Consider the following 122,692-nt stretch of genomic DNA (forward strand, 5'->3'; position numbering starts at 1 on the left):
AGATCTAGGCTTGGTCTCCCGTCAGTCATGTTCAACGCACTACTGCTTCACGTCCGACGAGAAGGCTCGATATCTCAGGGGCGAGTTATACCAACATATCGCCCCAGAGGTCGCCCTTCAAGATCAGGCTACTGACGTCCATAGCGATGTGTATCAGGTGGGTCGTCTGATGAACATGATGGGGCAAGCTGCTGGTGATGGGAGTCTAATGCTCATTGGTGCGCTCTGCGGTAATCCCAGCCGAGCTTTCCGGCCAGCCCTAGGAGCTGTGGTCCAAGAGCTGGAAAGGATGATATAGGTGATGTGACGCATCGAAACCCGAAAAGATATCAAAATAAGATACCAATATCTCTTTTTGGTGCACAGGTATATTTGAATTCAAACCCATATATTTTGCAAGCAAATACGACAACAGTATTTTTTGGCGTACTCGGTTTACGGATTAAAAATAACAAAACCAGAGATAACGAAGTTTTGTCAACTTTTTAATCTAGAACACCAAAATCACCCTCATATGGAAAAACTTAAGACAGAGTCTAGTCTCGAGCACAAAATCTTACCCTTTGAAGAAATGCTGAAATAAGATATCTTTGATGAAACCGCGTTTGAACAGTGAGTTCAATCAAAATCCAAAGCTGGTTAGTTTACTGCTACAAAATATGCAATGTAAACCTGGCATAGCTCAAAATGTCTTTTCGGATTTCGATGCAAAGGTGAGTATACTTGTATATATTCCTATCATTTTCAAAGCTATTTTTCAAATTTGTGACTTCCTTGAAGCAATGATGGTGCCCAGCAAAAAAAGGCAAACAATGGATAGATATATAAATGAATAAAGGGTACGTGATACCAACCGTCGATGCTGCCTAGTAAAGTCTATATTGCCGACAAACAAATATGTTGTATAGGGCTACTTGCTGGTAAAGAAGAGAAATACTCTAATACTGGAACGAGCAATTCACTGATACAGTGGTTTCCATCTTAATGAAAATGTGGGTAGAAAGCAAAAAGGACATTAAATCGACCGAAAATGTTTTTCACTCTAACAAGTTGAAATAGTCAAAGTTTTGTGCGATGTCACAGCTTGATCAAATCAAATCGAATGACAATCGAATGAAGTAGTATTGTCTCTTCAAGTTGACAACGTTTTCATTAGCATGCCCTGCAGTGCCGGTGTAATCTGACAAATATTGCATGATGGGAACGGAGATGGAACGTGATCCAAGGTTGTCCATTAAAGCTATTGTGGGGCAAGGTGGTGCCTCTGTACAAGGTAACAACAATAAAACGACAGGTAAGTTGTACCATGGTTGTACGGAGCTGGGATACTAAGAGGCTGTCCATCACATACAGTCTCTCGAACTGGGTAGGGGCTCTTCACGAACAATAACAATAGCAGTTGGTATAGTAGCAGCAGCAGCAGCAACAACAGCAACAGCAACAGCAACATCAAAACCCGACAGGTAAGTTGTAAGGAGATGGAATATTAAGAGGTTGTCCATCACAGTGTAGAGCGAGGTGGGGCTCTGCACAAAACTTCAACAGCAGCAACATTAATAATGGGTAAATTATAAGGAGGTGGAATACTATACGAGGTTGTCCATCACAGTGCAGAGCGAGGTGGGGCTCTGCACAGGCAACAGTATTCAACAACACAAACAACAGATTAAGTTAATGAGATTGAATACTGAGAGATTGTCCATCACAGTGAAAACTCATTGCTTGCATTACAGGGGCGGATCCAGGAATTCCGTAAAGGGCAGGTGCCTTTACAAAATTGAAGGCTGACGCACCCTCTTTTTTCTTTTAATTTCTTTTGTTTTAACAATAAATAGAGAGGGGGCACACTTGGCGCCCCCTCTACACCTGCGACTGCGTCAACCACAAATGCCAAAACTCATTGCTTGCATTACAGGGGCGGATCCAATAATTCCGTGAAGGGAAGGCGCCTGTACAAATTTAAAGGCTGGCGCACCCCCAACCCAATTTTTTTCTTTTTGTAATCTTTTGTTTTAAGGAAAAATAAACAGAATCCGCAACTGCGTCACCCACAAATGTCAGAACCCACTGCTTGCATTACAGGGGCGGATCCAGGAATTCCGTAAAGGGGAGGCGCCTTTACAAAATAAAAGGCTGGTGCACCCCCTTTTTTTTCTTTTAATTTCTTTTGCTTAAACAATAAATAGAGAGGGGGCGCCAAGTGCCCCCCCCCCCCCCCTCTAGATCTGCGACTGCGTCAACCACAAATGCCAAAACTCATTGCTTGCATTACAGGGGCGGATCGAGGAATTCCGTAAAGGGAAGGTGCCTGTACAAATTTAAAGGCTAGCTTTCTTCTTTTTATTTCTTTTGTGTTAACAAAAAATTGAGAGGATCCCCGACTGCATCAACCACAAATGTCAGAACACATTCCTTACTTATTGCAGGGGCGGATCCAGGAATTCCGTAGAAGGGAGGCGCCTTTACAAAAGGATTGCTCACCCCCTTTTCTTCTTTTGATTTCTTTTGTTTGAACAAAAAATAGAGAGAGGGCGCCAAAAGTGCCCCCTATGGATCTGTGACTGCGTCAACCACAAATGTCTAAACTCATTGCTTGCATTACAGTGGCGGATACAGGAATTCCGTAAAGGGAAGGCGCCTTTACAAAATTAAATTCTGTCTGAAGAGGTATTGATAGATTTTACAACTCAAATGGAAAAACATTACAAAAATCTCCTATAGAAACTCTACCTATAAACACGTCTGATGCTTTAAATGAAGCTTTTAGACGAGATAAACACTTAATTCATTACTTTGGTAAAGCGGACAAGCCACATATCACTCCAGTGTGAATGACAATGTATCGAAAGGAACGGGTTGATTTATTTGAACGTGGTTGATGCTGTAGGAAAAATGGTGCTTAATTTCAGTACTTTAGAATATGGTAAATATGAAAAATCGAAGACTGTGGCATCAGCTTGGACAAAGGAGGGGGCAAAAAACCGTCGACTATTCATTGAAAAACAACAGATCAAATCCTGGACTATATTCACCATTCTGATATCTTGGAGACTCTACACAGCCTCTTGCTTTTCAGTCTGTTTGCCATCGGAACCTGAAACACGAAGGAGAACGTATTTACTATCTTTGTATATCGTTACATAACAAATAGATAAAGAAAGAAAGCAAGGAAACAAGCCAGAAAGAAGGAAAACGTCTACACAAGCATAGGAAATTCAAGTGAAAGAGAAAATAACTCAAATGACTACACAAATTTGATGGCACTGCCTGCACGAGCTTGATGTAACGATTCAAAAGAAAATCAAAGAAATAAAGTATCTCACCTGTGGCGACACAGCAGTTTTCTTACAGACTTTGCCAGTCTCTTGCGGAGTCGGGCCCAAAATCGCCTACCACGAGATAACTTGCTAAATCTAGGCATTTTGATCGGAAGCTAAGAGCACACCCCCATCAAATGCGTATGAACAGCAAGGAGGAATTCACGAGGAATAAAGCACTAACAAGAATGCCGTCGTTATGTAAACAAAATTGGTGCAGAGTTTCATTATTACGTCACAGATCTTGAAATGAGCTGTACGCGCAGCGCGTTGATGAGGAGAAACGCAAGGTGAACATTGTTACGTCACGTCTAGCATCTTGATAGGCATCAATTATCTTGACGTTGTCCTTGTGGGTCATTACAAAGGTCGAAATTTAGAATACCCCACGTCCCACATTTCTTCACTCTTATACAAAAGCTGTACTTTGAAAGATTCTCATCCAACAGTAATCAATAGCTCAAAGCGATAATAATAATGAAAAAAAAAGTATATTCCACCAATGAGCCGATATCCCGTCGAACAGTTTTGCATGGGGCGATAACTTCATCAAGATATGGGCATTATCAATGGAAGGGCTCATCATCAAATATTACAACCGTTAAGCAATTAATGAATCAAAATGATCCTCACACCGTGTTAAATGTGGGTAATGAACGATTGAAGTGCCGACATACTGTATTTGTAAGTCCACTGAAAGTTTCAGACGTTGATTTACTATTATAATGTATTTTACATGCATTAGTGTGTATTTGCGATTGTACATATCTGTGGCTATACTAGTTCGGCGTTTTTGATTGTCGATCAACAATGTAATTTGAAAAGTCTTTTCAAGGTTGTTACCTCCAATGAGCAAGAGACACCAGGCTCAGACACACCCCCCCCCCCCCCCCCACACACACACACACGATTCCATGATAAATTTCTTAAAAGTGACCATTTTAAATTGGTCATATTACTTCTTTATCTGTTTGCTTGTAAAACAAATGGCTGGCAAATAGTTTTCAACATTTTGTGCATACTACAATCCTGGTAAAAAATGAGAACTTTAGCAACCTATAATATGTACTACTAGTATCTAAATTTGACAATTGTGGTGTGAAATTTTCCTTTTGTATTAAAATCATTCTCACATCTAATACACGTATCAACGCACATCGGGGGAAGGTTGTTCCTCCTTTACAAATGGGGGAGCTTTTGGATTTTTGGGTATTGAATTTCAACGATGTGATGAACACTTTGGGTGGAATATTTATGACATTTTCACTTGAAAAGGAATAGTATTTGTCGATTGTATTTCATTTTAAGTTACAAAAAACAAAAACCAACCAAAATCGATCTGAATGGTTTATTGTAGCATGAACTTCTCATTTTAAACCATCAGAATTATTTGAAAAATGTACCCTCCAAGTCTGAGCGGAAAAAAGTGGTGAAAATGTATGGGGGGTGGACACCTGCATCCACCTGTCCCCGCTGCATACCGCCATGGAGAGGGGTTTATCTTAGATAATAAAAATCAAGTTTGTCCCAGCGAATAATGCGAACCAGCAAGAGGGTGGGGGGGGGGGGGGGGGGGGGGGGAGCAGTGTCAGATGAAACAAGCTCATTTTAGATGTACATGTCTCCATATTCACTGACTTAATGACAGACAATTACTCTTGGGCATATTGTCAAAATCAAATTTTATTTCTTGTAAGATCTATAAAAGTACACACAAAAACACAAATACATAGAATAGCGGCTGAAAACAGGAGAAACTCTGAATAAGATAATACAATTTGACTTTTCTATCAATCTATATACATGTCACAATAATTTACAACAAAAAAAAAAAATCACTGATTTATTTTCCACACAATTCTCTGAGATACAAAGTATGAAAATAGCATAGAATATTAAGAACATGATGGATATCTTTATGAAATTGAAAGACTTTGAAAGATAGCGGGTATGATTCTACCCGACTGCATAAACTTGCTGATAATTTACATAGATAAATCACATAGAATCACATAAATTAAAATTAACACACTGGAGAAGCTGCAATTCAAGATGATGTTTATCGTGATACAACTGATTTCCATTTCAAGATGTTGATAACGAGTATATTTGTCCGATATCGATTTGGAAATACAAATGCATAGAATTGAGAATCAAGGCAGTATTCAAGCATCAAGGTGAATTGAATGGATGGAATATCAAGTACTCTGCAAAGGTATACGAACATGGCACAAACAAGAAACTCTCCACTTCAACAAAGTGACAGAGTGGATGGACGGTAGTGCTCTGCCTTTCAACAGTCAAAATGTAATACTTAACTTTCTATACACTGACTCCATGCTTCCAACTTGTGCACGTTGTTACTTCATTGATCATATTTGGCAGTAATGTATGGTATTTTGATTATTTTTTCCTCTTATTATATCTCTGTTTTCTCTCACAATTCCCTTATCTCTCATGTGGAAAGTTAACCATGATTAATGATAAATCAATGCGTATATTTTTGAAAGTGATTTGCTGATGAATTGTACCATGCATAAACAATACATGAAACGAACTGTAATGAAATATCATTATTATCATGGTTGTAAAGTGTAAATGGAACAACTCTCCTACGTGCTTTCCACCAGTAAGCTTTGGGCAGCGTTACCATTGTTACTTGATACAAAAAGGCTACCAAAAGTGAGTTATAGGGTTTGTTTCACCAGAGTAAACTTTACAGATGTTTAAGGCTTAGGAATATTCCTGTATAGAGAATGAAAGTTTTCTTGGGTAGACTACAACAGCAAAAATGTGGACGGATCAGAAAAACTTGGTTAATATATGTTTAATGGACAAACAACACTTTCTTTAAAATTCTTGTAAAAACACAAAACTAACACACATTCATATGTACAAATACTTGTTTTTATAAAGGCACATCTGTATGACGTATCTGCTTTACATCTAAAAAAAAATTCAACTGCAAAAAAACACAATTCTATGCTTTTTCCTACTCCAGGTGAAGACAATTCTTGCAAGAAGGAGGTCAGTTTTGACAATGCAGGAATAAATCCTGGCAGCAGAAAGAAAAAAAAAAGGAGCACACACAGACGATACTTTATATTCTACGCATGTACAGAGACATATTTCAACTTCTTTGATAAATTACATCATAATTTCACATATTATGTACATCAAATCAGAATAAAAATTGATCGCAAACTCGAATCGACAATCACACATACATCTTGAGTACCTGTATAATGCATTATGGAGTTGCTCAGAAAACTGTTTCCGTGGTCCTATGAAGATGCAAAAGATTTTGGACAGTGATGCTGCCATACATAATGCCACTACTTCGTTTCTAATTCAGCTGAAAACTAAAACAGTCATTAAATTCCTAATCTGTTACTATATTGTGTAAAACTACTTGGGTGTGATATATTTCTTTCTTTTGTTCTTGCGTCCGAGATGGGTTATCATTAAAGGGGTGCTCCATTGATTGAGAGATGGGGGCACCAACATCACTTCTTGTCCTTGCGTCTGAGGATGGTCTGTAGCTGCTGCTGTCTCTCCTCCAAGAGCTGGGTGTAGGAGGTGATCTTTTGGGAGAGGGTCTCCCTCTTCATCCTCAGGTCGGTCAGGTTGTTCTGGGCGTCGCTAAGGAGCTTGGTGGTGTCCATCATCAGTTTCTCCTGGATTTGGGGGATTGCAAGACACATATAGTGATTTAACCCTTTGTTTGTTTTGAGTGTTGATTGGTGTACAAAACCCCACAGCATTGTACACAGTGCCCAAAGTCCCTGGCGCAGAAAGGGCTATGACAAACATATTTTGGACATCTGCAACCTTACAGAGGCATTCCAGACGATTTTCATACTTTCACATCATGTAGTACATAAATCAACAGCTGTATTTATTGACTTGTGGAATTTATTATGGCCCTTGAGCAGAGAAACCAAAAATATGAAAATCTTAAACACATTACACTGAACAGTGCTGATGACATAGGAACCTCACATATTTCAGAAATGTAGCAGTGTAATTCCATTATACTACTGCTTGCTGAACCAGTTCACCTGTGTAGAATCTATGCATGCCTTCTTCTGTTGTTCTGCTTCCTTGAGCTTCAACTCATGCATCCTATCGGTGAGGCTGCCATGTCATCATCCTTGTTCATTGCAATTTGTTATACATTTTGAAAACATTCTTACTCCTCAACCCAATCATTATAAATCCTGAAACTCTGTACTCGGTATAACTAATTTATAGTCGTTCAAATTTAAAAGTTTGAAAACCATCCGTAGGTCCCCTTTAAATACTCCAGAAATGCCAGCTGGCTCCATAGCTAAAGAAAGATTTATCTCATCTTGTGGCATGAAGGTAAAGACTGCTTTCATTTGATCACTATCAGCTGCATGCCTCTTGTTATATTCTCACATGACTGCACTCAGTATTCCTCATAGTTGAAGAGAGATCTTGACAGTTTAAACACATCAGTATCTAAAGTTTTATGACTCTATCATTTACTGCATTAACTTAACCACATGATTAAAGAGATAGCCAGACAGTTAATTCTGTTTGTATCATATTTCATATGCATAATTTTACAGGAATAATGCAAGACATTAAGTGCTAAATTTAAACTCCACACAAATAATATCTTCTTGCATAACACTGGAGCTGGAGATGAACTGAGTGTCTTGATGACTTTAAATATCAGAGTGGTTTGATGAATTATGTACAAAACTACTCCATTTCAGTCTACTTTTCCAATATTTCCAAATCAATACCTGCTTCAAATCAGAATCAAATACACCCAAAACGAATAGCCTGGAAAATATACATTATATCAAGTAATGTTGAGCAAAGATATGAATTGCTTAAGATGAACTTTCTCCATGAGAATAGTTAACAATGGAAACTAAATTTTCAAACTAGAAATGTTGCTATGGCGACTGGTATGCCTCCGCCATAATGCATGGTTCTCCGAATAGGTCTATGCACAATGTCTTGACAATGTGTGATGACAGTTTCACATAACTGGCAAAATATCAAAATGACAGGTTTGTCACAATGCATTGAGTGTTCACTTTCCTTGAACTAGGTTTATTTGGATGAATGGCTATACTGTCTAAGAGTGCAGGTATTTGGGGATTTGAGGATTTGTACCCAACTTTTGGCCCTTTTATAAGTTTAAAGAAGAAGTGAAATTTAGCACTTTCACTTGTCCTGTGACCTTTTGGCAAGAAACTTCCAAGAGAATCTGTATTGGATAATACATGCATACACTAAGTTTCAAGAAAAAATCCTGAAGGCATTGCATGGATAAGAGAGAAATAATGACATTTTGATGAATTGACCTTGACCTTTGACCCATGACCCCTAAATTTCCTACATGATCACTGCCAGTCAGTACATGCATATATACTAAGTTTCATGAAGACACCTTGAAATATTTGTAAGATATGTAGAAAAAAGTGAAATTTTAACATTTTCACTTGACCCTTGACCTTCGACCTCATGACCAAAAGCTCTCTCTGGGGAATCTTTATTTGGTAGTTCATGTATACAACAAGTTTCAAGAAAATACCTCCAGGCATTGCATACTGTAAAAGTGGAAATTTTCGCGGTGTTCAAATTTTCGCGCATTTCGCGCAACCAGAAACTAGCGCGAAAATAAAAGCACGCGAATATTTTTGCTTGCCATATGTGCCTGTGCGTGATGTCTTGATTCCACGGAATTAAAAACACGCGAAACTCTTCCGACCCGGCCAAGCGCGAAAAATTAGTCACGCGAAAATATCCACTTTTACAGTAGATATAGGGGAAATGGCGTAATTTTGAGCATTTGACCTTGACCTTTGACCTTGAGCATGCGCGCCCAACAGTTGATAGGCACAACTTCGCTCACTCATACATGTACATGCCAAGTTTCATTAGGATACCTCTAACAGTTTTTTAGATACACTGTCCACAAAATCGATTACGGACGGAAGGACGGACGGATAACCGGAAAACATAATGCCTCCGGCGACACTTCGTGGCGGAGGCATAAAAATAATTTTGACACAAATATGGATGATAATACAAAGAGTCTGATTAACCCATTGAAGACTAGTCCCAGACACACTTGGGCAGGTGTCTATGGGAAATGCAAGTGATTGCAAAATCAGTTCATCCTCAATGGGTTAACATCATCATTCTCTCACCTTTTCCTCAGACTTCTCTTCCTCTACGAGTGTCTTCTGGGAGTTGAGTTCCTCGTAGAGGGCGCTAATCCCCTCCTGCGTCTTGACGTATTCGGTGCTGAGCTCCGAGAAGGTCGCGTTCATCCTGTCCAGCTTCTCCTCCAGGGATTTGACCTCATCCTACGGAGCGAGGGAAAACAAGGTGGGAAGACTGGTAAGCCTCGGAACAGATGGACCAGGCCGTTTAACCCATTGCATGCTTTCAGTGCCAATTGGCATAAAAAACTTCAGAGCATCGCACACACTGGCAAATGTCCCTGACAGGGTTCAGTACAATTCAATAACTGGGAATTTAAAGATTAGAGGGCGACAAAGCATTGGACTCATGTGGGTGGAAACTGAATCAAACCCCCTCCCCCAACTGTCTACAAAAGAAATTTTGTTGGCATAAACACCAAAAGTGTATAAATAAAATACCAGTTATCCCTATATGTGCTGTTCGAAAAATATTCTAGAAGCCTCCTCTTAAAGGGGATGGCTAGTAACTGATCAGTGGGAATTAGTGGGAATGCCGGAGGATGATTGTTCCAATCCTTGTGGGATTCATTTAAGAGTACATTGTATATCTATTGTTGTGTGAAAATTATTTGCTTCAGAATGGTCTCATATTCAAGTAATGTGCAGTTTAATGATTCCAGGTTACATGCCTGGTCGGTGACGGGGCATTAATCTGCACATTACTTGAATATGAGACCGTTCTGATGCAAATAATTTTCACACAACAGTAGATATATAATGTACTCTTAAATGAATCCCACAAGGATTGGAACAATCATCCCCCAGCATTCCTACTGATTCCCACTGATCGGTTACTAGCCATCCCCTTTAACAGTCATTTTCTGTGTGTGTGTTTTTTTTAACATCACCATTTTATAACCATTCCTTGACTAGTCTGGCACAGAGCATTTCATGATATGGAAAGGAAACCTGCCATTAAGGCAACTTTGACATCTGATCATCAAAAGACAGGTTTCTGTTCGCCCATTCCTCTCATTAATCCACTCACTCTGACCAATGTGACTACCAGTCTGCAAATCATAAATGCCTTCTCTTCAAATGTAGCATATAAATGTACCGGTACATCATTGTACAGGCTATTTGCCATAGCAAACTGCAGTATTTGACCTGCAAAAGTTTATAATCAATATCCATTCTCTTCTTCTGGCATTGCTGATAAAGGGTGAGCATTTGCCTCTTCCATGACTGTTGGCAAATTCTTCATGCACACCAGGATAAAAAAGCACATGATGCTACTGTACTCCTTGAATTCTATGAACTGATGTATGTCAAAGTTTTCCAGAGATCTGAATACATTCCATACATAAAGAATAAAAGTTTTGCCAACGTTACTCTTAAACCCAAACTCTCACAGCATTCCCCTTTCTTTAAATGTTGAATGTTCTGTGCTAATGCGGGAAAAGTACCTATTTCCATCCATAACACTTTAATAAGACACTCTGTTCAACTGAAATCACAGGAGATACACTTTACAAAACGAAACATTTTTGTGACCATTTGATGAATGATGACATGTGTCAAACTGCACTGTTTTTGTACTCACACACACACACACACACACACACACACACACAAAAATGTATATCTATGCCTTTGGAATTAGCACAAAAAAAAAAGGAAAGAAAAGAAATACAAAGTGCTAAGACCAACACTGACCTGGAGGAAGTGTTTCTGTAAGTCTTTGTCCTTGGCCTTGCTGGCTGCCAGCTTGATACGTCCTCCTTGGCTCTGCTTGGCTGATGATTCCTTAGCCACACTCTGCCACAACGCTGTACCACTCAGCTCATCAGGAAGCTGCTCCACGGCACCTTTCATCTGGTGATATCAAAGAGACAAGAGTGTGCATTCCCCATTTATCAACAAATATTACAATACTCATCAAATACTCACTAAGATTCAGAAAAAAAAAACACCAGCACTAACATTACTGTATTGATGTTTGTTTACAGTAGTGTGACAAACTGTGAAAGTGGAAATTTTCACAGTTGTTAATCCTTTGCGCATATCGCACAACCAAAAACTAGAGCAAAAACAAAAGGATGCAAATGTCTTTGCTTGCTACATACTCCAGTAGTTGATGTCTTGATTCCGCGGGATTAAAAACATGCGAAACTCATCTTACCCAGCCAAGTGTGAAAAAAATCATTCATGCTAAAATATCCCCTTTTACAGTATTTAATCAATAACTTTAGGTTGCTATTTGAAACTATGTTAAAAACATGTGAAACTCATCTTATCCGGCCAAGCGAGAAAAATTACTCAAGCGAAATATCCACTTTTACAGCATTTAATCAATAACTTTGGGTTGCTATTCGAAACTATGTCCATTCCAGACCTCTCAAAGTGTCTTACACAAGACTGAAAATACCAGGCTGAAAAACAGGCATTCAATGTAAAAGAAAAGCTAATGTGCAATTAATGTTTTTGCACTGAGATGATTACATTCAACTTCGCTTGTCTACATTTTCACAAATGAGCATTTTGTAGTTTTGTATCTATTACCCCCATAATCTACATTTCGATTTCTCCTGCAAGTTCAGCTGATTGCGAAATTCAAAAAAATGTCAAGATTGTGACTACATTACATTTAACAGTACCCAAGAGACACCTCAATACGAAAGAAGTAAAAAATGGGCAGGACTTACTGAAGGATGTGCCTTGGATGTGAAGGCTGTTCCTGTCATCTTGGTCAGCCTCTTGTCAACGTCGTCATGGCTACCATGTTGCCGCGCCAATGCCACCTTGTCCTCCACATGGCCAAGGAAGTGGCGCATCTTGTCGTTGAGGCTGAAGTTACTGTAGGAGCTCAATCTACGGAGAAAATTTGAAAAGGTCTTTTAAAGGACTTGTCTCAAACAGAGAGGTCATCAAATCCTTCCCCATCATTCAAGCAATATCATAGTTCAAAATCCACAAAGGTTCACAATTTCCCTCCCTAAACCAAACAGGCATTGCTTATAAAATGAAGAATATCTTTTTGTAATGACCCTGGGATCATACGCTTTAAACATTTGAATTGACTCCACAAGTATGAAGCAAAATTACAAATTGATATGTCGCCTATACCACTGGAGTTCACATGTAATGATATACTTAGTTGCCACGTAATTATATTTCATCAGTGGATATTCCTTTAACTGACAGCAAAACTTATTATCTGGCGCAAGTGTACAGAAAAAAAGCATGAAGAAAAACGTCCTGTATGTACCTAGTAAAGAAACATGTGAGAACCAACTTGATAGCATTCAACTTTGACCCTGCTCTCCTTAGACAGAAAGAAACAAAAATATAATTGAAATAAAAGTCACAGAGAGAGAGAGAAATATCACAAGTGGATATGAGACACACCTCTCCTTGAGGATCTCCTTGTTGAAATGTACACCATCTCCGTCGGTGCCGTGGAGGAGCTTGACGTCCAGCAGTCTCTCCACCGCATCCTCCTTCTCCGTCTCCAGCTGCTCGGTGCCAAACATGGCCTGGAGGAGGGCCTGTGACTGACTGGGGTCCAGTGCCGGTTCCTCCACGGTGCTGCTGGTGCTGGTGGTGGTAGTGCCGGCACCGTTGGCGGCGTCTTGGTCCCCGTCGGCGCCCTTGGGTGCGTTCTTGCTGCGGTAGCGGGCGAAGAAGAGGTCGTTGCAGACCACGGACAGGGCGAGGTGGAACTCACGCATGAAGTCCACGTTGGTGTCATCTCTCATGTCGCCTAGAGTATGAGAATGATGGGGGAAAATGAGAGCACCGATAGATAAATGGGAATCTGACCCTACACTTCACCAACATGCATTTCTTTCTAACACATCTGCCAGTACTACAATTACTAAAAGTTGTATCTATCACTAATACTACTGTAAAAGTGGAAATTTTCGCGGTGTTGAAATTTTCGCGCATTTCGCGCAACCAGAAACTAGCGCGAAAATAAAAGCCCGCAAATATTTTTGCTTGCCATATGTTCCTGTGCGTGCCGTCTTGATTCCGCGGAATTATAAACACGCAAAACTCTTCTGACCCGGCCAATCGCGAAAAATTAGTCGCGCGAAAATATCCACTTTTACAGTACTACTTATGCTGTTTCTATCACTGTTACTACTACCACTACATTACCTCTATTACTTCCACATCTTTTATTATATCTTTTATCACTGCCCCTAGTTATACTACTACTGTCACTTCTCCAGCTTCTAGTTGAGAGGGTAGGTATTGAGCTTGTCTATTTCTAGAGGAGGTTCCAAAACTGTGTGACATCATTTAAGACAACCATCAGACTGCATCTATCTTTTTTTCTCTTTTTTTTTGGGGGGGGGGGGGGGTGGGAATCCCCTAGCAGTGTATCTCAATCATTGAGATTTGTAAGAGAAATAGAGCAGTAAATTTCATATCTAAAATATTTTGACTACTTCAATTATGGATCAACTGATGCACACAGGTCAAACAAACAGACGTATTAAGTCTTAAAAATAAATATGTAATATGTAATGTCAGTAGCCTTGTACAATATATGATCAATTATTTTGCATTTCTTCATAGAGATTCATTAAAACATTCATTTGGTGATTAACTGGATTGTAGCCAAGTACCTGTGTCAAGTTAAACTTGGTTATTAGAGTAATGATATACTCTGCGTCTCTGAATAAAAATCAAAACATCTACCAAAACATCACCGGGGTATGACTGGGATACCAACCTGCTTTGATGTGGGCCAGAGCGTGTATGAGAACCAGCATGAACTCTCCCACACTGCTCAGCCTCTCCTGCCTCACGTAGAGGACGCGGTTGAGGTCGTCGTAGTGGAACGAGTTCCGGTACGCGTTGCGCACCAGTTTCTCGTTCACGGGGATCTTTTTGGCGACGAGGAGCGAGACAGGGTCATGGCCGCAGTGGGTGGCCACCAGCCGCACCACGAAGCAGCCGAAGCGGTATGCCACAAAGCTGCGAGGACTCAGCGTGTTCAGGTCTACAGGTACGAGCTTGTCATCCTTGGTCCACTCAGCATCGCTCTTGTCCAGGAAGATTTCTGGGTAAACGGAGAGGAAAGGAACATTGTAGAGTGTTTTGTGAGGATCACATTATCACTGACACTGCAGCCTCATAGTTAACTCAGCAACATTGTAAGACCACAACCAGCACAGAGACATTTGTGAATGACATGCATCTTAATAGCCAAAAATGATTTGCTAAATCTGGGAGGCTTTTATAATTCATTATCACGACAGGCTGATGATGACCCCAAAGAAATAATGTTTCTGAAGGTCTCTGTACCGTGGAATCATTGATTGAAGACTTTGCAAGTCTGATATCTTTTGCAAATTAATTCTAAGGGTGCATTCGAGCACTCCTAAAGTGCACCATTAATACCACACCTGGCCAGAGGAGCACTCAAATGTTCTCAAAGTGTACTGTACCATATCATACAGAGCCGAACTGGACCACCTCTCCATGTGCTCCAAAAGTGTACCATACTGTACCAGAAGCTGGCATGAGAAGAATGCGCATAACATCCACAACATCGTAATACAGTACAAAGAGTTCATTTTCTTTGTTAGGGACACCTGTATGTAGCGTAGGCATGTAAGGTGAATGTGCTGGTTGCTACAAAATGTATGACCCCTCTAACTGGAGTCCAAAAACAGCACATGAGGTACACTTTCTCCACAGAGCACTGAAATGCTCCCAAAAGCATGGTATGATACATTACAGTATAGTTTGGTTTGGTTTGGTTCGTTTTTATGCACTCAAATGTGGTTATGGATTCCATTCAAGCTGTCAAACGTCTCTCACCTTCCCCTCGCTTGCGTTGGGGCAGGGTGCCATCCTGCATAGTGCGTTTGATCTCCTCCAGCTTGCGGTAGAGCGGAGACGCCATTAGCAGGTTGGCCAGGTCCTTGTCACTGAGGGCAGCAGCCATGGCATAGTCCGCTGGGAAGGCTTGGCTCTGCTGAGCTGGGGCATCTGACAGGAGGTACTCCGACTCCACACTGTTTCGCAGCAAGATGACCTGGTACATGGCACAGAGCAAACATGAAACAAATGTCAAACAAGCAAATGGGAAATTTACCTATGAGAGGAGAAAGAGAGTCACTTTTATGAGCCGATAAATGAAGGAAGATGGCAGATTTTACCAGATATCACAAGACATTGATTGATCTTGATTCTTACTCTATGAAAATCAACGGAACAGTTTAAGAGGCATGCGATGTACTGCTGGAAATGGCTGTCTCTTATGAGATATATCTTGAGTACCATTGATTAGTTTGTAAAGAAAGTGTTGCATAATTTTAATTTTTCCTACGGTAAACAGGATATCAATTTTTTCTTTTCCCAAAAATACTACATCAGTCAGAACTGCTCTGAATCCCAGCGAAAGGTCTGGAAGTCTAAACAATTACTTGCCATAATCCGTCACTATAGAACAATTGCACTCTGATATCCTTGCAGCTTACTGCCTATAACACCAACTATGGTGGAATTCAAATACTTGTCTACATTCCACCAAGTATGGTGGAATTAAAATACTTGTCTACATTCCACAAACTATGGTGGAAATAAAATACTTCCATACATCATACAAAAAATCTGCCACCTACAAAGTAGTAAATATATAGTCATTGGGCTAGATGGGCATCCAAGTAATCATCATCCATTACTCACCTCCTCAGCCTTCATCCTCTCCTCCTCAGACTTGAGCTCCTCTTCCTTCTCCCGGATGTTCTCCTCCGCTGTAGCCTGCACCTGCTCAGTCTTGGCCTTGCGCCTCTCCTCCTTGCGCTTGCGGATGCGCTCCTGGAATTGAGATGCGCAAATAGAAAATGGAATATTACAGTAAATCAGAGAATAGATAAAGAGTGGCTTCCTTCACCAACCTTAAGACTTCTTTCACTGAATTGCTCACAAACAGTCAATCTGTTTTGATGACCAAGGAATGAGACATGACCACTGAAAAAATTTACATTGACTTATACCTTTGTCTGAAGACCACATATGTCTATAAAGATTGCCACAATGGATTCCCTTTGGAACTATCTAACTGTGTTTGCAGTGTCAGTTTATCCCATCTCTCATAAGTGGTGGCAAATAAAACATATATAGCATTCTAATAATGCACGACTATCACACCTCAGGTTTATTACACAAATGGCTAACACTGGCCATATACTCTAGTTACAACATAAAACACACATGCTACATTACCTTTAACCTGAGTAACACTCATACAACTCAAACTGAGCAAAGCAGTACAGTGCGCTCCTGTTATAATGAACACGGTTATAACAAAATTCTGGTTACAACGAAACAAAAATTCAGGCTGCAACATTATCTGTCCTTTGTTTTTTATTGTCTACATGTATTTGTTCGGTTGTAACGAAATTTCAATATAAACAAGAAAACTGCCGGTCCCGAGGACTTTGTTATAACGGGAGTCCACTGTACCACAAAAAACGCAACCCAAAAGATGTCTCCTCCTCCCCCTTCTCCTCCCCCTCCTCCTCCTCCCATCTCACCTCCAGTTCACTCTGCATCCTCATCCTGTCTGCATCCATCTGGTTCTGCACCTTGGCCATGTCCTTCTCAAACTCAGCTATCAGTTTCTCCTGGTCCTCTTTGCTGGCTCCTTGATCTCTCAGTGCTGCCAGTTTCTCCTGCACAGTGGGTGAGCACAGAAGTTCACATGATTTGATTGACATCATGGATAATGTTTATGTATTTCCTCCTTTACTTACTCTTTCTCCTTGTCCTTCTGTCTTTCTCTATTATACCTCTTATCCTATATCCTCCTATCTATCTATCTAACTATCCTCTTATACCTTTTTCCCCTTCTTCTGCCTCTACTACTACTGCTATCACTACTACTACGACTGCTGCTGCTACACCACTACTTCTGCTGCTTCTTCTACTACTACTACCACCACTTTAATCACTACTGCTACCTCTACAACCCCCACTACCACAACTAAGCGTAACTGCTTTTGTTACAACTAGTACTACTAACTACTATTAACTACATTCTGCTACTACTTCTATTACTACTACTACTACTATAAATGTATGTATACCTACAATCATAATGGCTACTAAAACTGACAGCTACAATTTGAGCTAGTGTGCTTCACCTTAAAGCTAAAACATACTGTAGTTCTGAGAAATTCATCTTTATATATTTGGACTTTGCTTGCAAAACATCAAAAGGGTCTACAAAGAAACTTACTTGGCTGACTCCATTCACCAAATCAAATCAAAAGTGTAAATCAATCAAAAGTGTAGAATAATTTTGATCATAGTACACAACTTCTATTTCGGAATAGACCTCCCCATTCAGCATTGTGGGACTGTAGAATGTTACATGAAAATCGATGGTGTGCTTGCAATCATATTTTCCAACAAGCTACGAGCAATTCGCTCTAGTGCAGAATATCGCTGTGGCCCGATTTGTCAACCATCAATGATCAATCATGAAAAATTACGCAGCAACCACAATTGGGTTAGTTCAGAGACATTTTTCATGCATACATGTATGTTTTGGAGCAAAAATTGCCAGTTCTGCAGGCATACAAGAACTACGTTTTGACTTTGAACTGTGCACACTACACATTTAAGAACACACAGCATGTGTTACAACCACATGCGTGTTGACAGAATGCTGGCTGCATGTTACAGTCAACCTAAAGAAAGGTCAGAGTTCAGAGTCTTCATTGAATGTGCTTCCATCACATCCTCCTTCACTCGTCTCTCACCTCTTGTTTCTTCTTCTTATCCTTGATCATGTCCTCTCTCCTCTTATTGAGGGCAGTGATCCTCTTGTCATTCTTCTCTCTGTCCTTCTTCTCCTCCTCCATCAGTTTGCGTTCGTAGTCCGCCAACTCCTTCTCCATCTTCTTCTTTTCTTCACCTTCAAAGTCTGTGGAAAAAAACAACAACACACACACACACACACAAAAAAAAAAAATTAAGTGCAAACATGAAAAGCAATCCTTTTATTGGTCACTACATTGAAGCATAGCTAGAATTGTAATAAAGTGTTCATCTTAGATGCAACAAATTGATAAAAAACAGCAAACTCCGAATTCTGCTTTAAGTCGAGCCGATAAAGTGCTAATTGCCCGGGCAGGCAAAACATAGACTGTAATCTTGCTGATTTTACGAGTCGCGTAGTTCAAGTGATCAGGGCCCCGTTTCATAAAACTTGGTATCAGTGACAAGTTGTGATAGTTGTTACAAGCTACTGACATCCTTGCATCTGATAGGCTGAGGGCAAATTTGTCATAGAAACGTGGCAGTTGTCACTTATTAACAAGTATTATGAAACGAGGTCCTGATCTCATGTCAAAATGATCGTGCTTGTTAGAAAAATGTCTGGCTGATCAGTTCTTGTACTTGAACAAACTGCAAACATACAGACAAATATCACTGCATTCCACTGCAGTACACGACATAACAAAATGACTATTAGCCCTTTTCTTTGTCACTTTTCTTTACTTTGATCTTTCACCCTCATCCCCACTAGACTTGGGTACTGCGGGTCATCAGTTCAGCACTACAGAGGAATCTGTGTTCATAGAGCTCTGGGTATTTCTTGATACCATCCTGCACAAATGAATGGTACTCACCATTTGGTGAGTAGGAATCCAACACTACACGATAACACCTGACACCACATATAACAACACCACGATGAGGTAATAAGGGGTTGCAGTGTGTATCTTTTTGGGGGGTGTTTGTGTATCAAGCCAATTCTTCCTATATCAATTTTCTACCCTGCTGGAGGACAAATTCTAATGGTAAACTGATACTGTAAAGGATGAATACAAGAAGGAGACTTTGTTCGTACCTTCTCTCTCCTTCTTCAGTCTCTCCTCATTGGCCAGCCGCTCCTTCTCAAGTTTCTGTCTGACCTCCTCCAGCTCTTGGGCTGCCTTGGCTGCCTGCTCAGCATTCACCACCTGGTTGGCATCCTGCTCTGAGCTCAGCTCACGCAGGGCATCGGCATACTCCTACACAAACACCAGATGGGAAACACAAAAGTGTAACCAGGTTTTGATATAACATAGTTAATGACAGATATCAAAGATCAATGACATCCTTCTACACAGATACTAGATGGAAAACAGTGTAGGTTTCAAATATCAGATATCTTAATGATATATACCACAGATCAATGACATCCATTGTACCCCTACACCAACACCACACACAGTACACAGTGTGTAGATTTTATTCAGTATTTGATAACAGATACTATAAGAGCAACAACATAGTACTATTACACAGACACTAAACACATAACCCAGAAGCTATGTATTAAATTACAATCAGTTAATCACAAACACCATAGGGAGTTTTCTCATGGCAATAGCACACTCAATCTGGACCTATTGGTTTACTTCTTGGGAAACTTCAAACAACAATTCAACATGAAATAAGAGCACCAGCTAACTGTTCATTTGAAACTTTTGACAGCTGCCACAAGCTTATCCGTGGGCAATATGGCAAAATTTGGTCGACATGGTGGAGCCTGCTCTCAGATTAAGATGTCTGGTTAGGGATATATTAGCCCACTGAGGATGGGCGAATTTGCTACAATATGCATTTCCCATAGACACTTGCCCGAGTATACTCGGGATTTGTCCTCAACAGGTTAAGGGCAGGAAAGGATCCATACCATGATATGCTTCTGGGCAATTCCGCGGTTAGTAACGTTACATTTGAACAAATTTAGATATTTGTTTTTACTACTAAATTACCATTTATTCATTTCAAGCCAAAATTATGTCAAAAACATGTTCATCATTCCCAGGTTTATGATACAGAAAAGAATGAATACAATCCAAGAAATAATAGCATTGCTATGGCAACTTAAAGGGCTGGTTAGTAACGTTACGAAAAAAGGACATGACAAAAAAATCAATGTCTTGTAACAAAAACTGTGCAAAAATTCAAGTTACTTCAAACAAAGTGTTGCATTAATTTCAATTATTGCATCATGACAAATGTTCACACAATGTTTTTTAGCAGTTCGACCACTAATTTCTTAGCAAGACCCCCAAAAGCATGGTTAGTAACGTTACGGTTAGTAACGTTACATTTGTCCGGAGTAATTCCGCAGGTCATTTCACCCTTTTGTAATTGACAAAATGTCACATGAGTTCTGGAGTATTTAAATGTATTTATCTTTTACCCTTTAGCAAAACTTTGAGGAAAAAATTTCAAAGGAACCCACTGTAATGTGCATTTAAGTGAATTTCAGCATCCCCAGTCCCACATGTACATTTTAAATGATGGTTTTAGATCTCGCGAAATCAATCAATACGAAAGATAAAATCTACTGAATTTGAAAGACCTTAATGATTGGTGAACATCCATGGCATTAGTTGATACCTAGATTAAAGAGTAAGATAAAGAGGCACATTTCTTTTATCCATGTCATGTCCACCTAACTGCGGAATTGCCCTTCTACACAAGCTCTGATTTAAAACATACCTGGTAGTGTCTCTCCTTCAGCTCAAGCTTGGCGCGTGCATAGCGCAGCTCCCAGTCACTGAGGGCGCCCTTCTCGATCCCCTTCTTCTCCTCGGCCAGCTCCCTCTCCAGTTTGTTGAGTTCGATCTGCTGCTTGTTGAGCAGAGCCGCCCTGCGCTGCTGGCGCTGTTCGGCCGTCAGGTCTTCCTTGGCGAGGTCTGCCAGCTCCTTCTCGTGGCGCTGCAGCATCGAGTCGCGGCGGGCATTGTACTTGTCATGCAGCTTGGCCAGGGCGCCCTCTACGGCCACCTGCCGCTCGGCGGCAAACTGGGCGTCGAGGTCTCTGGCTTCTTGGGCTTGTCGCTTGGCGAGTACCTGAGTACAGATTTCAATAGTTTGCTGGGTCAACTAGAACCAGTTGAAGCTCACAGTAGTATGATAATCATGAATGAGCACTAAGTATATAAATACATTGAATACATACCATGTCCACTACACTGCATAGCATATTTCCTTATCTGATTACCACCAATTTCCCATTCCTACAGTTATGCAGCTATGGAACAGTCTATTGCAAACACGTCTACAGACTGTACACAGAACAAGATTAAACATAGTGACAATATAAATACACATAGATTACAATGCATCTTCATTCTAGTATTCCAAAGGCTTTATCATATTTTTAAGGGCAATCATCTGTCCCTCCTTCAAAATGTTACCCAACACCATCATAATCATCACCATCATCACCCATCATCATCATCATCATCATCATCCTTCCTATAATAATCACCATTATCATCACCATCACCATTATCATCACTATCATCATCACCATTATTATCCCCATAATTATCACCATTAACATCGTCACTGTCACCGCCATCATCACTACCATCATCATTACCATCATCACTATCACCATCATCAAACCATCACTGCCGACATCATTATCATCCCCATCATCATCAGCATCATTATCATCACTATTTCCATCATCATCGTCACCAACATTACCATCACTCCCTCATCACTGCCATCAAGTCCTGCACTCACCTCCTTGATGACTTTGTCAGTGTTCTGACTGCCAGCCTGCTGGATGCCCTCCACCATCTCCTTGCGCTCGGCCTCCTTCACCACTTTGCCGTGGACCTCCCTCAGCTCCTTCTTCTGCTCGATGGACTCCTTGGCCAGCTCCAGGCCCTGCTTCCTCTTCTGGTCCTCCAGGAGACGCTTCTTGCGCTCTGCCAGCCGGTCCCGCAGCGACAGCTGCTGGCGGGTGCGCTCGCTCTCCAGCCGGTCCTCGATGTCCTCCAGCTCACGGGCGTGTGTCAGTAGGAGCTGGGGTGCAAGAATGTGGGACAGCAGGTTGGGTTTTGTGATATTCTTGCACTATGCATATTAAATTCATCTCACATAGATTTTGATGTTCAACAGGATAAAAAAATGTGTGGCTCTATTACACACCACTTGTGAATGATAATGTGTTCATACTTCCCTTTGCAAAGAAAGAGGAACTCAATGACTGTTGTCTCATACGATTCCAAAAACAGTTTATATCATGATGTAAAATGTGTCAAACACATTTGTGATGGGTATCCTAAACCAAAGATATATGTAGCTGGACTCTGTGTGGGCTTGCTGAAGAAGTGATATGATATGAATTATTACCTAAATAAGACATTTTAGTGGTGCATTACAACCATGTGTACTCTTGCTACATAAATGGACTCATATGACACGTGTGAAAACTCTTACTATAAGTGCAAGTCACAACTTAGTGCAGTCTACTTCAAATTCTAGTCACTGTTTTTTACAGCTCCTTATCCCTTCTCTAAATAATGATGTAACATAGATAATGATATTACGCTGGATGGCCCTATTTCGTGGACTACTTGGGAATACTGCACTCATTAGGGTCAATACTCCCTGGTATTCCATTCATTGCCATCTCCAACATGTGCAATATTGCCCTGAGCTTGTGCAATATTCCCTGGTATCTTGTTCGCTGCCGTGCAATATAATATCAATATTTTCTCACCTGCTTCATCTCCTCCTCGGAGAGATCCTGCCTGGCGGCCAGCTCAGCGGCGTGCTTGTTCCTGGTCTCGGAGAGCACCTTGGACTTCTCCCGCTCCAGCCGCCGGACCTCGCCCTCCTCCTTGGTCTTGGCGTCCTCCGCCACCTTCTTGGCTAGGTCTTCCTTCTCCTCTTGGTGGCGCTGTTTCATCTCCTCCTGCACTCGCTGGTGCTCTCTCACCACAGCCTAGGGGTCAAGAGGTCATGGCATGCTTTATTAGCTCCATTCAACACACAGCCTAGTCGGGGATTTTCCACTCATGGACTAGAAACAAGTTTAAAACTAGTGCCTTATATATGAATGAAGGAATGCGCCTTCTTTCTCACTATGAGACAGGATGATGTTATACTCTTGATTTGGGCTGAAGTTACACTCAAATGGAAAAACATTGTTTACATGTTTTCTGAGACTCCCAAAAGACACCAATCATCAAATATGCATGTCGGACTAACGACAATGTTAACCCGCTGAGGACGAGCTGATTTTGCTACACAACGCATTTCCCATAGACACTTGCCAGAGTATACTCTGAACTGGTCTTAACAGGTTAACATACAAGGTAGGGTCATGGTGACAGGTCAGACAAGAAGTCCACTGCATTTAGGACAGATTCTGTAAAATATCCCTTTGACTTGAAGCAAATTTTGGTAACTGTTATTGCTCAGTTTAATGCTGTGCAATGGAAGCAAATTCAATGTTTGATTACCAAAAAGAGATGCATGGTCATGTTTCGTGGTATTCTATAATTGTTCCATACCTTCATCAGTGGGTATATTCACAACAGCTTGGGTGTTCTGATGAGTCAAACAGAGACAATAAAAACGAAAGACTGCCATAAGTGTACACACCTGTTCTTCCATGGAGAGTTCAGCCATGTTGATGGGCGTGTCCTCGGCCACACCCATGATGCTGAAACCGCCTGCATCGCCTGGCTCCTTGCCGACGGATTTCTCCTGCTCCTTCAGGATGCGCTGCGCGGCTGCCTCCTCAGCCACGCGCTGCATGTCCTGCTTGCGCTTGTTGCGGCGTGCGGCCAGCTTGGCATTCATGTTGGAGGACTGCTGGTCACGCTGGACGCTCAGCTCATAGTCGATGTTCTCGTTGTCTCGCCGCAGCTGACCCATGAGACGCTGCCGGGTGACCTGGTCCAAGTCGTTGGACTCAGACAACTAACAAAACAAAAGAGACAATTCATAAGATCTAATTTCTATTCTCACTCTACTTCATCATAATCACTGTTAAACATCATTACCACCATCACCGATGTCAACATCATCTCCGGGTAGTGTCGCTGCCTGGAAAGCAGTAGATGACAGGTTTGAGTTCCATGGTTCCTTTTTCAAACATGTCTGTTAAATTACAGATCAGCAATGCAATCTTACAAATTTCATTTGTAGAGGGAGACAAATTCACACCTCAACATTATCTTCGTTGTCATTATCGATTCTATCACCATAATCATGATCACTTTTATTGTTATGTAATTTGATTATGAAGCACAACACACAATATGGCTCCACATAAAGTGGCCCCACCCAGTGTCGCCATGGCTACAGGATGCCCACCTTCTCCAGGAGTTCCCTGTGTCCCTCCTTGAGCTCCCGGGCCATCTCATTACCCATCTCCTTCTCAATGGCCTGGGCCAGACCATTCTCCTCTGCATCCAGCCACTTTTCCATGGCCTCCATCCTCTTCTGATGCCTCAGCTCAATCTCCTCTGCTTCCTCACTGGAGTTTGCCTGAAGGGATAGAGGGCAGAGGATTTTGGGAGCAATAAGTTTGACAGTTGGCAAAATAAATCTCACAAAAACACAAACACAGGACTGATAATGTGCATGGGTGCCAAAATATATTGCAGTGATTACAATGCAAGGTTGCTGAACATTGTGCACATCCTTAATTCTACTGGAACAGTTGAGTAGATGCTGCTGCTACTGTCTGGATTATATTTCACCTGTGGGCATTGCCGCTGCTTTAGGAATAATGATCAGGGTCAAGAGGAAGCAACTTTAACTCTTTCATGAGTATCAGAACTTTTTTGGTATGGTATGCAAGGTCTTTTTTTTTCTTGAGGGAAAACATGAATGCAATTCACCTAAGGTGGTATTTCTGTTTCATCACTATCATCATCACTATCATCATTACCATCAATATCACCATCACCATCATTATCATCATCATCATCACCATCATCACCATCACCGTTTCCACCAACATCATCACCACCACCATCATCACTATCACTACCATCACCATCATCATTCAAACCACCATTACCATTGCTATCACTGTCACCATCACCATCATCATCACCATCACCACCCCCACCAACATCACTACCCCCATCAACATCACTACCATCACAACCACCATCACCATCATCACCATCACTGCCACCACTACACATATTATCATTACCATCACCATCACTATCTAGATCATTGAGAACATCTACAACATCCCCACCACTATCAAATCGCGCTTAAGATCACATTCTCCAACAGTATCATCACTATCTCCACCACCATTTCGGACCAACCTTCTCCAATTCCTTGTCGTGCTTTTCCTGGAGTTTCTTCATCTTCTTGCGCCTCTTCTCTGCCATCTTGTTCTTCATGTTCTTGCTGAGGTCTGACTTCCTCTTGTCAATCTTGCGAGCCAGTCTATCCTCCATGTCAGTCAGCTCTCCCTTCAACTCACTGACGTCGGACTCGGAGATGGTGCCATTGTCTCCAAGACTTGTCTGCAGAACCAGAGACAGATAAATACTCATGGTTAACAAGTTAGCTGATACAGTACATACAGTCAGACCTCTGATATCCGGACATGTCGGGACCGGCACTCATCCGGATAAGTGATTTGCCCAGATATAGGAGACTGAATGTTAAAGCAGCTGCGTACCCAATGGTACACGTACACGTACACTGTACATGTACATTTAGCCTATTGCAGGTAGCGTCGTACACTGCGATGATTTGGGGGTAGTGGATGTGAGAATGTATATTATTTAGATGAAAGTGTGATGTAAATGTATGTTGATTATGGTGGGAATAATATAGGAATTTAGTGTGAGTTTGAAGTCCCCCTTTCCCCTTTCCCCTTTCAAACTCATGAAATCATCATCATAAGATAAAAACATAATACTCAAATGACAGCTCTACTCATATTCAAAATATGTACAATAAAAAGAAAATTAAAAAAGAGTTCACAATTTTTAAATAAAAAGTATACATTTCCTCAAGTTGTTACTGACATATGACAAGAGTAATATTGCTTGCCCTGCTTTCTAAAAGTGGTACAGACGTGCTCTCTCATTTTGCGAGAAATATTTCGTTCCTTTCACTGTAGAGTAATTTACCAATATGCTGCATTCACTCAATCCACACATATATTTGGGTGAACTAGTCCTTTAAATTGAACTTAGGATTGATCTCAGTGAAAGAGCCCCAGGTCCTCTTAGTCTCCTCACCAGTGTGTTGTTCATGTTGTCTGACATCATCCTTTGCTGTTCCTGGGCCAGATTCCGGTTTTGCTTGGCCATGTCCTTGGACCTGGCTGCCGCCTCCTCTGCAGACAGCATGTCCAGGTCCAGGCCCTGGTCCTGCAGGATGCCCTCTGGGTCTGTCTCACCAATGTCCTCAAGTTTCAGTCCCATCTCCTCAGCCTGATGTGGTGGCAATGGAATATGCAGGAAAGTAAAAATGTTTGCAGACAGAAAAATTTTCAGACAATACAAGATTGTTTTTACTATTATATGCAGACATCATGGCACTCTGCAAGTTGTATTTACATTATTTGCAAGTCATACATCTCAGAACACTGCACACTCACGCAAATACAGTCAAACCTGCCTTAGCGGCCACCTGTCTATGGTGGCCACCAGCCGGATATAGCCACTAAATACAATTCTCTCAGAGAGTTAACCCATGTTTACGACCCTGTCTACAGTGGCCACCTGTCTATAACAGCCACTTTTATCACTTCCCTTGGGCGGCCGCTACGGACAGGTTTGATTGTAGGTGAGTACCATAACTTAGTACCTACACCGTAACTATATCATATTCGTTGATTTCACCCAGGAAAATATATACAATCCCCTTACAAACATAATAAATGATCGCATTCTAAATTCTTGACAAGAAACCATTACGACATTCAACATAATACACATGTAATATGATCGAGGAAACGTCATCAAACTTGCTCACCTCTGCTTTGTGCTGTTTGCGAAGGGCGCCCTCTCTGTCCCGTCTCTTCTGGGCCAGGCGGCGGGTCAAGTCCTGCATCTGGTTGTTCTTCTGCTTGTCCAGTTTGTCCAGGGCGTCGGCCATCCTCAGCTCGTGGTCAGCCAGGATTTCACTGACCTCCTCCTTGGACGTAGCCTGGTCCAGTTGGGCCTGGAGGTCTTCGGACAGCTGTCTGGTCAAGGTGTTCCGTTTGCTCTCCTGCAACAAATATAGCCACCATAAGTTAATAGGGCATGGTAATATTTTGCAAGGAAACCATGGCAAAATACATCCAAATGTTTAAATGACACTTTTTCTTTCTCTTGTTTTCTCACTATTACCTTTTCTTGTCTCCTTGACCAGTAGACGGAAAACATAAAGATGAACTGGCAACTGCAAATCATCATCGTGTTCCTAATGAAGAACCATTTTTTTGGTAGCAGAAATCATGAATACAGCTTGATTATGGAAGCTCTTCCACTCTTTTCATTAACATGAACTTTCAGCCACAGCTGTTTGTTTCTTTCATTGTACTTTGCCATTAATCTTTTCTTTTTGGCAAAGAAAATACAGAATGTTAATTGTTAGAATCCTCTTAAACAATAACAACAACAACAACAACAACAACAACACCAACACCAACAACCCAACCAACCAATCTTGCCTTACCTAAAACAATTAAGACAGCTTGATAACTAAGTTTCTTTTGCTTCTTTCATGTACTCAGGAGTAACAGATTGACCTCATGGAAATCAAATCTACACTTTTAACTGCAATCTAGGAATCATACGAAAGACATGGCAACATTAAAAGATTAAGTTTTTGTGAGTACAGTAGAAATTGAGCGACTCACATAATCTGAGAGGAGTTTCTCCATCTCATTCTCTGCCTCCTCTCTCAGCTCCTTGTCCAGGCTGATGCGCTCTGCCTTCTGCCTGGCCAGGAGTTTGTCCACGGCCGCACCCTTCCCAGAGACCACGCCTCCTGCAGCGGCCCCGCCCGGGGCGAGACCCGCCTGCTGAAGCATCTCCTGGCTGATGGGGATCTTACCGCTGTTGAGTTTCTCCAGCAGGAGCTGTAGAGCCTCCATCAGCTCCTGCTCCCTCCTTGAGGATCCTGTTAGGGGGGAGGGAGATTTGACCTTTGACTCCACATGCATGCATTTAACTATTCTTTCTAAGTTTTCACAATACTGAGAGGGGATACTGGCATGACTCATATTATACAAGCTATTTGTTTAACAGCCTGTTGAAAAATAGTACAATACATAACTTCTGAATATAGGACAAAAGCAAAATATTTAAAAATGGGGATTCTACAGTAAGTGCACTAAAATCATATCTTTGTAGACTTCCTGTGGACTTCCTGAAAGGTAGACTCGAGTAAATATCTCCCAAATAGTATGACATATTAAGATAATAGGACCAAATGACAGCAAAGTATAAAAAGAATATTGCTTGCATCAAAGATTTTCAAAACATTGCCCATTATTTGACATCATACTTGGTATATTTCACTTTGTCTGCACAACAAATGCCTTTCAGCAGCAAAATATTTTAGAATCAAAGGGGATGGAGGGGTCACCTGCAATACCAGCCTCACTACAAACTGAGCAACATATCCTTACTTCATTGCAACAGAAGTAACATAAACTTTGAAATAAAGTAGAAAAAAATGCAAGGACGTCTCTGGTTTTAAAGAACCAGAACCAGACAGAAGTCACCATAGCTATGATTGCAGTGATGGAGGACACAACACAAGAGCTCTTGGGGAGTCCTACCTGAGAAGTTGAAAGTCCTGTGTGAGGTGTAGTTTGCTATCCTCACATTACTGCTGCTCCCATCATCACTGGAGCTGCTGCTGCTGCTGGATCGGCGACGTCCAGCTCTTGAGAGACGCTCCAGCTTGCCCGTATCCAGGCTGATGAGCAGGTCCTTTCGGATGGACATTAAAGAACAATGGTCAGTGCTTGGTCAGAAGGTACTTCCATTCTCATTTCATAGAGAATGTTTTTAAAGAGGTGACTATGGCTTCTCATCTTTTGGTTCCTGGCATTTTCTACTGACTTCATCACAGGGTAGAGTCCTACCAAATGGCACATAAACTGAGGTGAGATTCAGTTCCAGGTGAGCAGTCAGGGAATTGGGGATCAAAGTATATTGTAACTTCAAGTGTGAATATGATTTCCATAACTTGAATGATAGATATTTTGAGGGTTTAGATGAGTATGATGCCAAGAAATCTTGCTGTGAATTATCTATTGCGTGACCTGAAAATGACAAATTCTCCAGAGATTGGGGTGAGAGGAACTTCTGGGACTAGGTTACCTTGAGGCCATCGGTCTGCTTGGACATGCGTTCATAGAATCCCTGGAGGTCCTCCTGCTGCTTGGCCAGCTGCTGTGAGAGGTAGAGACTCTGATCCTCCAGTTTGTCATACAGAGTCCTCACGTTGAAGTCTTCGAGGATGGTGGGCTGGCTGCTGGCCACGCCCGACAACGCTACACCGCTGGCACCGGCTACTGTGGAGCCGGCTATTAGCTCCTCACTGTGAGAAGCATGGAGGAGAGGGGGCAAAAGTTTGAATATTGCTTTAAACTTTGCAAATTTACCAAAATAATCTCGAGTCCATGATTTGTCGTTCTCGACTGTGAGAACAGTTTCTACAGTTCATCAAAATTCTGGTTGTGTTTAAATAGATATCTATTTGTTATCTTTCTGATCTTCAAGAATAAAAACATGGTTGTTTGCAAAATACTGACTTGGGCAGGCTCAATTTAGATGTAGCTAACACATGCCAGCTTTACTATGATGCAACATCCAGTCATTTGAAGAAAAAATCACCTTCTTTTAGTATAAATGTAAAAGTTTATGATATTGCATCAACAGAGACGGTAAAATTAATGCCATAACAGGGTAGAGGAAGACACCCTCACCGATCATGGTCTTTGTACTGCAGGTAGGCAGGAATCTTGGGTGGTGCACCAAGGGCTCGGTACTTGGGTTTCCAGGCCTTCATCGGGTAGATGCCCGCATCCTTGGGTCTCCAGACGATCACGGCGGCAACAAGCATCACGATGCAAGCCGCCAAGAATGCAAGCATACCTGTCAAGGAGCACAAAATGGCAGTTGTGAATTGCTGCTAGTGTCTACTGGACAAAATTCTCTTCTGGGTTTAAAGGGGTTCCAAAGCATTCCATGACTACAAAACACAGAGTTTCTCTCTTTTTCCCTAGCAACCCTCCTTCAAATGCATAGTAAGTGCAAGATCTACAGAAAATATTTCCCTTACAATTGTATCTAAATAGCTTACATGCATGTGATTTTTTTTTTTACTATACTACATTTAATTCTTATCTGAAAAGAGACTGCGAAGCAATGATGTGTGGAACAACCTAAATATATGATACGTACACATCATTACAGTAGGACCGTACTAGGTGTTGTCAAATGAATGAAACATGAACACTTTAAATTCACAGTAGGTGTACTAGGTGTTATCAAATAAATGACAATAACTGAGTGTTATGTTTCTCACCGATGATGAGACCCCAGTCTGGTGCTTCGTTGATGTTGTTCTGTTTTCCGATGTCTTGCTCCACCAGGTTGGCCGTGGAAGAGGGCGCCACCTGGATGGCGTCACATGACACGTCCTGCTCCTGCACAGCGACGATGATCTCCCAGCTGGGCTCCTGGGCGTCGGCGAAGACGTAGCGGCCCGGCTCGGTGAAGACGTGCGCGAAGAACGTGATGGAGACGTTGGTGTTGATGACGTAGAAGCGAAGGTCGCGGAACTCGCTGTAGTCGAACGTCGGGTTGGTGTTGAAGAGATGGTCCTTGACGTAGACGGGGTAGTTGCTAAGGGAGCGGTTGCTATGGTCGATGGTGACACGAAAGAGGAGCATGTCCTCCAGCTCCAGACAGAAGAGAGGGTTCTCGATGCCACTCACTCCCGTTGTCGACTGCACCGCCATGAGACGACGTCGGGATGACTGCGTTCCCATGGAGTAGTTCATCGTCGTGTAGGAATCAGATGTTGAGTAGTACGAAGCCGTTGTCACCTGGATGGTAGTAGCATCTACAAATGTGCAAGGGACATAAAGACAGATGATCATTAGCTTAGGGATTACTGTATGTGTAGAGTGGTAGTGTCTGCAAATACATGTAATTTTACTGTGACTAGCGACAAGACTGAACTGGTGATATTTTGGTTTAGATTACATCCATCTCTAAACATACTAAGAAATCATAGGTGAGTCTTCACAAAACGTGAACCAGCAGTTATATCATAAAGCAAGAAAGTCCACATGGTTTCTCTTCATAGTTGCATCTGGTATCAAAATGAATAAGCAATAAACTAAAATAATAAAATTTCAGACGCACACATACCTAATATGTATGTGAGAACAATTTACACACCAACAGGATGTTCTATTTCAGTTTAGACAGTTTGTTTCTTTAATCAGGACTGAGAAATAATGGTCTCCACAGGATATGGGTGAAGTTTAAGAGACATACATGTACATGTATGGATGTCTGGAGAAACATCACTTGTTACAGCAATCCCTTGCACAAAAACAACCACACGAACAGATGTAGTATACAATCACATGTTTATTTCTGATAAGATTTTTGAACAAATTAATTGGGGGGAGTGTAGAAAATGTCCTGCACAAACCTGAGGTGAAAGAGTCGCAGTCCTCAACGCTGGTTGGTACGATGCCAGTCGCACCAGTGTCTGAGGTCTCCGCAAATTGTGATCTCTTGGCCCCTGAGGTGAAGGCACTCGGGCCAATGGAGCCAGAAATTGACTGGGGGGAGAGAGAGAGAAGGAAGAAACGAATGCTGATTACCTCTAATTTCCCTAATGTCCTCATAAATCAAACTTCAGTGCATCACAATCTCTATCATTAGGTTGTCCCTCACTGAACAGATGAAACAGGTACAGCTGTATGACACTATAACTTTACCACTATCAGGATCATTACTGCATATTGAACGCCAGTTCTGTACCTACACTGTATAACCAGTTATGGTCTCTTTGGGTTTTTTTTTTTTTTTTTCTAAATATATATTGTGCCACAGCAAATACTGTAAAACACAATATTTTCGCGGCAAGAAATTGTCGCGAATTGAAGCCAACAGCCTTTTTCGCGGCATGAAATGTTTGCACGTTGCCTCTAACATTAAATGCATATAATGTAAACAAGAACTTTTGTGTGCATTTTAATTTAGTGAACCTTGGCTCTCACGAAATTAAAATGCATGCAGACATTCCTCGTTTTACAATAACAGCTAATTCAAGTATCCCGACAGAGGGAAGTTTCATATTAAGCTAATCAAATGGTTTGCCACTGCGCAGAAAGGTAATATCATAAAAAGCACTGCAAAAACACACAAACAAACAAACAAATGCTATTAAAGCATAATATACGAAGACAGTTGAGATATTTATGTCACAATCAAATTTGCAATCATAACAATATGTCACACAATGTTACCTCTGGTGTTTCTGCAGCTTCTTAAAAGCCAACTTGAACAATCAACTTAAAGACTCCTTGCCTAATTTCATAAATTTTTCTTGCACAAATCACCATTTGATAGCAACTGCATTTACTTCATCATCTCCCTCCACTCACCTTGCTCATGGTGTTGCCCGATGGGTCCGTGCAGGTCAGACTGAGGGCACCGTTGGCGTTGACAGAAATCATGGCGGTGGGTATCACCTGGCTGCAGTTATTTCCACAGATGCTCTCCACAGTGGTGTACGTATTGCATTCACACCTGGTTGCAAATGGAAATGGGACTGAGGTATTCATTTTCGGATCTAATTAATTGCTAAATATGTCATGACTTGGATGAATTGGTTACTGGGTCATATCTTCCCTTAGCATCATTTTTGGTTGCCTGGTTGATATCGTATGCTTTCGTTTCATTTTGTCACTTGTTAATTGCAGCTGTTTTGTAGAAGGATTTATATGTGAGGATATGTCTCAAGTATTCACACTGCCGAATGCACCACTTGGGGGCTCCGCTTAGACCAAGTATCACTGTTGTGCTGCTTAAGATCCCGCATATGGCAATGAATAAGCTGCTCAGATCTGAACAACCCATCATGTTTATTGTCCGCCCTGATTTCTGCACCAAAGGTTTGACAAGTATAGATAATAAAACAAATGCACATGGACTTTAATTAGACAGCAGAGCAGGAGTACAGAGTGCCTTGTATTATCATGTGTTGAGCTCAGCAAAAGTTTTACAGGATCCTCAGAGTGAATTTCATTTTCAGTACGTAAATACTGTGTGCAGTATATCTCCTTGGTAAATCCCCCCAAAACATCACATTTACATAAGGATATTGACAAGCGATTTTCCCCCTCACCTTCCAACGTCGACATTCCAGGAGCCACCGTTGGTGCCGCACTGCGTGGTGCAGTCCACAGTAGACGGGTCGACGCACTCTCGGGTGCTGGCATCGCGGCTCTGGGAGAGTTCGCAGCGAGTGTCCACTCTGGGCTGGCAGTCTCCCTCGCCATTGCCCTCGACCTGCTGCTGGTCAGTCTCGTCGTAGTACACATAGCCAGACTGGCACTCGCAGGACCCGTCCGAGATCTGGAATGACCGGTATGCGCCTGTGCAGGTACATGTTGGGCTTCCTGCAGGCAAGACAGTGAAAGAGTTTCAGATTTAGTTTCAATCTAATGACATTTATTTCATGTAAATATTATCATACTAATGTACAATATAGTAGTACAGAGTTGTATGTGATACACAGAAATAAGATTCATCAAATGAAGTACAGGTAGCACCTTCACAATATGTTAACAAAATAACTGTTAATCCACTGAGTACAAGAACTCTGTGTTTCCTTTACAAAGTCTAATAATAATGACAAACAATAGTGGCCTCTTATAAAATGCTACAGTATTTCAAAATTGATGCTCATGGCACTTTTGCACAACCAACATGTACAGTAAAAGTCTACTGAATTGAACCATTTTGCAGAAAATGGGTTAATATGGATGTATTTGCAAATGTGAATAGGGACTGAGACCCTTAACACTCACCCGGTTCCGAAGAGGATGCACTGCCACAGGGGCGGCAGGCCACCTGGCCCTCCAGGTTGTTGTAGGTGCCCGCCGGGCAGTCCACGCACTGAGAAGCGGCCACGGCCAGGGCCTGGTTGCCATAGGTACCAGCGGGGCATGGCGTGGGGGCGGAGGAGTTGGCAGGGCAGTAGTAGCCCTTCTCACAGGGGTAGTCCTGGGGGTTGCCAGTACCTATTAAGGTAATGCATGACACAATGGGAGGACAAGAGGTATAAGAGAAAGATGAAGTGACTCTTATACAAAGACAAGTTCAGGAGCCATCTCAAACAGAAATCATCAAAGTGTTGCTGAAATAGGTTACAGAGGAGGTAAAGTGGTCACTGTTTGTTCATATCTACAAAGAGATTTTACATTGGGAAACTTAATCATTTTGCATAGAATTGGTATGCTCTTTGCATACCAATGTCATTCCTGACTGATGGGCTTATTGCTAGATTTAGTTGGAATTCAGAATATGCCGGTCTATCTTGGGCAATTTGACATGTACATGGGTAAATTTTCCTTTATTTCTTTGTTCACTGACAGCCCTGTCTACTGGCCTATCTCTTTGCCAATTAGACTAAATGTTCAGAAAGTAATTATTCATGAACGGAATTAATTTTCCCAATAGTAAATATATCACATTCACATGGGACTATGGTATTGTTAAATTTCTGGTGTCCAGCTCATATTCTTTTAACATTGAGGGGAATTTTAAAGTGAGTGCCAATAGAACACCTCAGTCAAGTATGGCCAAATGGAAGGGCAAACATTTTCTTAATCTTTCTTAAAGAAGCATTAATGAGACAGAGAAAACAACAACTTCTTACCTTCTGGGCAATAGTATCCCTCGGGACAGTCTGCACAATAGAAGCGCTCTGTGTGGTTGCCATAGGTACCAGCTGGGCAGACGAAACAGGAATCGGAGTCTGAGTCACGCAGCTCGTTGTGGTTGACAGCCCGGTAGCCAAGAGGGCAGGCCAGTGGGAACTCACTGCCTTCTGGACAGTACTTAGGGTAGAAACATCTGTGGACCGAACGGTACATCAGGAGACATCACAATCACAAAACAAGTCATTGTGTTTTAGTCAACCCCTTTAAATAAGACCTACTGCGATGAATTATTTTGCATCTGAACAAGAAAAAATGTCTTTGTATGCCTAAAATCTAGCATTTCTTTTTCCTTCTTTTCTTAATCCTCTTGTTACTTAAAATCATCACCATAGGTGTTTAGTGATGCTCAGCTCATTCCAGACTGACCTTGTGGGGGTGAAGGAGCCGATGGGACAGTAGTAGCCCCCTGGACAGATGGGAGGTTCGCCTGTCACCCCCTCGCAGTAGTGACCGGCTCTGCAGGTCACCTCAATAGATGCACCTGTCACAGAAATGTAGAATTACGTATTTCACAATTAATGTTAGAATGAAACCAGTGTGCTGGGCTACCCAAAAAGAATGTAACATTTGACCCCAGAGACAGGCTTGAGATATACATGGATCCAATAAATAGCATAGATAAAGGCTTTCTAACTTTTAAAATCTACATATTATGAAGAGTTTGACTGTAAAAGGAGTTAACTCCATTCTTGTCAATTTGAGAAATTTAAGATTCAAGCTGTCAAAAGAGAAAGAAAATAATGATAACAAATATTTCTAATCATAACTTGAAGAATATTCCTTGTTGTGTAACAAGTAAGGTGTTTCATTTTGATCTATATGATGATTGACTTACTTTGAAAATAGCACATGACCCATTTTGTGATAAAACTTTTCATATACAACACCCAAGAATGCATGATCACACAAAAGACACAAGACCAGTGAACTTTCCATTGGTCACATTCACGGAAACAGCATACATGCTCTTCTTTTATCAAGGACCACAGAGTTTCCAAATGTAGATGGAAGCCACTTATCCCTAGGTCTAACCTCTTCATGGTGGTATGTGTATGAACAGGAATACTTACACATTGTACAATGTACTTTTGCAGTATTATTGGAGCAAATGCACAGAGATTAATTTTCTGCTTCTTCTTTTGACATTAATCTAAACTATGTGAACTAAACATTTTCGTATCAACATAAATCTTTCCAATTTGCCTCACCTTCTGGGCACTCGTAGGTCGGGCGACATGGAATACCGTGGACATTGATGGTGTCGTTGGGGCAGTAGTAGCCTGGCGTACACAGAGGGCAGTCTTCATTGCTGACGCGCCCCTCCGTGGTGCTCATACGACCTCCGGTGCAGGGGACGGGTTCCGTGGTGGCCTCCTCACAGTAGTGACCCACAGGACAGGGGTAGAACGTGGTGTTAGTCATGCCTGGCGGGGGAAGTCCGACAGAAGAAAGAAAGATTAGTACAATAGTTTTGACTCATTCATCATATTAACACTCCAAGGACTATATTTTACAATGCTACTGAAATATGCCAGTGTGGAGTAAGCTCATTTGCACATTGGTATCAATGACCTTTCTTCTCTTTTTCTTTTTTTTTAAATAAATTTGGTTAGGCACTTCACTTGTTTTCAAAGTGACATTATGCATAAGTTATGTCCTTTGACCATTGACCCTTCAAACTAGGGCTGGACAGCACTAACCTGTTTCATTGCAGAAATACCCTGGCTCGCAGTTGAAGCAGTCCTGCATGCTGGTAGCGCCCTCTACGTCCCGATAGTGGTAGAGAGGACACTCAATGGGGGCCTGTCCCTGGAGACAGTAGTGACCCAGCAGACAAGGGTACAAGGTGGGGTCACCTGAAGAAAAAGAAAAAATGATTATGATGATGGAGATTAGGGGTGAAATGCTGTAGACACTGGTACATATGATATCACAGCTTAGAAAAACTGTGCTTAGCTCTTTGTGCAGGAACGCCTTTATCATTCTACAATCTCAATGCTGCTTTAAAATAATTCACAGATCTATGTCAAAGACCAATGGTTGTGTTATTACATTAGTAAATACAACACTGGACAGCTTGTAAGTCCTGTTCAAAATTATGATAAGAAATATTCATCTTTAGGTGGCACAATCTTAGTTACCACAAACATTGTATACCAGTGTTGTATTCTGTTACTGCTGAAACCCAGTTAAGTTTAATTCAAAGTGAATAAAATCACTGAATACTATCATAATAATCATCATTATTATCATTTACATGGCATTTTAGATGTGTAAATATAGAGAAACACAAAACAAGTTTGATTCAGCATGACAATGAATACATTTAATCATAATACAGCAACAAAACAGACATACAAAAACAGGCCAAAATCGTGACATAACAAGTAGGGCTGTTTCCATAATACGTACAGAAATTGGTCAATAAACTGAATGAACGTAATGGAGACTTTCAATAAAAGTAATCTTAACATCATTCCACAGTAAAACTTTACCATGCCCTGCTTAAGTGAGTCTTTTATTTTAGTAACACCATCAACTACTAAGCAATCGAGGGCAATGATATGAGAAAATAGAAAAGTCAGCAAACACTGTCCTACCTTCTAGACAGTAGCTACCAGGTGGGCAGGGATAACAGTCCTCCTCCACACTGCCAAAGTACTCATCCCTATAGGTGTTGTTGGCACAGGGGATGGGGTCCGGGGTGCCCTCTGGACAGTAGTGGCTACGCGGACAGGGGCCGGCACAGGTGGTGTTGTCCTCACACTGGGTCTTGTCCACATCAAAGACAGGGAAGGTCCCGTTGGGGGTGTGCTCTGAGCTACGGCTGAGGCACAGGTAGCCCTGGGCACAGGCTCCCTGGAGCTGTCCTCCTCTGTGAATGGAAAGGCCAAAAATATAATGAAACACCCACACACCTGACTTGACATGATCTTACCCTTCAAACATTCACTCTGTGCATGATTATTTTTGCAGAATCTACGGTATATTTTCTGGGGTTTTTTGTCCAAGTTTTCTGACAGAAGACTAAACTAAGATGCTCTAATATTAAACTTATTCGTCCACACTTGACAACAGAAGATTCTAATGGCATACAACCAGAAACATCTTACACCCATTATGCATACATGTAATTTGTTGACACAAAAGCCAGCACCGTAATACAAGAAAATTGCTACACACAATGCCATTAGGGAGTCAGCTGTGTAATTCATGGTTGGTGTACGACAGCGATGAACACCCAGTGTATCCCTGATATTACACCAAGACCTTTGGTGTTTTCCTGACATGTTAGTATAGCCATCTGGGAAAGCAAAATGCTGATAACTCATGCCACAATGTTTGTACACCTTGCAAAGTGAAATCTGGTGACACAATGTTGTAAAGCCAGTCCAGACATACCTGCAGTACTGGCCCGACAGACAGGGCAGGCACTCGTACTCGGACTTCAACCCGGTGTCGTTGGGGTAGGTGAAGGTACCATCCGGGCAGGGGATTGGTGTTCGGGTAGCTGTGGGGAAAGCAAGACAAGGAGGGTACACAAGAGTGACAGTATGTTTGGTTGCACTGAAAATGGCTTGTACATGGAAAAATACAGTCCTGCATATCTTAATATGTTTCTGGGTATGCATTACTTGTATCTCAAAGCCATACCCCATTCTCACACTAGTCATAAAAAGCTCAGGGATGCTAACCTTGTGAACAGCATTGCAATATTCTGATGGCTGAAAATGTCTATTTTTGGTGGGCAAACAGTATTTTACCATTCCTGCAATGGACAAGTGTCATTAAAAAAAAATTGCAAACACAGTATGTATTCCATGAAACCCACCGCATTTTGGGCAAAAAAAAAAAAACAACACTACTAAATACTATAAAAAATAGTAACAGTGGCATCTGAAAGCTAGTCTGACATCAAAACCTATTTCGGTGTATATCCGTTATACATTATGAATTTGTTTCATCACTAACTACATTCAGATAGATATAGTAAGCCATATGTTGGAAGTGGCATCTAGCAGGAGGCGCAGATGGCGTCTAGTCTTACCTGCTGGACAGTAGTGGTATGCTGGGCACGGTGTGGGGTCTGGGTAAAGAGAACTCTCACAGTAGTATCCGGCCTGGCACTGGATACAGCTGTCTCTGCCGACGTCTGGCTGGTAGTTCCCGACTCCACAGGGCACAGGGGCTGGGGACCCCACCGGGCAGTAGTGACCCACGGGACATCGGAAGGCCCCAGGGGACGGGGCGGTGATGGTCTCGTTGGCTGGACAGTAGTAGCCGGCCGAGCACTGGCCGGTGGCGTTGGTCTTGCCGGGAGTTTCACAGTAGTAGCCACCGGGACAGGGTAAGCAGTCTCCTACACCAGCAGCTCCTGAAGCAGATATAATGAGAAATTGGTGCACTGACAAGTTATACTATGCAGTGATTGATACTTTTCATTCATTCAAAGGAAGTTTGCTGGTGTACTCTTGATGGTACCATCTAGAAGACACGTAACAGAATAAGATCCTGATTATTTTATCAAATATCAATTGAAACCTATCCAGACATATTCACAAGTAAAGCAAACTAAAGAGACATATAAGAGGGTTAAATATGACCTATCATTCAGACAGAGAACTTGTCAAAGACCACAACCATAACTTGCTTTGAATGTGTTGATGTATATGCTTGACATCAATGATACAGTGGTAAGAAACTGTAATACACTTATTAAGAAAATAGTACTTGTACACAAACAAGATATTCTTGCAGTGACAAATATACACATTAGTACAAAAAAAAACCCCAACAACACCAGAATTATAATTCTAATCAAATGCTCCCTACCACCACACAGCTACTTGACCCAGACCAGGCGATATCTCAACTCACCTTCGGTATATCTGATGGTACCAGCAGGACACTGCTCCGGTGCCGGCGTACCCTCGTCACAGTAGTGACCCACTGGGCACAGTCCATTGTTGGGGAACTCTGAGGTTGCCGTGGGAACCTGGTCGACGGCTCCTCCCTCACAGTAGTAGCCTGCGGTGCATGGTCCTGAATCATTTGACAGAGGGGAAATTGGTGAGAATCTTTTCTGCGATTCTTTTCCCTTGCTTTCAGAGGTCTGTGTGTGACCTTTGGTTTTAGCTATGACATCAAGGAATGCGATAATATGTTACGGGCCCTATCTGACATCTCTGTGCCATTATTACAGCACATTTTTATTGGTATTTGTTTGTTTGTTTCCACACAATAAACCCTATCAGCATGAATGAGAGTAACAAATTATTCTTGTATAAAACATACAACACCTAATAAAATGTACCAAAATCTCAACAAGTCAAAATGCACAGGAAATGAATATCTAGTAAAGAATTCTCAAACCCCTACATTATGCAGAGTAGTGTTGGAATACAGTTCACCAAAAAAAAAGAAACAAAGAAAAAGACAATACCCTACATGCTATATATGGTTTCAAACTCTGAGTTTAAGTAGATGGGATAGCATGACTGTCTAAACCCGTCGAAGACAAGTCCTGAGAATACTTCGTCAGGTGTCTATGGGAAATGTGTGTTACAGCAAAATCAGTCCGTCCTCGACAGGTTAAAGATATCAAGAATTTGTCTAATGCTAGAAAGGTTATATGAGAGAGAGAGATTTCTTTGGGGGGTGGGGGGGGGGGGGTTAGTTTTTACCTGAAGGCCAGACGTTGCCATAGCCACTACAGTACTGGCCAGACACACAGTAGGCACACTCTTCCTCAGCACTGATGCCTGTGATGTTGTTAAAGCGGCCAGGTGGGCATGGGATGGGCAGCTGTTCTCCATACACACAGTAGTGACCTGGGGATCATGGGATATTGGATGAAGGGTTACGTGGGAGTAAAGCAATTTACTCATACACATTAGATACAGTAATGTATACACTTGACTCACTGTTCAGTGTAGTGGATAGTATTCCTATGGCACATACAACAGATGTTTCCCAGTCCAATATGTACTACCAGTGAAGACAATAATGGAATATGTGTCTGCTTATCACAGTCTAGTAGCAAATTTCAAATATGCGTGAGGAAGTGACATTATCTTCTGTATATCTTAAGATGACTGAAAAAAAAAATTCGCTTGTTTACATTAAACATGACAGCAAGATTTTTTTTTCACATTCTTCTTCAAAAAAAAAAAACTACCACAGTTTCGTAAAGTGAAGAAGGAAAGGAAGTTTGGAAAATGCAGCAAAATGAAAAAAACAAGACATAAACCAAGAACTAAACAGACAGGACAGCAGTCTTTCATCTCATTGCCTTCAGTACAGACCTTAACCAATTACCAACTACATATTGAGACTCCTACAGGGCTATTACAGAGTCCATCTAGCTCCTGCATTTAATGGGTTAAAGGGATCGTACAGTTCTAGTTGAGACCTAATTTCAGGTTTCTAACATTTTTTGTTGAGATCATGAGAAACTTCTTATGAAATATGGAAGGGCATGTAATTCTATGAGGAATTCAACGTTTATTTGATGAAAATTGGTTTTGAAATGGCTGAGATATCCAAAAAAGAGCGATTCTAATAAAGTGTGGGACCCACACTTTATTACGATTGCTTTGTTTTACTTTGTTTTTGGATGTTTCAGATATTCCAAACCCGATTTTCATCAAATAAACTTTGAATTCCTCTTAAAATGGTATGCTCTATACTATATCATAAGTGTCTTCTTGGTATCTCGCAAAAAATTTAGAGCCCAATTCTCATCTCCACCAATACTGTACTATCCCTTTAACTGACCTGATTTGCATGGCTCAGGTGTGGTCATGTTGACGTAGAGGCACATAAGTCCGTCCGGGCAAATGGTACAGTTGGCCTGGCCCTCGTCCGGTTGGTAGGTCCCGATGGGGCAGCCCAGCTCAACGGTCACTCCGGATGGACAGTAGTGACCAGCGGGGCAAGGGTAGCCCATACCGCTGCCTTGGGCTGGTGCACCTGTGGTACTTCCTCCTGTGCACACATAACTGTACAAGAAAATAATAAACATCATAAGTCCTTCATACTGTATCTCCACAGTTCTTCGGCAAAGCTGCACTTTTGTTCTTCATCAGATTAAAGATTGTACTTTTTATGTAGACGAACTTCTTGTGTCTGCACTTTCTGATCAAGGCTGATTTCTTGCTTTTTTTCTCTCTTTTCTTATTTCAATAATTGTAAACATGGAATTGACTCAATTTCGCTTGCAGTACTCTCTGTGTAATAGGAATTTTTAGCTGTCCAAACATATCAAAACATACTTGTAATTCATGCGTACATATTCCACTTTCGACTACGATGTCAAGGAGATATATAAATAATCATATGGACTATTGAAAAACAAAAAATCAAACTGTATTTGCACACACACAGACAAACAAGTACATTGATATAGAAATACATCTGCAAAAAGTACAATATGATACCCATAATCCAAAATGTGCTGGAAGTTCATCATGCACCACTCACTACATCAAAGACATGGGTCTGTTCACACAGGGCAGAGTGGCTTCTGTATAGCACTTACCCAGGATCGCAGTCGGGTGCTTCATTGACACGGATGAACGCCTCCAGGTTGCAGTACTTGCCCGGCGGACAGGGGTCGCAGTCCTCTTCCTGGGTCACACGAGTGTTGACCGAGAATGTTCCAGGTGGACATGGCTCGGGATAGTCCGTGCCGTTGGTGCAGTAATAGCCCTTTGGACACACATTGTTTCCTGTAAACGATGAGTTGTCTGAATCCACCTGAAGGGTTGACATCAGGGGAAAACAAACCTTAATTTCAGTACATGGGACTGCACCAACAATCTGGACGAAACCTTCTTACAAAAGCACAGTGCTCAACTTCTTCACAACACTCTTGTTCTCTACTTTTTCAACAAATGAGCTGAAACTAGTACAGTTTATACATGTTGGGAGTTTAATTATGTTGTGTTACAGTCCATGCTACTAAGATATGGCATTGCCTGGTCAGGATACGATACCAGTATAACCCTGTACGCTGCCTAACATGTGTAATACAACCTATTTTTATTGTCATTTTGTCAGTTATATTATAATGGTTGACTAACATATTTATTTGTATCTTAATCTGCCACACCATGCACTAAAAGGAGTGGGCTGTATGCTATTGCTTCCTAGATCCCTATTCCAACACAACAGCAGACTATCATGACTGCATGAATGTATCACGCAATGATAGTGTACAGTATTTGATTGCTTGGATTTTACATCTATGTCTAAACTAGGCTGTTGGCTGCTGCCTTCATTCTCTGGTCATTCCAATTACCTCAATTCAAAATCAGTCTGTGATATGTGAAATGTACATATCTGATCTACAATATGGTGTCTAGATTCCATCTCCATTACATCTCAATACTCTAATGTGATTACACCAAATAAAGAGAAACAAGATGGAGGGATGAGAGTGCGTACCATGTCATCATACGGCGTGGGAACTGCAGCGCCACCAGTGCAGTAGAAGCCCGCGTAGCACTCTCCTGTGGGAGTTGACAGGGCCGGTTCCTCACAGTACCACCCAGCTGTACAGGATACGCAGTCGTCCAGTTCGTCATAGCCTTCAGCATCGCCAAACGTCCCGGGTGGACAGGCGTTAGTCATGGCTGCTCCTGTCCCAGGGGGGCAGTAGTAGCCCTGTGGGCAGGGCTCCGGAGTTGTGACTGGACCCGCTGCAGAACGTCACAAGTACATTGTCAAAACAGATGCACAGTGACACAACAACCGCAATGAGATAAACAACTTTTAATACGTGGAGACTAGTCTCAACTATACTCAAGCAGGTGTCTGTGAGAAACATGTGTTAAAGCAAAATCAGCTCGTCCTCAATGGGTTAATGCAATATTTCACCACAGCTTTATTTGTATCACAAAATGTACATTGTATACCCTGACAAGGAAATATTACATTGTATGACTGGAGCAGTTTTCTCTTCATTCTGTGGAATTTCAATTTTCCACAACAGTTTGAGACCTGAAATTTTTCTAACCAGTCAAAGACCTGTAACATCCATAGCAACTACAAGGTCATTTTCAAGAAAGCATACTTTCTGTATTCTCAATTTGATATTACATGTAAATCATTAAAAAATGCACAATATTTATTGTCTTTACATCTCTGATATCATCTACCATTCTAGAATACTTCACTGAAATGGTCAGTGGACTGAATTTATACAAAGCAAGTCTCAGTAACCCTAGTCTGCAAAAAAGTGGTTATCTCAATGCTACAAGAAGCTAGTCTCTAAGTTTTCTCTCAGATGTTTGGTCTCAATCCTATCTTAAGTTATCTGCTTCCTTTGTCATGAAGTAGTCTAGGGCAATTACAACAATGCATAATTGTTTTTTCCATGCCAGCAGCTAGGCACCAAAAGGTCAGATGGAAGAATTTCAGAAGTTACTATCCAAATGGTAATTGCACTTATCATCTCATTACATATTGGTACTACAGGTTGGTATCATCTTACACTCGGTTGGGTCGCAGTAGTAGCTGCCAGGACAGATATCACAGGCCGCCTCCCTCGTGTTGGCCTGGTACGTTCCGTTCTCACACAGGATGGGATCATGTGACCCGCCGGGGCAGTAGAATCCAGCTGGGCACTCCAGACCCACGGGGTTGGCCGACGTCTGACCTCCAGGGCAGTAGTAGCCGGGGTCGCAGTCATCATCTGGCAAGGCATTGCCCTCTCCTGGTGTCAGTAAACAACAGTAATTAGGAAGTCATTTAGAAGTAAACAGGAAGTAAACAAAAAAATCACTGTAAACAAGAAGTCATGAGGAAGTAAACACAAAGTAAACACGAAGTACACATAAAGTAAACATGATGTAATCATTGGAAACAGATATTTATCAACAAGTTAATATGAAATTAACAGAAGTAAAAGATGTATTACATGGTGATTATGACCTACTGATCAAAATCATCATCAGTATGTTCACAATAGTTATACGAGGCATTTGAGTCAACTTGTCTGACAATGGTGTCACGAGGCATACTGTATGTATAAGATATCAAAATCAAGCAAACAAAAGACTCCTCAATTTTATTGATATTACATGATGACATCACAGATTATTGCATTGGAAAGAACATATGTGTATGGGAAGAGAAAGGATATTGAGTGGGTGGAATGAATTGAATGAGTGGGGGAGGTTGGAGAATGAATGAAAAAGATACTCCAGACAGAAGTATTTAGAAGGGTGGAGTATATGTCAAAGGATCATCTTCACAAACTGAGACTGATGTTGGTATTCTGTATCGTTATCTTTTTACCTGCACAATACTGGCCAGCTGTACAGTTTAGGCAGTTGCCCAGCTCCACATTGCCTTCTGTGTAGCTGTAGCTGCCCGCTGGGCAAGCGAACGGGACACCCGTCCCCTCCGGGCAGTAGTAGCCGGCCGGACAGATGTACTGATCAGGCTCAAAGCTGGTATGGTTGCAGTAGTAGCCGGCAGAGCAGTTACCTATTCAGGGCAGATCGGGAAACTGAATTTTAGTGTTCAGTCCAAAAAGTATTCAACTTTTTGCAAAGCTCTTAATAGGTCATTATAATTCCACCGACTATTCTACATGTACAAGATACTGCTACATAATCTACCTTAGCTTCCTATTACCACAGCACAACAATAAAACTAACTAGCGTATCTTTATACATTTTTCATGTATTATTCACTAATACAGCAGTCTATACTTCAATCATACAGCAAACTTTGTGATGTGACTAACAGAGGCCTTCTTTAAGTGAAAAGAGGGAAGGGGCATAGAAATTCGCCAGAAGTCAAATCAAAAGTCACCTCCACAAACAATGCTATCATAAGTTTAAATGAAATAATTCATCTCATACAATTAAAACATTACACTCCTAATTATTATACAGATACACTGTGTCCTGTCAATACATACTGAAGTCAACACACTGAAACTGACCAGTAGGAGAGGCGAGTCCAGGTGTCTCACAGTACATTCCGGCTGGACAGTTGAGGGCCTTGGCTGACCCTTGAGGGCAGTAGTAGCCAGGCCCACAGAGACCTCCAGTGCTGTTGATGTAGTCTGGGCAGACGCAGTCAAACTCAGGATGACAGGTGTCCATGGGGTATACATAGCTGTTGGGTCAGAAGCACACATAGGATAAAAAGAAAAAGAACAAAGTTAAAATTGTCTGTCAGATCTTATTCCCGGCAGTAATGACCTGGAAGGCACACATATATCCTTCTCCCTTTACATCCAAATCTTAAAACAAGTTTTGGAATATTTAAGATAGTGCCCTTGTCATGGGCCATGCTTTATCCAAAAAAAAAAAAAAAAATGCATTGAATGCAATGTACACAAATTTCAACTCTTCCATGGCAAAAACAATTTTCCTTCATGTGCAAGTAGTTCTTGGCTATAATTGGATGTATTACAAAACAAAGTCCTGACACAACATAAACAAACAAATCACAGCAAAAGATAAGGCTGTATAAAGCCTTGTGCTGATGGGTTGTGACACATCAGTATTAAGCGGTATATAAATGTTATTCATTATCATTATTACCTGCCAATCAACCTAATTAATTAGTCCTGGACTAGTACAGTGCAAGCAGATTTTTGTTTTTGTTTTTGTTTTTTTTATTGGTTTTTTATGTGAACAGGCTTAGATTCTCAGGGTATATCCCACTGGTTCATCACCCACAGATTATTCCCACAGGCTATTATCTCACCTGTTGTTAACGAGCACACCGACGTCAAACGGTCTCTTGGAGGGGGAAGCCCCAGAGCAGTAGAATCCCTCGTCACACAGGCCGGATGGATAGTCCAGACCAGTCCCCTCACAGTACATCCCAGGTGGACAGTACAGGCAGTCGGTCAAGTTGGTTTGACCTGGAAACATATAGGTACACACATGCACATGGAGTAATCACTGGACTATTATACATAAACTGTTCAATGGTTAATGGGTCACACGCTCTTATGAATGTAAAATGGCTTCAAGCTAGCTAAAATGGTGAAAATAATTGGTATTGAGGGGTGGAGCTGTTGAGGACATATGTCCAGTTTAACAAGATTTAGAACTTGAGTTGGTACGCCATTTCTTGGACAAAAAAAAACAAACAAACAAACAAAAAACCTGGCTCTAGTTTACAAAATAGCATGGTGTCATATCCAATGCTTATCAAAAAATTTAATCAGTGCATGATCTTTGACGAGTCATGATAAGTGCTCACAAAGGAATCTACAATGTACCTGAGTTCCACAAAGAGAACATCATCCTTCATTTATGCTGCAGACAATATATTTTTTAAATTGAATTATTACATAATACTTTAACATATTTCAGAGCCTGAAAATACTGGGTAAATTCACACAGAGTGAAACATAATCCAGCCACGACCCAGAAGGCTTCCACACTGAAAGCAAAAGTTGAATTTTTCTGTCAACCAACCAAGCAAGCATATTATGTAGAGTGTTGTCCACATACCTGTAACATTATTGTAAGTTCCTGCCGGGCAAGGGAACTGGTCACTGTATTCGGTTCCATCAGGACAGTAGTGACCGACTGGACACTCCAGTGGGACAACTGTGGCATTCTCACAGTATTTGCCTACAACAACAAATAAATGTGTAACATACGGTACTGTAGCTGCTTTGGCTGTAGAAGATAGGGTGTTTTTCTTTTATTAGGAGGTGGGCTTGGGGTACTGTAGTTTGATACTGTTTAATTTGGATAATCATTTTAGTTGTTGGTGAAATTTTGATAACTTGTATATGCAAAATATTTTCAGTAATGTTACTACAAATTCAAATACATGTACATGTACTTTCAAAATTATGTGAATCTGGCAAGTACCTTATTGCCTTCATGGTGTAAAAGGATAAGGAATGGGAGACTGTGATTCATTTAAACTGAGTTGGCTTGCAAAACAAAATATCTGGATGTCAGTACGGTATTCAGTGAGTTTTTGTTCCGATCTAATCTTTTTAAATGTAACACACACAATAGAGCTTACAATAACTTAATGTGTATCCGTGCATGCATATATTCTTTGTACACATATTTGCCAAATGATAGACTTTTTTTTCTTGGAAATATAAAAATACGAAATAATTCATGGTCTGAATTTCAAATCAATCTTTTATCTTACAAATATCTTCAAATTATTTAATCTAAGTATCCTTTTAATTCTTTGAATGTTTACAGAAACATCTTCAACAAAACATGATAATTGCTATGATTGATACAATTACTATGAGGAAACAGGTACAATTACATTGTCATTTAGAAGAGTCATAACTACATAATTCAACTTTGACCTTTCATTACTACATATACCAAAGCCACACAACACAACAGATGTCAAGACAATTAGCCCTACCTGCAGGACAGACATCACAGCTATCCCTCTGAGTGTAGCCGCTGTAGAAACCAGCCAGGCAGGGTGTAGGGGCAGCCGATCCCTGGGGACACTCGTGGCCAGCATAGCAGCTGCCTCCCACGCCGGTGTTGTTCATTCCGTTTGGAGCTCTCACATTCACACCTGTCAATGCACACATAAAGAGAAAGGGATATTAGCTTTCTCCTACATAGCATCTTGCATACTCAAGGTGATGGCGAGTGGACAAATCCACTTCAGTCTTGATATGCGACACACAGTAACGCTCCATCATAAGCTTCTCACATAAAGTTTTAAGAGCTCACTGAAAACAGAACGCCAATTCAATCAAGTAACTATATTAAGGAAACACTGCTTTCCATAATCCCATCAGAAAAAAAAAATTTATTTAGAAGTTTGAAGAAGAAGTATGTATCCTCATGAAGTATTGCTACAATTTCTCATGCTGCTAATGGTATCAAAGCTAGAAAAACATATTACAAAACAACACAAAACAGAACCCAATCTCCTGAATTTTTTCTCTGGTAATATCTCCAAAGAATTACATTTACAGACTGGCAAGTTCTTGTTAGAAACCATGAGTACATTTTTGCCATTGTTGCATTGACTTTGGTTTGTTAATACAGAAACATAATGACATACAGTTTGTATTAACAATAAACAAATTAAAAATGAAAGTAACATATCAAGTTGACATGATTCATCCATGTGAACATCATTCCTACAGTAACAAGTCTAAGATTGCTCACCAATGGTGCAGAAGAAGCCTGGATCACACTCGTTTGTGGTTGACCCTTGACCTGGACTCTCACAGTAGAACCCTCCAGGGCACTGAGTGCAGTCTCCCACCTCCGTAAGGCCCATACCATCCCCATAGGTTCCTAGATAAAGACACAACACACAAATGGAGTCAAAAACATTTTGTCAGCTTTACTATACTCCATCTAACTTTACCTTAGGTTCTCTTTATTTTCTTGATTCCTGAACAACTTCAAACTTTTCTTGAAACAGCAAGAAATTTACAATATGGACTACGAAAAGGCAAACAAACAAGATTTCACACACAAGCTTCATATCCTACAAACCCTCCTCATTGACAAGCTTCTAGTCTACAGCTTGAAGTGCCTTGTGACTTGTCCTATTGTGAACACCCAAGCACAAATATCAGCAAGTAAAACCACAATGGATACCACATTACATGGGCTTGAGCGTATTCTACAATGTACAGGTGAATATATGTGTGGCAACACCAAAGGTCTCTGAAGTTCATGACCATGTCAAAGTTTTGAATATAAAATTCCATTTGATATTTTTAGGGAGGGGTGGGCTGAGCTTGGAAGATGCAGAAAGTTGGTCTAACACTTTAAAGGGTTACAGAGATTGTTCCTTATGATGCAGCATTTACTCAGAAGCCATTGAATTCTACATAAAATCTGGCAAATGATTTTGAAATCTGCAAACAGTAACCCACTGGAATCAGAAAAATAAAAGATGTACATGTACACCTGTAAGTACAACATTATATGATTTATATCTGGACAGCTCATGAGAATGTTTGTTACAACAAAACTAAGTAGAGTGTATTTATAGTTGGTTTAATACTGAGTTTGTCAAAAAAGTGTAGAGCACTGTAGAGCACAAATGTTTAGCTTCATGTCTAAACAAGATATGAGTGTAAGAACAGTACCTGCTGGACATGGCTGAATGTCATAGCCAGTCCCACGAGGGCAGTAGTACCCTGACGGACAGCGGTCAGGCTCCGTGCCTCGGACACACATGAATCCCTCGGGACAGGTCAAGCACTCTGAGGCACCAGTGTCGTTCATGTAGGTGGCGTTGTTGCAGGGCAGTGGGTAGCTGCTCCCCTCTGGACAATAGTGACCAATGGGACATATATTGCCCGTTTGTCCATCTGCGGAATCCAAATGAAATAGAAACCACCAAAGTGTGAGTGATTGACCCTAATGAGTGTGTCATTAGCTTGACAGGGCTGAACTATTCTGCAGCATGCTACAGAGTGTTTATCACCAATAGTCAATACATCGTGCACACAAGAACTCGTATCATTCATAATTTCTAGCTGGAAAATATGATGATGATGATGATGATGACGACGACGACAACGATGATGATCAAATAGCATTATAGTGCCATTTATCTGCAGAAACATTCAAAGGCACCTGGCTCCCACAATGTGTCACACATTATTCACAAAGTTGCTGGAAAAGATAGGTCTTCAATTCAGATTTGAAGGTATGGAGGTTGTTACAATTCCAAAGTGGGACTGGTAGAGAGTTCCACAGACCTTGCACAACAGAAAAGAGGGCTCTATCCCTGTACATTTTTAGGAGGACATGGCTGCATATCGTAAAATACAAACAAGGAAAAGTAGAAATTACGCGGTGCGTAATATATGTCCCCGCCGGAAGTAGCATTTTGTAGCAAAATGTGCAATATAGGTAAAAAATCAAGGTCAAAGGTCAAAGAAGTCAAAGGTCAAAATTCTGTGTAAAAGTTTTGAAGCCCTCACCTATTGCCATCACATAAAGCAAACGGAATCGAAATCGGGTTAGAAATGGCGAAGGAGTAGCATTTTATAGCCAATGTACAATGCAGGTCAAAAATCAAGGTCAAAGGTCAAAGACGGCAAAGGTCAAAATTCTGTGTAAAGTTTTGAAGCCCTCACCTAGTGCCATCACATAAAGCAAACGGAATCGAAATCGGGTTAGAAATGGCGAAGGAGTAGCATTTTGTAGCCAATGTACAATACAGGTCAAAAATCAAGGTCAAAGGTCAAAGAAGGCAAAGGTCAAAATTCTGTGTAGAAGTTTTGAAGCCCTCACCTAGTGCCATCACATAAAGCAAACGGAATCGAAATCGGGTTAGAAATGGCGAAGGAGTAGCATTTTGTAGCAAAATGTACAATATAGGTCAAAAATCAAGGTCAAAGGTCAAAGAAGGCAAAGGTCAAAATTCTGTGTAGAAGTTTTGAAGCCCTCACCTAGTGCCATCACATAAAGCAAACGGAATCGAAATTGGGTTAGAAATGGCAAAGGAGTAGCATTTTGTAGCAAAATGTACAATATAGGTCAGAAATCAAGGTCAAAGGTCAAAGAAGGCAAAGGTCAAAATTCTGTGTAGAAGTTTTGAAGCCCTCACCTAGTGCCATCACATAAAGCAAACGGAATCGAAATCGGGTTAGAAATGGCGAAGGAGTAGCATTTTGTAGCAAAATGTACAATATAGGTCAAAAATCAAGGTCAAAGGTCAAAGAAGTCAAAGGTCAAAATTCTGTGTAGCAATTTTGAAGCCCTCACCTAGTGCCATCATATAAAGCAAACGGAATCGAAATCGGGTTAGAAATGGCGAAGGAGTAGCATTTTGTAGCAAAATGTACAATATAGGTCAAAGGTCAAGGTCAAAGGTCACGACTGAAATTCTGTGTAGAAATTTCAAAGCTCCCATGTAGTGCTATCATATAAAGCAAACAGAATCAAAATTGGCTCATAAATGACAGAGAAGTAGCAAATTGAAGATTTTGATCACACACGGACGCACACACGGACACACGGACGGACGGACGGACGGACGGACACACGGACACACACACGTACGGAGCCCGTTTCATAGTCCCCTGCTCGAACTCGTTCGGCGGGGACAAAAAGACTTAAACCTAAATTTAACCTGTTGAGGACGGACTGATTTTGCTATAAAATGCATTTCCCATAACACCTGCTCGAGTATACTCAGGACTCGTCCTCAACGGGTTAAGTTCATTCTCTCTTTTTCACTTTACATATTCAAAATACAATGAGCATTTGGAGCTTGCTGGAGGAAAGAGATGAAGTATTTGATTTTGGGCTGAAAACTATCTCTCATTCCATAAAGGCTTTGATAGTGGTGAAATTGAAAATATACTGACTGCCTCCTTAGCAGGTGCAATGGATAGCTAATGGATTGGGAGCAACATCATAGTGTACATTGTATATTGGCTCACTACAAGAGAGTAAAAATCCTTTGCTTCTACTAACCTTCAGGGTTGGGTACAGAGGCATTCCCACTGCAGTAGTAGCCCTCAATACACACTCCCGTGGTGTTAGACTGGCCCTCGTACTGACAGTAGGAACCAGGATCACAGCCTACACAGTCCGAGAGCATATCCTTGCCTGCAAAGGAACGTGACAAATTTTTTCAGACAGCATGATTCATTTGTAGTGATCTCACAATATTTTATGACAGAAATACAATGTACCATATGGTCATATAGAGAACAATTCTCATACACACTTTTATTTGAGTCCACTGACTATTCTAACAGGTTTATTGACATCACTCTGGGGCAATCTGACTTATCTGATACTCCCTGTTTAATCCGGTGACAGCAGAGACTGTTTTTACTGGAGCACAACACACCTTGTTTGTTGAAAAAACCGACATCTAAAAAGTATCCAGTTTTTGTCTGGTGTTTCCAGTTTTTGTCTGGTGTTAGTCATATTCTGTACCTTTTTCTTTCACAGCTTTTCATTGAAAATCATTCTCTTTTTAGTTAAAATTCTGTACAAGAAATGTATTACAACTTAAGTAGAAGGAATACAGCTTTAGAGAAAGACTGACCATCTTCAGGATTGTATGTTCCAGCTGGACACTGGATGGGGACAGGTGTTCCCTGTGGACAGTAGTGACCGATGGGACAGCGGTAGCCGGTGGTGTTGGTGGGGTTTGGACGCGTGGAGCCGAGCTCACAGTAGAACCCTGCCGAGCACTCTTCGTAGGGTGAAGACTGGCCCACAATGGGACAGTAGTAGCCTGGGTCACACAGGGGACACTCTGTGGCCTCCCGGAGACCGGTCTGGTTACCATAGCGACCGGCTGGACAGTTCTCGCCTATTACGAACAAGAGGAATTCACAAAAGTGTAATTGATAGCCACTCCCAAATGAAAAGATTTTTTTTTTTTTTTTTTTTTTTTGGGGGGGGGGGGGGGAGGGGGGAAAGTATACAATTAATCGAGACAGTGACATTAGGCATATACTAGCAAGAGTGCTGGGACAAATGTTAAATAGCTGGCACTATCTTAGAGAAAAGAGAAAGAATGTGTATACTTGTAGTACAACCCAGCTTGACTAAGCACACATTAGAGAAGCTAAAAGATATTTGCCATTGCACTGCATGGCATCGAGCAACATGTGACCCAACTACAATGAAAGTTTAATTTGTCATTTAGTACATGCACACAGAATCTCAGGGACAATTCAAAGTCACATTTACTATACACATGTTTATACTTCAATGACACACCTTGACAAGCTGGGATAAAATGAATCACAATGTTTTACATAACAAGATGACCCAATATTGTCTTTTTTTATCAAAGTGAATAAAAACAGAGACATTTAAGATAGGATATCAGAAAATACGTTGAAATAGACTAGGGGTAATAAACTAAATCAAAATATTTTTTTTTCCTACCCGTGACAGAGCCCTCTACACAGAACATGCCGATAGGGCAGATATTGCCCGTGCTTCCGTCTTCCGGTGCCGGCTCGCTGGATCCCAGGGTGCAGAAGTAACCTGCCTGGCACTGGGCCTTGGGTGCCATCAGTCCAGCCTCATCACAGTACCAACCAGCATCGCACGGGGTGCACTCACCTGGAGGAGGGGGAGGGGGAGATTCAGAAGTATTTTGAGTTTTTCACACAATGGGATTTACTCTTGATGATGAGCTAATTTAAATTGTATTGCTATATCAAAGTAAGTATATTAGGAACTGTAGTTTCAAGATTGTTCACAGCAGATCTGGAGGGGGTGGGGAACCACATTGTGACCCGATTTTCATTGTCTTCTTTAACCATACAAAGCCCAAGATATTTTGACCCTTCCAGGCCCAAGGGGCACACATTGTGCACCCAAATGTGCCCCCTATATAGTTTGATGTATCACCGTCATATCTGCCACATTGGTAGAGCAACTCATGATCTCCATAACCTTATATTTGAACTTTCACAAAGTCACCCATTGAGGGTGACATTCACCTGAATACAAAAAAAGAATACATAGAAAATATGCTAGATTGATTTTCTTGTTATTTTCTTTATCCCCAGTGTATATGTCTTTATTTTAGACCAATCATTTCATATTTGCCACAAAAGAAAAGCAAGTCAGATCTTGTGTGTACACAATTAACTCCATCACAACATATGCAACCTCCCAGTACACTGCATCTATACTAGTTTGAAATGGAAAATGACACAATTTTCACATATCTGTATCAAATTTTTCAAGTCCATACATATCTGAAAAACATTCAAAGCCATGATAACCTAAGTTTATATTACAAACATAAGTTATTATTCACTTTGCATGATTTACTTGTACACATGCTTTGGACACAAAAGTGAACATGCTACATAATTCTCTGAGATAAGAAGAATTACAACTAACCCCAGAGACTTATCAGTTCTGTAGTACTATCACATTTGTAACCTAATACTATACATTAAAATATGCACTGTACAAATTCGCAGTACATGGCTGGAGAAAAGAGGCTAAATCCTGCTAAGACCTACCGACGCTGGCCAGGTTAGTCTTGTTGGAGTAGGTGCCCGGTGGACACTTGTTCTGTTCAGCATACTCCGTCCGGTTGGGGCAGTAGTGACCGGTGATGCAGTCCTGTGGCACAATGACCCCGGTCACGTTGTTCAGCTCATAGGGGTCACAGTACGAGCCCTCTGGGCAGAAGTCGCACGATCCCTGCTCATCCTCCGATTGGTAGAAACCTGTTCAGTGGGAAGGAATATTCGGGAATGTAACACACTGGCTGCTTTATTCCATTTTCAAATTTATCATGTACACGCTCAGGAAATCACATTTGCAATACAACATGTCTTGCTCTTTGGCAATTGTGAGTTGTGTGTTACACTCCCCCACTTATGCAAGTACAACAGCTCTAGGACTACATAATAATTCTAATCTTCTTCACAACATACACAACCATTCAACAAACATCGTAATCAAAAGGTTCTTTGTACTTAAAACAAATGGTACACATACAATCTTTTCATCAACTATACAGGTATATAAATTATGCATATCTTAGCATACATATCTGTATATATATATATATATATATATACACGTGTATATAAGCATTTATTGGATACTAAATTCTACATACTTAAGCATGAGACAAGTTAGAATTAGACATATGCTGGATAATATGCAACAAGTACCACATACACAATACCATCTACATTTTTTCATAAGGTGTGTGCTGAGTGCAAAAGTATTGTATTACAGTGTGTATACAGTTGAACCTCTATTATCCAGCCTCCCTTTATCCGGATCTCTCTATTATCCGGACGCAATCTCGCCGTGATTTTTTTAAAAATAATTACGGGAAGAAAGGGGGATTCCCAACTCCTTGAGAACTCCTACCCAAACACACATGAATTACATATTACTTCCAATATGATTAACATACATTGCATCAAATTTCCTTCCAAATTGCTTACCTTCAGACATTTCAACATCCCGAAACATCCCCAAATGTAACAATGAAAAGGTTGCAGTATACACATTACTACATGTGGTACTACAATGGGCTACATCAGTATATGTGTATGTATATGTACATGTATAAAGCATTGAGTCTCCCGTATCCGGCCAAATCCCTTATCCGGATGAGCCCCGGTCCCGACTTGTCCGGATACGAGAGGTTCAACTGTATATAGATTAATATGACTGATGTCTGCAAATGATGCTTTATCTTTACCTCTTGGACAGAGCTCAGGCTGAGAGCTGCCCAGAGGACAGGCAAAGCCAGCTGGACAGATAAAGCTGACTGGATACTTGGTGGACTGTCCACCTGGACAGTAGTAGCCGACAGCACATGGACCAGATGGCGTGGAGAGATGTTCCCCAGCACAGTAGTAGCCTGGTGAGACAGACACAAGTTATGTGGATTCACAGTTAGCTTCTATTTTAGGCAAATCTTCACAATATTCTCCGAAAATCTTCAACTAAATGTTACTGGTGTCCGAATTACATGTATGTCATTCTAATATTGGATCAAACTTATTGTTTTAAAAGACAATGGCAAATGACACATGTTTCTTGGGTTTTCTTGCATTTTTCTTATTAATGCTACAGGTTTGGCCAAGCCACTTCAGTACAATAGAGACATTTGAATAAGAAATTACACATGAATCACGTTTAGCTTCTTCGTTATTGTTTTTTCTTTCGTTCCCTTCCATTCATATCACCCCCACAGATTTGCTCATGATGGCTACCACAGTCGATCATAAGCTTGTAAAACTTGGAACATAAAGAAAGAGGGGTATGCTATGCTTAGTAGTAGATAAGCTGCATTTATTAACTATCTGACACTAAGGAGTAAATGTTATTACTGTAGCCACAGCAACTTGATAAGCTATAGGGGAGTTCAGGTTCTTCACTTTGATAGAACACACTGCTGTCAAAATATAGTATTAGGCTATCAAGGGTCTAAGGCCCACCTACCTTCCCCTCCCCATCACTCAGCCCCCCCCCCCCCCCCCCCAAAAAAAAAAAAGAAGAAGAATGGTTTGATCCACTTACCAGGAGTACATGATTCGCAATTGGGTGCCTCAGTGTTCCCTGTGGTATTTGAGAATGTTCCATTAGCACAAGGGGTTGGGTAGGCTGAGCCACGCTCACAGTAGTGACCAGCCAGGCACTCGAATCCGTCGGGTGTCGGGTCATCATTGCCTCCAGGGCAGTAGAAACCAGGATGGCATTGATCTTAGAACAAAGACAAGAAATAAATCAATGGGATGAGCACTAACTTACACGCCTCTTTGTTTACAAAATGATTTCTGACCTGTGACACCATCTTTTTGGCGAATCCTCTCATGTTTTTTAGATCATCATTGTCACCGCCTTCTGCAGGTGGACATTGTGCTTTATGTCCACCAGCTCATCTCCAGTCACAACACAATATTTTTTTACCCATTCCTACATCACGAAAACAAAACGTTCTTAAGTTCACGAGAATGAGGCCACTTGGTTATATTTTTTTCTTGCAAACACAAACAGATGTCTCATCCCTATCCTGTGATTACACTAAATCTGATTGTGATTTCAGTACAGATTATAATAATCAAAATATCATAAAATATAAAGTGAGTATTAGTTTCATGTACACATTTTGCTGCACCACTTCCATAATGCAAAAATATTATTGGCAGGACAATGACAAATGCAGACCATTCATTCATTCATTCATTCATTCATTCATTCATTCATTCATTCATTCATTCATTCAATCATTCAATCATTCATTCATTTCCACATAATCAATCATGCACACATACATTGTAGAGCTGTGATGAAATTTTGAACAAATATGACATGACAATGTAACAGATAAAACACTGTTATTATTGAGTGAAGGGGTTAATGAGAAGACAACATAGCGACCCGATATAAACTAACCCCAGGGGAAATGGAAATATAGGGTAAAATGGCAAGGATTAGACTGCAGAGATTGCCCTCACCTGTTGGGGAGTCCAGCTCATAGTCATCGCAGTAGAAGCCTGGGTGACAGTCGATGGGTCTGGAGGAACCAGAGGGGCAGTAGGTGCCTGGCGGACACCGGTTCCCGGTGTAGTTCACTGACAGACAGGTGCAGTCCGAGATGACCGACGCATTGCCTATGGTCAAAGCAATCATGAGACGTGGTCAGTGATCGGCTACGACACTCAGAGTTTTAATAGTTGTTTAGGAGACAATAGTATGTAGGATATAATGAGGTAGCCATTTATATAGGGGGTTAAACAAAATAACAAAATAGTGCCTTGAAATTCCATGTGAGATGGTGTTAAAGATATTTTCAAGAAGGATATTTTAGCAGGTCCATACAACTTTGTACATATAATTTCTTGATATCATCTCAGTTATTTTACACTTTGTACATCACAGTTTGGTATCAACAAAATAAATAAAACATATCATTTGAATACCAACTTGAAGATATTGAAAATAGATGCATATGGCTTATGAACTGTCAACCTCTCTGCAAATGCAATAAACTAAGGACGATATCAACAAAAATCTCATTTCAGGTATTGAACTGGTACTTCACTTTTCATTACCTAACCTTTCTCTCAGTCAAAATTTTTGACTTGCAGGTTGAACAATTTCTTCTTTTTTTTTGAACATCTGAAAACACCAGTTATTAATATCCCATAAAAAATGTAAAGTAAATACGTATTTTACTATTACGATATTGAATTCCTTTTTCTTCTGAAAAACATACTTTCATCTTAGATGAAATACAAGTGTTGACAGGACACACATTACACATAACACACTGTACCTTTTGCTTTGAAACATACATTTACTCTGACTATGTGTTCTACATATTCAACATATTTCTAGAAATAGGCGTGTCATACCAGGTGGTAGCGGGGTGGAGCTGGAGGATCCACCGGTGCAGAACCAGCCGGCTGAGCAGTTTCCAGAAGGCATGGGTAGACCCTCTCCCTCACAGTACATCCCTGGGGGGCACAGCTCACAGGAGGAGCTGGTCTGCTGGATGCTCAGACCGTTGTAGGTCCCCTCTGGGCAGGGGTACTCCGTGGAGTAGCCGGTCCCCAAGGGGCAGTAGTAGCCCTCGGGGCAGGGGAAGAGAGTGGGATCACTGGTGTTTGACGGGCAGTAGTAGCCAGCCAGACACTGGGCACATGAGGCTTGCTCTGTGCAGAGAAACATGTTGGTAGAATTATTGATATTCTTCTTACAGATAAAGCTTTACCAACAAAAAAAAAAAAGGGCAAAGTCTGACCATGTCTAGCTTGAGTCACAATCATCTGGGTCCACCTTCTATTCAATAAAATTTCTGAATATTAAATTACTCACACACTACTTTTTCCTTGGAAATGTACTCTACATGTTCTACATACTCATATGCATGTCCTTGCAGTGTTTTGTTTTGTTTTGTTTTGTTTTGCTTTGTTTTGCTTTTGGATGGTAGTATATAATTTGCTATGTACTATTTTTACCCTTTTCCTTCATATACCATTTTCTTTTCCTATTCATCATCCACACTACAAAAACCATGTCAGACCTTGCCTGGTTTGATTTTCCTGTCAGCATTTCTTGAAACTTGAACTTAATTACAACAACTGAACTTGGAATTTAAATTAACTTAAAGCAGATCTCCCAACCTTTCTGACTGAAAAATGATTTGGCTCAACAGTACGAAAGAAAGAGCAGTTCCCATAGGAGTATGTAGTAAAATTATCAAGAAAAATAGGACACTCATAGTAAAACAAGAGCCAGGAATGGCCAAAATTCAGAATGGTTGAGAGGTTCGTTTAAAGATAAGAATCCACATTTTTTTTTCTTATCTGAAGCCTCTGTCCATATCCTACCTGGGCTGCTGGTGTAAGTCCCTGCATCACATTCTTTGGGGATGACCGATCCCTCTGGGCAGTAGCTTCCCTCGGGGCAGACCCCGCCCACCCCGGTCTGGCTACCAGAAGGTGCGGCAATGTCCACACCGTACTCGCAGTAGTACCCGGCTGAACACTGACCGTCCTCACGTCCAAGGCCTGGTGTGCTGCAGTAGTAGCCACCTGCCATGAGATAAGCAAGCATTCAGTTTGATACTTCACAACCTTGCTGGCTTCTCACTACACTTTGAATTCATTTACTGTTATGGAATGAAATGTTTTACTTTAGGGTAAAGGTATCATCTGATGAGATATATGCGCTCTCGCATCTTATAACACTCAACAGCTTGAATTTAGAAAACTTCTCACAATGAGAAAATAATCAACACAGTCAGATATTTTCCAATGCAGACTGGCAGAAGAATGTAATATGCTGCATGAAGTGTGTCAATGAACTGCTACAGTCAGTAAGTTGCAACAGGTATATGAAAACATAAGATTTATGCGTAATTACAACCTTAATATCAGATTAGTGTTCAGATTTGAAGAACCCTCTTGTCTAAATTCTGCTGCCTCTCATCCATCAGAATATATTCTGACCAGACACATGCAGACTTAATAACGGACATCACAACTGTCATCTAAAACGACCCAGGGTATAAACTCACCTGTACATGGGGTGCATTCTGACTCCTGGGCGAGTCCCGTGGTGTTGCCAAAGTAGCCTGCTGGGCAAGCGACCACGTTGTAGCCAGTGCCCTCTGGGCAGTAGTAGCCCTGAGGACAGGGGTCAGCGGTGTCGCCATGGATACACTGTCGGCCAGCTGGGCAGACGTAGCAGGACTCTGCTCCAGTGTGGTTGACGTAAGTTCCGTTGGGGCATGGGACGGGCGCCACTGACCCTAGCTCACAGTAGTGACCAACTGGACAAATGTCCCCTGATAGAAGCAAAAGATTTGAACAGCTTTCGAGTGTGTGGACAAAACACAATCAAGATTCATAGCTAAGATGAAGAAGGCCGTAAGTGCCATAACGAAGTACAGTTTCAATGGCCTTGTGCTGCTAAACTGAACGGATGCACCGTGCTTTATTTGAAAATAGATATTTTAGATAGCAGGACCAAGTTGATGAGACCGTCAATCATAACATGAATCCTTTCAATGATTATTCATCCTGTCTTGCAATTACTTCCACTTTTTTGTTTCCAAACTTCACTCCTTGCAAAGGAAAGTTAAAAACTTGGCTGGAATTCCCTCTCTAACCAGTAAAAAGTCTATCATAAATGCATACAGAGAACAGCACGATGTGGAGGGATTGTCATTACCTGTCATGCCATCGGATGGGTTGCTGGTGTCTGCCCCTCGTGTGCAGTAGAAGCCTTCGGCGCACTGTGCTGTTACATTGGTCTTGCCCTGTGTCTCACAATAGTAGCCTGGTCATTGGGAGGGGTGGTAAGAAAAGGCAACATGTCATTGCAGTGATGATTTCTTGGATGTAAACTCAGAAGGATGGCATTGCACAAAAAAGAAACAGTAATGAATCCTGAAGAAAATGGCTGTCAAGTCACCACTCATAAACATCAGTATGGCCCCCAGTCTCCGCAGATTTAAAAACATATTGCGGCAGAGCAAAATACATAACTAGTACTATAAAAGTGAATATTTTCGCGTGAATAGTTTTTAGCGCTCGGGAGGGTAAGATGAGTTTGGCCTGTTTTTAATTCCGCAGAATCAAGACACCAAGTAAAAGAACATATGGCATGCAAACACAAATATTTTGGTGCTTTTATTTTCACGCTAGTTTCTGGTTGTGTAAAATGCGAGAAAAGTCAAGCATTGCAAAAATGTCCACTTTTACAGTATGCAAAATCATGATCGGTATGAAAATGGAGAAATGCACATAATACGCATGCTCAATTGAATTTCAGTTTAAACATTAGTGCAAATGTACAATGTACAAACATATTTGATAGGCGTATGCATCATACTGTAAAACCAGAAACCAACAAATTTTTATGCTTAAGAAAATTTCTAGTTTTACATTACATTCCAAACATTCTCACCTGCACTACACTGGATGCAGTCGTCACGCTCTGCTGCTCCGGACGAATCCAGGAAGGTGCCAGCTGGACACGGTATGGGTGCGTAGGTCCCGTTGGGACAGTAGTGGCCCGGGGTGCACACGTCTCCATAGGACTTGCCCACTGGGGCTACTTCTTCTGATGAAACAAGGCAGTAGAAACCTGTGTGGAGATACAAACATGTACAGTAAGCTTCTGTTTGCAGAATGCATTTCTGGCAGCATGTGTTATGCACAACACAAGTTAATTTTATGAAGACTGGATGAATCTACATAATGAGGATATGTAAATTCATTTTAATTACTGAAATAGATATGTGCAATATCAATTTGTGACAAAATACACACAACTCAAATTCGATTATTACATGACTTGTAACAGTGATATGATCATTCTAATCATTGCTCACTGTCTTTCCTTCAAATATATGTCTGCCTGATATCTTTTACATCACCTATTTCCCTACTTGGTTTTCATACCAGTGTTGTGATATTAGTAGATCTTTCACTATAAGTCACTTAAAATGCTTATACCAACAGTTTGCTGCAATAACATTTTGAAGGGCATATAAAAATATTGGATGAAATTGGTGTCTCCTAAAAAAAAGAGAGAAGAAAGTGATGTTTTTGTCATCATAAAGTATAATGGGAGGGGTTAAGGGAAAAAAGGGCTGAACTCTTACCTGCTGAGCAAGGTCCAGACACAGCGGTCAGCCCTGTCCGGCCACAGTAGTAGCCAGCTGTGCAGTTCCAGCACTGGTCAGCAGCCATGAGGCCGGTCTGGTTACTGAAGGTTCCCTTCGGGCAGCCCACACCGGTGATACTTCCCGTCTCACAGTACTTGCCCGCTGGACAGATGTCACCGGTCACTCCGTCGTCGGGCGTGGCACTGGCAGCACTCTGGGTACAGTAGTGTCCAGGTGCGCAGGAATCATAGGGGGCGGTGTTTCCTGGTAGGTGGAATGTCACATGATGCAGTCGTAACATTGAACACAACAAAAGAGTGACCATGATAAAGTACTGAAAACAACAAACATCACATGATAGATGCATCTTTCATGTAATCTACATATTTCTGCATATTTCTCTTTATATTGCCCCTAACTCATCACTTGACATAACTCTTATGCTGCACTGCTAGTGTGAAATGTCTTCCCAATTAATACCAGTTCATTTCCTTCATTTATAGAACAGATAGCCTATTGGCTACATATGACTTAAAGACATTAAACACGCACATTTCATTGGGATTTATATATATATATATATATATATGAATCATTAGAGAAAGAAGTGCAATGAAAATTGTGCTTATCTGTTCCTTTTTTGAGACACACAACTGGAGGAAACAAATGAAATCTCTTCACAATAAAAGTTCCTGAAAAATGAATGCGATGGAGAACAACTCTCACAACTAACTTCCTTCATCATTAACTACTTCATTACCACTGCATAATTAGTGTATTATGCAACCAGACATCACCAACTTTTTTAAACCTACAAACTGAAAGGGTAACTAAAATAAGCAAAGTTATGGAAGGAAGAATAAATTTTGACCAGTATGGCCTTCTATACCTTCACCAGGACAGTACATGCCAGGCTCACAGGGGGTGCACTGCGTGTTGTTGTACAGCCCGGTCTGGTTGCTGAACGTTCCCTCTGGGCAGAGGTACTGGGTGCCAAACTCCGTCCCCTCGGGGCAGTAGGAACCTCCGGGGCAGATCGTTGGCACGGCGACGCCGCGGTAGCTTCGGTAGCGCCCGCTGAAGTTGCCCGACTCGGTGATGTTCTCTTCATCAAGGATCTCATAGTCACCTGGGTACGTGATTGGCAGGAAATGGAGTGATTGATAATATGCTCATCGCAGATAAACTACATTTAGGTTCATGTGTAATCATACTGTCCCCTCTAGTAAGAGGCAAAACACTCTATCCCTTGGACAGGACATTAAATGAAGGTCCTGTGTGTGAATTACTCATGACTCACATATGTAAAAGAAACCACTTAATTCATTCATTGCAAAGAGCAGGGATGGGTGCTATCCCAGTGAAGTGGTCTACCTACACGAGAAAAATGGGCGAATGATGCCGAGCCCTTGTGGGTCACTATTACTGGCGACAACCAGGTACATTGTGCCATTCAAAAAAAGAAGAAGAAGATCTTGGTTCATTTGTTATTTTGTCTTCCTTGTTCTCTCTGATCTTTATTTCACATGTGATTTACAACTACAATGTACTAACATTGACTTGCCTCATAAATCTGGAATACACGTGATAAAGCTTCCAAATATGAATAGTCATGTAAATATTATGATGTCACAACAAAGAAACATGTGTGTGGTCAACTGAGAATTGGATTGTAAACACTGCCAAGTAAGACATGATGTTATGTTCATTAATAATCATGTGATTCCACATCTCGAGTCACTGAATGCACATGCCTATATATAGAGATCCATGTGTGGTACATTGCAGGACTATTAAAGTCTACTGCAAATGGATTGACCTCACTCACCAAAGGCCTTGCAGTAGGATCCCTCGGGGCAGATGTCGCAGTCACTCTGCTTCCAGTGGGGCTGGAAGTAGCCCGAGGGGCAACCGGTCTCATTCCAGCTGCCCTGCTGGCAGAAGTGGCCCGGGCTGCAAGCCAGGTGTGTCGGCTGCGAGGTGTTCTGGCCTCCGGGGCAGAAGTACCCAGCGGCGCACTCTGCTGTGGGGCTGGCTAGGCCGTAGTCCTCGCAGTACATCCCAGCCGTACACAGCAGACAGTCACTGATGTTGGAATTCTGGGTGTATGCTGTATCATAATAACAGGAGGAGGAACGTATGAACAAAACATTAGACTCCTTCACTTTTACAGAAATCATGACTCATGTGGCAAGCCTTAAAGTTTGGTGACTGTCAGCCTTAAAGTTTGTGACATTTTAACTTCTTACTCAATACTATTTTTCCAGTAACTCATTCAAGAAGTAAACTCATGTCAAGTAACAGATCTTCCATTTTTGCCACAACCACGCACTGCATGTACACTTCCTACCTTACTTGCAATCTGTTTTTGTTTTTTGTTTTTTGTTTTTTTTTTCTACTTACAATTGGTGTTAAGGATCCTCTCATAGAATACAAGTAACACATATCTGATCAATCACTTTTAAAAAATGTATTATATCACAACACTAAATTCCAAATAATATCATTGAGGGGACAGGAGGTACAATAGATTGATATTAGTGGCACAGAGCATAAGGTGACTGAATTGTTAGGGGCTTGAACCACAAAACTTATGATCAAGAGGCAAATGCTTGGCCAATAGACCACAAAATTGGTCTATATGCCAAATTGTTCTCCTTACGTGAGAAGGTCCCTGGCGGACAAGGTTGTTCGATGGTGGTCCCCTCTGGACAGTAGTAGCCAGGAGAGCAGGGCTGGCTGTCCCGCACCACGGCACTCCCGTTGCAGAAGAAGCCGGCCAGGCAGTCTCCGTCGGGGATCTCATTGGCGTAGTCCTCACAGTACTGGCCAGGCGGACATTGCAGTGGCTGGTCAGAGCCCACTGGACAGTAGGTACCTGGGTGGACAAATGAAAATCAATGGAGTCTTTGAGTATATGCATCATAATACTGGCAGTCTTCGACAAAGTATTTGGAAGACTACAAAAAGATGAATTCTGATAAAATTCATGTAAGCAAGAGAACATCAAGCAGAGGGGCGAAGGCTGAGGTGTGAATTTTCTTCGATTTGTCTCCCTCTACAAATAAAATTTGTCACTGTCGGCAACCAGGGATAGCCTTGTAGTAGTGTTGCAGCCTGGAAAGCAGTAGATGAATGGTTCGGGTCCCATTGTTCCTTTTTCCGACATGTTTGTTAAATTACAGATCAGCAGTTGCGATGTTACAAATTTAATTTGTAGAGGGAGACAAACTGAAGTAAATTCATATGGTTGAACTAGACAGAGCTGCTCTTTTATGTACAATCTCCCATAGCTTCAACAATAGTCTAAGTTTCCTGGTATAGTGTTTAGAAATGGCATACTTCATTGCATATTATATGAATGCACTGTCTGCATTCAATTTTTGTGCTTTATTACACTCCCTGCAACTACTAGACATATCCATTATTGCAGCATGACTTGTCAAAGTGAACTACAAAAGGGATTACTCCATCAAGTATCAAGACACTTCTGAACTTCACTCCTTCGATTGCCATGAACCATAAAACGTTATACTCTGACTAGTCATCTAGTTTTTAGGTTCTAGGACAATTAACCCCTGGACAATTATTCCTGACTCTTCCCCTTACTCTAACCTCATCCTAATCCTGAACCTAATCCTAACCCTAACCAAAACTGTAACTTTAGCCCTAACCTTAATCCTAATCCTGAACCTAATTATATCACTATTCCATATTTAGCCAGAGAGCACCTGCCCTTGGGGAGTGAATGTCCTTATAGAAGTTTTTTCCCTCTCCTACACAGACCATTACTTTGATCACTTGTGATGCTCTCTGCAATGCACAGCAGTTCCCTTTAATTAGTCTATCATAATATCATTATCAATACGATAAGAATCAGTGGGTAACTGCTCCATCACTACAATCTGATACCACCCCTATCGCCATGATTGCCGGCAGTTTCTCACCTGGAGGGCAGATATCTCCAGTGTTGTTCAGGGAGTATATCGGACACTCGATGGATGCGTTCAGGAGGGAGGAGTCGTTGACACTGGGCTGCGGCTTACGGCTGTACGCACCACGGCTGCAATACCAACCAGCTGCACAGTCATCTGTCGGCACGTCATTCCCGTCACCATCGCAGTACTTGCCGGCTGATATGAAGATAGCACAACACATAAATTTTTTTTTTTTTTAATTGCATCAAGATATCAGGATCACTGATAACGCTATCTGATTTGAGACTACGGCTTTAACAGCAGAGAATCGCAGGAATCGTGATGCTGAAATGAATGTTCTAGCAAACACTTGTAATGTTTATTTGTACTATACTTTGATTCAAAACCTTATAAAAACCTTTTTCGCTTTGTACTCTTCTTTTGTCTCTTCTCTTTTTCTGTACTCTTCTTTTTCTTCATTCCTTTTCCACCTCCCTTTCCTTTTTCTTCTTTCTGTCTTGTCATACCATTCTTTTATCCTTTCTATCCTTTCATTCCTTTTTGTCAGTTTATTTTTTCTATCATTGTGTCTTCCTTCCTTCTCCATTTCTTGCTTTCCTCTCTTTTCTCATCTCTTTTGCCTTCCCTCCTTCTTTCTTTCCTTCCTTCCATCCATCCATCCATACATACCTGTACAAGGCATACAGTCAAAGATGTCATCAGCCCTGGTCCTGTTGTTGTAGGTTCCCGCAGGGCAGGCATACTGTGTGGAGTACTCGGTCCCAGTGGGGCAGTAGAAACCTGGAGAGTGAATACAGACACACAGTACATTGAGTGAAGTTTCTGGGTTACCATTATCATCTCTGTCATTTCTTATCAAAAAGAGTTCTGAAAATACAGCAAACTGATGGAATATGAGCTGGCTTTACATTTCACAAGAGACTGTTCAGTACCAATCTAGGGGTAGGGACTCTTCGGGTCCTCTGCAGAGAAAATCTGAGCCATAACCAATTTGATGTGTGTTAGTGTCACAAAGATCCAACAAATAAAGCAGATTTTACATACAGTGTGAATGGGACAACACAGTGAAAACATTGGGAAGTTTTGAAAGTGCACAAAATTCAAGTCAATAGAGAATATATCCTTAAATTGACATTTTTCAGTAACAGGACCTCAAAACTGCTCTTTGAATATGTACTAATTATCTAAAGTTCTTTGTTTCCCAACAGAAGAAAATCTGCTCTCTCATGCAGATATTTTTGCACAGTTCCTGCGATCATTCCTGGCTTTTGAATGTTCAATTGAGCCATTTCTTTTTCTACAAGGGAGACATGCTACACTTTGCTGAAACCTAGAAATCATGAATATTTACAAGAAAATGATGATCATGAACATTCATAACAGCTGTGATTAATTTGTCCAGTGATCAGCTAGTGTTGGTCACTCCATCCATACCTTTGGGGCAAGGTGTGTCCATGTAGGTGGTGGCATTGGCCAGGCAGTAGTAGCCGGCTTCGCAGTCCAAGCACTCTGCCTGAGTGGTCAGTGAGTTGTAGGTGCCGGCCGCACATGGGATGGGCTCTGGGGTGGCCCCTGGACAGTAGGTGCCTTCCTGACATGGTCCTATGGATGGGGGTCAAGACACAGAGAGAAAATAATTTGTAACTGACCGCACAGTATACCCCGGGTATATAGTATCCAAACATTACACAGTGTTATAATCTTTCTTCCTTTACTTCAGCATCAAACCACATGTATACACTGCTCAGCATCAATTGAATACAGCGATTAAGAGTGAGTCAGAGATTCTTGAATTTTCATAACTACATGAAAGTTTTGAAGTCCAATCCCAAACTGGAATTGTGGATGACATTTGCCATTAGACAAGAGTGGCACAGTTCTTGTGAAACGTCCGCAAGCACATGGCACTTGACTCATTCATTACTGATTTTGAAAACATTCACTCCCATTCATTTCTGCTTACTGAATGGAATGATATCAGTATCAGAGTCATGCTTTGAAACACATGAATGTATGGCAAACTGAGTTGCATATTCCAATAGTATTTCTTCTTTAGAGTTTTATTATTCTATTACAACATGATCATAATTTGTTCCAGCACAGATTGAACTTTTGACATCTGGCGCTCAGCAAGGATTGAGTATAAATGGATGATGACCAGCAGCATCAGGTGCAAATTTGATGTTACGTAAGTGTCAGAGAAGTTTCAACATAACAAATGTATTCACAGCTCAATATGACAGGTGGCACATACCTAGTATTTAACTTCCTACATACCTCCATAGCCGGTGTTGTTGTTATTGGGTGCAGGTGTGTTCACACCCAGCTCACAGTAGTAGCCCGGAGCGCAGGGTCCGGTGACGTTCACTCTGCCTGGGGTGTCGCAGTAGTAGCCTGGATCACACTGGGTACACTCCGAAGCAGTGGCCAGGAGTAGATCTGGGCCGTAGGTGCCTGGTAAGGAAGAAGGCAAGATAACCACCGGGCATCGATGATAGTGAGCATTATCACTTTACATCAAAATGCAGTGAGGTTTTGTAACTTAGGATATTTTGTTAGTTTTAAGGAATGTAAGCAAAACCATCCAAGGCATCAAGTATTACCAACAGCAAATTAGTGAGAAGACTAAGTTGTACTATTTTGATTTGCAGTATTCTTTGGTTTCTAGACAACATGAAAAATTTGGAGACCTTCTCTATGCTGCAGATAAATTTATTTTGATGAAGTTTCATGCTGGTTCATAAACAGTACAACTGCTGTCACAAAAAGAAAGTGGCTTGTATGAACAGAGCTCTGTGGTAGTCATCAAGAGGAATAAAAAACGAACGATTATGAGGAGGTAACCCATATCTTGGTTTTTAATTCCTACATCAGAATGTACCAAATACAAAATGAACGCAAACAGAAAAACTGACCACAATGAATATTATTCATCAGTGGAAAATGAGTTAGGTACACTTTTTCTAGGCAGGAAAATGCGCAGGGCATCAAAATGAAATACCAAGTAGAATTGCAAGGAAAATCTTAATCCCTGGAGGGCCACCTACATTTGTATTCTATTTCTCACAGCACAGTGCACTGCTAGTTACAGACAAGGCTTGGCTCAAATTACTGATAACTGAATATCTCTTTGCGATGAAGTTGGCTGCTCAAAGGTTGCTCGCTTTACAGGCTTGATGGTGAATAAGACGTTGCGACTTACCAATGGGGCACATGTCATCCGGAAGAGCTGTTCCAATGGGACAGAAGTATCCCATGGGGCACGGCAGGGGGTTGACCTTGTTAGAGTAGCAGTAGTAACGGGCGGGGCAAATGTAGCATGCGTCAGCACGGGTGTGGTTCATGTAGTCACCTTTTGGAGGCAGATAGAGACCAAAAACTTAAGGAGTAGCATCAATATCCTACATGAATGAACATCTCCAGATGTTATGCATCAAACATAGTGGGTATATCTTCTTTGTGATTATCTTCTCCATAAACATTGTTTACGGAGACAGAACCATGAGGCAAAAACCAAACCCAAATTATGGTCAGAGCAACATCTACAATGAGCCATCAGTGTCTCAAGGATGGAATATTGTAAACATTTTGCCGAAACAAATTTCCCAAACTGCTACTTTATTGATGCAGAGCACTGTTAGTGTCATATGAACATACCATCAGCACAAGGGGTGAATTCGCTGCTCCCCTGCACACAGTAGGCTCCTGTGGGGCACTCGTCTCCCGTGACACCATCCGTTGGGGTTGGGTTGTCTGCTCCACTCACACAGTAGTATCCAGGGTCACATTCACCTGGAAGAAACCATGACCATGAGATTTGCTGAATACACATCTAGGTCCTCTCTAAAGCCTTTTAAATAATTTCACTGACAAAATCTTGCTCTACAAAATACTTCCATTGATATCATACCATCTGAATTTAAGTGCTCATCTTCTCTTTTTCCCTATCAGTCATTTTTACTGTACGTATAAATGACTGGCTGTTTTGTATACATGATTCTTTGCTAATGTCATTATCCCCTGATTTAGACAAAAAACAATAATATAATAAATGTCATACATTAAGTTTATGAATCAGAGAAGAGCCTGAGACAAAAGAAAACACATATATTAGGAGGATTGTTATGTTTCCTTTTATTTCGGGCCACCAAAATATCAAATGTAATGCCAGCGGGCCTCAGGCCCCCCTCACTTTTATACATAGGGTCTAATCACTTGGGCCCTCCACTTTTTTTTACCCCAGAAGTGGCAAAAGAAAAAAAAATGTGGTTAAGCTTTTTTTGTTTTGCTTGTTAGTCGATGTAAATTGGAAGCTGATGCCAGCTGATGAAACCTGGAAGTGGTAGCGGGTAAAGCCTTTTCTTTTTTTTCTTTTGCTTGTCAGCTGAAGAAACCCAAGAGTGGCACCAGAAAGTTGCACTGAAGGCCTTTTTTTTTTCCTTTTTAACTGATGAAACCCGGAAGTGACACCAGAAATGATAAACTGGCCCCCCCCCCCCACTTTTAGAAATGTGGCGCTGGCCGTGTAATATGACCCCCCAGACAGAGTATGTGACCTAACCCACACTGTCTACAACCCTGCAAAAATTATCTCGTCTCACCTGTGTAGTTAGTCTGTCCCAGCTGATCACAATACTTGCCGCCTGGACAAGGCAGGCATTCGGTCACATTAGCCCTGTTGGTCAGCGGGTTGTACGTCCCCACGGGGCATGCAGTGGGCTCCCAACTGCCCACTGGGCAGTAGGATCCAGTGGGGCAGTCATCCCCATAGCTCTCACCCGACGGATTAGGGTTGATGGCACCTAGACTGCAGTAGTGACCCTCGTAGCAATCGCCACTCGGCTCAGTCAATCCTGTGAATTAAAAGTATAGCCAATGGGTGTGCTCACAGTATCGTACCATTTACTACACTTCCTTTAACCACAGCAATGACAAATCAACTGGTGCTTTGCTTACGTGACAATCAATAGCACTCTATAAAATTTAATGCAGTACATAGAGATCAAGTACAAAATCCTTTCTGAACAATGTAATGGAAAGTACTCCTTTATGAAATTGAGGCTACATAAGGCCTTTATGCAGAAGACCATAGCAGATCAAGCATACAGATGCAGAGTCTTTCTACAACATTCCCTGTATCAGTCAGCTTCAGTTCAGATATTTGTATCAATTTATCATTATTTATTTATTACACATTGATTCAAATAAAAAACGTTTGATTTCAAAATTCATTCAAAGTTTAAAGGTCAAATACACACTGCACAGAACAAGGAAAGCAAGCATTCAATATTTGACAAAACTTAACCCCTTGAGACAAGCTCATTTTACTGCAAGATGCATTTCCAATAGACACCTGCCAAAGTATAAACAGGACTAGTTTTCAGTGGGTTAAAGATAATATCCAAAATGACAAACCTTCCACCAAGCAGAAACTGCCGGGGGTACAAAGTTCGCACTCCGTCACATTCTCGAGGCCAGTGGCATTGCTGAAGGTTCCCTGCGGACACTTGACCCCCTGGTATGAGCCTCTTGGGCAGTAGTAGCCCGGTAGACACTCGTAGCCGGTCACTCCGTCCGTGGGACGCGAGTTGTTGGCGGCAGACACACAGACATAGCCGGCATCACAGAGGTCCTTGTACTGGGTGAGTCCTGTGGGCACAAGAGTCAAAGGTCAAGGGGGAAAGGGGTTTGTCAAGATATAGATTTGAGAGAAATCTCGCCAAAAGTGTGATGATATGAAGACCAAACGATTGCTATAGAATGAGGGTGAGCTGTCTGGCTAGGACATATTTTGGGGAAAACATTTGTCAGAAGTCCAGTTATAATGCACATCCCTCCCATGACAATGTGTGTGAGGTGGGGGGGGGGGGGTGGAGATCCATGAGTTCACATTTCTAAACACTGTACATCTGACAAATTTATCTCACTTATTCACTGGGTTTTATTCATAACCTCAGTTTGAGTCTTACCTTAATTGGTAATAAAGGCCATTCAAAGCTATTCTAGTAAGTCAGACCAGGCCATGGACATAGCAAGTATTAACCAACGAAAAATGGGAAAAAAAAAACTTACCAGGAGGTAAGATAACTAAATCTCATTGGCCTACATTAAACCAACTTCACAAAGTTCACCTTTAAGAAAAAGACTGACTTTCTCACTGACTGGATGTGGCCACCAACAGATTTTATTTCAGATGTTGTGTGTATTTGGCTTATAACACATACACCCACTATGAGGTATTGTAGAGATATATTTCATGTCTGAGCAGGCTACAATTGCCCAGTAACACTTTCAGAATGGCAGTGATTGAGTTTAACCCGTACTGAGGTACAAACTTTGGACAGTGTGTACAATGCTATGGGTTTTCTGTGTCAATCAGCACTCAAAGGTCACAGAGGGTTAAATCTGTGTTTGCAAAAGGTGCATTTCTGTACTATTGATACATGACATCTTATAAAAAGGCAATTAGGGCAGCGAATGATTATGGTCTCCATGGAGATGCCCAATTAGTGATGATGAAGATGAGATGCTCACCGAGGTCATCACAGAAGGTTCCTCCAGGACACGCCTGGCAGTCATCCTCACTGTCCAGCTGGGTCCGGTTGCTATAGTAACCGTACGGGCAGAGGTACTGGGTGGCATACTCGGTTCTGGACGGACAGTACGAGCCCTCGGGGCAGATGGTTGGCATGACGACGCCGTGGGAAGCTACGCCGTAGTAGGTGGCAGCTTCGTTGGCATCACAGTAGCTGTGAACATGGTACAATGTGGCAGTTTGGTAAATTTTATCTTTTCTCTTGAACACGCAATACAAGAAATGAAAGAAAAAAACAACAACACAATGAAATACAATATTATGAAATACATGATACAACTAACGAATGACAAGCCACACAGAAGCAATGTTTCTACAAACATGTGAGATTTCATGTAGGACTAAATTACACATGATTGACTAATGCTATGGGCTGTGAGTTATGATAACATCAAATTGCCAATTTGCAGTTATCTGCTATATGTGAAGAACCTAATCTGTAAACTTCAGGAATTTCATCTTGTCCTTTTCAGTTACACAATAAAAAAAAAAACCTGACTGCTCTACTTATTTTGTGTTTTCCATCTGCACTGTATTGATTCATTTAAATATCATTAAAATATCATGCATAAAACAAAGTTTTGTCACTCACTATCCAGGGCTACAGTCCTTGCAAGCCCAGCTGCCCACTTCATCCTGATACTCCCCAGATGGGCATGGGGTCGGGTCTGGGCTGCCCCTCACGCAGAAGTGACCAATGGTGCAGTTGAACTCCTCCGGGGCCGCGGTGTCCTGGCCGGCCGGACAGTAGTAGCCTCGGTCGCAGTCGTCCGTGGGAGCAGTCAGGGCATTGCCGGCGCAGTATCGGCCCGGCGTGCAGGCACGGCAGTCATTTAACTCAACGTTGCCTGACGTGACAAATGAAAAGGTGTAGTGCAATGGTCAGTACCTCTAGATGCAGTAATAATTAACAGAACAGCTGACCACACAGAGTGAACCAGTTGTTATGAATCATTGAAATATTACATTCTCTGAATATGCAGTAATTTAATACATTCCATTCACACCTTCTTACTTTTACGAAATAACAATGTAATGGTACTGTGGACAAAGTAGTAGCACTATAAGACTGATGACACTTTATTGACTCAAAATCATCTGCATTATGCTGCATTTCCCCAAGAAATTTGCATTTTTTAACACTAATGTAAGATGTATTCCGTGAAAAATCCAATCAATATAGCATGTTCAGCTGTGAGAAGTTTGACTGTGTATCAAGTTATATCAACATTTGTACAATCATTACAAGGACATTCCCGGTTGTTATTACAACAAATATCAAAAGCTACCTCAGGCATATCAATTTTTCTATAAACCTTGACACAAAAAAAGCTACCTAAGCATATCAATTCTTCTATAATCAATAGACACAAAAGATAATGACACAAAAGAAACAAAGAAATAAACAAATGAACCAAGAATATTCATAGTAGCTGTCATGCCACTGACCTGATGTGTTGGAGAAAGTGCCGGATGGACAAGGCTCTGGAGTGGCCGAGCCCTCGATGCAGTAGTATCCCTCTGGACACAGACCGTAGTCTGGGTCAGGCTCGGAGGCACTGCCATTGCAGTAGTAACCTGGAAGACAGACAAGGCACAATAGTTGATGATGTAACATTTCAACTTACATGGCTATACAATTGCACTATTGTGTCATTGCAGCATTCTTCCAATGCACCACCCACCACAACTTCCAAACAAAATATGCAATCACAGGCATAAGCCATCAGAAAACAAACAAGTAATGGATTTGTCAACCCACCTAGACTGTCAAAATTTCACTGGACAGACAGCCCACTTATTTTCCAATTATTTTCCGACGACGTAAAAAAAACACAAGCTCTTTAGTGACAAGAAATGGACTTGGGAAGACAGATATTGGTCAAATAAGATAAACACAGCTTGTCATGAAATCTTGTTGTAGTGTTTTTACTGGAAAAATGCTACACACAGTTTTGATACACTGAAACCCTTTGATCATATTTTTTAAACTGCTTATATTGATTTTCAATCTACTAAAATTGGAGGAGGGTCTGCAAGTTAGAAAGTCATCATATTTGGCCTGTATGATGGGCACTACACTTAAAATGTGCTCATCACCTGAAAGTATATCCCTTCAAGACCAGATGAAATAAAAGCTTGTTAAAAAAGATTGCAGTACCTGCATCACAGAGTGCCTGAGGCAGGGCCAGTCCATAGTTCATACAGAAATAGCCAGGGTCGCAGGGCACTGGATAGTAGCTACCGCTGGGGCAGTACGTTCCAGGCCAGCACTTGCCGCCAGTGTAGTTAGAGAGCGGGCAGGAGCACTCAGAGAGGTCAGTGGCGTTGTCCGACTGGAGAGGCATAGCCATGTAAGAGCCTCCTGTGCAGTACCAACCAGCGCTGCAGTTACCTGAAGGCTCACTCAGTCCATCAGCTGCAAAGAAATGAAAAATAAATGATTCATAAAATTGTGACATCATTGTAATCATCATAATCCTGACTCCAATTGTCATTATAATAAGCCGTGTTTGTGAACTACATGTATTTTGCAAAGTTCGTACCAAAAAAGTTTGTTTGGATTTCTTCAGACCATTTAGAGTTGAATTCCTTCAAAATCCCTTTTTCTGTGGGAGAATGCTGCCCTTTACCAATTTGAAGGTTGGTTGAAGACTTATCCTCCATTTCAATCCTCACTGGATTATGACAGCCTTAGATGTCAGAACAGACAACCTGCAATGCTAAAGGTCAGCGTTCACATCCTAAAATATGTAGTAATCAAGCAAAATAAAACACTTAGTTGCGCTCTTTGAATAGCATCCTAGAATCAATATTCAAGCAAAAAATTACACTTTCTTGCACTCTTCAAATAGTGAAAGTGACATTTATGTTTAGTTACTTATATTACCCACTTTACATGAACACTGAAGACAAAAATTTGTCAAAAGAAGTATTTCTTTGAAATAAATGACTAAAGACTTGCTTGTCTTCATTTAATTCTCTATGAATCAAAAGTCCTTTATCAGTGAGATTGTATCCATGAACGCACAGGGTATGATACACTGATGATTTCTGGCCAAACTTTTGATTGTGGAGAGCAGAAAATACATTAGAATGTGAGTGTATTTTGCAAGGAGAAGAAGACTCACTTTCACAGTACTGTCCTGGTGGACATGAGAGGCAGTCTTCCAGGCTATTACTCCCATTGACTGGGTTGTAGGATCCCCTCGGGCAGGGGTTCTCATAACGGCTGCTGGTGCCAGGTGGGCAATAATAACCTGCAGAGATATGGAAAAGAATTTATGGGGTGTGCATACAGTAGCTGCAAGTTAGCAGGGATGGCTGCAATTTTGTTCAAATCCTTGATACTTTAAAATGTCTTTTTCATATCTACATTGTATTTATTGCTCTTAGTTTCAGAGACTCCAACCCAAAGCACCTTTTGATCTGGAGATTCTCCCGCCTGAAATCCCTAGCAAACGGCAGACTCCAAGTTTATGTGTGCGAAGCGCGAAGTTCCTAGGGTTCTAGATGCTCTCTGGTGCTATCTAAGGCTTATTTTTCAACATACAATAGCAATAAGTAAGAAATCCTTTCCAACGGGAGACACAGAGCCAGGGCGGGAGAAATTAAATCTCAAGCGGGAGAACGGGAGATTTAGCAAAAATGGATTTTCAGCGGGAGATCTCCCATCGAAAACGGGAGAGTTGGAGTCTCTGTAGTTTGGATGTGCATTGTAATACTATAAACATCTCTTCACTTCAGAACATAAGGAGCTTGTGGAGATTTGTTCGTTAAGCTGGGGCCACTGGATCCTGGCAGTAATCACCTTTACCAAAGCTTGCTGGACATGTTCATGAAATAAACCTCTGAAACAACTACAGTTTGTGCAATAAGTGTGTCAGAATAACATTTTCAAATAAGTGAGTTTTTTTTTAAATCATTTACATAAAATCGCACATGAAACACACCACCATTTTGACTAGTACACCTGGAGGAATATCAAGATAATGATTAATATTTTTCACCATCTTCCCATATTTAGTCATAAGAGCACATAAGACAACACTTGGAAAGCCTGGACTGTGCCAAGTTGAACACAGAATATTAGATAAAGGAAATAAGCACAAATGCTACATTTACCACTTTATGGTGCAATTGTGTATGATGGTACTACTTCACATACATTGCAATATGGTGGCTCTACTCCCATGTACTAATCTAACATTTTCTATGTTAAGAAAAAAAAAAAAACATTTTTTTTTGGGTGTGTCTTTACAGCAAAACAACAGTCTTCCAGGACCTCTTTGGAACACACATATGACATGATATTCTTTTCAATTCCACATGACCATCTCTCATCTCAAGTATTATGAAAAGCCCTAAAAATGTCCAAGATTTAACCCGTTCAGGACAGGCTGATTGTGGTAAAACATGCATTTCCCATAGACAACTGCCCAAGTGTGCTCGGGACTAGTCTTCAACGGGTTAATGCTAGGGAGCGAGAGGGGTGCAGATACCCACCAGGGGGGCAGATGGTGTCCTCATAGGTGGTGGCATTCTGCAGGCAGTAGAAGCCCTCTGGACACTCAGTACACTCCTCCTGGTTGGACAGTGATGTGTAGTAGCCAGCTGGACACCCAAGGGGCACCACACTACCCTCTGGGCAGTAGTGACCCTGTGGACACACACCCCCTACCCCTGTGTTTCCTATACCAGTAGGCTCGGGCATGTCCACACCTGGAATTGTGTACAGGAAAAAGTATATATGTTCAGTAAGCATAACTTTACATCAGGTATTTCAAATTTTCATGTGTGCGATTGCAACAAGAACAAACTAAATCATTTTTTTTTTAAAATATATATATATATTTTTTTAAATCTGTGGTCAAAAGGCATTCAACGACTCTGGCCAGAATGCACATACCTTGTTATTGCATTTACTTGAGCTATGTTTGGTTATTGCTAAACAGTAATTCCCATTCAGGAATGGTCCATATTATTCTCTACATCAAGGGAGTGTCCTGTTAATCATTGGATGGGTGCATTTACATTTGCATCAGACAAATAATTTTGCAAACAATTCAGTAACCTACAAAATCAAGGAGCAGTTCTGTCAATGTTGTTCAATTATGCATTATTTGGATGCTTCAGTTTGTCAACCTCTGTGCAAGTATGTAACTGCACTTACTGCAAGAGCCAAAATACTTTCTGTATCAGCAGCATGATGTCTTTTCTTAAAATGCATATAATTTAGATTGACTGAGATGTTATTTGCCTCCCTAACAAACAGCATGTCGCATTAATCGCACATAATGATCTCGCCTAAAGGCCATAAGGGAACAAAGCGCTAGTATCAATATAACATCATATGCCATCATGTTGCCGTGGTAACTACAAACTTGCATAATGCTCACTGCGGAATAGAAGGTCAAGCAATGCAAAAGTGGTACCATTTTACTACAATATTCTTGGCTACATGCCTATAGAGCATGAAGCACTACTGGTAATTTTCTTCACTTCCATTACAAGCTGACCTTTTTTTTGACACATTGGTATAAACGACAGACAGGCATGATAGCCAACAGTGTGCAACGGAAGATCACGCCTCCAAACCTACCATATTCACAGTAGTAGCCAGCTGTGCAGTTGCCTGACACCTGAGAGAGGCCGGCCTCCTGACAGTACTTCCCTCCGTCACACTGCTGGCACTGGCTCTCATCGTACAGACCCATCTGGGGGTTGTAGGTACCCTGAGGGCATTTCTGCAGGTCGGCGCCGGTCCTGGCCGGACAGTAGTGACCGGTGATGCAGGGGTCCGCACGGTCACGATTTACACAGTAGAACCCTGGGGGTGTACATGTGGGGGGTGGGGTGGGAGGGGAAGGGGGAGGGGGAAGGGCAGAGCAGGAGGATTTAAAATAGTGTCAAGATCTGGCTGCTGTGTCTTCAGAATGTGCCATCTATCTTTAAAGACATGGAGAAACACTTACAATGTAAAAAGCACTGACTCTGCTCAATACTGGTGATATACTGAGTACACATATTACTTTAATTTGAAATAGTACATGGAAAAATGCTAAACTTGATTCAAATTAGGCTGCATGCTTGATCATTTATCTGCATTTGAGAAATTGTGCTATTCACAACCAGAAGGTATCTTTGATCCCGAAGCAATAAAAATATTACTGGACACAAAATCTGGGGGAAAATATAACAAACAGCAAATATCCCAACACTGGTTGGGAAAATCTGATACAACATTTGGATCTGCAGCCCAGCTCTATGAACTGGTATGTTTCACACCATTAAAATGGCTAACAATCCTTTGCACTATACAACAATTTTAATGGTGGTGAAATAGTGTCTGAGTAAAAATGAGACAAGATAAAATGAACAGGAGATTAGGAAAATGAAACACAACTGGAGTAGATTAATCCAGAACAGAATAGTAATATTAGAGGAGGGAATGAGGAAGGATGAATGGGAATTAAGACACAAAATTCTACATACTGGCAAAGTGCAAACATGGTATCAGAAGGTGACTACCAGAATGAACCAATATATTTTCTTTCCTTTTTTTCTTTAAACAAAACTTGCAAAGGTGGTAGCAAGGTTTGATGCTATGGGGTCTTAAAGACATACAGACAAATGAAATGTACCAAGTATTTCAAACAAAAAGATGTCAGAAAATAAATCTAGACTCTATTAAAAAAAAGTAAAATTTTGTTCCACCTGCAGGGCAATCATCACAGGCCGAAGCTCCAGTGTAGTTGGTGTACGTGCCGTTGTTGCAGTAGACATGTGCTGGTGATCCTTGCTCACAGTAGGAACCCGCTGGACATATGTCACCCGTCTCCCCGTCCCTGGGGGCAGGGGAACTGGCCCCACCCGTACAGTAGAAACCAGCATAGCATTCACCTGGGGAGTGGGGGGGGGGGGGAGAACAAGACACATAAAACACCATCCATTCTAGTGTTGTGACACATCATTATTGCAGGTACAGTGTAGGGCTAACTCACAGAAAAGTTCATATACTGCACCTTCTTCAACAACTGCGTCTAACACAATTACTTCAGGCATGATGTGGTTTCTATTAAGAATGAAGGGAACTTTTATTTTATCTGTTTGTTTGTTTGTTTGCTTTTAATCTTTGGTGTGATTATTTAATGTACACAGGTTGGGGTTCTTCAACAAATGACATTATGTTATCTGATGGAAAAAATTGCCTAGCCTTATTTGTGCAGACAAGGCTCTCACCTACAATCTTTGAAAGTCACACATCCATTGGAAATGAACCTAGGGAATTTCTTCGTATAATGTAGCTCTGCTTTTTCATTCAACAACATTGCCTTGCTATCAACATCAATGACCTCTTTGTTGCCAAATTTGACTTCTCAGGTAATGTAGTTTTTTAATAAGTCATTCAATAGATATCTTGTGTTGAATATACTAATGGTTTCAAATAATTACTCCACGGGTTGAGGGTATTCACTTAGTTTTGTTTTGTTTTCTTAATGAGTGTCTAAATATGTGTCAACATTCAAATATCGCATACCAGCCAATACAGGGTTTAAAATGAAAGCTTAGGTGATACATGAGAAGGTGCTACATTTCCTCTAGCACTTTAACCACTTCATTTGTGACAAATCCCACACTTTCAAAGTGACCATGCGGTCAAACCTGACCAGCAGGAGAAAGAGAGGTCAGCCTTACCAGACTCTGCCGCCTGTCCAGTGGTGTTACAGTACATGCCGGGTGTGCATGGCAGGCAGGCCGACTCATTAGTCATCATGTTGTGAGGCTGGTACGTCCCTGCCTCACACGGCGTCGGGGCGTAGCTTCCCTCTGGACAGTAGTGACCAACTGGACACACATCCCCGTAGGACTGGCCGGTGGGGTTGGGCTCGATGGCCGCTAGCTCGCAGTAGAATCCTAATGGGATACAAAGGGATATTGTTCAAAGAATTTGTATGGCACCAATACACTTAAAATGCCACTTATCTAAGACTTACTTTCTTAGAACTAAAGACTTGCTAAGAGTTGGAGTCGTGTGCATCTGCATGAAGCGTTTTCTTTAGCTTCCCATACACAAAGTAACATAGGAATACTATCAACTACCATCATGTCTGATCTTTGTCAATTATGAATAAAGGATCAAACAAGCCACTTAGGAACCAAACAATATACAAAGTAGTAAAAATTAAAAAACCAGACCAGAATACATCCCTCCACATACCTGAGGATCAATGAAATGGCATATACAATCAAACAAATGTATTTATCAGAACAAAATTCACACACATTAAGTCTTTAAAACAAAACATGATTCTCACCAGGAGAGCAGGTTCCGTTGGGGGCAGTAAGGCCGACTTCCATGCAGAAGTACCCTGGCCAGCAGTCTGTGCAGTTGGACTCAGCGGGCAGTCTGTCTTGGTGGCCAAACGTCCCCTTGGGACAGTTGACTGGGTAGGACGATCCCTCCATGCAATAGGTGCCCTGCTCACAGGGTCCGCCCGTGGCGTCGTTGCCGTCCGGCTGGGGTGTGTAGGCAGCGAGGACGCAGTAATAGCCCGGGCTGCAGAGACCGGTTGGGACAGTGATGTTTTCTGCCTCGCAGTAGAATCCTGGGTGGGGAAATATTCAACAGACTCTGAAGTGCATGTATATACATTATTTAAATATATCTGCACATATACAGATCATGCCTTTGCAAATATTCACATAATGACAAGCTTTCTATGTTAGGTTTTGATGCACACTTAGACGGATAAGTTTTTTTATAATATATGAGTGCTGCTGTTATTCTGGAATATTTTTTTTTTCTGTGGAAATTTTCATAAAATTTGTGTCACAAGGTATCACATGGTTTAGAGATCACTCCTACATTGCAGGTGCTGTGTGAAGATAAAATGCATTCTATATTTGGGCCAATATCTCAATAGTCAGTTGACATTGCTATGACAACACAAGCTTGCTCAAGTCTCTATTGGGTGGGAAGAAGGCATGCACCAAGTGTGTTGATTTGTTTTTTCTTCAAGTATTGTCTAACAAGCGAATATGGCATGTGGGATAACAGGGTAGTGCCGAAATAACCGCCTAGTAGGAACTGGGCAAGTTACCTTCTGGACAGTCCCTGCACTCTGCCAGGCTCTCCAGGTTGGTAGTGTTGCTGTAGGTGCCCACTGGGCAGGGATGCTGGCGGGCTGTCTCCGTGCCATTTGGACAGTAGAAACCTAGCAGGAATGACAAGACGAAAGGTAGCACATAAAATTATGGTTACAGGGCGGGTGACAATATTACAAGTTGTCATTGACTCCTTTTGCCAAGTTCAATAAATAAACTTTGCTTAGTGAAAATCATCTCTCAGTTTTAGAATTGTTTTCAATACTTTCAAGCAATTTGAGGACACATTTCATCAATGCTCCTCATCCTAAATATAATGCTTATTACCACATCATCTGCTGGATCTATAACTCCAATTTTTGTTTGTTTTTGTTTGTGTTTGTTTGTTTGGGTTTTTTTGGTGAGGGAGTAATTTGAAGAAGGAATGCTGCATTTGTACAGCAAATGTATACAAGTGTAAAACAAAGTATTAGGTTGAATGTACATTCTGAAATGATCACCTGTGTCGATACCACTGCAAAACAAATCTTAGAATAATGTTAAACAGCTTACCTGCTGGACAATCCTTGGGGGTCACAACACCATGTGAGGGCGCTCCGAGACCACTCTGTTCCTCAGCAATCGCCTCATTCTGGTCGCAGTACAACCCAGCGGGGCACTCCACACAGAAGCTTTGACCCACGTAGGGCTGGTACTGACCGGATGGACAGGCCGTCTGGTCAGGGCTCCCCTGTGGACACATGTGACCAGCCAGACACTGGCTTCCATTGGGCTGGGCTGCCGTCGATCCCTCGGGACAGAACCAGCCCGCGTCACAGTCGGCATTTGGGAGGGCACGACCCCAACCGGTACAGAACATGCCTGCTGTGCACGGCAGACAGTCGTTGTGGGCCTGGTTACCATAGCGATTGGTGTAGGTGCCTGCAGAATGACACAGTCATTATACCAATTTATGAGTCAGACCAATTACATGTGGACACATTCATACACAACAAATTCTATCTTCACTAAAGTCATCTATGAACTCAATGGAACCCTCTTTCTGAACTTGTCTAAGTTACAACATACGCCCATCAAAACATGAGAAGAGAGTTTTTTTATATATTAAATAAAAAAAGAGAGTTATATGCCTTGACTCTCCCACCCCCCCCCCCCCTTAGCTCCCCTCAATTTTACTTCTTTTACCTGAACATCAGCACTGCAGTGGTAACTGATTATGTAAATAAATGAGTTTTCCTCAGATTGCAAGACTGATGAAGGAAGAAAGTATTTGCTAGACAACCATTATGCACATAAATTTATCTGCAGGTATGACATAACTCACAAACATAAATTCTTCGAACATTTGCCTAATTGATGCTTAATTTGAATTGTCCGCTGTCCTACAAAATTGTATTTCATAAAAAGAAAGTAATGCACTCTCACAGGCATAAATGAAAGAATGCTGTTGTGAAGAAACTCATGGTACCTCAAGCACAAATTATTGATGAGTAGGAGGAGTAGGAATATTACCTGGTTCACATGGCTGGGCGGAGGAGCTCCCCTCAGGACAGTAGTGACCCTTGGGACAGATGTCCCCTGTGGATGCATTGACCGGATTGGGCAGGATGGTGCTCCCACTGCAGTAGTGACCGGCATCGCAAGGGCCACTCACATTGGCCAGCTCGTCATAGCGACAGTAGGAACCTGGATGAGAGGTGGAACACATCATGTAACCCTTACTGCACTTTGCTCACTGACAGGCACGCACGCTGGATTGCTGCTTTTCTAATACGTACTAATGTCTGGAAATTATCAATGAATAGAGATTATCCTAATCTCCCTAAAGTCCATTGTGTCACAGTGGCCTTCCCATGGACTAAGGCACATTGCTACACCAGTGAGGGCTTGCTTATCTACAATAAGGTCAAGTTTGGATGGATTACTGAATGTTGATGGAAAAGCTTGGCAGGTTAAAATAAGCACCTGAGCACAAAGAGGGTTAAGAAAATCTCGTCATGATCATGAATGAACAACTATGAATGAAAGTCCATTTCACAAAAGTGTAAGCAATATCAAAGCAGCATATCTTACCATTGATTGTATCAAATCTAATTAAATAACTTCACTTCATATCATATGAAACAAGATGTCACTGAGCCAAGCCACATACCTGGGTCACACTGGATAGGTTGAGAGGACCCAGCTGGGCAGTAGGTTCCAGCCAGGCAACGTCCACCCGTGGTCTGATTTGGACAGGCGCAGTCAAATTCTGTGCGAAGCAAACACATGAAAGACATAGGTAGTGGGTGATTACCTCAAGAAAGTTGATTCTCACAAAGCTAATTATACAGCAATGCTGAAGAGAGCTTTTTAGAGGAATCTTGAAATATATGAAGAATTAAAAGTTTATACACAAGTACATTACACACAAATCTCATGCACAGATATCACAAACAATGCTTTTACATCAGTCACATGAAAAAAATCTTACAGCAAAACTCCTGACACATGAATATTTAAGCACGACATGTACACATACATGTATCTCATATATGCAAATTTTAAGCAAACATTCACGGAAATCTCTCACAAACATCCCATGAACGTACAAAGTATATCTTATACTCAAATGTCACAATGGAAATCTTACAAACTAACCTGATGCACATATCATTTATCAAACATCTCAAGGAACACATCTTAACCACAAATCTCAGGCACAAATCTTACACACTATTCTCACAACCAAAGCTAGCCAAAAGGTGTGCCAAGGTAAACAAACCTGTATCATTGCCAAGAGACGTGGGCATGGACTTCCATGCTCCCAGAATGCAGTACCAGCCCTCGGCGCACAGCCCTGCTGGCTCTTCCATGCCCGTGTTGGGGCAGTAGTAGCCAGGCGGACACAGCTCGCAGGCATTGATGTCTTGGCCCCCGGTGGCGTTGTTGTAGGTGCCGTTGTTGCACGGATTCTGAGCGGCAAACTCCGTGTTCTGAGGGCAGAAGTGGCCTGCGATGTACCAGACAGCAACAGAATGCAGTTACAGAAAAATATTTAAAAGGGAATTCTTTGAGATGTTTGTTTCTTAATGTGTGGTGAAAACGCAATTTCTGCCAGTCTCATGAATTTAATGTGACAAAGAAACACAATCCTTGCCTATCTCCTTTAAATCAATTTTGTGAAAATATGAACAATACAAAAACTTTCCAAGTATTCTGCTTGTGACAATAGTAAGAAAATGATGAAACACTTTGCAAACGAATCGGAATATAAAACTACATAAACACGTAAACAACTAATGAAAAGAGAATAAGACCAAACAATGATATTTCAGGACTACACGTATTTTTGTCGCAACTACTGAGCTCCTAACTTCAAGACAAGTTTACATCTGTACTTCTGTCATGGGGAAGTTTGAATGTTGGGTCAAATTCTCTCCTGGTCCTCCTAGTAACATACAGGTTAATAAGAAAGTCACATTATAGTGTAACCTTTTGATCCTGTTGTGAGTCAGACGTGTTTCCTCTTACCTTTAGGGCAGATGGTGAAGTTGGAGCTGCCCTCTTCACAGAAGTAGCCGGCGGGGCAGTCCAGGCAGCTGTCCTCCCTCTCATTGGGCTGGTAGTAGCCAGGAGCACACAGCACGTAGTCGCTGCTCCCAGCGATGCAGAAGGACCCCGCGGGGCATGGACCTCCCGTCGCCGTGGCAATGCTTGGGTTGGAGGAGTTGGAGCCGCGGCGGCAGTAGAAGCCTGGATCGCACTCTCCGCTGGGGTAGCCGAGGCCGGGAACTTCACAGTAATAACCTGGCAAACGAATTTTCAATGTGTAATGAGTTCAAAGGCTTGGGACATTTATACTTCCCCTCTTGCTAATCACAATGCATTTTGCCATACTTGCCACCTTATAAAACTTTTTCCCATACACATCTTTAGGATTTTATCAATCCACTGCCTATACATACTGTACTTGGTGGCTCTTGTTCAAAGTTTACGAAGATTTTCAGAATCTTGCACAGATTGGTATGAAAACATGGATTACAGCAAAGTTAACACAATACAAAAATGTCACAAAAACTCTGTCTATGTATCGTTTGCTTATTACTAAAAGGGTATCAACTTTGTCTTTAATCTTCGGTATAAGAAACCTTAGTGCTGCTCCTTTGATAATACCTTAACTGTAGATGTGCCATCCCAATATAGCACACAAGTAAATATTATTCACCTTTTCTTCTTATGCTACACATGGTGCCAATTTATACAACTAAAAGAAGAACTGCCTTGAATGTGGAATTCCTAAAGTCCGTCCCTCACCTTCTAAGCATTCCTGACACTGGGCGAGGCCCTCAGCTCCTGTTTCGTTGTTGAAGGTTGATGCGGGACAAGCCTCAGGCTCCCCTGTCTGAGCTTCACAGTAGTATCCAGCGGGGCAGACTCCCGCATCCCCGGCAGAGTTCTCACTGGGGTACTCGGAGTCGGAGCCGCTACGGCAGTAGTAACCAGCAGCACACGCCCCTGTAGACCAAGACACACACATACACATGCACTCATCATGAAGGAGGTTACAGTGTATCCCTGCAACTGTAGTCTTACTCTTGATGGAAGTACAGTGTGTAGTGTAAAGGGCACCATCTTTTTTTTCTTTTTTTTGAGGGGGCAACATGTACAGTTGTGAGAAATCATTTGAATTTGGAATATATAAGTACATTTTCACTGGAGAAGTCAGACTGCACATAAATACGTAAATTGCTGCTTTGATAATTGTAGGCAAGTCTGAGAAAGAGGGACAGCAAGAGGGCTTTTGAGTGGTTATCAGAATGACTGGTACAGAGGGGAAGAAAACTTTAAATACATACAAAAATAATGATTTACATGAACTTGATGATGTAAGCAGACAGAGGTCTTTACCTGACTCTGTGGTGGCATTAAGCTGGTCACAGTAGAATCCAGCAGTACACTGTGTGCACTGTGTGACGTTAGCCAGGCCGGTCTGAGCACTGAAGGTCCCCATGGGGCAGCCCTGCCATACGTGACCCGTTCCCTCTGGGCAGTAGTACCCAGCCGGACAGTCCTGGGAATGTGAAGTGAAGTGATCCCTTTACCAACAGGCACTGGAAACTAGAAAGTCTAGTAAGAACTCACCACTACATCCATGTCTAAAGCAGATCTCTGTTGGTCTAGCTCTGACTGAACACAGGCAACCCTGGTATTACCATCATAATCATCATTGTCATTATTAGAACTGTCATTATTATCTTAATCAAAATGACAATAATCATAATTATCCTGCCATCATTTCTGTATTCATATCTTTATCACTATTGCCACCACTTCCAACACTGACACTACCATCATCAGAATCATCACTGTCTTCATTAACTACCATCATCACTGTCATCATCATCATCATCACCATCATCACCATCATCACTACCATCACTACCATTACCACCATCACCACCATCACCACCATCACCACCATCACCACCATCACCACCATCATCACCATCATCCATCATCACCATCACCATCATCACCATCATCACTACCATCACTACCATCACCACCATCATCACCATCACCATCATCACCATTACCACCATCACCACCATCACCACCATCACCACCATCATCACCACCATCACCACCATCATCACCATCATCACCATCATCATCTTCACTAACACCATCATCACCATAATCTGTCCATGGTAGAAATTCATGGAGCTACAAGAGAACAAGAGACCAGGGTGCCTCCCATCTGTACCTGAGGGTTAGTCCCTGTGATGCAGTAGTGCCCTGGTGTGCACTGAAGACAGTTCTCATTTTGCTGCGTGTCGGTGTAGGTGCCTGGCTCACACTGGATAGGCTGTGGGGAGCCAGCTGGACAGTAGTAGCCAACTGGACACTGGTCACCTGAGAGAAGAGAGGGAAAAAAGAGTTGGTCAGAACATGATAATGACCAAATTTTTTGCCAAGCAAAACAGCGTATGTCAATAAGAGTATCCTTAGAGCCATATTTCGTCTCATCTTCCATGTATTTCAACCTTTGAAATCAATGTATTGTTTGGTACAGTTACATCCTCGCTTGAGAATGGGGGGGAGGGTAGAATATTGTTATCTTGGTCAGACGAACATTGCACTGAGAGTATGTTTTGTATTATAAACTTCTTCTCTTATGACAAAAGAGGTGCATTTGTTTACAATTCCAATCTTTTTCTCTTTTGTTTCCTTTACCTGTTGAGGACAAGCTGATTTTGCTAACAAGCATTCCCCATAGACACCTCCCCGAGTATACTCAGGACTAGTCTTCAATAAGTTAACTACTGTTGATGAAGCCTACCTGTGGTACCATCTGTTGGGGAGGCTTCGGAGGCGTTGCCAGCACAGTAGAACCCTGCATCACAGTCACCCGCTGTTGCATTCATGCCATACTCTGGGCAGAACTCTCCTGGCTCGCAGCCTAGACACTGATCCACTGACTCACGACCTTTGACACAAGCACAAGCGAAAAGTTTTATCATTTTGCAGGCACATCTCTCCAGGTCTGTGGGTTACCACTCACAATTTACTCAAAACAAAATACCTGGTTACAAACAAAACAGTGCATTTCCTGAAACTGAACATCGTAAGTGTGACATCTACAGCACATACTTCTAAAGTTCGCCAGATCTGCAATCTTTAATTTTCATATCAATCTATCTATTGATATATGAATACATGCACATGAGTGTAAACACAGAAAATATTCTCTTAAATGTTCTAATTTGTAAACAAATGAGTTTGTAATGCAAATCAGAATAAGAAAGCAGTCTCTGCAAAAAAGAACAAAGCACCGCCTCCAAAACGAATGCTTCTTGTTTCTCTAAACTTTAAAGGCAACACTAGATACAAGAAGATTAAAAAATGGACATTTTCTACTGATTTAGACTGTTATCATCATCATCATCAAGACCATCATCATCGTCATCATTGCCATCATCATTGCCATCATCATCACCACCATCATAAAGACATTTATGGGGGCAACAATTGAAGCACTTATGATGAGAATACCTACAGCATGTGATTTAACCAACCTTCAGTGGGATTATATGTTCCAGGTGGACAGTCATACGTCTTGTTGGACCCCACTGGACAGAATGTTCCGACTGGACATATATTCCCAGTGACTCCATCTGTTGGGGTTGGGGAGGATGAGCCAGATTGGCAGTAGTAGCCGGCCTGACACTCCCCATAGGGTGCGGTCAGCCCCTCCCGGTCGCAGTACATCCCCCCTGAGCAGGGCGTACAGTCCCCAGCACTCTGGAGGCCCAGCTGGTCGCTGAATGTCCCGTTTGGACAGCCAAACTCCACAGCGTACTTGGTGCCCATCGGACAGTAGTGACCGGCTGGACACGGCTGTGGGTTCTGGACGCCATGGAGACAGAACGAGTCGTTCTGCAATGTGGCGTCACAGTAGAAACCAGCTGGACATGACTTGCAGGAATCCTAGTGGAGGAGAGAACAGCACAGAAATATTGACTTCAATGTCAGAAATATTGATTTCAATATAAGAAATATTTACTTCAGTGTAAAGGACCTCATACTCCCTGCAAGAACACACTCCTACGGTGCTTGGCTTTATTAAATCAACCCCCAAAATGGCATTAATCATCTTACTCAGTATGGTGTATGAGTAAGACCTTATAGTTACATGATAGGTAAACAGAAAAATATTTCCACAAACTTTCATTGCAATGTTGAACAAACGATAACGAAGTGAGAGTGCACACAAGCACAAGCACAAAAGCATGTGTCTTTGGGCAAAGCAAACTAACTTTTCTTTATCAGTCTACAGCTGATTAAGGGAGGGAAAACTGTCTGGCCATACAGAAAACATGAAAATGTGCTGAAAATACAGCCATAGACAGAAATTAGTGCTAAAGTTGTAAATTGTGCTGTATGATTTTGATGACAAGTGTTTGGCATTGCAGAATTTGGTTGTGTGTAAATAATAATAAATATCCAATCTATCATCACCACAAGCTGAGTGTTTCTCAAAACGTGTCACCATGCACCTCTATATCAAAAGATATCTACTTAACTTTGAGTCAAAGACAACAACAGACTGATGGACATGAGCTCTGTTATATGATCATACAGACCTATCACAGAAGGTACACGGTAAAAGGACCCCTCTGTCTTTCCACAAAAACCTTGTTTTAACAAAAATGTGATTATTTTCTTTCATCCTTGCTGTACTTTGTTTGCCGAATGGCACACTGGAGTTCTTTCTTCGCCAATTGATACAGATGTATGGGGAGACTCATTGTCAATGAATAGAGATTTACTAATCCCCCTGATCCCAATTAAGTCACCATGGCCTTCCTGTTGGACTGAGGCACAGTTCTTTTCCTGAGTGGGTTTGATAACTCTACAACTAGCTCAAGTTTAGATTAATCACTGTTGGCAGGTTACGTTACAAGCGCCTGGGCATCTAAAGAGGTAAACACTGAGGTACTGTAAAGCAAGAATTGGAGCCGACACCCTTTTTCGTGAATGAAATTTGCTTGAATTCCCACTGGCATTCAATGCATATAATGTAGATGCAAACTTTTGCGTGCATTTTCATTTTGCTAATCTTGGCTATCTCAAAATTAAAGTGCACATGAACATTTCTGGTTTCACAGTAGTTGTAAGACAGAGAGAGAGAGAGAGAGGTAATGAGGGTGGGGCTTTCTCACCTGTCCGAAGTCATCCTGGTAGGAGCCAGAGGCGCAAGACGACAGGGCGGGGCTCCCCACTTCACAGTAGTGACCCGGAGTGCAGACATACTCTGTGGGTTGGGAGGTGTTCTGACCGCCAGGGCAGTAGTAGCCGGCCGCACAGGGCCCAGTGGGTTCTGGGAGACCTGTCCCCTCACAGTAGTAGCCTGGGGGCATGGTCAGTCACAGATATTGTAGGACTTGTTTTATATGAAATATTCACACAGCCCCTATCCCGCTTTTCCACCATGAGGTTTATGAATGATTTACTCCAAACATTGATTTTTATCCCCAATCAAATAACATTTAGAAACAACACATACACACTAACAAACAAATTCAAGCATAATAGTAATACAGTCTGGTTTTCATGCATCCAACACTGAAATACATGAATCTTTAGGCAGGTGGTATGCACATGTACATGTACATGTATGCTTTTTATCCCTGAGCAAATTACCACTTTAGGAGCCACACATACACAATAACAGACAAATCCAAGCAAAATACAGTCTGGTGTTTATACACCTTAAATTGAAACACTTGATTCTTCAGGCAGGTGATACAAATTGTATGTATGTTAGACTGACTAAAAGCAGCATTACTTAACCAAACAATTTCCATGTCTCTTTATTCAAAATGATTCATAATCTTGAACATTTCTTGAATGGCTACTTGCATTCTCTTTCGTTCTATTTTTATCTCTCTCTTTATTTTTGTTTTTTCTTCTCTGTCTTCTTCCCCTCCTTCTTCTACACAGTACTTCTTCATTCAGATGAAAGCAATCCATCCCTTTTCTCATAACAGTCCCATCTTCTCACGTCTTACCTGGTAGGCAGGGCATGCAGTCTCCAATATCCGTATTCCTTGTGGTGTTGCTATAGTAACCGGCTGGACATGGCTCGGGGTCGTACGTTCCTGCCGGACAGTAGTGGCCGGCCGGGCAGACGGCACCAGTGACGTTGTCCGTTGGATCTCGCACCAATGCTCCCAGAATGCAGTAGTAGCCGGCGTCACATGGCCCCGTCACACTGGCCAGGCCTGGGTCTTCACAGTAGTAGCCTGAAGTGACGGATGAAATCAATCACACATTGACTAAGGTACTGTACCCTTGAAGGACTAGATCTTGAAGACTTTGGCTGAAATAAATTTCTGTTATATGGTTTCATTGTCTATGAACTGGTCTGATGAGAAATATGTCACATCGTTTTGATATGAAACACTAAGGTTTCATCTTCACATGTAATGCGATGTGATAGTTCATTATGAACACCAGGCAAGAGAGACATTTAACAAATACAGGCGACTCCCATCAAAATAATGTCCTTGGGACTGGCATTTTTCTTTTGTTACATCAAAATTTTGTGATGTCGAAACAGTAGGGTACATAATGATATATAGACAATGATTCTGGGACCTCAATTTCTACTTCCTTACATCGAGAATTTTGTTATAACAGGATTGCACTGTACCAAGTTATCATTAGCATGCACAGAGGCACAGTTTCTTTGGATGGTACATGAATTGATTACAGGATGTGAACTGGACAGTCAATGATATCTTCTTGGTGAAAACTGAATCATCTTTTTATCTGTTCCTGATAGAGTGTACTCCTGCTTAAGAGAGGGAAAAACTTTGTCATTACATTCTTATTAATAAAGGATAGAGACATTTTGCTGAGGCAGTTATATTTCACAATTTCTTAAACAATGCATCATCAGGACAGGAAAGTAAGAGTTGGGGGGGGGGGTGGAGTGGAAGGAACATGGAAGAAGGGAGAGAGAGGGGGAAAGAAGAAAGGGGGGGATCCCCTACCTGGGGTGCACGGAGACGGTTCAATGGAACCACGGGGGCAGAACTCTCCCGGCTCACACTGGCCTCCGGTGGCATTGGTGGGACAGAAACAAGAGACGGTGATGTTGTTGTAGCCGTAGTCTGTGGGCGTGTCCGACCATGCCCCTCGGATGCAATACCAACCCTCTGCGCACAGACCGGTAGAGTTGGCCAGTCCTGGAGTCGCACAGTACTGACCTGTAGTGGGAGGTCAATGTTAAACAAAACTTTGCTTACTGAGACACTCCTTTTAATTGCTCGAAATAATTCATAACCTTATGAGTTCAGAAATGACAACCCCTGCCCTACACCCTAATGATTCCATGGTCACAAAAAAAAACAAAAACAAGGAAAAGTAGAAATTACGCGGTGCGTAAAATATGTCCCCGCCGGAAGTAGCATTTAGTAGCAAAATGTACAATATAAGTAAAAAGATCAAGGTCAAAGGTGAAAGAAGTCAAGGGTCAAAATTCTATGTAGAAGTTTTGAAGCCCTCACCTAGTGCCATCACATAAAGCAAACGGAATCGAAATCGGGTTAGAAATGGCGAAGGAGTAGCATTTTGTAGCCAATGTACAATATAGGTAAAAAAAATCAAGGTCAAAGGTCAAAGAAGTCAAAGGTCAAAATTCTGTGTAGAAGTTTTGAAGCCCTCACCTAGTGCCATCACATAAAGCAAACGGAATCGAAATCGGGTTAGAAATGGCGAAGGAGTAGCATTTGGTAGCAAAATGTACAATACAGGTAAAAAATCAAGGTCAAAGGTCAAAGAAGTCAAAGGTCAAAATTCTGTGTAGAAATTTTGAAGCCCTCACTTAGTGCCATCACTTAAAGCAAACGGAATTGAAATCGGGTAACAAATGGGGAAGGAGTAGCATTTTGTAGCAAAATGTAAAATATAGGTCAAAAATCAAGGTCAAAGGTCAAAGAAGTCAAAGGTCAAAATTCTGTGTACAAGTTTTGAAGCCCTCACCTAGTGCCATCACATAAAGCAAACGGAATCGAAATTGGGTTAGAAATGGCGAAGGAGTAGCATTTTGTAGGCAATGTACAATATAGGTCAAAAATCAAGGTCAAAGGTCAAAGAAGTCAAAGGTCAAAATTCTGTGTAGAAGTTTTGAAGCCCTCACCTAGTGCCATCATATAAAGCAAACGGAATCAAAATCGGGTTAGAAATGGCGAAGGAGTAGCATTTTGAAGCAAAATGTACAATATAGGTCAAAGGTCAAGGTCAAAGGTCACAACTGAAATTCTGTATAGAAGTTTCAAAGCTCCCATGTAGTGCTATCATATAAAGCAAACAGAATCAAAATCGGGTTAGAAATGGCGAAGGAGTAGCATTTTGAACATTTTGATCACACACGGACGCACGGACAGACGGACAGACGGACAGACGGACACACGGACACACGGACACACAGACACACACACGTACGGAGCCCGTTTCATAGTCCCCTGCTCGAACTCGTTCGGCGGGGACAAAAAACATGTCAGTATATACATGTCACATACGTGTACACAGAGAATAACATTGTAGATAAACGTTTCTTACAGTCTGCAAAGAGCACAGTTACATTACGGCCAGAGTTCAGCTCTTAGCCTGAATGGAGGGAATAATCTTTTTTTTCTTTTTTTATTTACTCAACATGTAGCTGACAAAAATAAATTGCTCACATTGAGAAGACCTGTCAGTGGCCTTATCAGAAGAGTGTGCATATTGTAACATGGTTTGGGATTTACTTTTAAATGTCTCCTTGGTATTTTTATCTTGTAAAGCCTATCATATCCACCCTCAGCTACCAGGTGGTGCTTTACAATGTATGATTTTAGATCTTCTTGGTGTACACGATGTACACGTATATAGTCAGTACATCATACCTGGTGGACAGGGTTTGCAGTCTGCTAACTCTTGCTTGCCCTCGTAGTCATTGTAGTAGCCCGCAGGGCAAGGGAACTCATTGGCCGACATGGTACCCTCGGGACAGTAGTGACCGGTGGGGCACGGCGTGTCAGTGTACAGGACGTCCCCAGATTCACAATAATACCTACGAGAACACATACATTGTACATACAATGTTACATGACACCAATTGGACAGAGTTGGATTACTAAATTATCGACAAGCAAATGAGATCTTGCGGACAGGTTAATACGCAGGGTGTAAAAACAGAAGAGGATATGATTACACTTGACATTTGGACATTAGTACAATGGTATGTATTCTATACCTCACACATGTCGGGTATTTTAGACTTCAGAGCTTAATTTCTTTTCAGGCAATGTGAAAGCAGTAATGTTTTAATGCTAGTCTAGCTAGTTTGGGTTGTTGAAGGTTAAATCACTACCAGTACAGAAGAAAGTGCTTGACCATAACTTTTATCCTGGGAGCCCATCCTTCTTTAAGGGGGAGTTTATTTGGGGAATGTTTATCCTAAAATTGTTAGCACTATGAAATGTTCTGAATCATTTTGTCCTACTTTGAGATGGATAGACAGATACTTAGATAAATAGAAGGATATATAGATAGACAGACAGAAACACAGATGGACAGCTAGATAGATTAGATAGACAGATAGTAAGATACTTTGTACATAGATAGGTAGATAGATAGATAGACAGATAGATGATAGATATATGAATGGATGGACGGATGGATGAACAGACTGATAGATATGCACAAATAGACAGATGATAGATGTACATATTGAAAAGTTGTGAATAGAAAGCTAGCCATCTAGATACATGCATGGATGGATGGATTTATAGGAAGATATGTGTAGGTAGATAGACATATAGATAGACAGATAGACAGATGGACTTCTCAGCAAAAACTTGCTTTCTACTAAGACCTACCCTGCTGGACATGGGTCACACTCTGACTGTCCAGTCTGGTTGTTGTAGGTACCCGCCTCACAGGACAGCGGGTAGGAGGTGCCGTTGGGACAGTAGTGCCCCTCTGGGCACGGCCCACTGGTGGAATCCACTACAGGGTTGTTGGGGTCCCTTGCACCGCGGAGGCAGTAGAAGCCGGCGTAGCAGGGTCCAGTGGGAGCCGTCAAACCCTCTTCCTCACAGTACTGACCATACAGACACTGGGTGCATTCCGTCTGCTCAGATCAGAACAAGATATGTAATATACAATAATGTGCTGTAACACATCTTTTCATCCCTTTTTCCAAAATATCACTTTGCACAGACAGAAATAACATTCAATAAGAGACCCAAAGAAATTAACAGATGCAGTATTCAATTTCTGTTACATCAGCCTTGACATATATTGTTGATGGCAGTGCTAAATTTTGAAATTGTAGAATGACACACCATTGCAGCTGCTAGTCATTACAACATTTGAATCCAGGTTATTATGAAATATTTAATACAGAAAATGCTTTTTCTCTAAAACCATACAAAAACACTGTTGGTACTTGCCTTACGACCTAAGACTACACAAGAAAGATCATGTTCCATTTCCGCATTTGTATTATATCTAACATTACAGTACAATTATTTTATAATTCATCAAGAACAATTATCAATGATTATTAAAATCTTTTACCACTAGTAAAAAACTATTAATAAGCAAAATTCTGATTTCTAGAAAAATGAATAGTTCAAAATTTGACAGACTGAAGATTGGACTCACCGAGTTGGTCAGCTTGGTTTGGTTGCCAAAGGTACCTCTAGGACATGGAGTGGGAGTGTCCGAACCAAGTGGGCAGTAGGATCCCTCGGGACACACTCCGGCCACTCCTGTAAACAGAAGTTTGTATGCATCAAGCATCAAATACTTCCCAAACACATTTGAGTCATAAACCAGTTTTGCAATATACACAGTGTATGCAGCTTTTGCAGAGATCATTTTGAGTTGTGTGCATCAAGAGAAAATCTCTTCTTTTTGTCAGTATACAGAAGCTAGCCAGTTTCATAGTGCATCACAGTGGTTGCAACTCTTACACTGAAAGTGAGAAGGTGCTAATCATACAAGTGCTCCTTATTTCTTTGGACTATAATCAAAGCCAGGTGCTTGACATTAACAGTGGCCTGGTGGCCCAGTGGCCTGCAGAAATCTAAATACTTTTTTCAAATACTGATAAAATTCCACGCAGAAGAAGCTGAAAACAAACATATTGAATAGCTGCCATGCATGGCAAGCCATCTGGAGACCAAGCCATGTTACCTTTGAAGGTGACTTCGGGTGTGGCTGTATCCGAGCCCTCCGTGCAGAAGTAGCCAGGGTCGCAGTCTCCCGTTACCATGGTAGCATTCAGCTGGGAGCAGTATTTGCCGGGTGAGCAGAGAGTGCACTGGGTCTCGTTGGCCAGCCCAGCCATGTTGCTGAAGGTTCCCGTGGGGCACGGCTGCCAGTCATAGCCGGTTCCAGCAGGGCAGTAGAAGCCTGTTACAGTGTGGAAAGATGTGGGGTAGATTATTAACCCTCTGTGTGCTTTGAGCACCTGTGGGCACAGAAAACACCTATAGCATTGTACACACTGTCCAAAGTCCCTGGCACAGAAAGGGTAACTGGCAATAGATGTACCATGGCGGCACAAAGGTCTCATTGTCACAAAAAGGGAATACTGAAATCAATTTATTCAGCAGTAAAGTTATATTAAATTGCTTGTTGGAGATACGCTTTTAATTCTAAACAACTATACTGTGTATTTCATTTTGTTTAATTTTCCAAACAAATCACTCAATTAGCAATTGATATAGCTTTCGGGTCTGCAACCACTTGGCAGTCGTGTGGTGAGAGGTATAATCTGGAGAACTGAACGAGGTAAAGCAAGACCTGGACATACCGTGTGGGCAATCCTCAGGCTCATAGCCCGTGGTGCAGAAGGAGCCAGCGGGACAGGTGTCACACTCGCTGCGGTGGGTGGTGGTGGTGTAGGTCCCCGCCTCACAGGGGATGGGAGATGGGGTCTGGCCGGGGCAGTAGTGGCCTGCAGTGCAGGGGTCACCGGTGAGACCGCCATCCTCGGGGGTAGGAGTGGAGGAGTTGGACGAGCAGAAGTAACTGGAAAGGGAGGATATACAACAGGTTTTCAGTCATACTTTTTAATATATTCTTTTTCTATATTCTTTCCCAATGAAACTAATTTTTAGGATTGTCAAAGTTCCCAATGACTTGATGCTATAACCTTTTGTAATATTTTTGATTTCACAATGGAAATTCCACATATCAATGAAAATATTCACTACGGAAGGACTAACACTGTATATACTTGTATCAAGCTCATGAGTATAAAGGTGACTTGAAATTATGATACTACACTAGTGCCACAGTACTACAATTATCTAATATCTCATCTATACATACTTTGTCCAACAATGTGCTTGGTACACTTGACAAATGTAAAACCTAGTCTCAAGTTCCAGCTTTATGAAATATTCATGCAGCAAGAGCATCTCAATGCACAAATTGATGAGCACATGAATCCACGATTTAAGTGTTCTATTCATGAAGTACAGTGTACATGGTCAATGTAGTGACCAAGCAGCATTCCACAGTGAGTGAGTCATCTAGATAGATACACTCTCTATGGCACAGACCCCTCCTGACAAGAATCTTAAAGCACGCTTGGTTGGTGCTTCATATTTGTGGGATCCCGCATGATAACACAACAGAGCACTAAGTTCTAACGTACAATGTACATGGATACGCATGTTTGTTTAATCATGACTTTATTCAAGTTCGATGCAGTATCAGAATAACATGTTTACAAAAACCAGGTCCACCGTTTCATTCAAAACGAGTGGCAGGTACATGGGGTACAAAAAACTGTTGAAATTTACATTATCGAAACACAAAATACAAATATACCATATCATACACAAACTGACAAATATGTGTATTAATTAATCAATCAAATATCAATAATATTACTGCATTACAATAACAACAGTGGTATAATTATCTTCCATCATATTAATACAATAATTATAATAACAAAAAAATAATGATTATGAAATAATACGAAATAATTAGCATCATTCTTCTGTCAGAAATATATTAGTTGTATCAAGGTAGAACACTTACCCTTCACTACAAGGTCCCGATGGTGCGGTGAGTCCAGTCCCGTTGCAGTAGAATCCTCCAGTGCAGGGGTAGCAGTCACTGGCCTGCTCTAGCTGCCTGCTGTCAGACCAAGTCCCCACTGGGCACAGCTCTGGTGCCTCCGTACCTGGGTGAAGATGGGTCAGGAAGTTGTGATTGTCTGGGTGCCTCAAAAACTATGAATACTTTCCAACAGGTATTTCAAGGGAAAGACCATGACCCTCTGATAATCAAGGAAGACCCTTTTGTTTTCCACTGACATACATGTCCTCTATTTTTGTTCATTTCACCTGATGACCTGCACATGCTACATCACTTTCCTTTTGCCCCCAAACTCTCTTCACCAGACTGATTCGCATATCAATTGTACCTTGTTATAAATATTCATATTACTGTTTGAACACTTGCCATAATAATCATTCAATTTATCAAAATTATGTTCACTGAATCTCTGGGGCTCAAATCAGAAAATCCCGAGCAGTTGTCTTCCTGACAGTCACTGAAGGCAGAGCCTCTACTTCATCTCACTGCCTTTGTAGTGGAGTTGGACCCACGTAATGCCACCCAACAGCACAATATTACATTGCTAAAGGAGACTTAAGTGGGTATCTCATTGGGCTGGAGACTACTTGGCAACATGGTGGCGACTCGAGTCTCCCTGGCTGTAGAGTGGTCATGGAGACATCTCTGCAATGTCTCCTTGAATGCAGCCAAGTCTCCAGGAGTAGCGAGAAAATCAAATACGTTCGATTTTCTCACAGACTCTTTCCAGTCTCCAGCAGGTCACAGAGACATCTCCATGTGGTCTCCTTGTAGTTGCGGCCAAGTCAAGTGGATTAATTCAAATCTTAATTCAAACTCAAATGTGTCTCTGCGACCTTGCGGAGACTCACTGGCGACCTACCAAACACATCTCAGAGATGTTACGGCAACGTCTCGGTGACTTCCGGACAAATAAATCATAGTATCATTTGGAAACATTTCTGAGATTGCCCTGAAGTCTTCTTCTTGGTGAGAGCGCATGCCATTTTTTGGGGTCTTTCAAGTCACTGGGGTCTTTCAAGTCACATGAGTCGTGGCAGTCACAACGAAGTCTCCTCCAGTGAGATACACCCTTAAGTTTCTCGCTATTGTGGACCAGTGACTGAATCTTACCTTCCACACAGTATCGTCCTTCTGGACACTCTTCACCGGTCATTCCGTCATTGGGTGTGGCACTGCTGGACGCCCCGATGCACCAGTATCCCGCCTGGCAATCGGCGGTCCAAGAATCCTGACCAGGGGTGCCGCAGAACTTGCCCGCTGGACAGTCCAGGCACTGGTCAACTCGCTCTAGTCGGGTGGAGGGGTTGTACGTCCCCGCAGGGCAGGCATACTGGGTTGAGAACTCGGTGCCGTTGGGGCAGTAGTAACCCACGGGGCATTCGTAGATGGTGAAGTCAGAAATAGGGGCATCTCCGACATCACAGTAGTAGCCTGTCACAAACACATAGAACACAACAGACTTTAAATCAACCCAAATCCACATGGACATGATAAGTCACACACCTTCCAGGACAGCTACATAACCTTACATGTATTTCACTCTGGTCATAAATCAGTATGTCATCATCTGTACCATAATTCTTTAGCTCGTGTTAATATCCTATCTAACATGAGAAAGAACTACCATACCTCTGGATACTTCAGAAATGCACTGAATTCCATCCATTCCTCATGAGCACTGCATAGTTCTGTTACTGTTGTTCACTTTAAACTCTTCACTGTAAATAACCTGAGGAAATTCTCTAACTTACAACTCTAGATTCACTAATAAACATCTGTGTGCTTAACCGCATACTTGTATGACCCTTAAACAAGCAAAATGCACACTACTGAAAAGAAAATACAGTTGTGTTGAAACATTGCATCCAGTAAAATATCCGTGATTATTTTCATTTCAATTTTTTCTCCTGCTGTGTAAGAGAAAATTTGAAAGTGAATGATGTCATGAATGATGTCACAATGCAAACACTTCAAGCTGCAGAGCTACAAATGACTCTAACACTGTAGTTCTTGACAATGTCAGAGTTGTTTTGAACTTTCTCTCATGGACATCTCATGCAGTGAAATTTAATACTGAAAAGGAGAGTACCTTGTGACTATAAAGCTGCACTCATCTATGTACAATGTACTTATGGTTCAAAGAGGTTCAATTACACTTGGAAACGAACACAAACCAATACTGATAAAAATGACATAAAATCTTCATTAGAAGTTCTGTACAGACCTCCATAGCAAACTTTGCAGGAAGACTGTCCAGTCTGGTCCTGGTAAGTCCCTGATTCACAGGCTGTCTCGTTGGCACTGCCCTGCAGACAGTAGTAGCCTTCTCCACAGGGATATGGGCTACTGCTAGACTGGCCCAGAGGGCAGTAGAAGCCTGTGAGGGAATGAATTAACAAAGGTAGAGACAATGTTATGCTAAAATAATTTATTACTTGCTACATATTTTACCCATTAATCGTAGTATTGAGCGTTGTCAGTACAATGGAATCTCTTGGAATGCATCTAAATAATCAGCAGGTAGTATCACTCTGTGAATTACAAGGCTGCTTTTTGCTAAGACTTATGATGGTTCTGTTCATATATGCTAGAAATTTGCACACAGGGGCTACCTAAACTCACATAATGCTTGAAGTCTAATTTGTCGTCTCAGTCGTTTCCGTCACCACACACCACACACAAGTATGCATTGAAGCTCATATGATACATTTACAAACTACAGCTATTTCTTTGTTTGTTCTTTCATATAATTCCATGTATTAATTCATTATGTAGGTTTATTATGTTATGTACCCCTCTGTGCCTTGGAATAGTAAGACTAGAGTGAAAATGTATAATACTGTAAAACATGATATATTCGCGGCATGAAAATTTCGCATATTGGAGCTGGCAGGCTTTCTTGCAGCATAAAATTTTCGCGAATTGCAAATGGCATCCCATGCATATTGTGTAGGCAAGAACTTTCGCGTGCATTTTACTTTCGTGACTTTTGGCACTCGCGAAATTCGCGAAATCAAGATGCACACGAACATTCCTCCTTTTAAAGCAAGTGCTTTGTATTATTATTATTATCATAAAGAATGGATATTCTTTCCAGACAAGCTCATGGATTCTTGCCGCTGCTAAAATCGATCCTCACCTTCGTCACATGGCGCCGTCGGTTCCGTGAGACCGGGGTCCTCACAGTAGTAGCCCGGGGTACACTGGAGGCACTGGCCCTCTCTCTTCAGGCCCGTAGCATTGGAGTATGTCCCAGCTGGGCACCTGGATGGGTTGGCACCCGTCCCATTGCCTATATAGACAGCACCAGACAGAAGGAGAGATGTGGTTCAGGTACATGCAATTTGCATCAAAACACTGGTTATTTTACTCCAGTTGGTTTTAAGTAAGGCCCATTGCTTTCTCGTTAACCCCTTCACTTAAAAACTTTGCTTGCTTGTTTGTTTGCTTGTTTGTTTTGTCACATTGTCATGTTACACTTGTCATATTATTGTCACAATTTTATGTATGCGTGCTTTATAAAGTGAAAACACATGAAATGAATACATCAATCCCAATGAAGCCAATCCTATCCCAGTTCAAGCCATTACTTACTGATTTCTGGTATGCCCTGAATTAAATCTCTCAGAAATTGTCACAGTTTGGAAACAACATGCTTAAAGAGTGACCCTCTTACAGTGCATTGGAAAAAAAAGGTTATGATTGAAAAAAAAAGTTACAGCACTTGAATGTTTTCCTTCACACTTACACGCACATAATTCATTCTCAAATAACAGGAAGGGATGATATTGGTGAATATTCTTTTGCATTTGCATGATCTACTGGTCCAGTTACTTGCACAATTCAATGAAACATACTTGATTACACTTCCTTGCTGAGCTCGATCACTAGAAACTTCATTATCGACTTGATTTATCCACATACGAATCATAATGATAAAATATAAAGGAGTCGTAGATGAAGCAATGATGTCAAGGATCTTACCACAGAATCTTCCACGTGGGCAAATGTCCCCAGTGATTCCATCGGTTGGGTCGGGTCTGACAGCTGTACCTATACAGTAGTATCCCTCCATGCAGAGACCAGCAACATCAGCAAGACCTGTATGTCACATTTTAAGGAAGACATTTTGAAATAGATTTCAGTGATATCCTGACCACTCTGTCTTTAAGAGGAGAGAAGCAAAATTGCATCTTATACTTCAGCAAGTCTGTCTGACAGCAATGGATACATTTCGCCAGTCACCAATCTGTGCTTCTTTTGGTGTTGATGACACTTATTACCAATTGGTAGATTGAAACAAAAAAACAAAACAAAGTAAAACAAAATGACCTGTACTTTGCACTCAAACATGACAAGTTACTTAGTACTACCTACATTTTTTGGTATGCAGCAAGCATTCTCTGATGAACTTACAAATACAGCACACAGTAACACCACAGATGCAAAGTTTATTAAACAAGGCATGTTCATACCTTCAATGTCGCAGTAGTTGCCTTCGGTGCATTCCTGAGGTTCACTGGATCCCCGCGGACAGTAGTAACCAGGTTGACAGCGCCCTCCAGTGGTGATGGAAGGACAGAGGCAGTCGCCGTCCGTGTAGTTATCAAAGTCGTTTGGCTGGGCAGTCCACGCCCCTTGGATACAGAAGTACCCTGGATAGGAGACGTTGCAAATTGAGAGACACAGTTTTTTATAGGACACTGACATTGATTAAGTGGTTGACGGAACATATGACTGCAAGTGACTCTACTTCATTATGATTTGTATGTTCCATGTATTTGGGTCATGCAGTGGAACAAACAAATCATATACCTGCATACATCTTGAATGAGAACAGAAGACGAGTTAGCTTTCAAAATATTGTCTTCCCGGGAAAATAAAACATGACCACTTTGCAGCGTGGCATGTATCTACATCTTACATACAAACATGTTAATTCAGTGATGAAGATAAACAAACTCTTCACATACTATTGACTAATTTACAATTGCAAAATCATATGTCAGGGATTATTCCTTTAAGGAATAATTCTCCACTTCCAAAGATTTTGAGACTTTTCTAGGCAAGCTCTTTCCCTTAACAAAGGTGCAGGTAATGTGTTGACAAATACTAACAGTCCAGAAGATTCGACTGAAAGACAAGGATCACTTAGTAGCAACATTTCTTTTCATGGAAAAAAATATTAATAAAATTGATGTGTATACAGATTGAAATGAACTTTGTGCAATAGATATGTGACAGAATGTGTTTACATTGTCTGGAGCAAGTCATATTCATATAAGGAATTAAAACAATATGTGGGGGGAATCTAGAGAAAGGCAGACGCTTGCAGGGATAAGAGCATAATCAATGCATCACACACTATCTACACAACATCCATCGCACCAGACAAGAAACAGCCTTTACATGACACAAGTAAAATCAGTCATTTTGAATGAACGTTGAATGAGTGCCCATACCTTCATCACAGTCGCCGGTGTAGGTGGTGTTACCCTCATAGGCGCAGTACTTTCCAGGGTCACAGACAGTGCAGTCGTCCAGGGAGTGACCGTTCTGGTCTGGCCGGTAGGTACCCTTTGGACAGGGATACTGGTAGGCATGCTCAGTTCCTGTTGGAAGGGGTGAAATATATGGTATAAAACTCTACACATTAGAAACTTGCACAGTGAAGAAACATACAATAGCTGCAGATCAATACATTCATATACATGTACCACATATTAGATACATTTACTCATTTACTTCCTCATTATTTTTTCAAAAATCCGAGTCATAGCAAAGTAATACTGCGTAAATGAAATGAAGGTATACACATTCTCAAAAAATTTGGTTTGACATTGAGACTCATATAATTTTCAGTTTTTCAACATAACAAACGAAATCTTGGCTGATACGCCAGCATCAAACTAGATTGACCTTTAAAAGTTACACAGAGATTTATTTTAAATTAGTTGAAATTCTACATTTTCACATGAGCTCCCTTGATGCAAATTTTTGACTCTCTTGTTATCAGCATGTTCAAAAAATAATAACTGTAGCATGATATGCTACAATATGATGTGAATACTTACTACTCTAAGGCAATACTTATGAACAGACCACTGTGTTTAGATTTAGATTTATTGTTAAGCTAAAGTACTTATTCAACTGCACCATATCAGTACAGCATGTATCTTTCTTCATGGAGCATCTCCATTGAAGTATCTAATACAACATGTATTTCCCCTGAAAAAATTACTGGTTGTTTTCACTGACAACAAGCATATCTGCAACAATGAGATTACCACATGACAGGTAATATATGCAAGCCAAACACTCGCTCTCACCATTGGGACAGTAGTAGCCAGCCGGGCAGTCAAACGGCCTGAAGTTGGACACGTTGCCGGGGCAGTACCAGCCAGCCGGACAGGCCAGGCACTCCGACTGCTGCGTGTTCTCATTGTAGGTGCCTGGTGGGCAGCCGATGGGTACACTGGATCCCGACTCACAGTAAGTCCCAACGGGGCACGGTGCTCCTGTATCGTCATCACCTGGAGGAGAGATGCATTGGGAAACACGGCTTCATTGGAGAGGTCAAAGGTCACGACACGGCTGATCTTGTAACTTCATGAACGACCTTGTTGCTGATGTGACTTGGTCAAATGCATCACCTTCATGTACTTTGGACTTGGATATGTCTTACACTTTATCAGCACAAAAGGCCTTATTTGATGCAATTACGCCTCGACAGTTATCAAACGGCAGAATGTCAGCTACTACATCGACATAAAACCATGTTTAATATAGTGATTAGTTTCTGATGCCATACTTCTCAAAACCTTCCAAAGATATCATCCTCAACATCTACAGGAAAGTAAGAGAATGAAAACATGAGGCAGGATCTTCAGGAATCCACAGATTCAAGAATTCACTCTACCAGTCTTCTGCCTGAAAAACGTTCAGTTAAACCTTTCTATGCCAGAGACTTTGGACCATATGTACACTGCTATGGGGTTTTCTGCATCAATCGAAACTCCATGCACACAAAGGATTTAGCCAATCAATCCCTCCTTCCATCCTTCTGTCAATCACTCATTCTTCCATCCATTCATTCATGGAGCTATTCCTTACATGGTACGCTGGAACAGTGGATTGCGACACTCACCAAGAGGATTAGGGTAGGAAGCTCCATAGGTGCAATAGAAACCTGGGTCACATGGCCCCTGTGGTTCCGTCAGGTTGAAGGTGCCGCAGTAGAAGCCGGGATCGCAGTCTGTGCACTCCGACTGCTGGGTGAGGTAGAGGCCGTCCGAGTAGGTTCCATTGACGCAGGGCTGCGGGACGGACGTTTGCTGCGGGCAGAAGAAGCCCTGAGGACACGGTCCGCCTATTCCACTGTTCGTCTCGCCATCAGGGTTACTCACATTCACGCCTGTACAGTATGTCCAAAAAAAAAATACAATCAGATTTTTGCATTGATAACACCCGATATGATTAAACCGTCTAAATACTGCAGCTTTAGTGTCTTACAATACAACATCTTAGCTCTATTTTGCAGAAAACCCCATTCAATTTGGTTATGCGGTCACAGAGAAATGTGGATTGTTGTAAAGCATGTCATGAGTCTGATTCTTCCAAATTTAGCACTTGGATACTCTTGGAACTGCACATTAATGTGTGAACATAATAGACAGAACTTGGAGGGAAGAGATTCCTGATGTGCTCTACAAAATTCCTCATTTCTCTTTGACCACTGAAGCAAATTGAATGGGGTTTTCTGTAAGATGTGGACAATGAGTTACAGTTTCATACCCTGAAATTGTTTTTGGACTGATTCACTATTTTTAAAGTTATCGTTGCGGAGGGTACCGTAGTAATTTTTTTGGGGACATACGGTACACATCACATTCAAGGATTACGCATTCAGTCAGCTTCAATCAGAAATGCCAAGGTTTAGCTCTAGATGTTGTTACCATTAATCACAAAGAGGGCAGGAATCGTCACCACATTTCACTGCATCTTAACCAAAGCTTTTCAAGGTCAATTGCTCTGTAGCTTTCAGTATGTCCACTTTGATAGTAAGTTAACAAATGATTTGTATACAGCACCTCTGACTGTGAGACAGTGACCTCTGGACTAAGTGGGTTTGACAATCAAAATTCACTCAGTTCATCTTAGTGCTGTCACATATGAAATTCAACGAGGCAACAACTGATTGACACAACTTGCAGACGGGGAACTTGCAAAACGTAATGCCTCTGATAGGTGTACAAAGGAAAAGCACAAAAAATACGAAAGCAGTACAAATTTTCACTGACAGCAGATCACTCACAAGCATCTTAACTGAAATGATGCCCTTGCATCAAAAGCCTTTCAGATAGTTAACCAAGAACATAGTCCCTTTAAATCAAGAATGCCTAGAAATCTCAACTCACCCAGCTGACAGTAGTACCCTGCATCACACGGCCCAGCCGAGGCATTGGCTATGCCAAAGGAGAAGGCTCCCAGCTGGGTGCAGTAGTAACCAGCGGCGCAGGGCTGGCACTGGTCCTCGGAGGCGAGGCCCAGGTCTGGGTTGTAGGTCCCCCGAGGGCAAGGGATGGACCCGTTGCTCCCGGTGCCCTGGGGGCAGTAGTGGCCCCGGGGACATGCCAGGAGACGCTCACCATCAGCACAGTAGAATCCTGCAGAACAAGTATGATATACCATGGTTCATCGTTTAAGATTCTAAAATCTCCATCGCTTCTCTCTCTTATTTCCATGATTTCACACCCCCCTCCCCTCCCTCCTTTCTGGTTCATACTTCTCCTCGTACCAACTTCAAAACCCCTTTACCTGATTCTCACTCTAGTCTCCCTTACAACAGTCCCTGTCTCCTATTCCCCTTACAATGGTTTGACCTCTGTATGTATGGCTGTGAGCAAGGAAGTCCTACACATGGAGTCTGATTGATTAGTATGTACGCCCATGATTTTTTTATCATGGCCACTACCAAAACACTGATCAATTCAGTGCTTATTTACATCGATGTAGGGCAACTGTCAATCAGTTGAAATGAAAACATCTCGACGGAAGAATTTCATGAATTTGAATAAGTACAACATAATACCTCCATTACAATGACATCACAACACTAACTTACCTCTCTAATACATGACATCACAGTACACACAGGTTATATCAAAATACATCTATCAGCTTTGTCAAATTACACAAGAGGAGTCATGGACAGTAAATGAAATTCTTCAGACCATTTCTGAAGTTAAGACTAGCACACCGGTATAAACCACAGGCCCCACCCACCTGCCGGACACGTGAAACACTCCGCCCGGCCAGTGATGTTATTGTAGAAGCCGTCCGGGCACCGCAGGGCTGCAGGAGAGCCTTCTGGACAGTAGTGACCTACTGGACAGACGTTACCTGTGGTACCGTCTGTTGGGTACTGGGTCAAGGCCCGACCAAGACAGAAGTATCCTGGAAAGAGCAGCACAAAATATCGTTCTTACGATGATATGGTATCATTTTGACTTCACAATGTACATCTGCATTGTAGATGTAAAGATACGTGAAAATTGTGATCTCATGATCCTAATATAACATATTATTTTCCACTATTTCTCAGCTTCATTGCACGATCACAAGTATTGCACATTTGCTCATAAATGAAAAACCATATCAATTTGCATAGCTATTCTGGCCGATCTGACTCAAGCTCCAAAATGAGACATTGCTATCCGATCTGGTAATTTTCACACTCCTGTACATCAAAATATGATGGTCATATTGTATATCTGTCATGGAGGAAATTGGGCATGATAAAACCTGACATGTTTGATGTATAGACTAATGTTGGCTATAGCACTCACACAATAGATGTTGAATCTACAGACAAAACATCTTTAAGTATGCCAATAGCACCTTGAGATAAACGTACTTGCACGAGGGACAGCAACCTTTTCGTGCTAGTTGACTTTCTATCCCCTTCTGTTCTCTTTTCATTTTTCAAATGAAATGAACAATCGGTGACACGGACATCTCATGGATGCAAATGAAATGCAGCCCATCAGCAATCAATACTACATAAAATAGCAGCATCACATATCTGAAGGATAAATTCTAAACATTTTTTAAAATAGTGATTATGAAAGAAACAAAGTAGCTATTTATTGTGCATGTAATCACGTGAACAAAGCACTCTTCATCCTCTACAAGTGAACAATGCTGTATTCAACCTATTATTCAGCAATCTGGGATAACAGCTATTAACTCTATCTCCTTAGGAGGGGGTGACAAACCACAATCAAACTTACCTGCCGCACAGAGGCCAGATGGCTCGGTGAGAGCATAGCCGGCGCAAACCTCTCCACCCGGGCAGTCCAGGCAGTCGTCTTGGGACTGGCCTCCGGTCACGTTCAGGTACGTTCCATTCTCGCAGGGGAACATGTTGGGCGTGGCCGTACCAGCCGGGCAGTAGTATCCTGGCGGGCATTCTCCACCCCCTAAAACAGTGGAGTTTGCCTGCAAGAGGGATGAAGCAACCTCAGAAAGATAATCAACATCACCATTTCAACATATGATTCAGATATCGTTTTTCCATTTCTCAATATTAGCATTTCTATCACAAATATCTTCTTCAGAGAGCAAATATACTACTGATAGTGGTCAAGAAGCCAGTACATCTCTAAATCTTAGTGATTTTCTCTCATATTCCACCAAATCAAGACATTTCTTTCCTCCTCAATTAAAGAACAGGAACATTTTCCCCATGGGTCAGATTGGTAAATGGCTGTAGTACTTTGCAGGGCTGCATGATATTCGAACATGTCATAATGTGAAGAACCAGCAAGAGGGAGCATATCACAATGTGATCTTGGAGCAGACTACATGTGGATTTATAAAGTTTGAAGATTTGTAATACAATTATGTACCATGACTGGGTTCTGCACCAGCAACCTTACACTAACACGAGTCAGGTGCTATACCAAAGGACCAAGAAACATGCATCTTCTGACATATACACAAGAACACACTCTAGCACACAGTACTCACACATTCGGTGACGTAGGGGTGAGAAGTGTCCGCTCCACCAAGGCAGTAGTGGCCAGCAGCACAATCACCACTGACCGCCGACAGTCCAGTCTCTCCACAAAACTTGCCGGGATCACAGGTGTTGCAGTCCCCAACCGACTGGGCGCTGGTCTCGAACCGGAAGGTACCCTGTGGTGTACACACAGCAGATAGACAGTAAGCTTTAGAGCAGCTAACACCAACCAAACTCACAATCCTCTGGGACCTACAAAGGTTGTAGTTTTGTTCCATCCACTGGATTCCACTTCCACAAGTTTAGACTGTAAATGATGGCTTGGTATTAGACAATAAAGTAATAGATCTACTTACACGAACCTAAAGCTCTTCATGATGTCATTCTAGTCAATGCTGATGTCAAGAAATGACAATGAAATGATCAATTATAGTTTCTTTCTCAAATTTTTCAACAAAGGTTAGGATCATTTCTTTTTCCTTGTTCTATCTTTTGAAAGAGACAATGTCATATTTCACGCAATGTCACAAAACAATGACAACTTAAGTGGCAAAAAAGACTACAAATTACACTTAATATTACAATTGTTAGTGATATCTCTGTACGCTTACCAGTGGGCATGGAATAGGTATGATGGTCCTAGGGGGACAGTAGTGACCCGATAGACAGGGTTCAGGCGTGGCCGTCCCCGACGAGTTACAGTAGGCCCCCTGGGGACAGTCCAGGCAGGAGGAGGAGGCGGTGGCAGTCTGGTAGGTGCCCCTCTCACAGGGCTCCGCCTTGTAGGCAGCATCTTGGCTGTAGTGGCCCGCAGGTACCTCATGTTGGATGGGCGTGCCCGAACCACCGGTGCAGTAGTACCCTGCTCTGCACGGTCCAGTGGGTTCTGGGTTGTTGTCACCAGCGCAGTAGTAGCTTCAGAGTCAAGAATGAAAGAATACTTCTCCAGTAATACCTCTCCTCCTTCTACCTACCCTCTCATGTTGCCTTCTGTTTGCACTGTTCAGATCTCATTTTCTGTTCATGTTTCATTTAGAACTGACGAACAAACCCTCTAATTACACTGACCACCTGCAATGCTACTGGGTGTTACTAGATGACCAACTGAGGCCTTGAATTTCATGTTATGTGGGATAATCCTCCCATATCCCGTATCACAACCCACCTCTCTGATTTACAGAATGCTGCAATGACAGCTCGATTTCTTTAATTGTATTGTGGCCACAGAGGCAAAACATAGAAACTCTTTTCATCTTTCTCTTCCTCTTCCTCTATTCATCCATCTTTCTTTCTATTTATTTAGCTCTCTATCAACCTACCAACAGATATATACATACCTACCTCTCTATCTATCCATCCATCTATCTTTCTATCTATCTACCTCCCTACCTACATCTACATTATCTATCTATCTATATATCTATCTATCTATCTATCTATCTATCTATCTATCTATCTATAGTATCTATCTACCTATCTACCTACCTCCCTAACTACATCTATCTTTCTATTTATCTATCTATCTATCTATCTATCTATCTATCTATCTATCTATCTATCTATCTATCTATTTATCTATCTTTCTATCTATACTACCTACAATGTATATGTATAATCTATCTTATGTATGTATGTATCTATCTATCTATCTACTTTCTATCTGTCTATATTTCTACCTACAAGTATCTATCTATCTCTTCTCAAATGTGTTAAGTTTATTCTTGCATTGATGTGCATTGCCTCAGAGTGAAGGCATGCAAGGCACCACTTACCCAGGGTCACAAGCAATGCAATCATCAGGTGACTTGGAGCCAGAGGAGTTGCTGTAAGTTCCAAGGGGACAGTTGGCTGGGAAGGCTGACCCAGCGGGACAGTAACCACCGGGCGGACAGACATCTCCAGTGAAGCCATCCACAGGGGCCTGGACATTGCAGAAAGAACAGACACAGAGAACATGATGAGGTAGGTCTTGAACACAGGTACCTGTATTTTAGCTTTAACCCTTTAACCCCTGAACCACCTACAGTATAAGTGAATGTGTATCTACGTATGGGGTGTAGTATGCTAAAGTGGTAGTGTTTCGCTGCTTTGTTCATAACATTTTATAAAATGAGCTTTACAATCTCTGCAATCTGATTGGTTGATTATCATGCATTGATTTTTTTTACTGATCCACACTGAGACATGTGTCTGGAATCTCAATACATGGCTCAAGCCGTGTATAATATTGCAGGTGTACCACACACATGATGGTGGAAAAGGGTTAAATTTCATGAACTTCATTAATCGAATGACGCACAGACCTAGTGTGGGAATCAGTGAGAATTGGATGCTCTTGTTTAACTTTGGAAACAGTCTAAAACCCACGAGCGCAGCAAGTGGGATTAAACAGTTCCAAAGTTAAACTCGTGCATCCAATTCTCACCGATCCACTCTGTCCTGTGCATTATTTGTATGCCGTTTCTTCCTCCTCTGCCACATTTCTCACACATACTGTTCAAAATACCAGCAGTGAATGGTACAGAACAATTATAAGACAGTGAACAGAATCAAGAACTTTTACTCATAATATTCTAGACACACTTTGCTTGATATACTAGACACTTACTGATGAGAGGGCCTTCCAGCTGCAATAGAAGCCAGCATCACAAACGTCTGTTGGTTCCTGGTTACCGGCACCTTCGCAGTAGTACCCTCCGGGACAAGGTGTACAATCCTCACTGCGCCGCAGGAGGGTGGAGTTACCGTAGGTACCAGTCGGGCAAGGCTGGGGGAAGGCACTGCCAGCCGGACAGAAGAAGCCCTGGGGAAAGAAAGGCAAACAGCAGCAGAAAGATAACATTTATGACATCTGTATACACAACGGCCATCAGAATGCCATGACCTACACCTCCATATCCGCCCAGCTTTCACATTCAGCACTCACAATGTATGTCCCAAGATTTTGGCGGCAGTCTAGATCATTACGTAAGACTACAACCACTGGTAGAGTATGTAACGAACAGCAGAAGTGTCCTACGGTAGTTTTGTTTTGTTTTGTATTGTTTTTGCTTTGTACCCAGATTAATATTTCAATGTTCAAGTTTTAAACACTGCATTTTAATTATCCTTTGTGCCAGCTGTTGAACATGTGAAGTTCAGTGCATGTCTTATTTCTTGAAACAAGAACAGCTCTTTTCCTTTTTATACACATTCAATACATAGCACAGTGCATGCTATCACAATTGTATGTGTGTTCTTGTCACTGGAGAAGATATCACAGTGTATTACTCTTATTGGTTCTGCGTAGGATGGTTGTTTATGATTAAATAAAACCAAACAAAATGAATAACCATGTATGCCTGTTGTGCATTGGATTTCTTTCATTTTTTTTTAACATCTTTGTAAGTTGGTGAGCTTGATCGAAGACTATCGAAGAGGGGACACTGCTTGGGGGATCAGTCGCATACTCGGTGGTTTAAAAAGCACAAAAAACTTTTAAAGCAATGATACAAATGCAGAGCACAGAATGCTATACTGTATCTGTATGCAAGGTTATTCCTAAATTACAAAATTAAGTAAAGCTGATGTGTTCTGTGTACAAATCCGGCATGGTGTCGTGATGTCTGTCAAAAGTTCTACTTACTCGTGTGCACTCATAGGGCCAAGACAGGCCTTGCTCTGGGCAGTAGTAGCCAGCAATGCACAGCGTACAACCCTGCGAATTCTCTCCAGCGCTAGCATTCAGGTAGAAGGACTGCGGGCAGGGATTCTCGTATGCGTCGGCTGTACCTTCTGGACAGTAGTGACCACCAGGACAATCACCAGCCTGTTGCAGGTTAGTGTCGAAAAACAAACATGATTACAGTCTATGCCTAAGCCTCATGAAACCTCAGTTAACCCATTAATTACAGACTAATCTCAAGTATACAATACTCAGGCAGGAGTCAAGGGAAATGCGTGTTGTAGCAAAATCAGCCCGTTCTCAACGGGTTCAGAAAGGGGAAATCCAAAAGCATAAACCTTTTGGAAAATGATAGCAGCTTCACAGGAGAGATATACTGAAATGTCACACAAATTTCACTCATTGCGCTCATTCACCAGAACAGGTCTAGGGCAATTACCCCCTGGGCCATTACCCCGGACTCTTCCCCTGACCCTAACCCTAATCCTAATCCTGAACCTAATCCTAACCCTAACCCAAACTCTAGACCCTAAACATAACCCTAACCCTAATCTTTACTCTAACCTTACCACTAACCGATATTTAGCCAGGGGGTAATTGCCCTGATATGACCAGAACACATATTCACCTCTTGCTTTTGTAGCCCGCTGGCATAGATGTTCCAAACCTACTAAACGACCCCTTAACCCCTGTTGTATCACATTGGCCTCCCTGAGAGACTCTGGCATTGTTGGTAGGTTGACAAACTGTGCACTGAGCTTGAGGGGAAGGGATAAAACAACTGCTCAGTGAAACAACCTGGCATGCTACATCAAAGTTCATGGACAAATACAGGTATGAAATATCACACACACACAAAACAACAACAACAAACACCAAAGAAATAATTTGGCAAGGAGCCCTGTTTAAGTTGCAGTCCAATTCTATTTAAAAGAAATCAGAAATTCACTCACCGGTGCTGTGAGTCCCGTGGGGGAACAGTATTGGCCAGCTGGACAAGTCTGACACTCAGACTCTTGTGTCAGCCCAACCTCGTCGCTGTATGTGCCGTTCGGACAGTGTCTTGGGAATGGATCCTGTTTGACGACATCAAATAAACATCACGCTTAACTCACTGACGAAAGTATTATGTTGGTGTGTACACTTTGTAAAAATCTATTTTGGGGTAGCAACCAACTCACTGACGAAGTATTATGTTGGTGTGTACACTTTGTAAAAATCTATTTTGGGGTAGCAACCATAAGTTGTATGTCATTTTAGTTTTGGTTGTGTGAACATTAACGATAGATTTCATCACACTACATGCTCGAGGCTGCATTACAGCATGAATAAAATTAATAAAATAAAAGTGGCTCCTCAAACATTTAAGTACTTTACTGCTAAGTGGAGATCTGCATTTCTTCATGCAGACCACTTCAGTGCTTATGACTTATGGATACCGGTGGAGCATATGCCGTCAAGCGGGAACTAAGGGTGGTCTGTGAGGAATGTTAGCGGGACATGCTGACATATTGGAATGACATTCTAAATGCCATGCCAAAAATTGATGATACTTTTGAATAAGACTCAGAGAATTACTAAAGAGTAAAATGTGACTGCATATTCACTGCAGATTCTATCCTTGTTGCACATTATTGTATCTGCACAGAGTTCGGAGGATACTATGGATTTGTCCTCAACATGCTGCCACCATTTACAGTTCCATGGAGCATAAAAAATCTTAGAACTTTCTACATCTAAAGGGCACATTTTCAAAAGAATCAAATTCAGACTGTAAGCTCCAGATAATCTCCAATATCTCTTACCCTATCTCCACTGAGGCAGTAGGAGCCAGCGGGGCAAGCGTCATTGAAGAGGTCTGGAGCCGTGGTCCTGCCGTAGTCACAGAACACCCCGGCTGGACAGATCTTGTAAGAGTACATGTTGGTCTGTGTTGTAGCCCTCTCATCGCAGTAGTAGCCAGCTTCACATGTGGTGCATTCGGTGGCTCCAAAGTGCTAAAGGACAAATCATGACAGTTCAGAGTGAGTCTTGGCTTGTTATCTTCATGTTCATTTCATTTCAAATGAAGACAAGCTAGATAGAAGAAATTTATCAATACTGTGCTTATATTCTTCAATACTTAGTACTTTCTTTCTGTTGGCAATACCTGAACTAGATTCTATTCATTTGCACAAACACAAATTGATTGATGAATTGATGTAATATGTGGATGCATGACTGTCAACCTTATTACTATATTTGCAAATTTGGTGATACCTGCTTGATGAAGGAATGAATGTCTTTACTCATGATTCCCCCAAATATGGTGCTCAGACCAAAAAACAAAAAAACAAACAAAAACACACATGTAAGGCCTTCTGATACATGTTAATGGTGTCTTCGTATCAAGATGAACTGCACCATAAAAACACTCATATACAGTGCATTGCAGTTCTACAAAAAAAAAAATAGATGTGAATTAAAGTAAAAGGTTGATATGTACCACTTAGGACATATACATGTAGATGATCATGATGCATTAAATCTTTTATTTCCCCTATCACTAGCCTACCAGTACATCTGAACTTTTAGGCAAATAAAACTGACACAGCTGATTTTCAACCTGTAAACGGAAAAGTCAAACATCTTCTCCACGAAAAAAAAAAATCACTTCTGACTTCATCTTCTTTATTGACAACTGACCAATCGCTCCTTGAATAATCTGTCATGAATATGCATTTGTGCAAAGTGGGTGTGGCCTGTTTGGTTCATGTTGGAACAAAGGATGGATCAAGACTGGGGACGATGGCACTTGAGGCGAGGGAAGGGATAAAGTTTTGTTGAATTTACTTAAGTCTGATATGGTGGAGGTGAATTGTTTGTTGTCAGGAATGTGTAACATGTTGTTGTGCAACCAATATTTTCCTTCCTTCCGTAAAAAATTGCTCGTCCATCCACTCACCGAATATGTCCCCTTGCTACACTCAGCAGGCTCCACGTTGCCAGTGCCGTTGCAATAATGTCCATCCGTACAGGTGGCACAGTCTGATTCACTCTCCCCCTCTGTTTCCTCTCGGAACGTTCCCCTGCAAAGAGAAAATCATGAATGACCCTCGATATCATTCAGTTTGCATGTCTCAATTTCCCATGAATAAGACTCAAAAGGTGCGGTCAGACTGGCAAGAGATTGAGAAAATTAAGATCGCGAAGACTTTGTGATCTTTTGTCGTACGGTCACACTGGCAGTCAAACTTCTCTATTTCAGGATCGAGAAGTTTGGTTCTTAGTGCATGCATGCGACAAAGAAGAAAGAGCGCTCCGTCTGATGGCTAGTGATTGTGACGTAACAATGCACGCCTGTACATGACAATGGCCTCGCGCTTCAGAGACACAGTCCGCAATTATGCAAGCGGGTGGTGGACTGGTCACTTGACAAAAATCGCGAAGTTTCAGTTTCTTGCAGTCACACTGGCAAAATTTAGAGAAGTTTGGAGGGGGTGGGGGAAAAATCCCTAGTTAGAGTGGGAATTTTCGCAAGAAGAATCAACGGAAGTCCGCATCACACTGGCAAAAACTTCGAGATCTTAAAGATCACAATCTTAAATTTCTTGATGTTTTGCCAGTCTGACCACACCCGATGACATCTTGCTTTTTGCCAGCTGGATTTGTTTAGCTGCAAAATGACACTCTCACCAACATTTAATTTCCAATTATACAAAGATTGCATGTTGTATATCCCACATTAATACACTAAAATATGATGCTATATGTAAACCAGAAAGTTGTAGTTAAAAAAAAAAAAAAAATTCCTCTCTTATCAATCTTCCATTCATCAAAGTACAGATATGATGAATATGTGGTTCAAGTGATTGTTATAAGTTCTTGTTCTTCATACTTTTCTGCTGATAAAAGTTGGTAAATATTGGTGCGTTAAGTCTCTTGCAAGCTTTTTTATCAGACATGAATTATTTCTGGTCAGTGTGATCCAATATTCGATCCTCAATATATTGCAACTGACATTATACATCTACACAAATCATTGCAGACAGTCTGTGGTTGCATAACAGTATTGCATAAAATTTTGGACTTGATACAGTACATAAACTAGAACTATCACTCATTGTGATTAATATACCCCCACCCACAACTGCGGATATTAGCTCAACCAGGATTTTTTTTAAAAACTTTTTAATGAAAACAACAATACCACGGCAATGCACTGTCCAACAGTAAATAAATGTATTGCTCACTGTCAGTCAAATGTCCCACATCTCAAGTCAAGTGCTCAAAAAATGAGTGAGTGACAAAAGAGTTTTTGCACATCTAGGTAATGCAGAGGTAACATGTGCCAAATATGAAGCCAAAATGCTCTAAACAGAGAGAGTTAGGATCTAATTGAAATGTTTATATGATTTTCATTCAAAATGCACTGTTACCATGGCAACACATTGTTCAACAATGATGAAATACAAAGTTTGCATATCTCTGTACTACATTGGTTGCATGTGCCAAATTTCAAGCCAAATGCTCAAAGACTGAGGGAGTTACCTGAATCCACAACATTTTTATATGATTTTTAATTCAAACTATGCTGTTACCATGGCAACACAATGATCAACAATGACGAAAGGTTAAGTTTGCACATCTACGTAACATAGTGGTCAGGTGTGCCAAATTTCAAGCTAAATGCTCAACGACTGAGGGAGTTGGCGGAATCCACATGCTTTTTGGTGAAAAAATGTTGTTACCATGGCAACGCATTGTTCAACCATAATGACAGATTAAGTTTGAACATCTATATGCTATAGTGGTCACATGTGCCAAATTTCAAGCCAAATGCTAAAAGACTGAGGGAGATAACTGAATCCACAATATTTTTGCATGATTTTCATTCAAAATATACTGTTACCATGGCAACACATTGATCAACAATGACCAAGGACTACGTATGCTCATCTACGTACTATAGTGATCACATGTGCCAAATTTCAAGCTAAATGCTCAAAGACTGAGGTAGTTACCTGAATCCACAATATTTTTGTATGCATTTTAGTGAAAAGCTGCTGTTACCATGGCAACCCATTGTTCACCACTGACGAAAGATTAAGTTTGCACATCTATATGCTATAGTGGTTGCATGTGCCAAATTTCAAGCCAAATGCTCAAAGAGTGAGGGAATTAACTGAATTCACAATATTTTTGTATGATTTTCATTCAAAATATGCCGTTACCATGGCAACGCATTAATCACCACTGACGAAAGATTACCTTTTCACATCTACATACCACAGTGGTCATGTGTGCCAAATTTCTAGCTAAATGCTCGAAGACTAAAGGAAGTTAGCTGAATCCACAATATTTTTGTATGTTTTTTGGTAAACAAAAGCTGTTACCATGGCAACGCATTGCTCACCACTCACAAAAGATTAAGTTAGCACATCTATATACTATAGTGGTCATCTGTGCCAAATTTCAAGTCAAATGCTCTAAGACTGAGGGAGTTTACTGAATCCACAATATTTTCGTATGATTTTCATTCAAACTATGCTGTTGCCATGGCAACACATTGATCAACAATGACGAAAGAGTAAGTATGCACATCTACATACAATAGTGGTCACATGTGCCAATTTTTAAGCCAAATTCTCGAAAACTGAAGGAGTTAGGCTAATCCACACATTTTTGTATGATTGGTAAAAAAAAAATACTGTTGCCATGGCAACAGATTCATTACCACACACATCAATTGTGTTTTGCACAAATATACATTACATTGATCGCATATCCCAAATTCAAACTGAATTTCTACAAAACTAAGAGAGTAGAGCAATCCACAACATTTTGTAAGATTTTTATGAAAATCTTCCGTTGCCATGGCAACGCATTATGAAATACTCATGAAAGAGGTCTCTTGCACATCTGCCTGTGATAGCGGTCAAACATGCCAAAATTGAAGTTAATTGCTCAAAAACTAAGAAAGTTGTTCGATCCACAAGTTTTTATGAAAATATGCCATTGCCATGGCAACGCATTAACCGATACTAATGAAAAAGGTGTCTTGCACATCTACCTTTGATAGCAGTCACACATGCCAAATTTGGGGTCAATTGCTCAAAAAATGAGAGAGGAGTTCGATCCACAACATTTTGTTAGATTTTTTAAAAATTTGCCGTTGCCATGGCAACTCATTATGCAATACTAACGAAAAAGCCGTCTTGCACATCTCCCTTTGATAGCAGTCACACATGCTAAATTTGGGGATAATTGCTCAAAAAATGAGAGAGTAGTTCGATCCACAAGTTTTTACGAAAATATGCCGTTGCCATGGCAACGCATTATGCGATACTAACGAAAAAGGTGTCTTGCACATCTACCTTTGATAGCGGTCACACATGCCAAATTTGGGGTCAAGAGAGAGGAGTTCGACCCACAAGATTTTGCAACGGACCGACCGCCCGACCGCCCGACCGCCCGACCGCCCGACCGCCCGACCGCCCGCCCGACCGACCGACCGACCGACCGACCGACCGACCGGCCACCCGACCTCAGGGTGATTCCTATATACCCCCCCCCTACACACTATGTGTGGGTGGGGGTATAATTATAGTTTCAGCCAGTACATGCCCATATACTTCATTGTAACTTGTCGAATTATTCCAACCATTTGGTTTCCTCCTTTTCCCAACCTTTCAAAAGCATCGCCGGAATAAAAGTTACGTAAATCCATTGACACATACAGCTGTTTAACAACATGGTACCTACAGACATGGGCCATTGTACTATCGATACTGTTATACTATCCCCATTCATTGACTAATAATTACGACTTCTGTGCTACAGCATAACTAGCAAAGGAAAATTTGTCACTGAATGATTGGCCAGCAAAGCACACTGACGGTCACACATGCTTGGTCTGTTAATATGTTTCTTCTATCCCTACTCTCCCGCAGTGGTCAACTTACGCTGGACAAGCAGTGGGCAGTGAGGATCCCTGCGGACAGTAGTGACCCTCTGTGCAGTCTTCACACTGCTCCCATCGAATGTTTCCCCGTTGGTTGGAGTAAGAACCAGGGTGGCACGCGTACTGATTGGCTGATTGGGTTCCTGTCATACACACACACAAAGAAAAAGCAAAGCAAGGTGTCATACAAGTGGTACTACATTATCAGTCTGCTTTTCATGCTTTTCTCTATCCGGAATACACAAAATAATGTGCAATTCTTGAAAATAAGTAATATATTACCTGCATACAATCCTCACAAATGATTAATCCTTCAAAAAACACACCTTGATCTCTATCTCATGTCTCTCATTCACCACTTACAATGTAATACTTTATCCTTTCTATGCAGGGACTTAGGGACATTGTGTACAATGCTAGAGGTTTTCTGTGCCAATCACTCAAAGCACACAAAGGTATAATGAACTGAAAAGGAAGGAAACTGCTCTGTAAATAAGGTTTTATTTTTTATTCATTTTTTTCATTTATTTATTTATTCATTTATTCATTTATTTTCATTAATTTTTCTTCCTCCTTTCTTCCTTTTTTTCAGAAATGGTGATTTCTAGGAAGAATACATTGTATATTAGACTTTATGTATCTATATGTAGATACTCAAAGGGAAGAAGTCAAGGAATGTGTATATTTGAACGTGTGCGTGTGTGTGTACCTGCAGGGCAGTAATGTCCAGTAGGGCAAAGGTCAGTTGGTTCCTCCGAGGCCTCCAGGCAATAGTAGCCTCTGGGACACTCGTAGCATTCCTCCACAGATTTCAGATTGGTCTGGTTGGTCCAGGAGCCCGCCGGACATGGGTACTGGTCCGAGTGCTGCGTGCCGGACGGACAGTAGTGACCCATTCCGCAGGGCTGTGGAGGCTGCTGGACTCCACCGGTACCTGGATGAACCATGGAAGGAAAATTTCAAGGTCACTAGGCTTCCCTGTACTAGCTAGCAAAGATCTAATATTGAAACTGTAACGTGATGGCTACATGGAATGGTGCAATAGTGTTTGATACCGTATATATCAGCATTGCACAAAAACTGTCACTCAAGTTGGCTGTTTTGATGCTATGGATAGCCATCCAAGATTACTACATGTAAAAGCAAAATGTGATAGCATAGCTCTGAATGAACTATGAACTAATGCACAAATCATGCAAAGTGTGGGGCAAAGAGTGTCTAGACACAAAAAGTAGTAAATCAAAACAGAAGAGGGAGAAAGTCTGCTTGAAGCACTGTAAATTGTATACTAGAGTAAAACCTATGGGATAGTTCAATATTTCCGGTCATAAGAATCTTCTAAAATACTGAAGAACAAAAAAGTTTGTATCATCTATTACGTGACAGTAATGTATCAAAATTTGCTACTCGGCAAATTACATGATACCGCTGCTATGTCTTCAGGAGTCCAAAATGATATACACCCATTGTACTGCAAAAAGAAAAATATCAAAGTTGCAGGTCAACCTCGTCTTCGCAATTTTTAATCTGGATCCAATAGACACATCACTGTATCAAAACATACACCAGATGGCAAAAATGTTCAAAGTGTGGAAATGTATAGCTATTTTGACAATCAGCTGGCCAGCACATCAAGACCTTGAGACAAGAAAAGATGAAAAACTGTACCTTCATAGCAGGCAAAGCCCTCTTCACAAGTCTCACACTGGAACGCTGCCGTCAGGTTGTGGAAGTCATTGAAGGTACCAGCCGGACAGGCATTGTCGGTGTGGTTGGGACTGTCACTGCCCTGGGGACAGAAGTAACTGCAACAGAAAAGAATACATGTATATATTTCTCACTTTCCAATCATG

General features: G+C 41.5%; 3 protein-coding genes across 3 annotated transcripts; all 3 read right to left on the bottom strand.

Annotated features, from left to right (window-relative positions):
- Window positions 1-6,823: 6,823 nt before the first annotated feature.
- On the bottom strand, window positions 6,824-69,230 carry LOC139729992 (uncharacterized). The gene is made up of 68 exons (XM_071640912.1): window positions 69,119-69,230; window positions 68,276-68,443; window positions 67,511-67,621; window positions 66,851-67,036; window positions 65,566-65,781; window positions 64,732-65,013; window positions 63,793-64,032; window positions 62,901-63,167; window positions 62,201-62,380; window positions 61,463-61,570; window positions 60,807-61,076; window positions 60,118-60,321; window positions 59,140-59,439; window positions 58,240-58,395; window positions 57,302-57,484; window positions 56,478-56,639; window positions 55,273-55,482; window positions 54,176-54,355; window positions 53,322-53,591; window positions 52,739-52,873; window positions 50,395-50,619; window positions 49,457-49,588; window positions 48,690-48,851; window positions 47,795-47,917; window positions 47,037-47,196; window positions 46,264-46,439; window positions 45,609-45,800; window positions 44,803-45,024; window positions 43,755-44,008; window positions 42,847-43,064; window positions 42,084-42,307; window positions 40,991-41,137; window positions 40,185-40,349; window positions 39,355-39,681; window positions 38,709-38,817; window positions 37,907-38,181; window positions 37,007-37,162; window positions 36,515-36,730; window positions 35,673-35,787; window positions 35,243-35,439; window positions 34,392-34,604; window positions 33,707-33,980; window positions 32,964-33,108; window positions 32,003-32,135; window positions 30,863-31,402; window positions 30,261-30,429; window positions 29,653-29,872; window positions 29,106-29,259; window positions 28,179-28,441; window positions 27,308-27,544; window positions 26,569-26,763; window positions 25,639-25,842; window positions 24,665-24,838; window positions 23,948-24,268; window positions 23,061-23,285; window positions 22,076-22,360; window positions 21,038-21,391; window positions 19,389-19,551; window positions 18,295-18,458; window positions 17,065-17,202; window positions 16,214-16,345; window positions 15,344-15,560; window positions 14,250-14,579; window positions 12,917-13,271; window positions 12,205-12,379; window positions 11,225-11,383; window positions 9,512-9,670; window positions 6,824-6,994 (listed from the first exon to the last, which is right to left on the bottom strand). The coding sequence occupies exons 2-68, from the start codon at window positions 68,295-68,297 to the stop codon at window positions 6,824-6,826; spliced, it is 13,746 nt and encodes a 4,581-aa protein (XP_071497013.1). The 5' UTR covers window positions 68,298-68,443; window positions 69,119-69,230.
- On the bottom strand, window positions 69,111-84,007 carry LOC139729995 (uncharacterized). The gene is made up of 18 exons (XM_071640916.1): window positions 84,004-84,007; window positions 83,097-83,465; window positions 82,541-82,654; window positions 81,755-82,045; window positions 81,135-81,353; window positions 80,154-80,339; window positions 79,039-79,266; window positions 77,943-78,158; window positions 76,568-76,696; window positions 75,598-75,855; window positions 74,886-75,014; window positions 74,029-74,284; window positions 73,376-73,590; window positions 72,257-72,490; window positions 71,443-71,694; window positions 70,499-70,633; window positions 70,044-70,193; window positions 69,111-69,295 (listed from the first exon to the last, which is right to left on the bottom strand). The coding sequence occupies exons 1-18, from the start codon at window positions 84,005-84,007 to the stop codon at window positions 69,111-69,113; spliced, it is 3,570 nt and encodes a 1,189-aa protein (XP_071497017.1).
- An 8,083-nt stretch (window positions 84,008-92,090) lies between these two features.
- On the bottom strand, window positions 92,091-114,624 carry LOC139729996 (uncharacterized). Its single transcript, XM_071640917.1, has 25 exons — window positions 114,568-114,624; window positions 113,858-114,040; window positions 112,841-113,035; window positions 112,005-112,153; window positions 110,844-111,147; window positions 110,241-110,408; window positions 109,502-109,709; window positions 108,495-108,665; window positions 107,627-107,875; window positions 106,357-106,623; window positions 105,539-105,742; window positions 104,672-104,821; window positions 103,685-103,864; window positions 103,194-103,310; window positions 102,349-102,501; window positions 101,434-101,586; window positions 100,320-100,640; window positions 99,147-99,291; window positions 97,906-98,123; window positions 97,284-97,502; window positions 96,750-96,856; window positions 95,960-96,213; window positions 94,985-95,151; window positions 93,089-93,304; window positions 92,091-92,335 (listed from the first exon to the last, which is right to left on the bottom strand). Exons 1-25 carry the CDS (start codon window positions 114,622-114,624, stop codon window positions 92,091-92,093), a joined length of 4,800 nt encoding a protein of 1,599 aa, XP_071497018.1.
- Between the last annotated feature and the right edge of the window lie 8,068 nt (window positions 114,625-122,692).

This window comes from Diadema antillarum, unplaced genomic scaffold, assembly GCF_040938485.1.
Source record: "Diadema antillarum isolate AM-2024a unplaced genomic scaffold, OU_Dant_1.0 seq00000285_RagTag, whole genome shotgun sequence".
In the NCBI taxonomy this organism is placed as follows: Eukaryota; Metazoa; Echinodermata; class Echinoidea; order Diadematoida; family Diadematidae; genus Diadema; species Diadema antillarum.

What these genes read in the sequence shown, in the direction of transcription:
- LOC139729992 (XM_071640912.1), bottom strand. Translation starts at nt 68,297, where the DNA reads ATGGACACACCTTGCCCCAAAG. An exon ending in CATTCAGCCATGTCCAGCAG is followed by an intron (nt 49,589 to 50,394) that starts GTACTGTTCTTA and finishes GTCTTTATCTAG; the next exon opens with GAACCTATGGGGATGGTATG. An exon ending in TACAGAAACACTTCCTCCAG is followed by an intron (nt 9,671 to 11,224) that starts GTCAGTGTTGGT and finishes CTCGCTCCGTAG; the next exon opens with GATGAGGTCAAATCCCTGGA.
- LOC139729995 (XM_071640916.1), bottom strand. An exon ending in CCCCAAGGATTGTCCAGCAG is followed by an intron (nt 82,655 to 83,096) that starts GTAAGCTGTTTA and finishes CATTCCTGCTAG; the next exon opens with GTTTCTACTGTCCAAATGGC. An exon ending in GGACACCATCTGCCCCCCTG is followed by an intron (nt 76,697 to 77,942) that starts GTGGGTATCTGC and finishes ATATCTCTGCAG; the next exon opens with GTTATTATTGCCCACCTGGC.
- LOC139729996 (XM_071640917.1), bottom strand. Translation starts at nt 114,624, where the DNA reads ATGCCAGAGTCTCTCAGGGAGGCCAATGTGATACAACAGGGGTTAAGG. An exon ending in GGCCCTATGAGTGCACACGA is followed by an intron (nt 113,036 to 113,857) that starts GTAAGTAGAACT and finishes TTCTTTCCCCAG; the next exon opens with GGCTTCTTCTGTCCGGCTGG. An exon ending in AAACCAAGCTGACCAACTCG is followed by an intron (nt 96,214 to 96,749) that starts GTGAGTCCAATC and finishes TGATCTGAGCAG; the next exon opens with ACGGAATGCACCCAGTGTCT.